General features: G+C 37.2%; 1 pseudogene; it reads left to right on the top strand.

Annotated features, from left to right (window-relative positions):
* Nucleotides 1-26,940: 26,940 nt before the first annotated feature.
* LOC144308238 (large ribosomal subunit protein uL11 pseudogene) lies at nucleotides 26,941-93,261 on the top strand (annotated as a pseudogene).
* The last annotated feature ends 50,918 nt before the right edge of the window (nucleotides 93,262-144,179 follow it).

Below are 144,179 nucleotides of genomic sequence, written 5' to 3'. Positions count from 1 at the left end.
ATAAAAACCATTCAACACCTCGATATTTAATAGTGAAACTTGCAAATTTCAAAGATAAATAGAAAATCCTTAAAGCAGTAAGAGACAAGAGATCTCTAACTTACATGAAGAGAACTATTAAATTAACTGCAGACCTCTCCACAGAGACCTGGCAGGCCAGAAAGGGTTGGCAGAATATATTAGGGGGACTACATGAGAAGAACATGCAGCCAAGAATACTCTATCCAGCAAGGCTCTCATTCAGAATACAAGGAGAGATAAGGAGCTTCCAAGGTAGACAGAAACTGAAAGAATCTGTACCACCAAACCAGCTCTGCAAGAAATATTAAGGTGGATGCTGTAAAACACAGAGGACGCCCAAAGAAATAATCCGCAAAAACAGGGACTGAATGGGTATTATGATGACACTAAATTCATATCTTTCAAAAAAATAAATTCATATCTTTCAATAGTACTCTGAATGTGAATGGGCTTAATGATCCCATCAAAAGATGCAGGGTTTCAGACTGGATAAAAAAGCAAGACCCATCTATTTGCTGTCTACAAGACTTATTTTAGACCTAAGGACACCTCCAGACTAAAAATGAAAGGGTGGAGAACCATTTACCATTCAAATGGTCCTCAAAAGAAAGCAGGGGCAGCAATCATCCTATCAGATAAATTAACGTTTATCCCAAAGACTGTACTAAAAGATGAAGAGGGACACTGCATCATATTTTAAAAATCTATTCAACAAGAAGATGTAACAATCATGAATATTTTATGCCCCTAACAAGTATATCAATCAATTAATAACCAAAGTAAAAACATACTTAGATAATAATACACTGATACTGGGAGACTTTAACATGGCACTTTATGCAAATGATAGTTAATAAGCATAAAATCTCCAAAGAAACAAGAGCTTTAAATGATACACTGGACCAGATGCATTTTACAGATACTTATAGAACCTTACATCCAAAAAACTGAATACACATTCTTCTCAAGTGCACATGGAACTTTCTCCAGAATAGACCACATGCTGGGACACAAATCAGGTCTCAAACAACACCAAAAGACAGGGATTGTCTCCGGCGTATTTTCAGACCATAATGCCTTGAAACTTGAACTCAATTACAAGAAGAAATTTGGAAGAAATTCAAACATGTTTAGTTTAAGAACATCCTGCTAAAAGATGAGAGGGTCAACCAGGAAATTAGAAAGGAACTAAAAAGATTCATGGAAACTAAAGAGAATGAAGATACAACCATTCAAAATCTTTAGGATGCAGCAAAAGCAGTCCTAAGAAGGAAATACATTGCAAAACAAGCATCTCTCAAAAAATTGGAAAAAACTCAAATACACAAGCTAGCCTCTCACCTAAAGGAACTGGAAAAAGAACAGCAAATAAAACTTACACCCAGCAGAAGAAGAGAGTTAATAAAGATTCGAGAAGAACTCAATGAAATAGAGACCAGAAGAACTGTAGAACAGATCAACAAAACCAGAAGCTGGTTCTTTGAAATAATTAATAATAGATAAACCAGTAGCCAGCCTTATTAAAAACAAAAGAGAAAAGACTCAAATTAATAAAATCATGGATGAAAAAGGAGAGATCACAACCAATACCAAGGAAATACAAATGGTTTAAAAAACATATTATGAGCAGCTCTACACCAATAAATTAGGCAATCTGGAAGAAATGGACGCATTTCTGGAAAACCACAAACTACCAAAACTGGAACAGGAAGAAATAGAAAACCTGAACAGGCCAATAACCAGGGAGGAAATTGAAGCAGTCATCAAAAACCTCCCAAGACACAAAACTCCAGTGCCAGATGGCTTCCCTGGGGAATTCTATTAAACGTTTAAAGAAGAAACCATACCTAATCTATTAAAGCTTTTCCCGAAAGATAGAAAGAGATAGAATACTTCCAAACTGGTTTTATGAGGCCAGCATCACCTTAATTCCAAAACCAGACAAAGACCCTGCCAAAAAAGAATTATAGACCAAATATCTCTGATGAACAGAGATGCAAACACTAACAAGATACGAGCGAATAGGATCCAACAATACATTAAGAAGATTATTCACCATGACCAAGTGAGATTTATCCCCAAAATGCAAGTCTGGTTCAACATTTGTAGAGCAATCAACATGATAGAACATATAAACAAGAGAAAAACCAAGAACCGTAGGAGCTTTTCAATAGATTCAGGGAAAGCATTTGACCAAATACAGCATCCATTCCTGATCAAAACTCTTCAGAGTGTAGGGATAGAGGGAGCATTCCTCAGCATCTTAAAAGCCATCTACGAAAAGCCCACAGCAAATATCATTCTCAATGGGGAAACACTGGGAGCCTTTCCCCTAAGATCAGGAACAAGACAGGGATGTCCACTCTCACCACTGCTATTCAACATAGTACTAGCATTCTTAGCCTTAGCAATCGGAAAACAAAAAGAAATAAAAGGCATTAAAATTGGCAAAGAAGAAGTCAAACTCTCCCTCTTCGCAGATGACATGGTACTGTACATAGAAAACCCAAAGGACTCCACCCCAAGATTTCTAGAACTCATACAGCAATTTGGCAGTGTGGCAGGATACAAAATCAATGCCTAGAAATCAGTGGCATTTCTCTCCACTAACAATGAGACTGAAGAAAGAGAAATTCAGGAGTCAATCCCATTTACAATTGCACCCAAAAGCATAAGATACTTAGGAATAAACCTAACCAAAGAGGCAAAGGATCTACACCTTAAAAACTGCAGAACACTTCTGAAGAAAATTGAGGAAGACACAAAGAAATGGACAAATATTCCATGCTCATGGATTGGAAGAATTAATATTGTGACAATGTCAAGTTTACCCAGGGCAATTTACACAATTAATGCAATCCCTATCAAAATACCATGGACTTTCTTCAGAGAGTTGTAACAAATCATCTTAAGATTTGTGTGGTTCAGGGATCCCTGGATGGCACAGCGGTTTGGCGCCTGCCTTTGGCCCTGGGCACGATCCTGGAGACGCAGGATTGAATCCCACATCGGGCTCCTGGTGCATGGAGCCTGCTTCTCCCTCTGCCTGTGTCTCTGCCTCTCTCTCTCCCTCTCTCTGTGACTATCATAAATAAATAAAAATTAAGAAAAAAAAAAGATTTGTGTGGTTCAGAAAAGACCCTGAATAGCCAGGGGAATATTGAAAAAGAAAACCAGAGCCGGGGACATCACAATGCCGGATTTCAAGTTGTACTACAAAGTTGTGATCATCAAGATAGTGTAATGCTGCTACAAAAACAGACACATAGATCAATGGAACAGAATAGAGAATCCAGACGTGGACCCTCTACATTATGGTCAACTAATATTCGACAAAACAGGAAAGACTATCCACTGGAAAAAAGACAGTCTTTTCAATAAGTGGTGCTGGGAAAATTGGACAGCCATATACAGAAGAGTGAAACTAGACCGTTCTCTTACCCCATACATAAAGATAAACTCAAAATGGATAAAAGATCTAAATCTGAAACAAGAATCCATCAAAATCCTAGAGGAAACATAAGCCACATCCTTTTTGAACTTGGCCACAGAAACTTCTTGCAAGATACGTCTATGAAGGCAAGAGAAACAGAAGCAAAAATGAATTGTTGGGACTTAAGATAAAAAGCTTCTGCAGGACAAAAGAAACATTCAACAAAAGTAAAAGACAACCTACAGAATGGGAGAAGATATTTGCAAATGACCTAGCAGATAAAGGGCTAGTATCCAAGATGTATAAAAAACTTATGAAAGAATAACACAATCCAATTATAAAATGGGCAAATGACGTGAACAGAAATTTCATAGAAGAAGACATAGACATGGCCAACAAGCACATGAGAAAATGCTCTGCATCACTTGCCATCAGGGAAATATAAATCAAAACCACAATGAGTTACCACCTCACATCAGTGAGAATGGGGAAAATTAACAAGACAAGAGACAACAAATGTTGGAGAGGATGTGGAGAAAGGGTAACCCTCTTCCACCGTTGGTGGGAATGTGAACTGTACAGCCACTCTGGAAAACTGTGTGGAGGTTCCTCAAAGAGTTAAAAATAAAACTGCCCTATGACCCATCAATTGCACTGCTGGGGATTTCCCCCAAAGATACAGATGCAGTGAAATGGCAGGACTCCTGCACTCCTATGTTTATAGCAGCAATGTCCACAATAGCCAAACTGTGGAAGGAGCCTCGGTGTCCTTCGAGAGACGAGTGGATAAAGAAGATGTGCTATATGTATACAATGTAGTATTGCTCAGCCATTAGAAATGACAAATACCCACCATTTGCTTCAATGTGGATGGAACTGGAGGGTATTATGCTGAGTGAAGTAAGTCAATCAGAGAAGGACAAACATTATATGGTCTCATTCATTTGGGGAATATATGAAATAGTGAAATGGAATAAAGGGGAAGAAGAGAAAATGAGTGGGAATTATCAGTGATGGCAACAGAACATGAAAGACACCTATTTCTGTGAAAGAATCAAAGGTTCGTGAAAAGGGCGGTGGGCAGGGTGTTGTGGTGAATGGGTGATGGGCATCCGGGGGGCACTTGATGGGATGAACAGTTGGTGTTATGCTGTATGTTGGCAAATCAAACTCCAATAAAAAAATAAAAAAAAAATTCCCAAAATCACCATTTAAAAATAAAGTGGTTTGGAATAATCTAAGCTCAATTATCTGTCTCCTCTTTCACTTCAAACACAATCACGAGGTATTTCCATCCAGAAACCATGTTTCTTCAAATTGATAGATTTAATAGATCACATATTTTGAGTTTAAATGACTTATTTTGTCTTATGTTTACTTTGTGATTTAGAAAACAAATAGATGTGTGACTAGATATTCTTAGCCTTTCCTTTTCAGGGCATGATGGGTCAATTCCCAACATTTCTTTCAGGAAGAAATTGTTAAGCTTGCAAAACTTTTAAGACTGCTACAAAGTATTCCCCCTTTTCCCACATTAATTTCGTTGGCCTGTGTCCTGCTTGTCACTTTCTTGCAGATCTTTAAAATACCAAATTAACATGCAAAATCTCACTGGTTAAGTAAAAAATCTATAAAGGCAAAAAACTAAAGAAATTTAAAAAAAGAAATAGAAAAAATAAAAACAAAGAAATAGAAAAAATAAAACTAAAGAATGTACCTTGACAATAACAAATCCTTAAAAATTTAGGAATATCAAATATTTTTCCCATTTATCTTTATAGCAAAGAATATTACAAAAGATTCTTGGACTGAAAAATCATAGCACATCAATCCTACTTAGTATGGTTAATATTCCAGTAATAGCCAACTATTTCCAGGCATATCATCTTCAAGATCACAATAGCCCTTTGAAAAAGTTTATTTGGTTTCTTACACATTTTATTCTAAAAAAGATAATAAGTAGTAAAAACAAACTAAAAAAAAGTCACTGTCCAGATGACATACCATATAAACCCTTATTGTAGATTTGGTCTTCAGAAAAGATATAAAACAATTATGATAAAAATGACATCCTATTAATAAATGTCTGAGAGTAAAGTCAGAAAATGAAACATAGGAGCTTTTCTTAAGGAACTTGCAAGATAATAACCTCCAATCAGCCAATAAATAACTATAAGAAAGGACAGTCAGCAAGCATTGAAAATATTTAACAGTATACCTAAGTCTACAACCATAGGGCAAATTACTAAGAAAGAGCAAAATGAAAATTATACAGATATATAAATAATGATAAAATAATAAAACTAAGAGCAATCAAGGGAGCAGAAAGAATGTAGAGTCAAGAGGCAGAACTGATTCACTAATTGCCATATCTGTAATAGCTAAGAGTGAAATAATATCATTTAAAAATTGCAAGATTCAGAGTCACAATAACTAAATAGGTTTAATAATAATTAGCTGGTTTATGTATTTTCTAGTATGAATGCATTTGGCATGATAGTAAAATATTTGACCTCTTCCAAAAATTTAATATTAGAACTTTAAGAGTTAAAAAAAATAAGTGAGTTTTTATAAAAAGAAAGTTTATGACTTTCTAATTTACTTTTTGATTTATATGTGGTAGATAAACACAGAAAGGACCCAATCATTTTATTTTCAGATGTGAGTCATGAGAAAGTAAGACTTCGGAGGTTCTAAGTACTAGAGGTCAATACACAAGACTATTTTCTCAGAAGGATTACTAAAAATGCCAATAATTCTCAGATCATTTCTGCAATACTCATGTGTATTATGTGTTCTAGACCAGTAGACCTCAAAGTTCAAGCTCTAAACCAGCAGCACAGACGTCACCTAGGAACTTGTTAAAAATGTACATTCTTAGGTTCTATCTCAGCAGGACTAAATCAGAAACTCAGCAGGTAGAGCCAAAAAAATCTGTTTTAACATGCTCTCTATGTGATTTTGATGCACTCCTAAGCTTGATACTTTTTCTACAATGTTACATTTAATTTTCAGTAGTTGTAAACTTAATTCATCATAGCACATTTTACAAATATTGTACTCTATGTATTATAAAGATACTACAATAACTTTATTAATGAGGTAGAAAAATGCAAACTGGCGTTAAGTGTATTATAACAGGCACTTAATTATGCTCTTTCTCTTTACCAATTTGATTCTTTCTCCCTCTTTTTCTCTCCTTCTTATAAGCAAGAGATTAAGTCACTTCTTTCATTAAGGCCCTCTAATGGCTGCCTATCTCACTCAAAGTAAAAGCCAATGTCCTTTTAATGGCTTATCAGGCCGTGCAGATTATGCTGCACAAATTTCATTATTTCCCTGACTTCATCTCCCTCTGTACTTCCCCTGATTCCCTCAATTTCAGCCATACCGGCCTTCTTACTTGTTTTCACATTTGCCAGACATTTATCCATCTTAGAGACTGCATCTACTATTCTCTCTGCCTTTCAACACTCTTCCTTGAGACATCTGTTTGGCTGATTTTGTTTTTTACTTTCTTAGGCATTTGTTCAAATGTTACCTTCCGGACAAGGTCTTCTCTGGCTACCCTATTTAAAATTGCAATGTCATCTGCATTCTTTTGTCATAGTGTCCTGCTTTGTTTTTGTCCTTGATTCTTAAATCTATTCTTGAAATATTCCTATCTTTCACTTTATTTAAAGTAAACATTTTGGAAGTATTTTATTGGAAGTCCTTATTGAAAGTCTGTTTTACTAGAATGCAGATTTGTAAAAGCCATGATTTTCATTTGTGTTATTTACTGCTGATTTCCAAGTGGCTAAAACAGTGCTTGACACATAGTTGGTACTCAATAAATATTTGGAAAAAGAAAGAAGGAAGAGATAAGAACTTGATGCAGTCCTGTAATTGTTCAAAGTTACTTTTCCACTTGGCCCAGATATATTTTCTAGGTAATACTATAATTCTCATTCAGCATAAATATCTAAAATACATGGTTTTAGTTATCTTTATTTCTTAGCTATCAAGTGATTTTCTTCTAATCTCTACACAGTATTGAATTCCATTTTCACATCTCAACTGAAACTGAATGTCATCTTGTCTAATATTAAGATCATTATCTATGCTTTCTTTTTGTTCACCTGTTCCTGGGATGAATTTGTTCACCCTTTTATTTTCAATTTTTCTTAATCACTATGATGGGTTTTTCTTGTATAAAAATTGAGTTGGGTTTACTTTTTTAATAAAATCAGAAAACATTTCTCCTTTTATTTGTAAATTTAGCCAACTTACATGTAGTGATATAACAGATAGGTTATAACATCATATTATTTTATATCTTTTTTGCTTTTAAGTATTTTACAATGTCATCAGCTTATCTTTTTTTTTTTTATAAATCCTTGGAAACAGAAAATTTTGTATTTTTGTTCAAGCAATTATTATTATCCTGGGTTTAAGTAATACCTTGGTTCTCTATTTCTTCAAACTCTTTTAGTTTTTAATTAAAAGCAAAAATGAAATTAGCATATCTCCTGATTCTTATTTTTCTTCTCAACACCAATTTTACTCAATAATATTAATTTTTTGGTGTTTACTAATGTAGTGTTTGGTATGCTTATAGTGCTATTGGTGGCATATCAAGAGGGACTATTCAGACTGGTCCATCCTAGGTACAGAAATAAGTGAGTACATTGTCTATAAGGAATGTTTAAAAAATAACAAAACAGGGATCCCTGGGTGGCGCAGCGGTTTGGCGCCTGCCTTTGGCCCAGGGCGCGATCCTGGAGACCCGGGATCGAATCCCACGTCGGGCTCCCGGTGCATGGAGCCTGCTTCTCCCTCTGCCTGTGTCTCTGCCTCTCTCTCTCTGTGTGATTATCATAAATAAATAAAAATTAAAAAAAAATAACAAAACAATTTATCTGTGTCACTATTATCATGTACTAGAAATTCTAAACTATGTCAGTGATATACTATTCCTTCCTGTATGGACATAAATGGACCACTCCTACTATTCACATTCATGCCAGTTGGTACACCACTGTGTTCTATTGCTTGCCTTGCAATTTTTAAATGATATTCTTTCATTCTTTGCTGTTACAGATAAGGCAATCGGTGAATCAGTTCTACCCCTTGAAACTACATTCTTTGTTCTTTTGGTTTCTTTAGTTTTATTTTTTTTATCACTATCTGGACATATATAATTTTCATTGTGCTCTTTCTTAGTAATCCACCTTATGGTTTTAGACATAGGTATAATGTTAAATATTTTCAATGCTTACTGACTGTCCTTTCTTGTAGTTATCTCTTGGCTGACTGGAGACTATGATCTTGTAAGTTCCTTAAGAAAAACTCTTATGCTTTATTTCCTTACCTCTTCCACAATTGATAACTTTTTGGCATAGTATTTACATTTGAAGGGCAGTTTGAATGGTCTTAAAATCCCTAACTTATTATTTCCTTTAGAGATAACAAATTTAGACCCTCAAAAAGTTTATGTGTTGTAAATACTTACATATGAAATGTTTAACAATATGAAAGGTCCAATACCAATGAACAAACAATGAATGATGATAAAAATGGAAACATTTGATGAATTACCAAATATAACATTTAGAAATGACAAATAGTTAAATTAAAAATTCACTGGATAGGGTATAGTGCTAAAAATAAACAACTTATGGAAAAAAATAGTAACTGAGATGATATTATCCAGAGTGAGCCCAGAGATTTTAGACATGTAGGTTAGAATGAGAAAGTGTAATATAAATAACCATACCAGAAAATATAATAGAACAAACAAAAACTCTAAATGGATAAAATGGATAAAAACATTCTAGAAATCATTTTAAAAAATGAAACCACAGATACAAGATCCAATAGGTACCAAGCATAATTGAAAAAAAACCCCACACTTTAATGTTATTGTAGTGCACCTGCAGAATATCAAAGGCCAAAAGATTTTACAAAAATCTGAAGGAAAAACTATCATTTACAAAAGAGTGAAAATAGCAGTAATAGTAAGTATCTTAAGTATAATAAATAAATCCAGGAGAGTGGAATAAAATCTTAAAACTGAAGAAAGAAAATAACTATCTATCTATGACTGTGTATCCAGAAAACTATTTCTCAATAAAAATGATAGAAAAACACTATTTTGAAATAAACCAAAAATGAAAGCACTCCTCACCAAAAGACTATAAACAAAAAAAAACATCTAAAGAATGTCTTCAGGGAGAAGGATATAACACAGAAGTAATGTGTGATAGATAAAAGTAAATGAAAGGCACAGAAAATACTGATATATAGGTATATAAACTGGTAACCTTATGAAATGATAATAATAATGATAAAAATAATACTCAATGTGTGATATTGAAGAAAAGAGAACTAAAGTAATGAAAAACATTATTGTGAAAGTCAGAAGGCAGTGATTAGGGTTTATTATATTTTAATACCCTTGAAATTTTGCTATTGATTTACTTTATTACTTTTAAAGTTTATTAGGAGGGGGCAGGGCAAGATAGAGAAGAGTAGGAGTTTTCAACTCACCTGGTCCCACCAACTTAAATAGATAACTTACTTTTTTTTAAAATTTGTTTTCTATTGGTGTTCAATTTACCAACATACAGAATAACCCCCAGTGCCCATCACTCATTCACTCCCACCACCCGCCCTCCTCCCCTTCTACCACCCCTAGTTCGTTTCCCAGAGTTAGCAGTCTTTACGTTCTGTCTTCCTTTCTGATATTTCCCACACATTTCTTCTCCCTTCCCTTCTATTCTCTTTCACTATTATTTATATTCCCCAAATGAATGAGACCATATAATGTTTGTCCTCCAAATGACTTACCTCACTCAGCATAATACCCTCCAGTTCCATCCACGTTGAAGCAAATGGTGGGTATTTGTAATTTCTAATGGATGCTTGCTGTATTGCAATGTATTTCCCCCTTAGGACTGCTTTTGCTGCATCCCAAAGATTTTGAACAGTTGCATATTGATTCTCATTAGTTTCCATGAATCTTTTTAATTCTTCCTTAATTTCCTGTTTGACCCTTTCATCTTTCAGCAAGATGGTCCTTACCTCCACGTGTTTGAAGTCCTTCCAAACTTCTTGTTGTGATTTAGTTCTAATTTCAAGGCATTATGGTCTGAGAATATGCAGGGGACGATCCCAATCTTTTGGTATCGGTTCAGACCCGATTTGTGACCCAGTATGTGGTCTATTCTGGAGAAAGTTCCATGTGCACTTGAGAAGAATGTATATTCAGTTGAGTTTGGATGTAAAGTTCTGTAGATATCTGTGAAATCCATCTGGTCCAGTGTATCATTTAAAGCTCTTGTGTTTTTGGAGATGTGCTTAGAAGATGTATCAATTGCAGAAAGTGCTGTGTCACGTCTCCAAGTATAAGTGTATTATTATCTAAGTATGTCTTAAATTTCGTTATCAATTGATTCATATACTTGGCAGCACCCGCATTCGGAGCATAAATAGTCATGATTGTTAGGTCCTCTTGTTGGATAGATCCTTTAAGTATGATATAGTGTCCCTCTTCATCTCTCACTACAGTCTTCGGGGTAAATTTTAGTTTATCTGATATAAGGATGGCTACCCCTGCTTTCTTTTGAGGACCATTTGAATGGTAAATGTTTCTCTAACCTTTTATTTTCAGGCTGTAGGTGTCCTTCTGTCTAAAATGAGTCTCTTGTAGACAGCAAATAGATGGGTCCTGCTCTTTTATCCAGTCTGAAACCCTGCGCCTTTTGATGGGGTCATTAAGCCCGTTCACATTCAGAGTTACTATTGACAGATATGATTTTAGTGTCATCATGATATCTATTCAGTCCTTGTTTTTGTGGATTATTCCACTGAACTTCTTCTTAAAGGGGAATTTTAAGAGTCCCCCTTAAAATTTCTTGCAGAGCTGGTTTGGAGGTCACATATTCTTTCAGTTCCAGCCTGTCTTGGAAGCTCTTTATCTCTCCTTCCATTTTGAATGAGAGCCTTGCTGGATAAAGTATTCTTGGGGGCATGTTCTTCTTATTTAGGACTCTGAATATATCCTTCCAGCACTTTCTGGCCTGCCAGGTCTCTGTGGAGAGGTCTTCTGTTACCCTAATACTCTTCCCCATAAAAGTCAGGGATTTCTTGTCTCTTGCTGCTTTAAGGATCTTCTCTTTTTCTTTGGAATTTGCAAGCTTAACTATTAGATGTGGAGATTTTGAACGGTTTTTATTGATTTTAGGGGTGGGGATCTCTCTATTTCCTGGATCTGAATGCCTGTTTCCCTTCCCAGATTAAGAAAGTTTTCAGCTATGATTTGTTCAAAGACATATTCTGGCCCTCTGGCCCTTTCGGCGCCTTCGGGAACCCCAATTAAACGTAGGTTTTTCTTCCTCAGGCTGTCGTTTATTTCCTTTGATCTATCTTCATGGTCTCTTAATTGTTTTTCTCTTTTTTCCTCAGTTTCCCTCCTTGCCATCAACCTGCCTTCTATGTCACTCACTCATTCTTCCACCTCACTAACCCTCGTCCTTAGGACTTCTAGTTTGGATTGCATCTCATTCAATTGATTTTTAATTTCTGCCTCATTAGAATTAAATTCTGCAGTCCTGAAGTCTCTTGAGTCCTTTATGCTTTTTTCTAGAGCCACCAGTAGCTTTATAATAGTCCTCCTGAATTGGCCTTCTGACATTGAATTGTAATCCAAATTTTGTAACTCTGTGGAAAGAGGACTGTTTATGATTCTTTCTTTTGAGGTGAGGTTTTCCTTCTAGTCATTTTGCTTGGTGCAGAGTGGCCAAAAACAAGTTGTATTGGGAAAAGGAGAAAAAAAGAGAGGAGAGAAAGAAGGAAATAAAAGAGAAAAAGAAAAAAGAAAAAAGGAAAAAAAAAGAAAAAAGAGAAGAAAAAGAGAAAGAAAAAGAAAGAAAGGAAAAAAAGTGTGGGGGAAGCAAACAGAAATCAAAAACAAACAAGCAAACAAACAAAAAAACCACAGGGAGTATCTTCTGATTCTGTATACTTTAAGTCCCTTGACTTCCCCTGGAACTTGTACGTCTAGCTGGTCTTCTGGGGGAGGGGCCTGCTGTGCTGATTTTTAGGTGTTAGCACTTGGGGGAGCTGCTCTGCCCCCCGCGGGGTGCAAGGCTCCTTGGGGGTTGTTTACCTCGTGAGGCCCCAGGAGGAACAACCCCAGTGGCGGCAGCCAGCTCTGGAGCCTTGGATTCAGCTCCCGCAGTAACTATGGAGCTCTCTGTCTGCAGGGGCCTGGATGCTCCAGGGGCTGGGCCGCTGATCTGCTCAGCTCCAGCAGGAGCGTCCTTGCTGTTCTGGGCCTTCCTGGCCTCTGCCTGTCCCAGGGGGAGGCCGGATCCTGGGCTGTGTCCTGGCGCGCAGTGCTCCCGGAACTGCGCTGCTGGACTCGGGCTCCCGGCCACACGGCTGCCTCTTCGTGGAGCTGCCCACTGAGCCTCTCTGAGCTGCTCCTGGAGCCGTGCAGCCCCCTCCGCACGGAGCCCCTTCCTCTGCCGGAGCCGCCTCCGAGCTGCTCCCGGGGTGCGCAGCCCCCTCTCCGCAGAGCTGCCGCCCGAGCCCCTCCGACCTGGTCCTGGGTCCAGCCGTGCATGCTGCAGCCCTTTAGGGAGCTCAGCGCACTCTTCCCGGGGCGCAGGTGTCTATTAGTGTCCCAGGGAGCCTGAGGGCATCCCCGCCCTCCTGTGGTCCTGCTCTAACTCCCTGCGCGCCTTTCCGCCCGGGAAGATTGGAGAAGCTCCTGCATCTCTGGGAGGGGGCTTTCCTGTCTTGGGGGCACTCGCCCTGCCTTAACCAGGCTCCTCGCGGGGCCCCTCCCCCTTGGATGCCTTTTGTTTCTTTATTTCATTTTCCCCCGTCTTCCTGCCTTGATAGAAGCGGGAACTCTTCTCACTGTAGCATTCCAGCTGTTGTCTCTTTAAATCTCAGGCCGAATTTGTAGATTTTCAGGATGATTTGAAGGTTATCTAGGTAATTTGGTGGGGACAGGTGATTTGGAGACCCTACTCTTCCGCCATATTGCTCCTCCTCCTGTTCTGATATTTTTTTTCAAATTCTGGTCTCTAACCTCATCAAAATTATCTAGGGTGCAATTTACTTAGGTTGTGGTTGATATTCTTGATTCACCCTGCTCATACAGCTATTCTGCATGGAACAAAATGACTAGAAGGAAGAATTTGACACAAAAGAAAAATCAGAAATAGTACTATCTGCCACAGAGTTACAGAATATGGATTTGAATTTGATGTCAGAAAGCCAATTCAGAAGCACAATTATATAGCTACTTGTAGCTCTGGAAAAAAGCATAAAGGATTCTAGAGACTTTAAATGTCAGATCTCACAGGTCCAGTTTGATCAGCAAACACAAAACTATGGAGGAAGATTATTTCCTGGAAAATGCTTGCTACCATTTGTTGTGTAACCGGTGTTCTTAAAGCCCCTCTAAATATGGTGTCAGTTGGTGATTGAAACTCAGGGCCACTGTCAGCACCAAGGAAATTGTATATACCTTCTGGGATGCACATGCTCGGAAGTTCATGTCTTAAATCCATGAATATGAAAATAAAGCATCAGTTGCATTTAACACACACACACACAAAAAGAGACTTCATTACTATACAATTTAGATCTAATCAGGCCAAAATTAAAAATCAATTAAATGAGATGCAATCCAAACTAGAGGTCCTAATGTTGAGGTTTAATGAGGTTAAAGAAAGAGTGAGAACATAGAAGACAAGTTGATGGCAAGAAAGGAAGCTGAGGAAAAAGAGAAAAACAATTAAGAGACCATGAGGAAAGGCTAAGGGAAATAAATCATAGCATGAGAAGGAAGAATCTACGTATAACTGGGGTTTCAGAAGATGCCAAGAGAGAGGGACTGAAAGTATATGTGAAAAAAATCATAGCTGAGAATCTCCTTAATTTGGCGAAGTAAACAGGCACTGAGATCCAGGAGATTGAGAGGTCCCAACTCAAATCAATAAAAACCATTCAACACCTTGATATTCAATAGTGAAACTTGCAAATTCCAAATATAAAGAGAATATCTGTAAAGCAGGAAGAGAAAAGAGATGCTTAACTTATATGGGGAGAAATTTTGGATGAACAGCATACCTTTCCAGAGAGACCTGGCAGGCCAGAAAGGGCTGGCAGGATATAGTCAGGGTACTAAATGAAAAGAACATGCAACCAAGAATACTTTATCAAGGAAGTTGTCATTCAGAATAGGAGAGATAGAGAGCTTCCAAGATAGGCAGAAACTGGAAGAATATGTGACCACCAAAGCAGCTCTGCAAGAAATATTAAGGGGAACTCTGTAAAAGAAAAAGGAAGCCCAAAGAAATAATTCACAAAAATAGGGACTAAATATGTATTACAATGATACTAAATTCATATCTTTCAATAGTTACTTTGAACATGAATGGACTAAATAATCCCATCAAAAGATGCAGGGTTTTGGACTGGATAAAAAAGCAAGACCTATCTATTTGCTGTCTACAAAAGACTCATTTTAGACATAAGAACACCTACAGCCTGAAAATGAAAGGTTGGAGAAACATTTACCATTCAAATGGTCCTCAAAAGAAAGCAGGGGTAGCCATCCTTATATCAGATAAATTAACATTTATTAAAGACTGTACTAAGTGATGAAGAAGGATGGTATATCATACTTAAAGGGTCTATGGAACAAGAACACCTAACAATCATGAATATTTATGCCCCTACTGCAGGTGCTACCAAGTATGTCAATCAATTAATAGCCAAAGTAAAGTGATACTTAGATAATAATATACTAAAAGTAGGAGACTTCACATGACACTTTCTGCAAATGATTTATCTTCTAGGCGGAACATAACCAAAGAAACAGGGACCTTGAATCATACACTAGACCAGATGGATTTCACATACATACAGAACTTTCCATCCAAATGCAACTGAATACATATTCTTTTCAAGTGCACATGGAACTTTCTCCAGAATAAAACACATACTGGGTCACAAATCAGGTCTCAACCAATACCAAAAGATGGGGATTGTCCCCTGCATATTTTCAGATCACAATACTTTGAATCTAGAAAGTAATCACAGGAAGAAATTTGGAAGAAACTCTAACACATGGAGGTTAAAGAGCATCCTTCTAAAAGATGAATGGGCCAACCAGGAAATTAGAGAAGATTTTAAATGATTCATGGAAACTAATGAAAATGAAGATTCAACTGTTCAAAATCTTTGTGATACAGCAAAAGCGGTCTTAAGATGGAAATAAAGCTTCCCTCAAAAAATTGAAACAAACTAAAATACACAAGCTAACCTCACACCTAAAGGAACTGGAGAAAGAACAGCAAGTAAAACCTACACCTGGCAGAAGAAGAGAGATAATAAAGATTTGAGCAGAACTCAGTGAAATAGAGATCGGTGAAATAGAGATATAACAGTTCAACAAAACCAGGAGTTGGTTCTTTGAAAGACTTAATAAGATAGATAAACCATTAGCCAACCTCATTAAAAAGAAAAGACTCATGTTAATAAAATCATGAATGAAAGAGGAAAGATCACAATCATTACCAAGGAAATAAAAAATATTTTAAAAACATATTAATTATGAGCAGCTATACACCAATAAATTAGGTAATCTAGAAGAAATGGATGCATTTCTGGAAAACCACAAATTAGCAAAACTGGAACAGGAAGAAATAGAAAACCTGAACAGGCCAATAACCAGTGAAGAAATAGAAGCAGTCATCAAAAACCTCCCAAGACACAAAAGTCCAGGGCCAGATGGCTTCCCTGGGAATTCTATCAAACATTTAAAGAGGAAATAATACTTATACTACTAAAGCTGTTCTGAAGGATAGAAAGGGAAAGGATAGTTCCAAACTCATTTTATGAGGCCAGCATCACCCTAACTCCAAAACTAGACAAAGAATCCACCTATAAAGAGAATTATATACCAATATCCCTGATGAACATGGATGCAAAAATTCTCAACAAGATACTAGCCAATAGAATCCAACAATACATTAAGAAGATAATTCACCATGACCAAGTGGGATTTATCCCTGGAATGCAAGATTGGTTCAATGTTCATAAAATATTCAACATGATAGATCACATCAACAAGAGAAAAAACAAGAACCATATGATCGTCTCAATAGACCCAGAGAAAGCATTTGACATAATACAGCATCCATTTCTGATCAAAACTCTTCACAGTGTAGGGATAGAGGGAACATTTCTCAATATCTTAAAAGGCATCTATGAAAAGCTGACAGTGAATGTCATTCTCTGTGAAAAACGAGAGTCTTTCCATCACTATCAGGTACAAGAAAGGGATGTCACTCTCAAAACTGTTATTCATTGTAGTAATAGAAGTCCTAGGGATCCCTGGGTGGCGCAGCGGTTTGGCGCCTGCCTTTGGCCCAGGGCGCGATCCTGGAGACCCGGGATCGAATCCCACATCGGGCTCCCGGTGCATGGAGCCTGCTTCTCCCTCTGCCTGTGTCTCTGCCTCTCTCTCTCTCTCTGTAACTATCATAAATAAATAAAAAAAAAAAAAAAAAAAAAAAAAAAAAAAAAAAAGAAGTCCTAGCCTCAGTAATCAGAAAACAAAAAGAAATACAAGGCATTCACATTGGCAAAGAAGAAGTCAAACCCTCCCTCTTCACACATGACATAATATTGTAATGTATTAAACCCAAAAGCTCCACTCCAAGATTGCTAGAATTCATACAGCAATTCAGCAATGTGTCAAGATACAGAATCAATGCACAAAATTCAGTAGCATTTCTATACACTAATAATGTGACTGAAGAAAGAGAAATTAAGATGTCATTACCATTTCCAATTGCATCAAAAAGCCTAAGATATCTAGGAATAAACCTAACGAAAGAGGTAAAGAATCTATAACCTAAAATCTATGGAACACTTCTGAAAGAAATTGAGGAAGACACAGAGATGGAAAAATATTCTATGCTCATGGATTAGAAAAAATTGTATTGTGAACATGTCTATGTTACCCTGGGCAATTTACACATTCATTGCAATCCCTATCAAAATACCATGGACTTTCTTCACACAGTTGATATAAGTAATCTTAAGATTTGTGTGGAATCAGAAAAGACCCTGAATAGCCAGGTGATACTGAAAAAGAAATCCAAAGCCCAGGGCATCACTGTGCCAATTTCAAGCTGTACTACAAAGCTGTGATCATCAAAACAACGTTGTACTGGCACAAAAACTGACACATAGATCAATGGAACAGAATAGAGAACCCATTAATGGGCCCTCAACTCTATGGTCAACTAATATTCGACAAAGCAGGAAATACCATCCACTGGAAAAAGGACAGTCTCTTCAATAAATGGTGCTGGAATAATTGGATATCCACATGCAAAAGAATGAAACTAGACAATTCTCTTATACCATACACTAAAATAAACTCAAAATGGATGAAATATCTAAATGTGAGACAAGAATCCATCAAAATCCTAGAGGAGAACACAGGCAACACACATTTTGAACTTGGCCACAGTAACTTCTTGCAAGATTCATCCGTGAAGGCAAGACAAACAAAAGCAAAAATGAACTATTGGGACTTCATCAAGATAAAAAGCTTCTGCACAGCAAAAGGAACAGTCAACAAAACTAAAAGACAACCTACAGAATGGGAGAAGATATTTGCAAATGACCTATCAGATAAAGAGCTAATATCCAAGATCTATAATGGACTTATTAAACTCAACACCCAAGGAACAAAGAATCCAGTAATGAAATGGGCAAATGATATGTACTGAAATTTCACCAAAGAAGACATACACATGGCCATTAGGCACATGATAAAATCCTCTGCATCACTTGCCATCAGGAAAATACAAATCAAAACCACCTCACACCAGCGAAAATTATGAAGATAGGAAACACCAAATGTTGGAGAGGATGTGAAGAAAGGGGAACTCTCTTGCAGTGTTGGTGGGAATGTGAACTGGTACAGCCACTTCAGAAAATAGCGTGGAGGTTCCTCACATAGTTAAAAATAGGGCCACCCTATGACCTAGCAATTGTACTACTGAGTATTTACCCCAAAGATACAGATGCAGCAAAACACCGAGACACCTCCACTCCAGTGTTTATATTAGCTATGTCCACAGTAGACAAACTATGGAAGGAGCCTCAATGTCTTTGACAGATGAATGGATAAAGAAGATGTAGAATATATATACAATGGAATATTAGCCATTAGAAATAACGAATACCCACTATTTGTTTCAACATGGATGGAACTGGGTATCATGCTGAGTGCAGTACATCAATCAGATAATGGAGAATCATCTTATGGTTTCACTCATACGAGGAATATTAGGAATAGTGAAAGGGATTATATGAGAAATGAGGGAAAATGAGTGGGAAAAATTAGAGAGGGTGACAAAACATGAGAGTCTCCTATGTCTGGGAAACGAACAAAAGGTAGTGTCATGGGAGGCCATTGGGGGTTGGGGTTACTGGGTGATGGCCACTGAAAGTGCACTTGATGGGATGAGCACTGGGTGTTATACTAAATGCTGGCAGTCGAAATTTAATTTATATATATATGTATATATATATTTGTGTTATATAACACAAAAAAATTTATCAGGAGAAAGGGAAAATACAAAGATTCTAGATGCAAGTTCCAGTTCAAATATCTTAGTGATTCACAATAAATGTTACTGAATTAAACTCACTCATTAAAAGAGTAAAATTGTCAGACTTGTCAAAAAATAATAATCAAATTCTATCATATATTATGCCTAATGCATAAAAACATGGAAATTTTGAAAGTAAAAATATTGAACCAGATGGGTTCATCGGGGAATTCTACCAGATATTTAAGAAAAAGTTAATGCCTATTCTCCTAAACTATTTCAAAAAATAGAAGACGAACAAAAGTTTCTGAATACATTCTGTAAGACCAGCATTACCTTGATAACAGAACCAAAGACATGAAAAGGAAGGAAGGAAGGAAGGAAGGAAGGAAGGAAGGAAGGAAGGAAGGAAGAAGGGAAGGAAGGAAGAAAGAAAGAAAAAGAAAATAAAACTCCAGGCCAATATATCTAATGTACAGATATGCAAAAATCCTCAACAACAACAACAACAACAACAACAACAAAATCCTCAACAAAATATTAGTAAACCACAAAACAATACTTCAAAAAGGTCATTTCCCACGATCAGATAGAATATGTTCCAGGGATGCAAGGATGGTTTAATATTTGCAAATCAATCAACATCATACACAATTCAACCAAATGAAGGATAAAAATCATATGATCATCTCAATAGTTGCAGAAAAAGCATTTGACAAGATTCAATATCCATTCATGATAAAATCTCTGTGGGATTACAGAGAACATATCTGAACTAATAAAAGTTATATATGGAACACCCACAGTTAACACCATAAGTATGGGGAAAAAACAGATTTTTCCCTCTAAAGTCAGAAATAAGACAAGTATATCCACTCTCATCATTTGTATTCAACATGGTACTGGAAGTCCTAAATACAGTAGACAGACTAGAAAAAGAAAAAAAAATCTATATTGGTAAATAAGTTAAATCATCACTATCTGCAGATGACATGATATTGTAAATAGAAAACCCTAAATACTTCAGCAAAAAAACTAGTTTATTACTCATATATTACTATAAATAACAAATTCAGTAAAGTGGCATGATAAAAAATTACTACCCATAAATCAGAAGCATTTCTATACATTAATAATGATGCAGTAGAAAAATAAATTAAAAATACCATTTATAATTGTACCAAAAAATAAAATAGGAATAAACTTAACCAAAAAGATGAAAGACCATTATTCTGAAAACTATAAAGTACTGATGAATGAAACTGAAGACATAAACAAATGGAAAGATGGTCTATGCTCATGAATTGGGAGAATATTGTTAAAATGTCCATATTATCCAAAGCAATGTATAGATTCAATGCAATCTCTATCAAAATATGAAGAGTATTTTTACAAAATGGGACAAGAAACACATAAATTTTTATGGAACCACAGAAGACCCTGAATAGCCAAAACCACCCTAAGAAAGAATAAGCTGGAGTTATCAGAATTCCAGATTTCAAGATATACTCCAAGGCCATAGTAATCAAAACAGTATGGTACTGGTGCAAAAAAAAGATACATATATCAATGAAACAGAATAAAGATGCAAGGTATAAACCCACAGTTATATGGTCTATTAATCTATGACAAAAGAGGCAAGAATATACAATGAGGAAAAAATAGTTTCTTCAACAAATTGTTATGGAAACTGGTCGACTACATGAAAAAGAATAAAATTGGACTACTTTCCAACACTATATACAAAAATAAGCCCAAAGTGGATTAAAGACCTAAATGTGAGACCTAAAACTATAAAAATCCTAGAAAAGAGTACAGGCAGTAATTTTTCTTGACATTGGCAATAGTGACGTATTTGTAGATATGTTTCCTGAGGCAAGGGAAACAAAAGCTAAAATAAACTATTGGGACTAAACCAAACTAAAAAGCTTTTGCATGGCAGAGGAAACAACCAACAAAACACAAAGACAACCTACTACTACATGGGAGAAGATATTTGCAAATTATATATCAGATAGGGCTTAATATCCAAAATGTATAGAGCTTTTACAATTCAATACCAAAAAATTAAACAATCTGATTTAAAAATGGGCAGAAGACATGAATAGACATTTTTACAAAAGAAGATGTACAGAACATGAAAAGATGTTCAACATCACTAACCATTAAGGAAATGCAAATCCAAAACACAGTAAGATATCAAATTATACCAGTTAGAATGGGAAAAAAACCCCACAAGCAGACAACAACAAGAAATAACAAATTTTGGCAAGGATGTGGCAAAAAAGGAACCCTCATACACTGTTTGTGAGAATGTAAATTGGGACAGACAGTGTGGAAAATAGTATGGGGTTTCCTCAAAAAATTACAAATAGAAACATTATAGGATGCAATAATTCCACCACTGGGTATTTATCCAAAGAAAACAAAAACACTACTTTGAAAAGATATATGCATCCCTATGTTTATTGCAGCATTAGTTAAAATAGCAGATGGATGCACCCCAAGTGCCTATCAATAGTCAAGTAGACAAAGAAAATGTGCTACATATACACAATGGAATATTATGCAGCCACAAAAAGGATGAGATTGTGCCATTTAATACAACATGGATGGATCTAGAGGGTATTATGCTAAGTGAAATAAGTCAGACTGAGAAAGACAAATACCATATGATTCTACTCATAATTGAAGTCTAATTAAAAAGAATAAAAAAACCAAAAAGCAGTATCAGACCTATGAATACCGAGAACAAATGGATGTTTGCCAGAGATGAAAGAGGTTGGGAATTGGGCAAAATGGGTGCAGATGAAAGGGAGACAGACTTCCAGTTATGGAACAAAAAGTCATGAGAATAAAAGGAACAACATAAGGAATAAAGCCAATGATATTGTAATAGCAGCAAAATGGGACAGATGGTAACTTGTGGGCGACCACGAACTAGCTGGAGTAACTGAACCAAACCAGGCCCAGACTTGCATCCCTCATTCACTCAAAAGGCTCAGGAGCCTAAAGGGTGAATAGTTGGTAGACGCTTGAGAAAGGGCTTGAGCAATGGTTCTCAAGGCTCGCTTGTGCATGATCGCCCACATAACACAATAGATACGACTTATTCTGACCTGGTCATAAATGTAAATAAGGGTCTGTCTGTCCTTGCTGGTCTGTTTACCATACCTAATATTCCTTTGAAGTATGCACATCTGGAACAACAAGATTATTATCCTTATCTATTTACCAAGGTCTTCTGGCACCTGTGAGTCTGTCTTGCATGCTGAGAAAAGGAACTTTGGAGGGTTTCACAAACCTGCTACAAATAAACACCTTCTTGGCTTTGTTTTGCTCATGCTATAAAATGTTGTAAAACCTTGAATACAGCTGGCACTGCTTGGACATCATCCACTGTGTCCCTCCTGTCCCCATCTCTTTTTACTTTTCATTTATTTTCCTCATCCCCTTATCCTCAGGACCCTGATCATGTTGCCGCAGCACGCGCAACAAGTGGCGCCCAAACAGGGACCTGAGCACATGCAAGAGAGGTGCACATATAGGCAAGTCGTCGCTGACAACCAGGTAAGGGGAGCCCAGTTACTTAGGGCCACTACAGGAGTAAAAAATATGGTACAGTCGAAATCTATGGAACAGGTCTTCTTTATGACCACTTTGCAGGCCCTTATGAAGTGAGAAGGGTCCAAGGTCTCTAAAAAGGCCTTACAACAATTCTTTTGTACTGTATCAGACTTGTGTCCCTGGTTTCCAAAGAAGGGACTGTCAGTTTGGATGCCTGGCAAAGGGTAGGACAGGAAATTAAAAATCAACTTAAAAAACGTGGTCCTATGGCCTGTCCTCCAGGCACCATGCATATTTGGGAGGAAATAAGAGAGACTAGATCCACAACACACTTTCGAATTAATCTCTATAGCCTCTCATGAATCCTTCCCTGAAAATGATGTTCAGACCTCTTCAGAGGAACAAAAAGAAAATAATAATTCGGTGATTGAGTCACCATCACCACCAATTACTTAACACTGCCCCCTCCAGATTCCCCCACCAGTGTCTCAGATAAAAATTAACGATGGGGAGCAAATTGATTAACTTTAAGTGGATCCAAATAAAACATAGTAAACAGGTCTTGAAAATTATCACTACTAAACCTAAAACTTTTATTCTATTGAGGTTTACTAAAGGTCACATAAGCTCTGTTATCTTTTTGCAATCCGTTAGTAAAAAAAAAACTGACTAAATTGATAATTGTCTGTTTACAAGTTTTCATAAGTAATTGTTAAGATACCTTTCAAAGTCCTTGGTTACCTAAAACCTTAGTCACACGTTGATGATAAATAAAATTAAATTCATCGGACATCTAGGTCTTTTCCAAACAAGGAAAAGTACTAAAACATTGGTGAACATGCTTTGTGCTTAACTGTTTCATAAATTTGCCATCTAAAAAGTTCTGATGTTCAAAAATCGGTTACTCCTTAGTTTTCACTGGACACTAAGGTTCCTAAAAAAAAAAACAAAACAAAAAAAACAAAACAAAACAAAAAAACTCTGCTAAAATAAAACTGATGACTGATAAAAAAAATTAAAAAAACAACTATATGTAAAAAAGAAGCTATGTAAGAAAAATGTAAGGAATGGGAATATAATTTTGTTCAAAAAAAAAGAGTAATTTTGTCCCAAATGAGACTGACTGAAAAAGAAATGGCTTAAAACAAATTCTAAATACAAAAATAGGTGTAAAAGTGTTATGAAGGGAAATCCTTGAAAAGAAATTTTAGATATGGTCAAAACAGACTAATATAAAAGTAAATGGATTTTAAAGTACGAGAGTATAAGATTAAAAGTCTACTTTCTGAAAAAAAAATAAAAATAAATAAAAAAATAAAAGTCTACTTTCTGTTCAAACGTTTCCTTAATTTGTTAGTCTGCTCTTGATAAGAGCAGCGGTTTTGTCCAAAAAGGAGTCAGGTGTACAGGGGCAGCCGTAAACCACGAAAAGCGAGACCATCTGGGCAGAGCCATTGACTGCCGGAAGGTCGGCTCAACGGCCAAAACTAATTAACCGCAGATAAGGTACAAGCTTTACTTAGTATAAATTTAAATTGGCAAATAGCCTTGTCCTGTTATCCAGGACAACTTAAATATCATCTTCCCGCAGACAGACTTTTGCAATATCTTTCTACCACGTCTGTCTTCAGTTCTACAATTATAGCAACAGAACCTCTGGCTTACGCCGTCACTATATTTGTTGATGCTAATAAAACAGGGCACATTGAAATTTACAAGGAATCTTCTAACGCTAAAACAACTTATCAAAATCATTACCCCACTAAGACAGTACAGAGAGCTGAACTAAAGGCTGTCCAACTGGCTTTGCAAATGTTTCCTGAACCCTGCAATCTATTCACTGACAGTCTCCATGTGCTCGAGCTGTTCCAGCCTTGCCCGCGCTTATATACTCACAAATGATGAGGAACTATATCACTTATTCTCTAGTATTCAGCAAATATTACAGGCCAGGCAAGTTCCTATTTTTATATCCCATATATGGGCTCATACTAATTTGCCTGGTCCCCTCTCTGAAGGCAACCACATTGCTGACACCATTACTCACACTTATATAACAAACGCAAACAACAAACAATTGGCCAGCAGGGTCATGCTAGTTTTCATCAAAATGCCTCAGCTCTTCATAGCGTTTCGCATCACTAGAGAAGAGGCCTGTCAAATAGTAAAACACTGTCCGGCCTGTCTAATCCACCATCCTGTTCTTACTTATTCAGTTAATCCCAGAGGATTGATGCTTCATCATCTTTGGCAAATGGATATTACCCTCTTTCATGCTTTCGGCCACTTAAAATATATACATATCTCTATTGATACTTTCTCTGGGTATATCCATGCTACTGCACATTCTGGAGAAGCCTTTACTGATGTTCAAAATCATTTATTTTCAGCCTTCTCCCAAATGGGAACCCCTAAGGCCATAAAAACTGATAATGGCTCAGCTTATAGCTCCAAAACTTTCCAGAACCTTTGTGCTACCTTTCAAATTAAGCACTCTACAGGAATTCCCTACAACTCACAAGGTCAAGCCATAGTTGAATGAGCTAACAGTACTCTCAAATCTTACCTTAAAAAATTTAAAGATGGGGAGATACTACAGGGAACAGTGAAATACTGTTCCCATATGCATTTAACTCTAACTCTTTATGTTTTAAATTTTTTGAATGTTGATGATACAGGACGGACGGCAGCTGAACGGTTTTGGCATCCGGATTTTTCTCCTATCCCTTACGCTAGGTGGAAAGATCCACTGACTGGCATTTGGAAGGGCCCCGACCCCGTCCTTCGCAAGGGGCGTGGGTTTGTCTGTATTTTCCCCCAGGATGAGGACACCGCGCGATGGCTCCCGGAACGATGGTGTCGACTCCTCGCCCCTACGCCGGAGACTAGCCAGCCTGACGATAACTCGCCCACAAAAAAGAAGAAAGAGACCTCTCCCGTCATACCGTTGGGCCCGGATAAGGAAACTGATCAATCAAGGGATCCCTGGGTGGCGCAGCGCGCCTGACTTTGGCCCAGGGCGCGATCCTGGAGACCCGGGATCGAATCCCACGTCGGGCTCCCGGTGCATGGAGCCTGCTTCTCCCTCTGCCTATGTCTCTGCCTCTCGCCTCTCTCTCTCTCTCTCTCTCTCTCTCTGTGACTATCATAAATAATAAATAAAGAAAAAGAATTAAAAAAAAAAGAAACTGATCAATCAAGCGCTAAGTCTGGCTGAACAGACACAGCCTAATGAGTCCTTACTTATCATCCTTCTTACTGTATTAGCTATTACAACCCCTCCTGTTGGCGAAGCAGCTGTATATTGGGCCTATCTACCTGACCCACCTACTATAAGGCCGGTTACTTGGGATGATCCTACTCCCCAGATACACACCAATATGACAGAATATTTTGGAGGTAGTAGTTCTGATGTCATGGAGGTTGCAAACCATTCTATCAATTGGACGGGCCTGGCAGCTCAGGTATCCATGTGTTTCCAATTGCCACTATGTAACCAAAAACCAGTTAATGGTTGCTTGGTAGTTCAGCCAGTACCTCACATAGTGACATATCTCTCAGAAATGGAAAAGAATAAAAACCCTCCATCCCAACTTGACATAATGCTAGAAAGGTGGATCGTTTATGAGGTCACTGATGACACTCCTCCCAGTTACCCTCAACAAGGTAGGCACCCTCCCGGGTACCCCAATTGTCCTCAAAATGTAACCTATGCTATTCCAGGTCCTATTTGGATGCAGTGCCTTCAGAAGACACCTTTGGTCATCTCTCCTCACGACATCCCTGAATTTTTATCATGGACTGGTCAAGAATAACAAGAAAGGAGCCTCTGCGCTATATTGCATATCCACCTGATCGACCAATGCATAATGTGACTATACCCAGAGGAGTTTTTTCCACCGTCGGAGAAATGTACCACGCAGAACTCTGGAAATTGGTCGCCGCTATGGGACCGGCCAAGATGCATATGGCTAAGAACGTCTGCACAAACACAAAGGACTAATCTTACTATACGGGCCTGTGTGCCTAGGCCATTCCTATTGGTGGTGTGATATGGGATGACAAATTTTTCCTTTATGCAAAATAACGGAGCTGATATGTTATTTGAACTAGAATGTAAAAATTGTGTATTAACCAATTGTTTGCCTGTGCACTTGCCCTCACCTCAAACAGGTCCTGTCACTATCTTTTTGACTATGCAACCGCCTTATTTACTATTTATTACCTGTTGAGATTGAAGGCCCTTGGTATGCTAATTATGGTTATTAGTTTGCTGTGGAAATGCAGCTACAATTGAAAAGATTGAAACGCTTCCTTGGGCTGTTGATGGCTGGTATCACTGCCTTGGTTACTCTTATAGCTACTGCAGCTGCAGCCTCTGTGGCCTTATCCCAGGGTATACAAACAGCACAATACGTTAACCACTTGGCAAAAAACATCTCTTATGCGCTGTCTACTCAGGAGCGTGTAGATCAAAAGGTTCTCAGTCGTCTTGATGGGCTTGAAGAGGCAGTAGAATTTCTAGGGAATCAACTATCCCTGTTAAAAACCCAGATGTCCTTGGTTTGCCATGGCGGGTTTCAGCATATATGTGTCACCCCTATGAAGGCCACTAATGTAACATGGGGACAAGTTAGAAAACATCTACAAGGAATATGGTTTCATAGTAATATAAGTCTTGATTTGTTAAAGTTGCAAAAGGAAATTTCCATTATCAGTCATTCTCAGATAGGTATGACAAACCCAGCTGAAATGGTGGCTCATATCTTGGATGGCCTGCATGGATTTAATCCAGGCAACCTATTAAGATATTCATTCTGGATGTTTATAATCATATTTACTATTGTGATTATTTCATTCTTTGCATGGTGTGTGGTTCAGGCCAAAGCAAGACAGCACAGATTCAACATGGATGCTCAATTACATTTCCTCAATCTTAAAACAAAAAAAGGGGGAAATGTGGGCGACCACGAACTAGCTGGAGTAACTGAACCAAACCAGGCCCGGACTTGCATCCCTCATTCACTCAGAAGGCTCAGAAGCCTAAAGGGTGAATAGTTGGTAGACGCTTGAGAAAGGGCTTGAGCAATGATTCTCAAGGCTCGCTTGTAAGTGATCACCCACATAACACAATAGATACAACTTATTCTGACCTGGTCATAAATGTAAATAAGGGTCTGTCTGTCCTTGCTGGTCTGTTTACCATACCTAATATTCCTTTGAAGTATGCACATCTGGAACAACAAGATTATTATCCTTATCTATTTACCAAGGTCTTCTGGCACCTGTGAGTCTGTCTTGCATGCTGAGAAAAGGGAACTTTGGAGGGTTTCACAAACCTGCTACAAATAAACACCTTCTTGGCTTTGTTTTGCTCATGCTATAAAATGTTGTAAAACCTTGAATACAGCAGGCACTGCTTGGACATCATCCACTGTGTCCCTCCTGTCCCCATCTCTTTACTTTTATTTTCCTCATCCCCTTATCCTCAGGACCCTGATCGTGTTGCCGCAGCACGCACAACAGTAACTACACTTGTGAACACAGCAAAATGTGTAAACTTGCCAAATCACTCAGTTGTACACCTAAAACTAATATAACATTGAGAGTTAAATAATCAAATAAAAAATTTAGGAAAAAAGTAAATAGTGAAAGGGATTATAAGGGAAAGGAGGGAAATGAATGGGAAAAATTAGAGAGGGTGACAAAACATGAGAGACTCCTAACTCTGAGAAACGAACAAAGGATAGTGGAAGGGGAGGTTGGCAGGGGAATGGGGTGACTGGGTGATGGGCACTGAGGGGTGCACTTGATGGAATGAGCACCGGGTGTTATACTATATGTTGGCAAATCAAACTTCAATAAAAAAAATTTAAAAGAGAAAAAGGTAAAGGAATTGAAAAATAGATGCCAGAAAATTATTACATATATACATAATGAAAATGGCATGGATATATTAGTACTGGACAAATGATAGTTTAAGAAAATATTAGAGGTGAAGAGAGTCACTACACGATGACAAGGAGATTATATGCATGTAGCTAATAACATAGCTTCAAGATTTATAAAGTCAAAATGGAGAGAACTTCAGGGAAAAATACACAAAACCATCATTTTAGTGCAAGATTTCAACACTTCTCTCAACTGATGTGTCAATGAGATAAAGTTTAATAAAATTATTAAAAATATTTGGATAACATAAATAATACATTTAATTTAATGGAAGTATATATGCAGATAGATAGATATATATTCCTGTAATCTGCACTCAACAGTTAGAAGGTATGCCTTTCTTCTTAACAATACATTCATGAAAACTGAGTACATATTAAATATAAAGAAGCTACCGAAATTTTCAGTGAATGGATTACATGCAGATTAATTTCTGATGATAATGATATTAAATTGGATCAATAACAAAAAAAGAAAGCACATTGATATTTTCAGGAATTAAAAAAGTCTCTAAATTATGCTGAGTAAAATAAATCAATCAGAGAAAGACAATCATATGGTTTCACTCATATGTGGAATATAGGTAACAGTACAGGGGAAGGGAGGCAAAACTGAGTGAGAAGTCATCAGAGAGGGAGAAAAACTATGAAAGACTCTTAACTATAGGAAATATACTGAGGTTTACTAGAGGGGCAGTGGGTGGGGGATGGTGTAATTGGATGACGGATATTGAGGAGGTCACATGATATGATGAGCACTGGGTATTATGTGCAACCAATAAATTGTTGAACACTACATTTGAGACTAATGATGTACTATATGTTGGCTAATTAAAATTAAATTTAAAAAAACCTAAAAAACTAAAAAAATATGTCAGTCATGAGGCAAGAACTTATAATGGAAATTTTAAAATCCTTAGTAATAAATGGTAATAAAATTACTACAATCAAAATTTCTAATACAGCAAAGACAGTAGCCCATTTTCCCAATCTCTCAAGCTATTATTTTCAAGGCCTCCTTCATGTTTACTCTTTCCTTCAAGGCTTTGCTAGTAGTAATTGCTCTTCCCTGCAACTTTGAGATCATCTTTCTTTTGTTAAAGTTTTCTAAAGTTAACTTTCAGTTTCACCTCATTTGTGAAGCTTTAGCAACTACTTGTTCACTAATTGTTTCCCATATTAGGTTTTTAAAAAAGATTTTATTTATTTATTCATGAGAGACACAGAGAGAGAGGGGCAGAGACAAAGGCAGATGGAGAGGCAGGCTCCATGCAGGGAGCCCAATGTGGGACTCAATCCCGGAACTCCAGGATTACACCTTGAGCTGAAGGCAGACACTCAACCGCTGAGCCACCCAGGCATCCCTCCCATATTTTGCATTCCAAACTAAATGATAAAGTTTTTAAGGGGGCAAGGACCTTGCATTTTCTCATAGCACAAAATGCTTTTTGAATGATTTTGAAAATCATTTAACACTTTGCGATGACCAATCATCTCAGCATGGTTTAGAACAGTATAGCATAGAGCTGTATTCCTGCAATAGTCACTGGCTTTCTATATTGCTTCATTTCTCTTCAAAATTAGGTGTATAACAGAGAAAACTATTTGTTCCTTAAATTCAAGGTCTTAATTTGAATGTATAACATCTGTATTTCTTGCTAAATATATCATTAACAACTTCATTTTTTCCCCCAGGGTGTTAAAATGTGCTTAACATGGAGTGACAAGAAAAATCTAACCAGAATTAGAATAAGCAAAACCTAGTCTTTAATCAGTTAACATTTTACACATTTTATAAATTCACTCAGTGTACTAATAATGGACCAATACACTCGACAGGTGGAAGTGCTTGAGGGCCATTAAGTATTGAATTTTCCTAAAGTAGTACAATTATAGAAACACCTGTGTTAAATAACTAAGTGCTGGTTTACTATGAAAATATGAAAAATATTTAACAGAGCTACAAAATTGTGATTTCCTCTGATAGTGGATTTACAAGGAATAATGACAGATTATTGTCAGGCAAAATATTATACTTTGTATATTATGCAAAACTATCTATATACCTGTTAAATACATTTGAAGCAGAAATACAAGCAAGGACTGCTTGGGTGGCTCAGTCAGTTGAGCATTGGACTCCTAGTTTCAGCTCAGGTCATGATCTCAGGGTTGTGAGATGGAGCCCTGCATTGGGCTCTGTTTGGGATTCTCTCTCTCTCACTCTGCCCCTTCTACTGCTGGCTCTCTCTCTCTCTCTCTCTCTCTCAAATAAATAAATAATTTAAATATATATATATATATATATATATATATATAAGCAGAATAAGACACTTTGATGAAATTCTGTTTGCTCCCTAATAGTATAAGAGAAGCAAAACTCCAGCCTCTTTGTCCAATTAGAGGTTTGGATTTGTGTTTTTAAGTTTGGAATTTTGTAATGTTACCCTAAAGGTGGCACAAAATGGCTAAAATTACTTTTATAGTAACCACATTGGCCAGTAGCTTATAATACACACTTAATGGAAAGATAGATAGATCAATACTTTCAAGATGGGGAAAGACAGAATGAATGAGAAAAGGAAAAGCATGTTCATGTTCTTGAAAGACATTATAAACCTTCAAAAAGTATTAATGTGGTGGTGGTCTCTGATTGGCAGAAGTATTATTGATTCAACATAATTTTCAACATTCAACATTTTTTCTTTTTTTTTTTTACATATAGCATAACACCCAGTGCTCATCCTGCCAAGTGCTCCCCTCAGTGCCCATCACCCAGTCACCCCAACCCCCTGCCCACATTCCTTTCCACTACTCCTTGTTTGTCTCCCAGAGTTAGGTGTCTCTCATATTTTGTCACCCTCAATGATATTTTCACTCATTTTCTCTCCTTTCCCCTTTATTCCCTTTCACTAACTTTTATATTCCCCAAATGAATGAGACCATATAATGTTTGTCCTTCTCCGATTGACTTACTTCACTCAGCATAATACAGTCCAGTTCCATCCATGTCAAAGCAAATGGTGGGTATTTGTCATTTCTAATGGCTGAGTAATATTCCATTGAATACATAAACCACATCTTCTTTATCCATTCATCTTTTGATGGACACTGAGGCTCCTTCCACAGTTTAGCTATTATGGACATTGCTGCTAGAAACATTGGGGTGCAGGTGTTCCAGCGTTTCACTGCATCTGTATCTTTGGGGTCAATCCCCAGCAGCAATTGCTGGGTCGTAGGGCAGATCTATTTTTAACTCTCTGAGGAACCTCTACACAGTTTTCCAGAGTGGCTGCACCAATTCACATTCCCACCAACTGTGCAAGAGGGTTCCCCTTTCTCCACATCTCCTCCAACATTTGGTGTTTCCTGCCTTGTTAATTTTCCCCATTCTCACTGGTGTGAGGTGGTATCTCATTGTGGTATTGATTTATATTTCCCTGATGGCCAATGATGCAGAGCATTTTCTCATGTGCTTGTTGGCCATGTCTATGTCTTCCTCTGTGAGATTTCTGTTCATTTCTTTTGCCCATTTCATGATTGGATTGTTTGTTTCTTTGCTGTTGAGTTTAATAAGTTATTTATAGATCTTGGATACTAGCCCTTTATCTGATATGTCACTTGCAAATATCTTCTCCCATTCTCTAGGTTGTCTTTGAGTTTTGTTGACTGTTTCTTTTGCTGTGCAGAAGCTTTTTATCTTGATGGAGTCCCAATAGTTCATTTTTGCTTTTGTTTCCCTTGCCTTTATGGATGTATCTTGAAAGAAGTTGCTGTGGACAGGTTCAAAAAGGGTGTTGCCTGTGTTTCGTCTAGGATTCTGATGGATTCTTGACTCACACATTTTTTAGACACATGTTTTTTAGACAAGGGAGAGATTTAATACCTAATAATACCATAGTTGATTTAGGGAGCCTTAAGAAATCTGTAAAATAATTTATTCTGTTGTACCCTAGATCTTAGTATTTTAGCTTATAATTGGTTTTGGAATTTTTTTTTTCTTTTTACATGTAAACTCAACCAACTAAATCACTTTAGTGCAATTATAAGAAAACAGTTTGTAAACAAATTGGAAAATAAGTTACTGAAATTTCAGATCCCTTTTGTCTGCTGGCAGTATCTTGCCTTACTTAACCTACCTTCAGTTGTAGGGCAAGGAAAAATAAGAGTCACCACAGTGTTAGGTGAAGTATAAAATTTATAGGATTAATTCTCCCACTGAGGCAGTTGTCTTAGATTAGCAGAGAGAAGATTAATTGATCAATGAGAAGCATACGGTTTGGATCACTTTTGCATGTAAGGAATCTCCCAAAATTTGTGTTCTCTACACACACACACACACACACACACAGACACAAGTTGAATAGAGACTTTTTTCATCTAGTGTTTAGACAGGGAGGGTAGCTAGAAAAGCCAATGTCTAGATAATAGAACAAAACATGCTAGAAAAATAAAGACTAAGTACCACCAGTTTGTAAAAGGTAACTTGTATCATGAATCTACCAAGGAAGTTGTTTTTCATGAGAGAGGAGGAAGGGAAACTTTTCAAGAAACAGCAAATATGGAGTTATCCAGAGAATGATGTTTCAGAAGGAACTATGGAGAGTGAAGATAAGAAGTTAGGAGGATATATTAGTTATCTAAATCCACGATAATGTTCTGCGACAAACAATCCACAAAACCTCTTTGGCAAGTGTTTATTGCTCATGTGCCTCGGGTGACATTCTAGGAGTTTTGTTGATCTTGATTGGGTTCTCTCACATGTCTGGGATTTGGCTGACTGTCTCCTCATTTAAGCTGACCTTGGTTGGGATGATGAGGGCAACTTGATTATCCTTTTTACACATATCTCACTTATGAGTAGGTTATGAAATGGAAGGCCATGAAAGAGAAAGAAAAGAGAATGCACTCAATATTGCACTCAATAGTGTAATCATTTTTTAAGACTTCTTGTTTCATGTTTGCTAGCATACAAAAGAGGTCATATGGCTAAACTCAGAGCCAGAGTAGAAGACTGAAAAATAACATGGCAAAAGACATAGATAAAAGGAGGGATGAGGCAATTTTTGTAATTTACCACAAGGTTCCTGAGGGGAAAAACGTGACCCTATCCTCAACTTTGCAACCCAAATGTGGAACAAAAACAATCTAACCTCCTCTGCAGTGATTAAATTTCAGAAGCCTTATGGTTTTTATTTCTTTTTCGTCTTTATATTCATGAAGTTGTGCTAGATGATGTTGTAATAACTTAAAACCCTCAAAATTTTAGTTGAATGTGGGGCTGTGCTCAGAGTAGTAACTCAGAAGTCTGAACTGATGAAAGCTGTCTCCATATGTGTTTGCACAACTGCTGAGAAGGCATAAAATGGGAAAATAGCCAAGTGAGCACCATCCCTTAAGGCTTCATTCATTAAGTAACCCATGTCCTTTCTGCTCATATTTTATTTGCCAAAGTAAATCATATGGCTCTAACTAAACTCAAAGGATGAAGAATATATAATCCAATTCTACCATGTAACAGAAGGAGGAGAAACATAGTATTTGTGAATGACCCTATGATGATACAACTTGTCAATGGAGAGAAATTTTTTAAGTTACAAGTCTTCATCAATGTATCCCCATGAAAGAAAAAGAAAGAAAAAGAAAGAAAGAAAGAAAGAAAGAAAGAAAGAAAGAAAGAAAGAAAGAAAGTCAGGTGCAGTCATTGTTTTACAGAAAATTTTGAAAAATATTATTTATTTTTAAAATGAGAAATGCCTAATGTTTTCAGGAATATCTGAAGTTTTAAAAATCAACTCCTTTTGATAATCGCCTTTCTGAAGGACAGGTAGATCATTTAACCTATAGAGTGTAAATACTTAAAACAATTTTCAGAAATGAAATATCAGAAAGGGAGACAGAACGTAAAGACTGCTAACTCTGGGAAACGAACCAGGGGTGGTAGAAGGGGAGGAGGGCGGGGGGTGGGAGTGAATGGGTGACGGGCACTGGGTGTTATTCTCTATGTTAGTAAATTGAACACCAATAAAAAATAAATAAATAAAAAAAAATAAAATAAATAAAAGTTTAATTAGCTAAATTTGAATGAAATAACTCCTGTTTGGCCTATACAATTTTACAAACATTTGGTTGTGTTCATAATACCTAGGGTTAAAATCTATGTTTCTGTTTCAACATCCCCTTATAACAAACACTGAGCTATGACTTTTAAAGAAGAAAAAAATTAAAAAGTACATCATGAAATTGGAGAGAAAATAATCCAAAAGCCATATTTCTATAATGGGAAGTCTTTCAATTATTTACTGAAGCAATTATTGTTATTTTAAACAGCCTGCTATTGCAATCAAATCTAATGCTCCACTGCCTCTTATTCTTTCCATAAAAACATTATTCAGTGAGGTTGTTTCTTAAAAACAAGACAAAAGAAAGTGTTACATTTTGAAGATATCTGCATGATAAACAGGAAAGTAAAGCAAAAGGAATATGTGCACCACTTTTTATGTTATAATTGTTGTAGAAGCTGTAATTAGCTGAAAACTATCATTGGGTGTACTATATGTACATGTTTATATTTCTTAAAAACAACGTGATGCTCTGCAGCTCACAGATAACACAAATAGCATGTGATGCAGTAGTTGCTAAGGACAACCACACATCTTTTCTGTCATTTAGTTATCTGTAAATGACCAAACCTAATGATGTCCACAATACCATAAAATCTGTGGATCTGCCCATAGAAGATTGAAAGGATACAGTCTGAAATGATTATTGGGTATGCGTGTGTTAGAGCATGTGTGTGTGTGAAACATTTGAAGTGAATGAACCTACAATTCATTGCTTCGGGCTGAGGAAATAAAAGTGTGTGCACTATATTAAAATCTGACTCAATGCCAAATATCCAAAACATGAATAAATATTAAATTATCCAAGAAGATTGATTTAGCATGTGATATTTCTACTCTCTATGTTCAAATTTCCATAATGTAGTTAGGCCAATAGTAGAAAATGAATTTGATACATTCTTCTGAAAAATTCTAAAGATCAAAAAATTACTCTGATGATAACCAGAGATAAACTCAGCAGCAAATATTGTTAGCCCAAGGAGTCAGGTATTTCTATTCATTTTTGTTTGGGCCTAATAGAAATCTTATAATGGAATTCAACATAATCGCTTGCTTTCTAAATAGAAGCGATTAAGAGACATATAACTGATATCTTTAAGGTAGGATTTGTGTTTCATAGGAAATAACATACATAGTATATTTGATGACATGCATACTGCTCATGAATCCCTACTGAATGTGGCAAATACTCAATTTCACTCTCTAAGATATTCGAGTTTTTGTATTGTCTTTTTTTTTTTTTTTTTTGAAATCATGTCACTGTTGTTGGTTTGTTCAAATTCTGCCACAGGGGTTCATAATAAAATGTGAATGAGTTCAAGGAGGCACAACGGCTGAAGGGCCTCCTGTCAGTTTGGCAGAATTATTGTTGTCTTTGCAGCTATCATCCTTAAGAGTTCCACCACAGCACCAAATCCCTGGTAATACAGGGGTTTAAATAAAGAATAGAAAATATGTCCATGAATTTAGCTTCTGTGTGTATTAGATTTATAACTATTTACATTAAACAATATATTTATTTCTACATACAAAATTTTGCCAGAAAAATGTAGAACTTTAATGCTCAAACCTAAATATGTTTTCATGTCTCAGAACAGTGCAATAAAATGTTCATTTCTAAACACATTGTTTTTTTTTCAATCACAAACATATATGGGTGGGTATATGAATGTGCACATGTATACATATATATGTATGTTGGTTTAGTCAGTGAGTTAGATCTGAGCAGATAGCAGCTTTCTTGCCACAATTGTTTCTGTCTTAACAAGATAATGTCTGATATCACTGTCAAGAATCATGAGGCAAGAAAAGAAATGAATAGCTCTTTAAGCATAATGGCATTTTTAGGGAATATGTGGAAAGTGATGTGGATTTAGGGAGAGTTGTTTTATGAGAAATAAAATAAAAATAAAAATAACGAATGAGAGTGGGAAGACACAATTTCTTGGCTGATTTTTTTTCAAGCTTATGTCTGGAGAAATACATTCTTTTTCAAACTCTTAGCCAATGTGAATGGCAATGCAAATATAGTAGCCACTACTAGCCAAAGAGGAATTTCTGAAATACCTTAGAATATAGTCCATCAAAAGCAATGAGTCTAAAAACACACGAACATGTGGACATATGTGAGTGTGTTTGTGTGATATTTGTGCAGTTGTCCAGATAAACATTTATCAGTGCCCCATAATCCATAGGGAAGAAAATGGAAGTTTGGAAGGAGGAAGTGACCATCTGCATAGGGCAAGCTGAGAAGGCTTGCTATAGGAGGTAAATCTCCAAAAGAAATTTAAGGCAAAAGGGGAAGTTTGGTTTGGATAAAAAGTAGAGGTTCTTGGTGTTTTAATGGTAGGAGAATAGCATATTCTGTGTACTGAGGAGAGAAAGTAATTATGTTTGGCAATAGCTCAGGCAACTAAGTAATATGTTGTGGAAGAGGATTATGAATGGGTTTAAAGAAGAACACTGGCTAAAGGCCCTCCTCTCACACTAGCAAAATATTATTGTTTCTGCAGCTGCCACCCCTCTCCTGGTGGCAAAGGAGTCCTCATAGCATTGGATAACTTTCCAAAGTCAACTGATTTTTGGAGGCCATTAGGATATATTGATTTTTGTGTTATACCAACAACTTGCTGCTATAGTCTAAATGTTTGTGTATTTCCAAAATTTATGTTGAAATCCTAATCCCCAAAGTGAAGAGGGCCTTTGAAAGGTGCTAAGGTCATGAGGGCAGAGCCCTAGTGAATGGGATTAATGCTTTCATGAAAGAGGCTACAGAGAGATCTCTTGCTCTTTCCACCATGTGAATACACAGAGAAGAAGTGCTAGCTATGGAGCAGGAAGAGGGTCCTATCCAGAAGGCAATCCTGCTGGTGCCTTGATCTTGGATACTGTATGTGAAGGAGGAATAAAGACCAGCCATGCATAGCCCCATGCTTCTCACAAACTATCTCTGAAAGCTTTTTTAACCCTAGACTAGAGGAAAGGATGGAAGTTGCTTGTACCTCAGAAGGGAACTATTTCAAGATTACTGTAGGAACATTGTGCATATAATATACTATCTTGGTTTTCTTTTAACTTCTCTTTCCTGTGATTCACGTTGTGTTTTTTCCAGAAGCTTTGCCTTGGAGTTATTCTGCATCTACACTTTAAACAGAACTCAGATTCTTTGGAGCAAAAGTTACTTTACCTATTGGTAAGTCTGACAGAGTTTATAAATACTCCCTTACCTTTTTTCAAGAGTATTGTAGAAACAGAATAAAAAGCTCCTACAGATATAGAACCCCTAAAAAATTCCATTCATTCATCCTTAAGGCATCAAAAATACGTACTAAGACATTCAACTAACAGACATTTACTGAGAGCATACTATATGCCAGAAACCATGTGGCATACAGTGGTTATAACAATGAAGTTGGAGGTCCCAGCTTTTGAGAAACTCGCTGTTTGCAATCTTAGGGAAATGTTTTCATAACATTACCTTATAACTATTGCATTTGAAATATCTCAATATGGGCAAGCCTAGGACTCAAAAGGGCCTATGATACTGTTCAGACTCTTTAAGTCTAGTTCAAAACCCACTTTTTTGAGGATACCAGTAGACTCAACTGCTTTTTGAGTCATGGAAATTAGCTTAAAATTTAAGTTTAAATCATTCAAATAATCTAAAAGCTCAAGGTAAATCCAAACAATAGATCCAGCTGTTAAGTTTAATGTCTTGGTTTGTTGTCTTATTTTTTCATACATTATTTCAGGATATTTTTTCCTTTCAATTAAACAAAACATAAGCATATAGTTGTTTAGGAGATATATAAAAGAAATGTAACAAAAAAAAAAGAGAAAGAAATGTGCTCTAGCACAATTCATTTTTGGATACTGTTCCCTGGGGACCAGCCCAGATTACATTGTTGTTGAATAAGTGAGCTGTAGAGAAAAGTAACCATGTTTGTAGAGATAGGGGGAGAAGACACACGTTTCCTTGTTCTTCTTTCCTGCTTCTATAAACCTTGGTCAGATTTAGTTTTATGAGAACCTGTTTTCCAATCCTCTTGAACAGTAAATCAGACATAGTACATTTTCAAACTTACTACATTCATTAGTGAGCATTTGTGGCATACAAGTAATATACACGTGTCTAAAAATACTTGGAGTTTGGGATTACCCTGCCTCATTCAAGCCAAATGGCATTAGATCTCAAAGTCAACATTTTTCAACTGAAGGAATTTAAAATGAGTTCTTTATGCATTACATACAAGGTTAGAATATGAATTTATACTCAGAACCAGGATTAGCCTCAGTGATTGCAGACTATAAGTTCTTTTGGATAATACCACCAATGAGACTTCTTTTTATTTTTTAAATTTTTTTATTTATTTATTTTTTAAAGATTTTATTTATTTATTTTATTAATGATAGATACAGAGAGAGAGGTAGAGACACAGGCAGAGAGAGAGAGAAGCAGGCTTTATGCAGGGAGCCTGACGTGGGACTTGATCCTGGGTCTCCAGGATCACGCCCTGGGCTGAAGGCAGGCACCAAACCGCTGAGCCACCTAGGCATCCAAGACTTCTTTTTAAATCAATTGCTGTGTAGTGGTTAAGAACACAAATATTGGGGGTGGAATATTGGGTTCAAATCACAGACCCAATACTTGCTCTCTGTGACTTAAGAAATATGCCTAACCTCTCTGTACCTCAGTTTCTATACTTACAAATTGGAGACATTATTTTTCTTCCACCACTAGAATGCAAGCTAGACAAGGAATATTTGTTTTGTTCACTATTTACCAAATGCTTTGAATAGTGCCTGTTAAAGAGTTAAAGCTTAATGTTTACTAAATGAAGAGAACCTAACTCCTGGGGTTATTATCAGGATTACATGAATGGATACATGGAGAGTGGTAGAGACTGGCCCACAGTAAACCCCTCAGTAAATGTTAAGCTAAATTATTATTAAGATTATACTCTCTGATTGAAATATGAATGAGCAGGATTCTCTAACATGCTCAGTTTGGGAGCTAGTTAGAAAACCTCATGGTTTTACAAGGAAATGGAAGGAAGCTCTAGAGCTAGCTCTGCTGTGGCCTTGTCATGGTCACAGGGTTCTAGAAGATGCAGGATGTATACATTTACTATACACTTGATATATACTTATATACATTTATACACATGCATATACATTTATATACATTTAATATGTATGTCCCACCTACATATATATTGGGGACATGCTTATTTTAAATTAATACTTAAATTAATGTTTAAAAATCTTTTTGTGTTACTAAGTATAATTTTATAATAGGTAACGCATTTACAATTGAAACTTTTTCAGACAATTGCATTAGTACCATGGAGAATAAAGAGTGTAAAGTTTAGCTTGAGTTCAAAAAGTTTCTGGAAAGGAATAGACAACCTATGAAGCAACATCTTCTGAGTCTGTCATGTCACAAGGTTGCCAGTAGGAGATCAAACTGGCTAAGAAATTTTTAAATTTCTGATTTTAGAGGTTACTCTACATAATAAACATGTGTTCTGATTCAATCTAAGTAATAAATATTATTTATTGAGGGTGCACTATGTGCCAGACATGGTGTTAATGCTTTATGCTGTTTCATATAATCTTTCTACCAACATTAGGAGTGACCTATTGTTATCTCTATTTTACAGAAGAGAAAATACAAGTGGTCTGCATTTGCAAACACACTGAAGGATACAAAGATGTGTGAGGTACACAGTGTTTGCTCTTAAAAACTTGAGATAATTATAATAGTTACGGCTTGGGGCTATTGTAAGGTTTGAACGAAAGAATGCACATTATTATTCTGGGGATGTAGTAAATACTCAATAAATCTTATCAGTGATGAGAGGATGAGATTGAAAATAACTACAATGATGATTGATTCTGAAGAAGATGAAGTTGGCAAGATATAAGGGAAGAAAAATAATGAAAAGTTGGGATGATGCCATACATCCTACTTGAGCACCTAAAGATGCTGACCTGAGGTGTGGGTCAATTGACTTGTCATCAGTTCTCCTTTCCCTGTGTGACAATTGTTGCATTTTATTAGGAGAGATATCCAAGGTCAATATTATCAACCCTAGATACAATAGGAGGAGAAAATTCTTAGCTTTTAAGCTGCATAATGACTTTGAGAGATGTTTTCCCCCTTTTTAAGTTGAAGGTCAAAATCGAACTTTTAACAAAGTCTTAATTATCTTTTCCAATATACTAGCTTACATATTATGGCTAATTTTTTTTCTTGCTCAGTTTTAACAAGGTGAGGATTTGGGAATAGAGTTCATTATAAAATAATATACATTTATTACCATATTGTAACACTCTAGGTAGTGCTTAATTAAAGATTAATTTGTAAAAAAATAGCATATGATACTTTGTGTTTCCAGACACAGGGAAGAGTGCAGAGTTTAAAGGAAAGGGAAATGAGCTTTAAGTTCAGATATCTTCTTAGACAGAAAATGACACAGTGAACTTAGGTAAGTTATTCAACATTGCAGAGCTTCAATTTCCTTATTTTTCAAAATGCAGTTTATAACAGCAATGTCACATGTTTGAAGTTTACTTTCTAGTGTGCAAAATAGCCTTTTGTATGTTCTCTTCTTTTGATCCTTAAAAAGACCCTAAAAGGGGTTGTTGGACAAGCATTACTATCCTCATTTAACAAACGAAGAAAGGGAGGTTCAGAAAGGTTTAGTAGATGATGTCTAAGTTCACATAACTAATAAGTATTACATCTAGAACTCAAAACTGTGGTCTCTCACATATAAGGTTTTCTTTGCATTATACACCTAAGTTCTCCAAGAAGAAGTATGATGAATGGAAGACAGACCTGAGTTCTAAGTCCAGCTCTCTCACTAAAAAGCTATGTGATGTTGGGCAGTTCACAGTTCTCTGGGTCTTCTTCTTTTTATAAAATAAGAAAAATGATTAAGTTTTATAAGGTCTCTCCAGAATATGCTTAATAGCCACTTGTATAAACTAAGGAACCTAAGCAGAGACATGTAAACTGCTTTGCTCACCATCACACAGTAGGTGGTAGAGAAGCTGCTTCAGTCTCCAGAATGATGTAACTTTTGTTCAGCAAGGGGTAGTTACACAGTTTAAAAGAGGAATATAAAGGAATATATTTCTAACATGCTAAGATGCATAGTGAAATATGCTTCCTCAGTATAATAACAGACAAAAAGGAGAAATGCCCTACTGTCCCACAGTTTACAATAATCCCCTTCTTAGGAAATCCTCCATTAAGAAATGATGCGGGTGATAGACTACACCATGGCAAACTTAGTCTATAGAACAGTGGTTCCTAACAACATTTTCTTAAAGGCTGTAGCAAGTGTCTGAAAAGAGAACATGTAGATAATTTTGTCAACATTCCTAGACTGTGTATTTTATTCTCATACTTAGAGGTAGTGGTGATGTTGATGATAATGGAGATGATTGCTAATGAATAATCCATGAATGATATTGAATGGGCACCCACAAGACAATTTTTCAAGGAGTTAATTTTTCCTTTAATTAGCCTTTCATCTGAGCAAATGCAGTATATACTCTATAAGTAGGATGTTACCCCCTAATGACATGAACACCCAATTTTTTCCTTGTTAATTTCTTCTTATCCTTCATATTTCAAGCCAGTAGAAGCAGAAAAGTGTAACTTGAAAGGAGCCAAATCTTCCAGAGAGGTGAGAAATTCCTCTAATCCCAACAGTGTGTCATCTTACACTGATTCACTGACTTGTAAAAAAACCCATGCCATCAAGATAAAAGTTTGAACCATGCCTTTCTATGATGTGATCAATGACAGGAATCTACTCATCATCAGAGAGGTGTTTGTCCCCTGAAGACTGCTATTAGATAGGGACCAGCAGCGACTCCCTATTTACCAGATAAGCAGGCATTACACTTAAGTTTAATCAGTTTGTTTCTTAAAGCTTGCTAATAAATAAAGTTGGCCAATTTGCCACTGTAGGTGGCCATCATGTCAGTGGTACTGATAATTACAGGAGTAGCTGTTATCTCCCTACTTTCTCCTCCCTTGATTTGGCAAGTAGTTCCTCCTAGAATTCCTTTAGAATTTTTAATCATTTTTATCATGATTTTTTTCCTTTCTCCAACCAAATCAATTTTTTATCAACATCATCCTTCAATGGAAAGTTTTCATCTGTCCAATTAACACGTCCATAACACATACATTTACAAGCAATGGCTAAAGCAAAGTTGGAAGCTAAGCGGAAGGAGGGCCAAGAAGCCATGAGGCAGCCCCATCTGACGTTTAGTGTGAGCTGCCCATATATATAACACCATTGCTGTATGGTGAAACAATTTGTTCAAAATACACAACTCCCAAACTCTTTGATGACCACCTTCTTGGTCAGTCATGAGCATTTCCACCAGTGAATTATGTTTAAAATCTGAAATCTGCTGTCATTTGTAATATTCTCTTAATAGTGGTGGCTCCCTTTGTTGTACATATGACAAACAGGTATTTCTCTCCATTGGTAGGTACTCAAACTTGTATAGTCATGAACTCAAATTTCAGGGCTTCATCAACATAAGATTAGATTCAAATGCCATGAGGAACTCCACTTTAGCTTGTGGAGGTAAAACTGAAGCTCCAAATATTTAAGCTTCTTTGTTGGACCAAAAAGTCAAGTTCTCATACAGTAGTTTCTGAAATTCTCAAGTCATACACTGGAAATGTGTTTGGTCAAATTGGTAACACCAATTATGATGGTTCCAGTTTTTCTCCAAGTTCAGTTTAAGTAAAGTTCAGAGGCTGTTACACCCACATTCTAGTAATCACATTTTGTACGAAGTAATATTGGGTGTGATTTAAAATGAGATGAATCATAAAGAGATCCTGAAGATGCTTTTTAGGTCTAGACTGGTTTCCATACTATTGTCCATGACTCCAAATGCCTGAACATGTCTGTTCTGCTTTGGACACACTCCCAGAAACACTTATGAATTGACCTTCTCAAACATTTGTCAATCTTACACACCTCACTTACAAACTGTCTTGTCAAAACTAACCTGAGAGAGCCATATCCTAATGGCTCTGATTTAACTTCAAAACCTCTTTCTCTCCCTCCCACCTTCCCTCTTTATCTCACTTAGTTTAGGAAGAACAAGGATTTAATGGATGCATAGGAAGTGCCTGTACTGAGAATCAGAGGAATTGGAGTCTAGTTCGATAACTGCTGATACATAATGCATATGAACTTTTCAAAGAATCATAAAAATCCTTCAGGAAAGATATTTAATCCAATGTCTCACAAACTTATTTGACTATATAGCCTTAAAAAAAAACAAGTGAACATCTTAAGAACTAATTGTGGACACATTGAATAATATTTTACATAAAATTCACATAAGAAATAGCTGAAAATACTTGTGATGTTTAATCTGGTAAAGAGGAGACATAAGAAATATGTAAATAGGAATGCCTGGGTGGCTCAGTGGTTGAGCATCTGCTTTTGGCTCAGGGAGTGATCCTGCGGTCCTGGGATCAAGTCCCACACTGGGGTTCCCATGGGGAACCTGCTTCTCCCTCTGCCTATTTCTCTGCCTCTCTCTCTCTGTGTCTCTCATGAATAAATACAATATATTTTCATATAGAAAGAAATATGTAAATATATCTATACTTTTTCATTCTATTATATAGCATATATAATATATATATGCATTATATACACACACGTGTATACATTTCATTGAAGGATTTTAGTTTACCATATGCCTCTCTATGCTTCACATAAAGAATAATTTAATTTTTTTTTAGTAATCAAATATGTCCAATGACAAAATGGGTTACTTTATGAGGAAGAAAGTTTCTCATCACTAAAAATAGTCAAGATGTTGTTAGAGAAAATATAGGCAGTAATCTCTTTGACATAGGCCTTAGCAACATTTTTATAGATATGTCTCCTCAGGCAAGGGAAACAAAAGCAAAAATAAGCTATTGGAACTACACCAAAATAAAAAGCTTTTGCACAATGAAGGAAGCCATCAACAAAACAAACTGACAGTCTACTGAATGGGAGAAGATAATTACAAATTATATATCTAATAAGGTATTGTGATCTAAAATAAAGAACTTAAATAACACCAAAAACCCCACAAAGAATCTGATTAATAAATGGGCAGAAGACCTGAATGGACACTTTTCCAAAGAAGACATTCAAATGGCCAACAGAAAACATGAAAAGATGCTCAGCATCACTCATCATCTAGGAAATGTAAATCAAAACCACAATGAGGTATCACTTTACACCAATCAGAATGGCTAGTATCAAAAAGATAATAAATAACACGTGTTGGTGAGGATGTGGAGAAAAGGGAACCATCATGTACTTTTGGTGGGAATGCAAATTGGTGCAGCCACTGTGGCAAACAATATTAAAAAATTAAAAGTAGGAGGCAAGATGCCACAAGGGTCAGGGACTTCAGTTCATCTGGTCCCCTGAATTTAGATAGATAACTATCAAATCATTTTGAACACCTAGGGATTTAACCCGAGGTGTAAGAAAAGAAATACTGAATTCTGCAAATAGAAAAGCAACCACTTTTTGGAAGGTAATAAGAGATGTGGAGAAATGAATATGAGGGGATATATTTAAGGAGATGATTGGCAGGGGAAGGAGGCCTCTGTAAGTAGGCTACCAGAAAGTGGTGTAGTCCCAGAGCCCAATATTAGAACCTTTAGAAATCTGCTCCAGTGAGAGATGTCCCTGACTGAAAAGTGGCTTAGGTGGTGAAGTGGGACAGAATCCTAAGTGAAACAGTGTGGTCTCAGGATCTCTAGGGGGTCACAGAAAGAACAGGGCTTACTGAGCCTGCAGAGTTCCCAAGCATTGGAGAGGGGAAACCAGGGAGAGTTGCCAGCCTGGGAGGGGGCTTTTAGCTTAGTTCACCTAAACCACAAACCACAGCATGATTGGGCGACTGGTCTCTTGCAAGGGCCCTGCAAAGTACAGAAATGTAGCGATTAGGAGGAGGGGCGAGATGGCGGAAGAGTAGGGTGTCCAAATCACCTGTCTCCACCAAATTACCTAGAAAACCTTCAAATTATCCTGAAAATCTATGAATTCGGCCTGAAAATTAAAGAGAGAACACCTGGAATGCTACAGTGAGAAGAGTTTGCGCTTCTATCAAGGTAGGAAGACGGGAAAAAAGAAATAAACAAAGGCCTCCAAGGGGGAGGGGCCCCGCGAGGAGCCGGGCTAAGGCCGGGGGTGTGTGTCCCAGGACAGCAGATCCCCGTCCCGGAGACGCAGGAGCTGCACCGACCTTCCCGGGTGGAAAGGGGCTCGCAGGGAGTTGGAGCAGGACCCAGAAGGGCGAGGATGCCCTCGGGTTCCCTGGGACAGTAACAGAGCAACTGCGCGCCCAGGAGAGTGCGCCGAGCTCCCTAAGGGCTGCAGCGCGCGCGGCGGGACCTGGAGCACCTCGGAGGGGCTCAGGCAGAGGAAGAGGCTCCGTGCGGAGGGGGCTGCGCGGTTCCAGGAGCAGATCGGGGGGGCTCGGGCGGCAGCTCCGCGGAGGGGGCTGCGCTGCCGGGAGCGCGAATCCAACAGCGCAGGCTCCGGAGCACAGGGGGCCGGGACACAGCCCAGGATCCGGTCTCCCCCTGGGACAGGCAGAGGCTGGGAGGGCCCAGGACAGCAAGGACGCTCCTGCCCCGAGCTGAGCAGATCAGCGGCCCTGCCCCGGAGCCTCCAGGCCCTGCAGACGGAGAGCTCCGGAGTTTCTGCCGGAGCTGAATCCAAGTTTCCAGAGCTGGCCCCACCACTGCGGTTGTTCCTTCTGGGGCCTCACGGGGTAAACAACCCCCACTAAGCCCTGCACCAGGCAGGGGCACAGCAGCTCCCCCAAGTGCTAACACCTGAAAATCAGCACAACAGGCCCCTCTCCCAGAAGACCAGCTAGACTGACAACTTCCAGGGGAAACCAAGGGACTTAAAGTACACAGAATCAGAAGATACTCCCCCGTGGTTCTTTTTGTTTTTGTTTTTGTTTTTGTTTGTTTTGTTTTGTTGTGTTTTGTTTTGCTTTTTGATTTGTTCCCTTCCCCCACCCCCCTTTTTTCTCCTTTCTTTCTTTTTCTTCTTTTTTTTTCTTCCTTCTTTTTCTCTTTCTCTTTTCTTTCCTTGTTTCTCTCCTCTCTTTTTCTCCTTTTCCCAATACAACTTGCTTTTGGCCACTCTGCACTGAGCAAAATGACTAGAAGGAAAACCTCACCTCAAAAGAAAGAATCAGAAACAGTCCTCTCTCCCACAGAGTTACAAGATCTGGATTACAATTCAATGTCAGAAAGCCAATTCAGAAGCACTATTATACAGCTACTGGTGGCTCTAGAAAAAAGCATAAAGGACTCAAGAGACTTCATGACTGCAGAATTTAGAGCTAATGAGGCAGAAATTAAAAATCAATTGAATGAGATGCAATCCAAACTAGAAGTCCAAACGACGAGGGTTAACAAGGTGGAAGAACGAGTGAGTGACATAGAAGACAAGTTGATACCAAAGAGGGAAACTGAGGAAAAAAGAGACAAACAATTAAAAGACCATGAAGATAGATTAAGGGAAATAAACGACAGCCTGAGGAAGAAAAACCTACGTTTAATTGGTGTTCCCGAGGGTGCCGAAAGGGCCAGAGGGCCAGAATATGTACTTGAACAAATTCTAGCTGAAAACTTTCCTAATCTGGGAAGGGAAACAGGCATTCAGATCCAGGAAATAGAGAGATTCCTGCCTAAAATCAATAAAAACCGTTCAACACCTCGACATTTAATAGTGAAGCTTGCAAATTCCAAAGATAAAGAGAAGATCCTTAAAGCAGCAAGAGACAAGAAATCCCTGACTTTTATGGGGAGGAGTACTGGGTAACAGCAGACCTCTCCACAGAGACCTGGCAGGCCAGAAAGGGCTGGCAGGATATATTCAGGGTCCTCCATGAGAAGAACATGCAACCAAGAATCCTTTATCCAGCAAGGCTCTCATTCAAAATGGAAGGAGAGATAAAGAGCTTCCAAGACAGGCAGCAACTAAAAGAATATGTGACCTCCAAACCAGCTCTGCAAGAAATTTTAAGGGGGAGTCTTAAAATTCCCCTTTAAGAAGAAGTTCAGTGGAACAATCCACAAAAGCAAAGACTGAATAGATATCATGATGACACTAAACTCATATCTCTCAATAGTAACTCTGAATGTGAACGGGCTTAATGACCCCATCAAAAGGCGCAGGGTTTCAGACTGGATAAAAAAGCAGGACCAATATAATTGTTGTCTACAAGAGACTCATTTTAGACAGAAGGACACCTACAGCCTGAAAATAAAAGGTTGGAGAACCATTTACCATTCGAATGGTCCTCAAAAGAAAGCAGGGATAGCCATCCTTATATCAGATAAACTAAAATTTACCCCGAAGACTGTAGTGAGAGATGAAGAGGGACACTATATCATACTAAAAGGACCTATCCAACAGAGGACTTAACAATCCTCAATATATATGCCCCGAATGTGGGAGCTGCCAAATGTATAAATCAATTATTAACCAAAGTGAAGAAATACTTAGATAATAATACACTTATACTTGGTGACTTCAATCTAGCTCTTTCTATACTCGATAGGTCTTCTAAGCACAACATCACCAACAAAACGAGAGCTGTAAATGATACACTGGACCAGATGGATTTCAGAGATATCTACAGAACTTTACATCCAAACTCAACTGAATACACATTCTTCTCAAGTGCACATGGAACTTTCTCCAGAATAGACCACATATTGGGTCACAAATCGGGTCTGAACCAATACCAAAAGATTGGGATTGTCCCCTGCATATTCTCAGACCATAATGCCTTGAAATTAGAACTAAATCACAACAAGAAGTTTGGAAGGACCTCAAACACGTGGAGGTTAAGGACCATCCTGCTAAAAGATGAAAGGGTCAACCAGGAAATTAAGGAAGAATTAAAAACATTCATGAAAACTAATGAGAATGAAGATACAACCGTTCAAAATCTTTGGGATGCAGCAAAAGCAGTCCTAAGGGGGAAATACATCGCAATACAAGCATCCATTCAAAAACTGGAAAGAACTCAAATACAAAAGCTAACCTTACACATAAAGGAGCTAGAGAAAAAACAGCAAATAGATCCTACACCCAGGAGAAGAAGGGATTTAATAAAGATTCGAGCAGAACTCAACGAAATCGAGACCAGAAGAACTGTGGAACAGATCAACAGAACCAGGAGTTGGTTCTTTGAAAGAATTAATAAGACAGATAAACCATTAGCCAGCCTTATTAAAAAGAAGAGAGAGAATACTCAAATTAATAAAATCATGAATGAGAAAGGAGAGATCACTACCAACACCAAGGAAATACAAATGATTTTAAAAACATATTATGAACAGCTATACGCCAATAAATTAGGCAATCTAGAAGAAATGGAAGCATTCCTGGAAAGCCACAAACTACCAAAACTGGAGCAGGAAGAAATAGAAAACCTGAACAGGCCCATAACCAGGGAGGAAATTGAAGCAGTCATCAAAAACCTCCCAAGACACAAGAGTCCAGGGCCAGATGGCTTCCCAGGGGAATTTTATCAAACGTTTAAAGAAGAAACCATACCTATTCTCCTAAAGCTGTTTGGAAAGATAGAAAGAGATGGAGTACTTCCAAATTCGTTCTATGAGGCCAGCATCACCTTAATTCCAAAACCAGACAAAGACCCCACCAAAAAGGAGAATTACAGACCAATATCCCTGATGAACATGGATGCAAAAATTCTCAACAAGATACTGGCCAATAGGATCCAACAGTTCATTAAGAAAATTATTCACCATGACCAAGTAGGATTTATCCCCGGGACACAAGGCTGGTTCAACACCCGTAAAACAATCAATGTGATTCATCATATCAGCAAGAGAAAAACCAAGAACCATATGATCCTCTCATTAGATGCAGAGAAAGCATTTGACAAAACACAGCATCCATTTCTGATCAAAACTCTTCAGAGTGTAGGGATAGAGGGAACATTCCTCAACATCATAAAAGCCATCTATGAAAAGCCCACAGCAAATATCATTCTCAGTGGGGAAGTACTGGGAGCCTTTCCCCTAAGATCAGGAACAAGACTGGGATGTCCATTCTCACCACTGCTATTCAACATAGTATTGGAAGTCCTAGCCGCAGCAATCAGACAACAAAAAGACATTAAAGGCATTCAAATTGGCAAAGAAGAAGTCAAACTCTCCCTCTTCGCTGATGACATGATACTCTACGTAGAAAACCCAAAAGTCTCCACCCCAAGATTGCTAGAACTCATACATCAATTTGGTAGCGTGGCAGGATACCAAATCAATGCCCAGAAATCAGTGGCATTTCTATACACTAACAATGAGACTGAAGAAAGAGAAATTAAGGAGTCAATCCCATTGACAATTGCACCCAAAAGCATAAGATACCTAGGAATAAACCTAACCAAAGATGTAAAGGATCTATACCCTCAAAACTATAGAACACTTCTGAAAGAAATTGAGGAAGACACAAAGAGATGGAAAAATATCCATGCTCATGGATTGGCAGAATTAATATTGTGAAAATGTCAATGTTACCCAGGGCAATATACACGTTTAATGCAATCCCTATCAAAATACCATGGACTTTCTTCAGAGAGTTAGAACAAATTATTTTAAGGTTTGTGTGGAATCAGAAAAGACCCCGAATAGCCAGGGGAATTTTAAAAAAGAAAACCATATCTGGGGGCATCACAATGCCAGATTTCAGGTTGTACTACAAAGCTGTGGTCATCAAGACAGTGTGGTACTGGCACAAAAACAGACACATAGATCAGTGGAACAGAATAGAGAACACAGAAGTGGACCATGAACTTTATGGTCAACTAATATTCGATAAAGGAGGAAAGACTATCCATTAGAAGAAAGACAGTCTCTTCAATAAATGGTGCTGGCAAAATTGGACATCCACATGCAGAAGAATGAAACTAGACCACTCTCACCATACACAAAGATAAACTCAAAATGGATGAAAGATCTAAATGTGAGACAAGATTCCATCAAAATCCTAGAGAAGAACACAGGCAACACCCTTTTTGAACTCAGCCACAGTAACTTCTTGCAAGATACATCCACGAAGGCAAAAGAAACAAAAGCAAAAATGAACTATTGGGACTTCATCAAGATAAGAAGCTTTTGCACACCAAAGGATACAGTCAACAAAACTAAAAGACAACCTACAGAATGGGAGAAGATATTTCCAAATGACATATCAGATAAAGGGCTAGTTTCCAAGATCTATAAAGAACTTATTAAACTCAACACCAAAGAAACAAACAATCCAATCATGAAATGGGCAAAAGACATGAAGAGGAATCTCACAGAGGAAGACATAGACATGGCCAACATGCATATGAGAAAATGCTCTGCATCACTTGCCATCAGGGAAATACAAATCAAAACCACCATGAGATACCACCTCACACCAGTGAGAATGGGGCAAATTAACAAGGCAGGAAACAACAAATGTTGGAGAGGATGCGGAGAAAAGGGAACCCTCTTACACTGTTGGTGTGAATGTGAACTGGTGCAGCCACTCTGGAAAACTGTGTGGAGGTTCCTCAAACAGTTAAAAATAGACCTGCCCTACGACCCAGCAATTGCACTGTTGGGGATTTACCCCAAAGATACAAATGCAATGAAACGCCGGGACACCTGCACCCCGATGTTTATAGCAGCAATGGCCACGATAGCCAAATTGTGGAAGGAGCCTCGGTGTCCAACGAAAGATGAATGGATAAAGAAGATGTGGTTTATGTATACAATGGAATATTACTCAGCTATTAGAAATGACAGATACCCACCATTTGCTTCAACGTGGATGGAACTGGAGGGTATTATGCTGAGTGAAGTAAGTCAGTCGGAGTAGGACAAACATTATATGTTCTCATTCATTGGGGGTATATAAATGATAGTGAAAGTGAATATAAGGGAAGGGAGAAGAAATGTGTGGGAAGTATGAAAGGGAGACAGAACGTAAAGACTGCTAACTCTGGGAAACGAACTAGGGGTGGTATTAGGGGAGGAGGGCGGGGGGTGGGAGTGAATGGGTGACGGGCACTGGGGGTTATTCTGTATGTTAGTAAATTGAACACCAATAAAAAATAAATTAAAAAAAAAGAAATATAGCGATTATCTACCCTCCTCTTTGAGGATCTATGTGGGCACTCACTGCAGGAGTCTGCAGACAAAAGTGTGGCACACAAAAACATGAAGATTACTTATCCTTAAGGGATTACTGAAGAAAGACGACCACAATCTTTCAGCTCTGGGGCTGGAGATTGAGGCATAGCCATTTTTATTTTCATTCTCTAAGAGAAGCAGAAAGCCTTCAGGGAACAAAAGCCACATAAAGCAACCAGTAGCGGCCCACACTGAACTTCACACCCTGGGGGGGGAGGGTTGCACCTGGTGCAACTCCACGCAGACAAAGGTACCTGAGAAACAGTGCAGCAGGCACCTCCTGCAGAAGAAAGGCTGAAACAACAGGTGAACACTAAGTTTTATGGAGCATACAGGACTGCAAAACTCCTGGGCTAGGGAAAAACAATATATAGAATGTGAGTATTTTTCTCAAAATTCCTTTATCTTTTAGTTTAAATTTTTTTCTTCTTTTATTTCCTTTTCAACAAGTTTCTTATTTTACCAACTCTTTGTTTTTAAGTATTTTTTAAACTTTTATTATTTACATTTACATTATATATATATACTCTTCATTTTTGGCTTTCTTTCAATATATCCAATTTTATTTTTGTATGTACATATGTTTTGCTCTCTTTAAAATTTTGGAATTTCGTGTCTTCTAGCAGACTAAAATACATCCAGGATCAAGTACATCACCCTGTTTTATCCACCTGGGAGATTATATTTTTCTTCCCTTCATCTTTTTTTTTTTTCCTTTTTAGTTTCTGATCTCTTTGGGTTTGTTTAGTGTGTATTTCACTTGAGTCATGGTTGATATTTTTGATTTTGTTCATTGGTTCATCCATTCTTCTGTGGTCAAAAGGACTATAAGGAGGAATTCACAACAAAATGAGGAACCAGACATAATACTCTCTGGCACAGATCTAATCAATATGGATATAAGTAAGGTGTCAGAGAGTTGGAATTTAGGATAACAATTATAAAGTTACTACCTGGGCTTGAAAAAGCATAGAAGTCACTAGTGAATTTCTCAGTGTAGGAATGAAATCTAATCAGGCCCAATTAAAATGCTCTAACTGAGATGCAGTCTAAATTGGATGCTCTAACAGCTAGGTTAAAGAAGGCAGAAGATAAAATAAGTGACATAGAAGAAAAGTTGATGGAAAGGAAGGAAGCTGAAGAAAATAGAGAAAAACAACTAATGGAACATAAGGAGAGGCTTTGAGAAATCAGTGATGCCATAAAATGAAAGAATATTAGAATTTGGGGGGAAACCTGAGGAAGAAGAAAGAGAAAGAGGTGTGTGTCCTGAAAGCTCTGTATCTCTCCTTCCATTCTAAATGACAGCCCTGTTGGGTAAAGCATTCCTGGCTGCATGTTTTTCTCATTGACTACCTTGAATATATCATGTAAGACCTTTCTGGCCTGGAGGTATCTGTGGATAGGTCTATCTCCAACCTAATGTTTCTACCATTGTAGTTTAAGAACCTCTTGCTTGAGCTGCTTTCAGGATTTTCTCTTTGTCTCTGAAATTTGCAAGCTTCACTATTAAATGTTGGGGTGTTGATCTATTTTTATTGATTTTGGAAAGTGTCCTCTCTACCTCCTGGACTTGAATGCCTGTTTCCTTCCTCAGATTAGGGAACAAATAATAGCTGAGAACTTCCCTAATTTATATGTTGACTGATTAGGTAATCTGGAAGAAATGGATGTGTTCCTGGAAACCTATAAATACCAAAACTGAAATAAGAATAAATTTAAAACTTGAACAGACCCATAACCAGCAAGAAAATTGAATCAGTAATCAAAAATCTCCTGACAAACAAGGGTCTAGGGACAGATGGTTTCCCAGGGAAATTCTGCCAAACACTTTAAGAACTAATACCTATTATTCTGCAGCTGTTTCAAAAATAGAAATGGAAGGAAAACTTCCAAACTTGCTCTATGAGGCCTGCATTACCTTGATCCCAAAACCAAAGAACCCATCAAAAAAGGAGAATTATACACCAATATTCCTGATAACATAGATGCCAAAATTCTAATCAAGGTACTACCCAATAGGATCCAACAGTACATTAAAATGATTATTCACCATGACTAAGTGGGATTTATTCTTGTGCTGCAGGAGTGGTTCAACATTCACAAATCAATCAATGTGATACATCACATTAATAAAAGAAAGGACAAGAACCATATGATCCTCTCAATTAATGCAGAAAAAACTTGACAAAATACAGCATCCTTTCTTGATTAAACCTCTCCATGGTCTAAAGGATACAGGGAACATACCTCTACATAATAAAAGCCATCTACAAAAATCCCACAGAAGGTACCATTCTCAATGGGGGAAAACTTAGAGCTTTTCCTTTAAGCTCAGGAACATGACAGGGATGCCCACACTCAACACTGTTTTTCAACATAGTAATAAAAGCTCTAGCCTCAGCAATGAGACAACAAAAAGAAATAAAAGGCATTCAAATTGTCAAAGAAAAAGTTAAACTCTCACTCTTGGCAGATGACATGATACTTTATGTGGAAAACCCCAAAGACGCCAAGTAAAAGTTTCTAGAACTCATACAGGAATTCAGCAACGTGGCAGGATATAAAATCAAAGCAGAGAAATCAGTTGTGTTTCTTTACACTAAACATGAGACAAAAGAAAGAGAAATTAAGGAATTGATCCCATTTACAATTGCACCGAAACCATAAGATACCTCGGAATAAAGCTGACCGAAGAGGTAAAGTGTCTGTACTACAGAACACTTATAAAAGAAATTGAGGAAGACACAAAGAGATGAAAAAACATTCCATGCTCATGGATTGGAAGAATAAATGTTGTGAAAATGTCTATGCTTTGCAGAGCACTCTACACATTCAATGCAATCCCTATCAAAATACCATCAACAATTTTCACAGAGCTGGAACAAATAATCCTAAAATTTGTATGGAACCAGAAAAGACACTAAATAGCCAAAGCAATGTTGAAAAAGAAAACCAAAGCTGGTGGCATCCAAGGCCTGATTTCAAGCTATATTACAAAGCTGTGATCATCAAGACAGTATGGTGCTGGCACAAAAACAGACACATAGATCAATGGAACAGTAGAGAGAACCCAGAAATGGACCACAACAATATAGTTACCTAATCTTTAACAAAGCAGGAAAGAGGGATCCCTGGGTGGCGCAGCGGTTTGGCGCCTGCCTTGGGCCCAGGGCGCGATCCTGGAGACCCGGGATCAAGTCCCACGTCAGGCTCCTGGTGCATGGAGCCTGCTTCTCCCTCTGCCTGTGTCTCTGCCTCTCTCTCTCTCTCTGTGTGACTATCATAAAAAAATAAATAAATAAATAAAAAACAAAGCAGGAAAGACTATCCAATGGAAAAAATACAGTCTCTTCAACCAATATTGTTGGGAAAATAGGACAGCCACATGCAAAAGAATAAAACTGGACCATTTTTTTTACATCATACACAAAAATAAATTCAAAATGGATGGAAGACTAAAATGTGAGACAGGAATCCTTCAAGATCCTGTTAAAACAAACAGCAACCTCTTTGACTTTGGCCACAGCAACATCTTGCTAGACACGTCTCTAAAGGCACGGGAAACAAAAGCAAAAATGAACTATTAGGACTTCATCAAGAGAAAAAGCCTTTTCATAGCAAAGGAAACAGTCAACAAAACTAAAAGGCAACCTACAGAATGGGAGAAGATATTTGCAAATGATGTATCAGATAAAGGGCTAGTATTCAAGATCTATAAAGAACTTATTAAACTCAACAGCAAAGAAACAATCCAATCATGAAATGGGCAAAAGACATGAAGAGACATTTCTTCAAAGAAGACATACAGATGGCCAACAGAAACATGAAAAAATGCTCAACATCACTTGGCATCAGGGAAATAAAAATCAAAACCACAATGAGATACCACCTCCCACCAGTCAAAATGGCTAAAATTAACAAGTCAGGAAGTAACAGATGTTGGCAAGGATATGGAGAAAGGGGGACCCTTTTATATTGTTGGTGGAAATGCAAGCTGGTACAGCCACTCTGGAAAATCACATGGAGGTTCCTCAAGAAGTTAAAAGTAGACCTCTTCTATGATGCAACAATTGTACTAATCAGTATTTACCCCAAAGACACAAATATATTCATCCAAAGGGGCACCTGCACCCCAATGTCTATGGCTGGAGTGTCCAAACTGTGGAAAGAGTTGAGATGTCCATTGGCAGATGAATAGATAAAGAAGATGTGGTATATACATACATGCAATGAAATATTACTTAGCCATCAGAAAGGATGAATACCTACCATTTGCATTGATGTGGATGGACGTGGAGCATATTATGCTAAGTGAAATAAGTCAATCAGAGAAAGACAATTATCATATGGTTTCACTCATATTTGGAATACAGGAAGCAGTAGAGGATCATAGAGGAAGGGAGGCAAAACTGAATGGGAAGTCATCAGAGAGAGAGAAAAACGGTGAGAGGCTCTTAACTATAGGAAATACACTGAGGTTTAATGGAGGGGAGGTGGATGGGGGAATCGTGTAATTGGGTGATGGGCATTAAGAAGGGCACGGACTCTGAGAGTAATGATGTACTATATGTTGGCTAATTGAATTTAAATTAAAAAGAATTAAAAATAGAAATACCATATGATACACTAATTTCAGTAGTGGTTATTTACACAAAGAAAACAAAAAACACCAATTAAAAAAGGTATATGCACTCCTATATTTATTGTGGCATTATTTACAATAGCCAATATATGGAAGGAACCTAAGTGTCCATTGATAGATGGATGGCTAAGTGAGATGGATCACCCCCATACACACACATTCAAATATTATCCACCAATATCACTATATGCCAAGTGAATGAGTCAGATATTTGAGCATAAGACAGGTATGTTTTGCTAGGTGGAATGTTGGAGCTTGGGTAGATAAGCTGGGAGGCAGGGGAAGAAACTGAAAGGTCTAAAAATAAATATTTCTTGGGGCCATCTTTGGATCAACCTCTTTTATTTATTTTTATCTATCTATTTGAGAAAGAGAGAGAGAAAGAAAGAGAGAGAGAGCACAAAGAAGGGCAGAAAGAGAGAGAGAATCTTAAACAGGCTCCATGTTCAGTGTAGAGCCAGACACAGGGCTAAATGTCAGGATCCTGAAATCATGACCTGAGCTGAAATCAAGAGTGAGATGCTTAACTAACTGAGCCATTCAGGTACACCTGGATCCATCTCTTTTAAATCTGGAGATGTAGGAAAATGAGGGGCTCAAAAATATTTAACTGGGAAAACACAGATACCAATTCATCTGAACAGAAGCCAGAAATAGCACTGAGAAAGGATCCTGGAGTAACATTCCCAACCCTGACTTTGCCAGACCCTACCTCTTTAGTTGCAGAGTCCTAAGGAGAATAGGAGTTGTGGAAGGAGGGTATAGAGACTTGGTGGTAGTGGCATGACACATGGGTGGTGCAGGCAGCAGCTGGTATAAAGTATTTCAATGTTTTAAAAACCTGTATGATGACATAGGTGTGTGCCAGCCGACTATCAGTGCTAGCCCTGGGAAGAAACAGACAAACAAAAGAGGCAAACAGAAAGCTTATAAAGTAAAACAGCAGCAGGAAAAAAAAATCATTTAGTAACATAGTGAATTCATCAAAATCCCTGAATTATGATTTATCCTCGAATACATATACTGAATTTGACACCATTTTTTAGATAAAAAGAATTTGATAGCTTTTTATATCTTAACTGATAATACTATTTCCCCCTGGGCTGGAAACATCTCACTAAGTCTAACCTTTTTAATCTTTTTATTTTTACCCTCACACAATCTTAAAAGGAATATCAAGCTTTTGTTTTACATTTAAAAAATTCTATGTACCTGGTTTACAAATCATAATACAACTCCTCATGCACCAAAATTACTTTGACAAGTAGAAATTTGAATGGTAACAGCCTCTTAGCAGAAATCCACATTTTCCCATAATTCCCTACAATGCAAGGCTTGTACATCCTCTAAAGAAGACATGTGCTACTACAGGCAAGGTTAGATTGCCTTTATAGAGTTGAGCAGAGCTTCCATTTTTTTTTTGAATAGTGCCAGATAAGCACTCTATAAAGGCTCTACCACACTTCATTCAGTGGCAGTACTTCCCCAAATGTGTAACTACACTCAGTGTACATCAGATTGGAAAAATAGAAATTGCATTAAAAAATGTGTGGTTGAATTTCTATATTCTTTGCAACTGATGTCACCACCTGGAGGGTTCAAATAGATAATAAAATTTATTTGAGGAAAGGTGTATCAAATACCTCTGTATGGAGAAAAAAGCTCTTCAAGGAAGCCCCCCACAGTGCCTCAGGTAATTCTTACTTAGCAAAATCTCACTTAAAACACATCTCCCCTTTCTCTTGGGATCTTCTGTAATCTTGGTGATTAGATCGATCAGTACCGACAGTAGTTGCTCTTTGCTCAGAGAATTTACTCAGGTTGTATGGGGCTCATTCTGTTTTGTTTTGTTTTGTTTTTTCAAATTTTAAAATCAAGTATTGAGAACATTTTACTTATTAACGAATTTCTCAATGTGGTTATCGATCCATGATTCTATGTTGAATTCTCCAGGGGAAAATCTGAACCCCAAAAGTCTTCATTTCATTATTTTGGAATGATTAATGCAAATCATGCCTCTAGCCTCTATCATGCACAAGACTGGTCTTCTCTGGGACAAGTACATACCTAATTTTTATTCTCTATCCCTACTGTCAAACATAATGCCAAAATGATAATTAAGTATTGAACAAATCATATTTTTAGTATGAATGAAATACTAAATAAATGGCATGAAGTAATAAAGAAAATGTCTAGCATGTAAAAGCTCACTTGCTTTGCTTTTTACTGTATGAAATTCACTTATATTGGGTAATCTACACAAATAACTACTTGCAAACTTATAGAAAGAAGTGTTACATGTTGGATTTAATCTGGAAAGACATAGATAGCTGTCATGAGCATGCTACGAAGACACACACACAATTTGTGTCTTTCCACAATGTCCGTTTTATTCAATCATATGACAAAGTTAATCATAATTATTAAGCAGGTTTAGGATTTCAAACTTAGTGAAATTTGACCATGTGATTAAACTTGGCTCCTTACATAGCACATAGAGCAAGACATAAGACAAACCACACAACAAACAAGATAACAGAAGAATGCAGGAAATTATTGAACCAAACTGGAAGTCAGTCTATGAACACACAGTTGAGATGAGGCCTGGGGCCGGTCTGGGTCATCTCTTGGCATTAACTGTTTATGTTCAAGCCATAAAGTTTCTTGGTTCTGTTCAGAGGTCAATTGGGCAGAACTTTCAGTGGCAGTTGTCTTTTTTAAGTGGTCAGACACAGAGGAGTCATGTCTGAGGAGTCTGACAGTTTGCTGCAAAAATCCTCCCCCTTTTAAAGGATTTAACCATTCTTGGGCCCTTGCAGACCTCTTCTAGTTCTGCTTGTTATTAGCTGTGGGGTGTCAGCTGATGCTGTTCCTCGTGATATTTTGTAGCTGCAGTACATTTGACTACTTGTGACATTGCTTGACACAGGCTCCTGCATGATATGAGAGACTCCATTTTGCTTTCTACAATAGCCCTTTAGTTTTTCCAAATGTCACTTTTCTTTAAAAGTTATTTTGTAGGAAAGAAGGAACAAACAAAAATACTATGTGATTGAAAATTTAAAGGAAAACCATGATACTTCCCCAAAAGTATTCTTGACATTGGAATCTCTTTGATCTTGTAATTGCTAAAACCTTGGTTTATTGACCTGTTACAATCTATCAATATTTATTGTACTTGTGCCAGATAACCAGGAAGTATTTTGTTTTCTTGTGTAATGCTCCTCTATTGTGCATGCATAATATAAAGAAGTACAAACTGTTGTAATGGGAATTTCTCAAATGCATAAGCTATAAAAATAATGCATTGAGCAGATATAAATGCTATGCATTTTTCATAAATGCAAAGAATTTGAAAGTCAGGAAGATTTTAATTATAAATGCTATTTTTTAGCCTTCATCATAAAACCTCCATGAGACCAAAAATGTTTAACTTTGATCCCATTCCTCTAAGATAGAGAAGGAGGAAGATATTAAAAAGAGTCTCTGTTCTGCCTTCTAAGATCATTATTTTCTAGAAGTGTATCCTATTCCAGTAAGAAAGAAATGTCCAATTGATCTTAGAAATATGCTGTTCCATGGCTGCAGTTTCTTTATCTGAAATCATCGTCTGGTATTTTAAATTTATAACCAATTGGCTGGTGCAGTGTGGTTTTCAGTTGCTGAAAATTTATAGCCCATTACAATAGTGAGGTTTGAAGTAATTTCCTGGATTGTATTTGGTGCCAAAATCCCTACAAACTGATTTTTTGTTATTCTCTTGACTCCTGTCCCAGTGGGAAAATTTGGTCATTTTATTTGGGTAGATCTGATATAAGGAACACTAACTATATATATATATGTTTGGCAGGATTGTAATCATGGGTTTGAGAGAAATTTGAGGCTAAAACATTAAAACACATCTGAAAAATTCCAGGAGAAGTTAATTCTGTATGATCACTTCAACAGTTCTTGGACCTTAAGACAAGGTCACTGTTGTTGTTGTCATGGTAATCTGGGTTATGGGGAAAAAGTCAATCTCTTTTTATAACAAGATAAGAAACAATTTTTCCCCTGAAGGAAATTATTCATTTCCATAAGCATGCACAACTGGAGGACTAGTGGTCAAGTTCCAAAGAGGAAATTATATTTAGCAGATGAAAGCTCAGAAGATAACTCTTACAAAAAGGAAATGCATAGCAATCTAGGGTCTATTGAGAAGCTTAATTTTTATTAATGACAATGAAGTTTATTATGAAAGCTAAGATCAATCTGGATAACAATAGCATCTTCCTCTTGGGTTGTTTTGATCAAAATTGGGTAAAGGTTAAAGGACATTTGGAATAAAGGTTCATTCTTGGTTGCAAACTAACATTCCTGTTGGAGTCATAGCACCAGACATTTCAGAGTTTGGCAAAATCAGATTAAGCAAGTGCAAGTGTCGATTAAAACACAGACTGTCTGAAAGCAAAAGAAACAACTCTTTATCTCACCTTGCTCTTCTAAATTGGACCTACAGCTGGATTACTTTTTAATTAATTAATTAATTAATTAATTAATTAATATGTATATTTTCATAGGAGTTTGATTTGCCAACATATACTATAACAACCAGTACTCATCCCATCAAGTGCCGCTCTCAGTACCCATCACCCAGTGACCCCATCCCCCCACCAACCTCCCCTTCTACTACCCCTTGTTCCCTTTACAAAGTTAGGAGTCTCTCATGTTTTATCACCCTCGCTAATTTTTCCACAATTTTCTCTCATTTCCCCTATAATTCCTTAAACTATATTTTATATTCCATATATGAGTGAAACCATAAAATGATTGTCGTTCTCTGATATATATATATATATCTTCTTTATCCATTCATCTTTCAATGAACACTGAGACTCTTTCCACAATTTGGCTATTGTGGACATTGCTGCTATAAACATTGAGGTGCAGCTGTCTTGGTTTTTCACTGCATCTGTATCTTTGGGATAAATCCCCAGTAGTGCAATTGCTGGGTGGTAGGGGAGCTCTATTTTTCACTCTTTGATAAACCTCCACACAGTTTTCCAGAGTGGCTGTCCCAGTTCACATTCTCACCAACAGTGCAGAAGGATTCCCCTTTCTCCACATCCTCTCCAATATTTGTGGTTTTCTGTCTTCTTAATTTTCACCATTCTCACTGGTGTGAGGTGGTATCTCATTGTGGTATTCATTTATATTTCCCTGATGGTAATTGATGCAGAGCATTTTCTCATGTGCTTCTTGGCCATGTCTATGTCTTTGTTGGTGAAATTTCTGCTCATGTCTTTTGCCCATTTCATGATTGGATTGTTTGTTTCTTTGGTGTTGAGTTTAATAAGTTCTTTATAGATCTTGGATACTAGCCCTTTATCTGATATGTCATTTGCAAATATCTTTTCCCTTTCTGTAGGTTGTCTTTTAGTTTTGCTGACTGTTTCTTTCGCTGTGCAGAAGCTTTTGATCTAGATGAAGTCCCAATAATTCATTTTTGCTTGTTTCTCTTGCCTTTATAGATGTATCTTGCAAGAAGGTGCTGTGGCCAAGTTCAAAAAGGATGTGGCCTGTGTTTCCTCTAGGATTTTGATGGATTCTTGTCTCCCATTTAGATCTTTCATCCATTTTGAGTTTATCTTTGTGTATGGTGTAAGAGAATGGTCCAGTTTCATTCTTCTGCACGTGGCTGTCCAATTTTCCCAGCACCATTTACTGAAGAGTCTGTCTTTTTTTCCAGTGGATAGTCTTCCTGCTTTGTCGAATATTAGTTGACCATAGAGTTGCGGGTCCACTTCTGGGTTCTCTATTCTGTTCCATTGATCTATGTGTCTGTTTTTGTGCCAGTACCACACTGGGGATCACAGCTTTGTAGGACAACTTAAAATCTAGCATTGTGATGCCCCTGGCTCTGGTTTTCTTTTTGATTATTCCCCTGGCTATTCGGGGTCTTTTCTGATTCCACACAAATCTTAAGATGATTTGCTCCAACTCTTTGAACAAAGTCCATGATATTTTCATAGGGATTGCATTGAACATGTAAATTGCCCCAGTAGCATAGACATTTTCACAATATTAATTCTTCCAATCCATGAGCATGGAATATTTTTCCATCTCTTTGTGTCTTCCTCAATTTCTTTCACATGTATTCTGTAGTTTTTAGGGTATAGATCCTTTATCTCTTTGGTTAGGTTTATTCCTAGATATCTTAGGCTTTTTGATGCAACTGTAAATGGGATTGACTCCTTTATTTCTCTTTCTTCAGTCTCATTGTGACTGTAGAGAAATGCCACTGATTTTTGTGCATTGATTTTGTATCCTGCCACATTGCTGAATTGCTGTATGGGTTCCACCAATCTTAGAGTGGAGTCTTTTGGGTTTTATACATACAATATCATGTCATCTGAGAAGAGGGAAAGTTTGACTTCTTTTTTGCCAGTTTGAATGCCATTTATTTCTTTTTGTTGCCTGATTGCCGAGGCTAGGGCTTCTACTACTATATTGAATAACAGGTGAGAGTGGTAATTCGTGTCATGTTCCTGATCTTAGGCAAAAGGCTCTCAGTTTTTCCCCATTGAGAATAATATTTCCTGTGGAATTTTCATAGATGGCTTTTAAGATGCTGAGTAATGCTCCCTCTACCCATACACTCCAAAGAGTTTTGATCAGGAATGGATGCTGTATTTTGTCAAATGCTTTCTCTGCATCTATTGAAAGGATCATATGGTTCTTGTTTTTTCTCTTGTTGATGTGATCTACCAGGTTGATTGTTTTACGAGTGTTGAACCACTCTTGCATCCCAGGGATAAAACCAACTTGGTCATAAGGAATAATCTTACTATACTGTTGGATGCTATTGGTTAGCATCTTGTTGACAATTTCTGCATCTGTGTTCATCGGGGATATTGGTCTATAATTCTTTTTGGTGGGGTCTTTGTTTGGTTTTGGAATTAAGGTGATGTGGCCTCATAAATGAGTTTGGAAGTATTCCGTCCCTTTCTATCCTTCAGAACAACTTTAGTAGAATAGGTATTGTTTCTTTTTGAAACGTTTGATAGAATTCCTCTGAGAAGACATCTGGCCTTGGACTTTTGTGTCTTGGGGGGATTTTGATGACTGCTTCAATTTCCACCCTATTTATCAGCCTGTTCAGGTTTTCTATTTCTTCTTGTTCCAGCTTTGGCAATTTGTGGTTTTCCAGAAATGCATCCATTTCTTCTAGATTGCCTAATTTGCTGGCATATAGCTGCTCACAATACGTTTTTAAAATCATTTATATTTCCTTGGTATTGGTGGTGATCTCTCCTCTTTCATTCATGATTTTATTAACTTGAGTCTTTTTTCTTTTTATTATTAAAAAGCTGGCTAACGGTTTATCTATCTTATTAATTCTTTCAATGAATCAACCTCTGGTTTTGTTGATCAGTTTTGTAGTACTTCTGGGCTCTATTTCATTGGGTTCTGCTTAAATCTTTATTACCTCTCTTCTTCTGTTTGGTGCATGTTTTATTTGCTATTCTTTCTCCTGTTCCTTTAGGTGAGAGGTTAGCTTGTGTATTTGAGTTTTTTCCAATTTTTTGAGGGACGCTTTTATTGCGATGTGTTTCCCTCTTAGGACTGCTTTTGATGTATCCCAAGGACTTTGAAGGGTTGTATCTTCATTTACTTTAGTTTCCATGAATCTTTTTAATTCTTCTCTAATTTCGTGGTTGGCCCATTTGTCTTTTAGTAGGATGCTCATTAATCTCCACATGTTAGAGTTTCTTCCAAATTTATTCTTGTGATTGAGTTATAGTTTCAAAGTGTTGTGATCTGAAAATTTGCAGGGGACAATCCCAATCTTTTGGTATCAGTTGAGAGTCTTTTGTGACCCAGTATGTGGTTTATTTTAGGGAAAGTTCCATGTGCACTTGAGAAGAATGTGTATCCAGTTGCGTTCAGATGGAAGGTTTTGTATATATCTGTGAAATCCATCTGGTGCAGTGTATCACTGCACTGTATCACTTTAAGTGTATCATTTAAAGCCTTTGTTTCTTTGGTGATGTTGTGCTTAGAATATCTGTCCTTTGTGGAAGTGCCATATTGAAGTCTCCTACTCTTAGTGTATTATTATCTAAGTATGTCTTTACTTTGGTTACTAATTGATATACTTGGCAGCTCCCACATTAGGGGCATAAATATTCATGATTGCTAGGTCTTCTTGTTGGATAGACCCTTTAAGTATGATATAGTATCTCTCTTCATCTCTTACTACAGTCTTTGGGATAAAATTTAATTTATCTGATATAAGGATTGGTACCCCAGCTTATTTTGAGGACCATTTGAATGGTAAATGTTTCACCACCCTTTCATTTTCAGGCTGTAGGTTTCCTTCGCTCTAAAATGAGTCTCTTGTAGACAGCAAATAGATGGGTCTTATTTTTTTATCTAGTCCAAAATCCTGCTCTTTTGTTGGGATCATTTAGCCCATTCACATTCAGAATAACAATTGAAAGATATTAATTTAGTGTCTTCATAATATCTATTTAGTCTTTGTTTTTGTGGATTATTTATTTGGGCTTCCTCTTTACAGGGTTCTCCTTAATATTTCTTGCAGAGCTGCTTTGGTGGTCACATATTCTTTCTGTTTCTGCCTATCTTTGAAGCTCTTTATCTCTCCTATTCTGAATGAGGGCCTTGCTAGATAATGTATTCTTGGCTACATATTCTTCCCCTTTAGTACCCTGAATATATTCTGCCAGCCCCTTTTGGCCCGCCAGGTCTCTGTGGAGAGTTCTGTTGTTAATCTGATATTTCTCCCCATATAAGTTAAGAGTCTCTTGTCTCTTGGGCATCCCTGGGTGGCTCAGTGGTTTAGTGCCTGCCTTAGGCCCAGGGCATGATCCTGAGGCCCCAGGATTGAGTCCCACATTGGGGTCCCTGCATGGAGCCTGCTTCTCCCTCTGCCTGTGTCTCTGCCTCTCTCTCTCTCTCTCTCTCTCTCTCTCTGTGTGTGTGTGTGTACATCTCTCATGAATAAATAAATAAAAAATCTTAAAAAAAAGAATCTCTTGTCTCTTATGGCTTTAAGGATTTTCTCTTTACCTTTGGAATTTGCAAATTTTACAATTAAATGTAGTGTTGTTGAATGTTTTTTATTGATTTGGGGGGGGGCTCTCTATCTCCTGGATCTGAATATCTATTCCCCTCCCCAAATTAGGGAACTTCTCATCCATGATTTGTACAAATATGCTCTCTAGCCCTCTGTCCCTCTCAGCATTTTATGGAACGCAATTATACGTAGATTCTTCCTTCTGAGGCTATCATTTGTTTCCCTTATCCTTTCCTTAATGTCTCTTAATTGTTTTTCTCTTTTTTCCTCAACTTCCTTCCTTGCCATCAACTTGTCTTCTATGTCGCTCATTCTTTCTTCCACCTCATTAACCCTTTTTGTTAGGACCTGCAGTTTGGATTGCATCTCATTTAATTGATTTTTAATTTCAGCCTTATTAGATCTAAATTCTGCAGTCATGAATTTGCTTGAATTCTTTATGCTTTTTTTCCAGAGCCACCAGTAGCTTTATAATTTTGCTTCTGAATTGGCTTTGTGACATTGAATTGAAATATAAATTCTCTAACTCTGTGGCAGAGAGTATCATTTCTGATTCTTTCTTTTGTGGTGATTTTTTTTCCTTCTAGTCGTTTTGCTCAGTGCAGAGTGTCTGTTTGAGTGGGCTGAGTCAAGAATACCAACCATGGCCTAGGGAAATTTCACCCTAGGTGATTCTGATGAGGTCAGAGATCAGGATATAAAAACAAAGATTGGAACAAAATAAAAGAAAAGGACCACTAATGTTAAAAGCAAAATTTAGAATAAATGAGTAAATAATAAAAGGCCCAGAATCCCAAAGAAGAAGAAAAATAAAAGAAAAAGGAAGTGTAAAAATAGCTAAATTGAAGAGGAAAAAAGATAAAAGAGAAAAAAGAAGATAAAAAAGGAGGTACTGGGAGATGGTGGTTGTGAAAAAGTAGAAGTGGCAGGAGATTGTAGTCTACCTGAGGGGTCCTAGAGGTGATCCTCTTTGTTCTGAATGTATTAAGTTTTGTATATTAGAAGATGCTCAGTCCCAAAATTTTATAAACCAGCAATACTTGCAGAAAGCCCCAATATTGACCACCAAAACATATATGAGATAAAAGAGGGGGCCAGAATGGGAATGAAGAGAGAATATAGTCTCACAGAATGAACCAGTATAGTGTTCCACTTGGTTCTGGGTGCATGCTGGTCATATTTTAGAAGGTATTAACTTCCTCCATTGTACAACAAAACAAGGCAGAGAAGAAAAAAAAAACACAAAACAAAAGCCCATATCTAGTATATCGCCCAAAATTAAATTGAGTAAAAGGGAATCTAGTAGTGGAAGATATGTCTAAGACAGATAATTGTAGAAATATGAAAGTCAAAAAGGAAGAAACTCAAAAATGAAGAAGTGGTAAAATATGGTAGTTAAGGTGGGAAAAAAGAAGAAATATCAGAAATTTTTAGTGTGATATAAAAACGCGTGTTACTGGAAAAAAAGGGGAAAAAAGGAGGGGTACCTTCTAGTTCTATATACTATAAATCCCTCGACTTCCCCTGGAGCTTTCCAGTGCTGTTTGGTGAGGAAGTTGCTCTTCCCCTGTTCTTCCAGCTGGTCTTCTCGGGGAGGGGTCTGCTGTGCTGATTTTCATGTGTGTGTACCTGGCGGAGATGCCCTGCGCCCTGCCAGGTGTGTGGCTCAGTGGGAGCTGTTTATCCTATGAAGCCTCTGTTCCCTAGAGGCCCCGCCTCTCAGAGGCACAAGATGAAACAAGGAGGAAAAACAATAGTGTTGGCAGCCAGAATTCCAGCTCTGGAGTCAGCTCCCAACTAGTAACTTATGCAGTCACCCAGTCTGCACTGGCCTAGATGCTTCCAGTCGGGTGCAGGTGCGCTGATCTGCACAGCTTGCAGGGTGCCCGGCGGCTGGAGAGCCCTCACTGTCCTGTGCCCTCCCCTCCTCCACCTGTCCCAGGGATTGCAGGATCCTGGGCTTTGTTCACTTGGTGCCCTAGGATCAAGGGCCCTTTGCTGCTGGAATCCCACTCCCAGGGGACTTGGATCCTGAAGGCAGCAGGGCACAGACCCCTCTGTCCCTAGCCTCCCGCCTGACCTACCGGCTTCTCCTCAATGCCCTGCCAGGAGCGTGCTCCAGCCCTTTGCTAAGATAGGCTCACAGTCCTTGACGTGCTCTCCCCTGGGCACACTTCCTCTATTAGTGACTCCGGGAAACTGGAGGCTTCACTGCCCCTCCTGCGATTCTGCCCAATTTCCCTGCTAAGTGCCTTTCCATCTGGGAAGAATCCAGTACAGATTTTTTAAAGTTCCCATTTTTCCGGGGCTGGGCTTTCCTGTCCCGGAGGCTTTCGCTGCCTGGCCTTAGCCCGACTCCTTGTGGGGCCCCTCCCCCACTTGATTCTTTTTTATTTTATTTTTTCCACCTTCCTACATTGCTAGAAGCACAAACCCTTCTGTCTATAGCATTCCAGCTGTTCTCTCTTTAAACCTCATGTTAAATTTGTAGGTGTTCAGGATGTTTTGAAAGTAATCTAGGTAAGTTGGTGGGACCAGGTGAGTTGAGGATCCCTACTCCTCTGCCATCTTCCTGTGTTACTTTTTAAAGGGTTCAGGTATGTAATAAATAAATTAGAGCAGTAGTCAATGTGTCTAATGATATCATTGGTCTACACATTCATTTTTTAACACTCCTTTAGTACTTCTGATGAATGCACTATAAGTATTTTCCTTGCATTAAATTGGTTAATATAATAAATAAGATCCCATATCTATGAAAATATGCATACATGCTCACATTTTTATATTCTGTATTTCATTATACCAAGACATCTGCAAAAATCAATTTCTTCTTCACCTGCCTATCAAGGGCTGGATTAAGGATATATAATTGATGACAGCACTTGCAAAGCATAGACCATTCCCTGACAGCTACTCTCACTTCAGTTCTTTCAGAGCAAGCCTGGAATACTGATTTTGATTTTTTTTTAAAGTATTGTGAAGGAAATGTACTTTTAAGTATTTTGCTTTAAAACCTGAATGTGATTATCATTATTATACAAATATATGTGGCATTACTGACATATTTAAGTTTTCAGTACATAATGTACACTCCTAATTTAGAAACCTAAATTTATTTTTAAGAGCTTTCCATAGTACCTTGAAGCTTGTGTCACATAAGCTTAATGGACTCACTCAGCTTTGTGATGGAGAGAATCCACCAGGTGGATAGCAGTAAGCTCATGAGCTTTGAAGGGCTTATTTTGCTAGACTGCAACTTCAGCTTACTGTTTACAGTTGCACTATTCTGCATGCATTGATAATAATACCGCAAAGCTGTGATAATACTCATTGCAAAATGAAAATGTCTTTTGCCCCTGCCCTCCCCCTTTCTTTTTTGCATAAATACAGTAAGATGAGTTTTAACTAGGCGATGCTTGAATTAAACTGACAAATCCAAATGCCTGAAATTTAGTATTGCATTTATGGATTTCATCTACAGTATACCAGCATCAAAATGTCAGTGACAGTAAGTCACAGCCAGGAGAAGTTCCTATGGGTTTTGGAACTTTCAGTTCAGGTCATTGCTGTGTTATCTAGCATAGGTCAGAGGAACAGGACCCATGAGGATGGAGAGACTTAAATTCAGCATTTAAATATTCCTCCAAACTAGGGATTTACTCTGGTACATGAGAGAAAGAAAGTATATCTTTAAAAGGAACATGTATTTTTTTTTCAAAGAAAGAGAAAGGGAAAAAGCTAGTGAGATAGATTAAACCAGAATCCATTTTAGCAAAATAACATTCAACTGTCTGTGCTTCGAGGGCGCAAATAACAAAGACTTCGTTTACTTAGGAGAAATATTAAAGATATGTCCTCTTTCTCCTTTTCTTTAGAAAAAATAAGCTGTTCAATTTTTGATTCATTTAAGTATGCTTACTCCTTTCATTGTTTTTAAGTATTTCTGCTTCTCTTATGTCTCTGAAAGCCCTCAACAGGCAGTTTAAACCAAACTATTTCAAATGTCTACATACATGTCTCTACTTATGTAAATTCCGAAAGGATGCTATTGAGAATACAAACTGTGCAAATGAACTGTGAATCATTTTTCAAAATAGTAAATAGTATGAAAATTTTTTTCCTACTCTGAAGGATCACACTTGGTTAGTGAAATAAATAGCAAAAATGTATTCAGAAAGCAACTCTCAATTAGAAACTGTACCATCACTTGCTATAGTCATATTCATGGCAGCCTTTAAATGAAGAGCTCTGTAAAGTTATTGTGTGGGTAGGTTGAATTCTGCATTGCAGCACTGCATGAGGAAGGACACTCCTATGGGAACAAACTGACATTATATAACAATGTAACTACTGTCAATATAGCTTTGGGCATACGGGGAAAGAAAGGAATTATGGCAGAGATCACATTTCACCTTATACTTCTTAGAACTATGAAATTATATTGAAAATGAAATGGACAAATCCCAGATCATTGATTCTGTGGGAGTCTTGGCCCTTTGCTCGAATGATGGTGAAAAAACCTACTGCAGTAGGTTGCATTCCCTTGGCACCACACCTTCTTGATTCTACTTCCTTTTTCTTTTCTTTTATCCTTTCCCATGGGAAAAAAAAGGAGAAAGAATCATTTGGGTGAGAAAAAAACTCAATTGTAGGTAGACAGTATTGATGGGGAAATTATTGTTTCATTTTCCTAATTTAAATGTTCTTGACCCACCATATTTTAAAGGCGGTAAAACAAAAGCAAGTAAAACAAAGCAAACCCCTACTGCCCAGAAGAAAATATCATTTTAATTAAAGTCTTATCTTGAAAGGAAGAATGTATTGTAGAAAGCACTGGAGGGGAAGAAAATTTAGTAAACACAATAAAACATGAAACTGAAAAAATCATGGGGTGGTTGGGGCATGGAAAGAGTGGGATGGTTACAGAAAAGATAACTTCAACAAGAAAAAGAAGGAGAGAACCAGGAAAAGGAAAAGAATAATGAAAGGAAGACCATAGATGTCAAATAATGTTTATTTCTTTGGCTGGGACAGGGGTAAATTATACTCTCAAATCAAAACACTTAGTGCTTAGTATTATAGCTTCCACTAAACATAAAGAAAAACAAATTCTGCACATAGTTTTTCAGGATAAAGAATGAAAAGAGACAGAAGTTGACAATTTGTTAGCAATTAAGTAGCAATACTTACTTATTCTTGTAGGCAGAGAACACCACTAGGCTTAACCTCTTAAAATAGAGCATTTTGCTACTTTTGGAGAAATACAACACATTCACTTTATGCTTAGAAGACATGAGCATGTTTGGCACACTGAAACATCCATCCTTCTTTGCATTAGAAAAAAAATGAAAACTTGAAACTATAATTCAAATGTGAAGCCATTCTTGTAGGTATTTTCCTTAGAGTACAAAGTACATAATAGTGCAGAGTGAATTATGGATTCCAGAATATGACAAGTTTGATCAAATTTGCAAGAGGGATGGAAAGGCTATACAATAGTATAAGAAAGTTTCACTTTCATCTCAAGTATAAGAAAGTTTCATTTCTTTCATCTCAAGTAAATAATCCAAAGTAGCCACAATATACTTGTTAATAAATACATGAACAAGAAAATGTTACATTCATAGACATAACCTTAGATAACAAATTCTAATCCACATTCTTTTGATTCTCACAGCCATCCTGCGAGGTTTGCATGACAAGTTATATTTTCTCTCTTTTAAAGACAAAGAGGCTAAAGCTCAGAGAGCTGGAATAATTTACCCAAGATTAAAGTATAGAAAGTTGCAACTGAAATCCCAGTCTCTAGATCCAAGTTTATTACTTTTCCATCAACTATACTGCTCCTAAAATTACGGGAATTGCAATTAGGTGAAATTGAGTGTGGTTATCTTTATTTAAAAAAATATTTTATTTATTTATTTGACACAGAGAGAGAAAGAGCACAAACAGGAGTAGTGGAGAGGGAGAGGCAGGTTCCCTGCTGAGCAGGGAGCCTGGGGCAGGGCTTGATCAGGGACCCTGGGATCATGACCTGAGCTGAAGGCAGATGCTTGACTGAGCCACCCAGGTGCCCTGAGTGTGGTTATCTTTAAATCTAAGCTGCAGATTTTGAGCAGAATTTAGATAATATATCAATGCTTCATCAATTTTAGCTTTCTCTCTCAGGTCACTGCTTATCTGAATGCATCATCTTATCCTTAATCATTCACAGCTCCTAGCAATATTCTGCCACAGATATGCAACCGACGTTCAATAAATACTTATTCTGTTCAATTACTACACAAAAAGCTTATACTTAGTAATCCATCTACTAAGCTGCTAGTATTTCCATTTACCTTTTGATTTGACAGAAAGACTCTAGAATTAAGGAATATGTGATGTTAAAACCACTCATAAGATAAGCTGCTAGTATTTCCATTTACCTTTTGATTTGACAGAAAGACTCTAGAATTAAGGAATATGTGATGTTAAAACCACTCATAAGATACATCAATTTTATTTCTTCTCTTTTTTCAGAGATGAACTATAAACTCTTTTTATCTTTTAAATTCAGCAAGCTACTCATACATTCAAGAATATTATTATAAGGATCTCCTGATATTATCTCAAAACCTATTAGCTGCTTTTTGGGCATAAAATGCAAACATTAAAAAGTATGTCTGGAAATAAATATCTCTATGACAAATGTCTGCAATACTGGAAGTAGGAAGAAAGACAGGTTAGAAGCAAGAGTTTATGTATGTGCATATTCACTTTTTTCTAATCCAAAGGGATATATCAAACTTAGATTCAAGGCTGTTTTTTTTTTCCTTTTTGTTTTTAAGTGAGAGCACTTATAAATGCAATTAATTTTCTTAAAATGTATCAACCAAATTCAAATCATTTAATCCAAAGCAAAACATGATTTTGAAGGAAGCAATATCAAAATAGAAATTCCATATGATTTTTCTTAGATTTATGGCTGTTAAATGAAATAGAAGCCAAAAAACAGTTTGTTAATTGTAGGGAATCCTATTAAATTTTGCCTTCTGAAGTGGTATAGGCAGATGAGAAATGTCACAAGACGTTGTTCATGTCTAGCACTTCTGTTAAAACCAAAACAAACCAAAGCAAAAATCTCCTGTAAATTAATGTGAGAATTAATTCTGAGATGCTGTATCAAAGGTGTGGCAACTCCTTGTCACTTCTTAGGCACCATGTTTTATTGTTAGCATAGGAGAGGAAGAGAGCTACATGAAATGCTATAATTTAGTGCTAATATTTATTTTTCTATCTTTTGCACAGGATTAGAAGCTTTATGAAAGAAGTAATCATAGCTAACTTGTTCTCACTTTTATCTCCAATACCTAGCATAATGCATGACAGATGGCAGACAGTAGACATTTTAAATGAATAAACAATATCAAGAGAGAATAAGTTTGAAAGTAGAAGAATGCTTTACAGACATCCAGAAAATAAAAATACCTAAATGAGCACTGAAAGAAAATTTCTCTTACAGAAAATAGCCATTGTGCAATAAACAGGAATGAATGCAGTAAAGAGCCAAGAGCAGGTCACCCCCTTATACTGTGATTAGTTGGCTCATCAATAGAGAATAAATTTAATCAGTTGAAAAAAAGTCTATCTTTCAGGTAAAAATCTGGAAAAAATAGAAGTCATAAGGAAAGGATGGAGAAAACCTGAACAGAGAAAGGAAAACAAATGTGGATACTTTGACACCAAAGAAGGCAAGACACAAAAATATAATTGATATCATATTATTGCATGTTCTGTAGTCTTCTGAGTTTACCAATCATTTCATTGTCAGTAGTTCTCAAAAGGCTTGTAAACACTAAAGCTGCAACCTCTCTGGCAGGGATAGAAGTGTGTGTGTGTGTGTGTGTGTGTGTGTGTGTGTGTGTTAGAGGAGTGGAGGGGTGAACAGCCACCTACATTTCAATAGTCCTTAGGTACATCAATGTGTAAGCATATCAGCCATAGGACTTTTTTTCCAATTTGAAGAGTTGTAGTTATAATGAAAGAACAAACTATGGTACGCTGTGATGTCTAAAAAATAGAAGATATGTTCACAATGCTGCTGACACATCAAAAGAGGCTTATAGCCAACAGTAAAGCTTTCTGGAAAGTAAAACAATGACTTAGGAGAAGGCTTCTTTGGATTATAATTCAACAATCGATTTTGTGGAAAAGTGGTCATGCTATACCCACAGGAGATCAGACTGTTGTAACATCTTTTCTTTCACTTTATGAGAAAAATGAAAATGACCAAAATTCAGTCCAATAAAAGTAATTTTTCAAGAGAGTGAGTTCTTGGCTTAAGTACTTTTGTGATGTTATTTAGCGATTGAATATACATCTGTAGTCATGTATTTGACAATGATAACTCCAAGAAATTAGTAGGAGAGTAAATTATGTTTCATATAATCTTATAGACTGCAATACATTTTGGAAAGTATCCATCTCATAAAAAGAAGTTTGGACAAAGTCATTAGTCCTTACAGGGTTAGACAAAAGTTATTTTGAAATCCACTTAACCAAGCCCCAGGAATTCTGCATGATGTCATATATACTACTTTCAGTTGAACAGTAACCAGCAAAAGTTGGATGATTTTAGCCCTTATGAGAGGGATACATCTATTTTAGTCTACCATTGTCATCTTAGTGGCACTTAGTCATCGAGTATAAAATCTGATTCAAGGGAATCCCTGGATGGCTCAGCGGTTTAGTGCCTGTCTTTGGTCCAGGGCATGGTCCTGGAGTCCCGGGGTTGAGTCCCACGTCAGGCTTCCTGCATGGAGCCTGCTTCTCTCTCTGCCTGTGTCTCTGCCTCTCTCTCTCTCATGAATAAATAAATAAAATCTCTAAAAAAGTCTGATTCAAGAAAACAAAATAAAGACACCTGATAGCAAGATATCAGGGTAAGAATTACTTTACATATGTTCTGAAGTGTGAAACACTGCAATCCTAGATTCTCTCTTAAAATATTACTACAAATAGCTATTAATTACAAGTTCTTTTTAACAGAGCTCATACTAACCAGATATACCTCAATATCCTCTTCATTAAACAGTCTTAGAAATATCCTAGTTTATGTGCTCCTTAATGCAAGTTTTTTCATAAGACTGTAGTCAATTTCTGTATTCCATTTTCATATGTGAGCATTATTTGAGACTATTTCCAACCAGAGGAAAAATTCATAATACACACTAAGATGAGCTCTCTACTTTGTTACATATTTATAGTTTATGAGATTAATATTCTGAACAGATCAGTGGCATAGCATCCATGTAAATACGGTGAGAATAAATTTTCAGATAAACATGTGCCTAGAGTTAGTAAATGATGATCCAAAAGTATTAAGACATGTTTCTTGTGGCACCTGGATGGTTTAGTTGATCCATTCTTGATTTTGGCTCAAGTCATGATCTCAGAGTCATGGATCAAGTCCAGCATCTGGCTCTGTACTCAGCAGGGAGTCTGCTTGGGATTCTCTCTCTCCCTCTCTCTCCAGCCCTCCTCTAACCTCTCAAGTGAAAAACAAATCTTTAAAAAACAGGTTTATTTCATTCTGTGGTCTTTCTTTATAGTTCAAGTAGTAAAGTCTGAATAGAATGGACTAGAAGACAATCTTTAAGAGCTAGCAAAATTTTATAATTATCAACAAATTTGAGATTAGTTCTCTTTATTATTATAAATGAAAGTAAAGTACACTTATCTAGAATAAGGCTTCAATTTTTTTTATTTTTTTCAATGTTTTTTAAATAAACAAAATTTGAGCATATTAGTTTTCTTTATTATTACAAACGAAGTTAAAGTACACTTACCTAGAATAGGGCTTCAATGTTTTTTTGAATGCAATGAATTCTTCATTCTGTATGCTTTTGTGTTTGTAATGTATCCCTCAAATAAAACAGATGAAATAGGCATGATCTCTAGTACTCTGAAAGTCTAAATATAGCTTAATCTCTAATAGTTCAATACATTTAATGAATTTTATCTAAATTATTCCCAAAATCCAATCCTCAAACTTTCAAATTTATCCACTAAAAATAACACAATTTTCATGTACTCATCCATTTAACACTTGTGCTATATTTATTTGGTCCTTACCTCACATATAGTGTTTTCTGTGGTTGGTCAGTGGCCATTACAAGATGAAAGAGCTCTGACTCATTTGGTCAAAAGAGGTTCTATATGGTTTATCCAACTGAGCAAAGAGAAGCATGTGTCTGGGAGAAATGCAAAAGAGGAAAATATATAATTGTCTGTTTTCAATTGCTGGGCAGGTCTGGAGAGTTTGGAAATAAGAGTTGTTTCCAATCTATGAAGTTCAGGGTTTATAACGTGTGGGCCTAAATTGTGACAATGTGAAACAACATTCCAAATATTTTGAAAGTGCTCAAGGAAGCATAATTAACTTCTTTCATGAATGGAAAAAAAATTTTTTTTCTTCAAACTGGCAACCCAGTACAATTGATGGCATGTGAGGTTTAAATTATAGCATTAAGCAGGAGTCTATCTCCAATATGCACAATTGCTGTAGTTCACACTTGAGTGTAAAACTGGGAGAATATTATAGCCTTCCTGTATTGTAAATGCATATGTTCTTACATAATAAGAATTTATATTCATATGTATTCATATATTCATCCCTTAACACTTTTCTGAGATTTTTTTTTTTTTAATTTGGGCACTTGCAAATGTAAAATGTTAGTGGGTGCCTGGATAGAAGAATTTTTTTTTTTGTTAGGAAAAAAACACTTTAATGATTTTAAAATGAAGTTTATTCTCCCTTTCAAAAATAAATGACACCCTATAGGTTACTTTAGTGAAGGAACAAGGACTTTCTAGAAAGGTCTTTCCTATTAAGCTAGTCAGTTGCATGGGACATTTCTAGTTTGTTTCTAACTCATAACTTATCCTGAACCTTGGCAGAAAAAAATTACTATCACTATATATGCTATTTAAAAGAACAACCTTGGGATGCCTGGTGGCTCAGCGGTTGAGCGTCTGCCTTCCGCTGAGGGAGTGATGCCAGAGTTCCGCGATTGAGTCACATGTTGGTATCCCTGCGAGGAGCCTGCTTCTCCCTCTGCCTGTGTCTCTGCTTCTCTCTCTGTGTGTGTGTGTCTTTCATGAATAAATAAATAAAATATTTAAAAACATTAAAAAAATAAAAGAACAACCTTTATAGGTAGATACGATGAGAAAAAAGATGTGTTATATGGAGATAGAGGAGTGTTCATAAAAATAGTAAAATGCTAGACACACTAGTGTTAAAATTTAATTGGCCATGATTTTGTTTTATTTATCCATTTACTTATTTTTACTATTTGTCGCTTAAGTCCATTTACCACAACTTTATTTTGTAGATGTGTACCTATGTTTGTAAGTCAGATCGCCTGTAATTTTCATTTCTTGTGCAATTATTGGTTAAAATAGTTCTAAAACTGAGTTGGAGATTTGAACTCATTTTCAAACTCCTGACAAGTTTGTATATTATAGTAATCTTTAATGTTTGAGTAAAATACTTAAAACCATGTCATTATTTTTTTAAATAATTATTATTGTGCTTATATGTAGAAGAATATGTATTTAAAAATTATGTTCAGTTTCTTTACTGGTATATTCTGATTTTCTATGTCTTTTTAGAATCACATACATCTCATTTGTGTTGCTTTCACCTTAGGTAGGGCCAAGAGCTTGTTTACAGTCCTTTTGTGGGTATTAAAAACCAAATCCTCTAGTTAGTATGATCTTTTTAAAATTTTACTCCATGTTTATGCATCCCATGCCCATTCTACCTAGCCCATGGTACGTGGCTGGCAAAGTATTGTTTTGTGTACTTATAAATCTACCTTTTAGTTTCTTTTGGTACATAGGGATTTCCTTTTGTTTCTTGGAAGAACAGATATTTAAACATGTATTTAAAATTTTGATTATCTTTTATCCAGTCTTCTTAGGTGTTTGTAGTATGAAAACTCCCATGTCAGAACAATTCAAGGAGGGACTGTCTATCAAGGTTCCAGAATTGTTCTAACACTGTCTCAGTACTGTTCTTTCCTTGGCTCACTTTCCTGCCCTCAAGTCCTGAATCTGCTTTAGTGAAGGTCATCTGTGACCCCAATGGATTCTTTCTGTCCTCATATCCCTACAACATGACCTGGCATATAATCTGTACTCAGTAAATGTATGTGATGTGAATGAATCTTATTTAACATCATAGCATAATTTGCCACCTCTACCTTTCATATATATATATTTTTATTTCTTTGACTCTCTTAACAAAGTTAAGAGAAACCAGAGGGATTTCCTTTTACTTCTCTATATACTCCGCCCTCTCAGATTTCCTCTTTTTAAATGTATCCAATTAAGTGTTATTCCTTCCCAAGTAATTATTCTCTTTCTTTGCAGCTAAACCCACTACATTCTCTTCAGTTTTCACCACATGTTGCTGGTCTTCAAGTCTTTATCTCCAACTCAGATTTCTTTCTTGACATTCAGACTAATATATAGAACTGTCTGGTAGGTGGATATCTAACAGGTAACTTAAACTCACACGATTTAAATTGAATAGAGAATTTCCCCTTTACAATTTACTCTTCTTCCTGTATTTTCTATTTCATTTCTCTGAGGTAGGATTTTTTTAGTTAAATTTTTAATTTAAATTCAATTTAGTTAACATATACTGTATTATTAGTTTCAGGGATAGAATTTAGTGATTCATCCATTGCATATAACACCCAGTGCTCATCATAACAAGTGCCTTCCTTAATGCCCATTATTCAATTACCCCATCCCCCCACCCACTTCCCTTCCAGTACCCCTCAGTTTGTTTTCTATGATTAAGAGTATGATTTGCCTCCCTCTGTTTTCATCTTATTTTATTTTTATTTTCTTCCTCTTATATTCATCTGTTTTGTTTCTTAATTCCACATATGAATGAAATCATACGGTACTTGTATTTCTCTGACTGACTTACTTCACTTACTAGTTCTATCCATGTAATTGTGAATGGCAAGATTTCATTCTTTTGGATGACTGAGTGATATCCATTGTATCATCTTTTACTAATTCTTTCCCTCACATTCCCTGCCAATCCAAACTGATCTCCAAATCCTGTGAATTATGTCTCTTAAACATCTCTCTAGTCTTTTTCTTTCTATTTCTATAACCGTTGCTTATTTAGACTCTTATCATTTTATACTTTTATTATGGAAATGTCCTCATCTCCAACCTCAGTTTTTTTTTTTTTTATTGGAGTTCAATTTGCCAACATATAGCATAATGCCCAGTGTTCATCCCATCAAGTGCCCCCCTCAGTGCCCGTCACCCAGTCACTCCCACCCCCTGCCCACCTCCCTTTCCACCACCCCTTGTTCGGTTCCCAGAGTTAGGAATCTCTCATGTTCTGTCTCCCTTTCTGATATTTATCATTTGAAACACTATTGATGTTTTTTAATTAAAAAAAATTAAATATATCTAATGAAACTGAAGTTCCCTAACAATATGAGGAATGGATTGAATCTGAAATATGTTTCAAACCCAACAGGCTGCCAAATTAAATGTTAAACTCTAAAAACCTGATACCTGGTAGACATCCAAATCCACTTACCTGTTTATTGAAATCCCTTGATACCATGAATCCTGTTTAACTTATCTCTATTTCATTTTCAAGAGGAGGTAGATTGCTGCTGTTTGTTTGTGACAATGAACTGCTCCATAACACATTATAGTAAGCAAGTGCTATATACTGCTTTCCTTTCCAATCCTGAGCTCATATAGATGATGTGAGGAAAATTATTTTTTTCTTTCATGCTTTTAGCCATTCTGTCAGATATGTTGTTTATAGAATTAAAGCTTTTTCCTTTCCTTTTCCACTTTACCTTTTCCTTTCTCTACAGATTTTGCTTTGACATAAAAAGGAGATATTAATGGAACACTCAGTTCTTTCCTTGCTCTTCCATTGGTCTTTGACAATTGTGTGCATAGTCTTCTTTCCAAGGACTTATAAGGACTTTACATGGTCTTCACTAATGAACTGTCACTAATGAACCTCTATACTCTTTCAGGATAGCAAATACATTTTTCATCACTCCTAAAACATGGAACTTCTGACTCTGGAGGTTCTTATTGGCAAGGATAGCCTTTGTCTTCTTTCTCCATATACTGTCCAAAGTGTTGGCACTTGACAAGCAAATATGTGCTTATTTCAAGAAAACGAATTGGCTTTTCTCACCTAAGTAAAATGACCTTGTTATTTATAGCTGCTGTCTGGATTCTATTGTTTTTAATTTTTAAGTTAAAAAAAAAGTCTTCTTTACAGTTAAATCTACTTGAGTTTTCATTCTCTTACTGCTTTCCACTTCCTACTAGGAATAAATGGCTGTTTTCTAACATCAAACTATTCTGGACACATTTTTTTAGTAATATTTGTGGAATTCTAAATATCTCCTGATTGTCAAATATGTGCATAATTCCCCAGCCTATATCCAAACTATGAAGGAAAAAGGTCATTGGACTAGTTCTCACAATAAATTAAAATATACATATTGTGAGAGAAAAAAGAGTAAAGAATTTTAAAAATAGCATCCAATCTTGAGGGAATCATGTTTTATAAATATAATAACCAAATATTGCAAATATTATTTATCATTTTGTTGTTTTGATTTATTTGTTTTCAGGGCTTTGAACATTAGAATCAGCTTTAAAAAGTTAGAGTAAGTCTTTTAAAACTGTTTTCAAAATCACCCCAGGAAAGGTGTTGAGTCACAGAGAACACATCTTTTCACCTTTTTGTGAATCAGGATAAGTCAGCTTGACTGATTCACTGTCTGACCACTGGACAAGGTATAAATCATGTAGGAAAATGTCAGTTGAAATGTTAGTGCACTTTAAAGTCATCCATTGAATTTTCAGTGTGTGTCTATATCATCTTAAAAAATTCTCAGCATTAAAACGCAGGTGTAAAGCAACGAACATGTAGTCTTCATTATCTCTCTTTATATTCAGACCTATGTCAGAACGAGTATGGTTAAAAATTAATGCATGAAATAATGCAATGAAATTTTTGCTATATCTGTTTATCAGATGGAAATCAAGTTAGCAAACATTGAACTCCTTGCCTACTTCACTCTAAAACAAATAAATAAAAGCCAAAAGAATTTAAACAAAGGAGAACCACAAGGAATCTATAGACAGTGGCAAAAAACAAGTTGTAACTAACATATAAAAATAATGTCAGTTACTAGGATGGTTATTTTTTCCCCATAAGAAGAGCTCAGGTACTGTATTAATCATGTTTTGGCACCAAATCAGAAGACAGTTTCCTAAACATTTGCCATATCATCAAGAGATTTCCATTTCAACAATGTTATCAGACTATATTTAGCCAGTGATGTCCATACTGTATGGAAAGCAGGTTAACAACAGAGTCTGAAATACTTATTTTAAATTTCTAAAATCAACTCTGAATTTGAATGTTTTATAAAGTAAATACAAAAAAATATGAGGCAGAAATTTGTATAGATGATAATTAATAGCCAAATAAAGTAATAACTCAATGTGGTAAAAAATGGTGATTATTATAGCTAACATTATAGAAAATTAAATGTATGGTGCTACCAAACATTTCCCACCAAAGAAAATTTAAGGAGAAATTATAATAATTTTCCAAGCATTTGCTGAACTGTTGCATACAATATACTATACACCGTTAAATGTCATTAAAATGTAGTAGTTCAAAGTCCTTAGGGTTTTACAAATTTTCCAATTTTAAAATACATTAAAGTAACAATATAAACCAATTATAAAATACCTATTATTTTAAAGCAATTAAGGTAGAAAATCTACTTCTGTAAAGACAAGAAATGAAGTACTTGGCATCCATTAACTATTGCCACTACTTGAACGCAACCTCCACCAGGAGAGGGCCTTAGTGCATTTACCACTGTATCCTCAATATCTAGGAGAGAACCTGGCCTACCAGAAGCACACAACCAATATGTGCTGAATTAAGGCATACATATAGAGTTGATAACCAAATTAAATGTCTTATGACTGAACTCTGAAACAGATCAGTGTAAAAGGAAATACTTTGAATAAACTGAATGAAAATCATTGTGATTTTACAATACTTCAATACTTCACAAAGAACTAGATTTCCAAACCCATATTTATAAGATACTTGTGCTTTATACACAAACTACTAAAAAGATGGTTGTCTGTATTAGTTTGCTAAGTCTTCTATAACAAAGTACAACAAACTAGGTGGCTTAAACAACAGAAACTTATTTTATCAAAGTTCTGGAGGCTAAAAGTCCAAGATCAAGGTGTCAGTAGGGTTGGTTTCTCCTAAGCCTCTCTCCTTGCCTTGTTGATTGTCTTCTTCCTGTGTCTTCACATGGTTATCTGTCCATACATGCTTCTGTCCTAATTTCCTCTTTTTATAAGGACATCAATCATATTAGATTAGGGAACTCGTTAATGCCTTTATTTTAACTTAATTATCTATTTAAAGGCCATATATCCAAATGTAGTCACATTCTGAGACACTGAGGGTTAAGATTTCAACATATAAATTTAGAAGGGGAAAGATATTCTTCAGCTTATAACGCGTCATGACACAAAAGATGGAGTAGGGTTACAAGACAAATGAACAATGTATGAAAATCATAAAATATAATTTAAATTGTGAATAACTTGCTCAATTTTTAATGGCCACAAAGATAAATGGAAAGATAACAAAAGGCGATGTACAATGACAAAGTAGCAGAATAAATTATAATCACAAGTGTTGAAGTGACTTGAGGGGGAAAAAAAAAGACATGTACCATATGTATCAGGGAATGTTTCTTGAAGTAAGAATCTTTTTTTGTTTGTTTTTTAGGTCAATAGTTCCTTAATAAGGGCTCCAAAGTTCTCAAAATGTTAATATTTCTACAGGAAATTATCAACTTATTTCTTCTCTACCAAGACAAATCTATTAAACTGTTTATTCCCATGGAGTTATATCTACAATAAATAATCTAGCAGATGGCTAATACACTGGCAACTCATGGCAGTATATTAAGATTTTAAGGAATTAGATGGGTCTTTTTTGGATACTCATAGAATTTGGTACAGAACTGCATACACCAAAAGAACCTTATTATAAAGTTGTGTGATAGTGATACTCTAGTGTCTGAAGTAAGTAGATAAAAAATGTAAGAGGACAAAAAGCTTATATATAATGAAAAAAAATAAAATTCCTGATTTTACACACTAAAAGCCAAAAAACTATATCATTTTCTAATTTTTATTAAATTAGATGAAGGTGAAGTTGGAGCCTTTAGCTGGCTAAGCTTGGTCATGTCAATTTCAGAAAAAGTGCTTTATATTTATACTAATTTAATTCCCCTATAATACATAATAACAATAACTATTTGTTAGATTTCCTTCTGTTAAATTATTGTTATAGAAAGGATAAAGGTGCTCCAAAGGTCTGATGTCAAATAAACATGAAGGTTCAGGTAGTTTTCTGAACAAAAAATAAACACATTCTGAAGGTAAAGAGTAGTCAGATAGTAAATAGACAAAATATCTTATTTTGATTCATAAAAAGGTAAAAAGGTGTGTTTCTGTTGATCTACACCTTCTCTTAGGTGATTTTGGAAACAGTTTTCAAATACTGTTGTGATCTTTTTAGACTGAGTCTAAAATAGAAAATTTTAAATCAAGGAATCACAGACTCTGGTGAATACTGTTTAATTGGTTTATCTTAAATATCAATGGCCAAATCCTTCTTAGTCCTACCATGTTCCTAAACAAGATGTTAATCAAATACTAGATTTTTTTCTGAAGTCAAAATATGAAGCCTGAAAACCAAATTATCTGTGTTATTTCAAATACTGAAAACATTATGATCTTTAGGGATCCCACTCTTCCACGCATTTCCTCAAATGATAACTTTGGGGTCTAAATCTATTATCATGCTTCTGGACTGATCCAGTGAAGAATAACTGACTCTTGCATTTGAAGTATAAAGCATTTTATTTTCTTCATCGGAATACCTAGAAACCTTTGGAGCTTCAAACATCAACTTCTTGGACTGAGGGGTGGAAAAGAAATTAGGAAGCTTCTGTTTTAAAAGTCAGGTTAAACTACTTAATTTGGAAAGCCAATAAGATGAGTCAATAAGGTGAATGAGAATAAACTCTTCCTACCACTTGTAGCAGGCCTTGCCTTTTGAGCTCTTTTTAAGAATCTAGATTTAATCTCTAATTATATACCTCAGGGAATTTAGATCCAAAATAATTCTGAGTCCAAACAAATGCAAGCTGTCATGGTGGGGCAAGAAGTCAGGCTTGTCACAAGAACTTGGGTTTGCAACATTAAAAAAAAAAAAAAAAAAAAAAGATTTCCGGGGAAGTAACTTAATAGGCTCTAATCCTCGATTAAACCTCAGTTCAGGGATCCCTGGGTGGCGCAGCGGTTTGGCGCCTGCCTTTGGCCCAGGGCGCGATCCTGGAGACCCGGGATCGAATCCCACATCAGGCTCCCGGTGCATGGAGCCTGCTTCTCCCTCTGCCTGTGTCTCTGCCTCTCTCTCTCTCTCTCTCTCTGTGACTATCATAAATAAATTAAAAAAATAAATAAATAAACCTCAGTTCAGTAAATCATCTTTACACCCTCTGGCTGCTTAAACTAAGGTCAATCTAAAATAATAAAAGCAGAAACAACACTAAAATAACATTTATTCCTTAATCAGTTTGCTAGTTGGTAATGTTGAGACTTGTATTGAATAGAACATAAAACCAGTAAGATTTAATGGGAAGATGTAAGAGGGATGTGTTACATAAAAGTCTGGAGACATTAGAGTCATCTTTTCTCCTCCATCTCCCTCACATTCCACGGCTTATTCATCGGGAAACACTGTTGTTCCATATTCAAAATATACCTGGCATTTGACCACTTTTATCACATCCACAGCTTAACTACCCTGCTCCTTGCCCTCACCATCCCCACCAGCAATAGCCTCCCAACTGGTATTGCTGCTTCCCTTCTTATTTCTCTGTAGTCTATTTTATATTTTTATATTTTTTTATTGGAGTTCGATTCGCCAACATATAGTATAACACCCAGTGCTCATCTCTTCAAGTGCCCCCCTCAGTGCCCATCACCCAGCCACCCCATCGCCCCACCCACCTCCCCTTCCACTACCCCTTGTTCATTTCCCAGAGTTAGGAGTCTCTCATGTTCTGTCACCCTCTCTGATTTTTCCTACTCATTTTCTCTCCTTTCCCCTATAATCCCTTTCATTCTTTTTTAAATTCCCCGTATGAGTGAAACCATATGATGATTGTCCTTCTCTGATTGATTGATTTCATTTAGCATAATACCCTCCAGTTCCATCCATGTTGAAGCAAATGATGGGTTTTAAATTAAGAAACCAAAAATGATCTTTTAAAAGTGAAAATCAGATCATACCAGTCTTCTGTAAAGTCAAAGTGTTCACAACAGCCAATGAGGTCCTATATAATTTAGTCCTCATGATCTCTCTTTTTTTTTAATTTATGATAGTCACAGAGAAAGAGAGAGAGGCAGAGACATAGGCAGAGGGAGAAGCAGGCTCCATGCACCGGGAGCCCGATGTGGGATTCGATCCCGGGTCTCCAGAATCGCGCCCTGGGCCAAAGGCAGGCGCCAAACCACTGCGCCACCCAGGGATCACCCTCATGATCTCTCTGACCTATTATATTATTCCCCAACTTATTATTGCAGCTCCAGTCACACTGGCCTCTTTGCTATCCTTTGAACATGCCAGGCATGTTATATCTCCTTAGGGGCTTGTTTCTTCTGCCCAGAGTTTTCTTCTCTCAATATCTATTTGTCTAATTCATTCACTTTCATCAAATCTTTGCTCAATGTTACTTCTCTGTGAAACATTACTTGATTGCTGCAAACCCCACCCTGCCTTGGTTCTTGTAAACTTTCTTATTCTACTTTACTTTTTTCTTGACAGTGCTTATCATTTTCTATATACTATATATTTTCCTCATTTATTTTATTTTTTTTGTCTCCCCCTACTAGAACATAACCACCTCAAGGACAACAATCTTACTCCGTTTTACCTCAAACAGTATCTACCAAAGAGTAAGCACTCAACAAATGTTGAATGGCTGACTGAAGGGAAAGGTAGATGATGCTGATGGAGATGGTAAATCTGTGTGATACGAGGAAGGTTCTGAGAAAACATGAAGCCATTGGATCACAACACACCTGTAAGGTGTGTAGTATACTCATTTTACAGAATGACTCAGAGATTGAATGTTTGTCTGAGGTCACACAGTTAATAGTGCCAGAGCTGAATTTTCACATATGTCAGTAGGACTCCAGGTCAGATGGTTTCATGTCAGATGGTGCTAGAAGAAAGTTACTCAAGATAAAGTTTATCTGTAAAGAAAAACCAGATGAGGTGATATGACCTGGTACCTAAGATTCTATGTTAATCAGAAGTAAAAACCCCTGAAGGGGAAAACAGTTGTCAAGGTAGAGGAAAGAGATCCTGATAGATTTTCAGGGTGGTGACTATAGCTACAACTTATTTAGATTCACTAACCACTGCTTAGAAATTTGGAGGGTCCAGAAAGGAGGCAATGCCTCAGAAATCCTTGAATAGGAGCTTTACTTGACCCTGTTCTGCCTTAATTAAATTATTTGTGGTAACTGAAAGTTGAGACACTGGCTCAAAGCAATTTCTTGAAGTTCCAAATAGAATTCAGACCTAGGGTATCATGCCAAGATCTATCTTTCAGGGAAAGGAGTCCTCAGCACACCCCTAATAGAACTTGAAGTTCTTTAAGACTTGACAAGTTAGAATACTTTTCCATGGAAATAGGTATCACTTCATGTCTGTACCCACTGTTATTTTGTGATTTATTGTTAAATGTGACTTCATGAGATTGGGCCCACTCAAATTATGTTATAGCTGTGGGAGCCAGTGTTGTTCTTTCCCTATTTAATGGTCCTGCCCAATCAAGGATTTTCATGCAATCTCCAACAACATTCCAATGTCACAATCATCTCCACAACCTTTCTGAGCAAAGGGTGTTGGTGAGCTCTAATAAATGTGATAGAACTCTCAGAAATACATGGACTATTACAGAGATACTTAATTTGTGGAACATGAGTCATGATTTTGTTTGTTGGGATAAACAATTGTGATGAAACAAAAAATCATGTTTCTCATTGAAGTGTATAAAGGAAAACAAAATTAAAAGATAGTTTTATCTTTTGCTGTATACCAAGTCATCCTGAAACTTAGTGACTTAGAACAAAAATTATTTATTGGCTCACACTTTTGTGGGTCAAAAATACATACACCTAATGCGTTGAAAGACATTCCTTCCAAGCGTTAAGTATCTATTGAACAGCCCAACCTTCTGTCAGAGCATTTAGGTAAGATATAAATTGAAGGAGAAGGTGAATACTACATTTTGTTATTTCTCCTCATGTGGTCATTCATCCTCAATATGGCTTGCCTAGGCTTCTTCACATAGCAGTGGTAGGGTTCTTAGAGAACAAGAGTGGAAGATGCAAATTTTCTTGAGGACTAGGCTCAGAACTCACACACTTTGACTTCTGTGACGTTGTGATCAGAGCAAGTCACAAGGCCAACTTATATTCATAAGGTGGGGAAATAGACTCCACCTTTTAAAGAGAAGAGCTAAAAACATTGGCCATGTTAATCTATGAAAGATATCTACTTCTTAGACATCAGAGATAATAACTTAAAATCAGATCAGGCAGGAATTGAAATGTTATATTAAGAAACTTAAACTTTACCCTGAGGTGAAAGGGGAAATACTGGAAGGTTTTGAGTGGAGAAATTGATATGATTAAATGTATGTGTTAGAAATATCACATTGACTAAAGAATGGAGAATGAATTAGAATAAATTCAAGAACAAGTGTGAAGGCAGTAGTACTGTTTAGAATCATATTATGATGGTCTATGCAAGAGGTGGCTTGATCCAGTGTACAGGCTATGAGATGAAGGAGATATACAAATTGAATATATATATATATTCAATAGATAAGAACCATTAGGATCCTTGTGAAGATGGCAGTGAACATAAGTGAGTAAAGAAATCAAATAATAATGATGGAACTTAAAATATTAATTTGAGGTTATAACTTTAGCTTGTTTGCATTTTGATTTTTTCAGGCCCTATACTAATATTTAAACTTGTATGGATGATTTCCTATTATTAAACAACATTATCTTTGAAGTTGCTCAATTATAATATTTATATTATTAGTTAATGTGTCACTAATATAGCAGAGTGCTTAAATATAATCTTGTTCTATAACACAGATAATGTACATTTCTTCTTGACTATTTAGAAGCAGAAAATAGGTATGTGTTCTACCTGCTAGTATTTTGAGTTAAATAGAATATCCAGGTCTTCATAATGAGCCAACAAGAACAACTAGAATTTTTCTAAAATGAAACCAACATTCCTCTGAAGTTTAGATTTCTCAAGAAATTAACAATGTTCATTAATAAAATTAAGCATTTCTATTTTCCGTGGTTGTTACAATTAACATTCTGTACCCTGTTACACTCCTCACAAAGTAGACTTAGGTTTTACAACCAATACAGTACTGTTCCATTCAGGATCACTAACTTCATACCTTTTAATAGTTGTAGTGTGGTGTTCTGCATGATGGTTTGGTTGCTAATTGGCTTCTTACAAGGTTTTCTGCTGAGGTATAGTTTCAGGAGATAGCACTAGTTTATTCTAAAACCAGAGGATGACATCTTACTCTCCTTGAGGTCTTTTTTCCTCCCTTCTGTGCTTCATCTTTGCCCAAGGGGAAAACCTGCATAAATGGAAACACTTCCCATGCATTATATATCTATTGAACAGCCCTACCTTCTGTCAGAGCATTTAGGTTTATATCTTATAAACCAAAGAACAAGGTGAATACTGTATTTTGTTATGCAATTACCATCTAATTTTCACATAGACTTTCAAGTCTAAGTGATATTCGTATCCCTTTTGCTTTTATTCACATTTATCATTATAAAAGGAAAGTAAGGGTTTTAAGATGTTGGTTTCAGAGAGGCAGGAGGTGTTGTGAAGTCTTATTACCTTTATATGTGCTAATATAGCAAACACTTTCCTCCATCTAGCAATAAGAAATACAAAAGTAATATCTGTTAAAGTTGAGTTGAGACTGAAGTTTCACCTTCAAATAAAATTTTTATCTCATCTTAAACTTGAAATAAATCTTAGTAATACCCTCCATCCCTACAACAAATTAGCTCACATTAGAAAGCCAACTAAATATAAAACAGCTGTGTGCACATCATTCTGCTTGATTGTACATTTCAGTTCATAATATGAGTAGCCTTGTATGCAAGCTGAATAATCCATACCCAAAGGGTATTTTGGTTGGTAGCTGATAGATTTATATTAATTGAGAAAGTTTGAGAAGTAGCTCCCCAAACTACAGTAATGAGAAACAACCATAATGTTGCGCATCACTGATTACTTAGCTACAAAGGAAATATTACTTCCCAAACCTGATTTGCCCTGGTACTAAAATGTATGTTTATTTCAAATGGACAAATTAAGGAGTACTGGTTTTCAGGATAAGACTGCAAATTATTTCTTTGAGGATCAGAGAGGAATATTTCCAAATGCAAGTTTAGTTCAAAAGTGAACTGATACCATTTCTGAGCTGTCATTTAGATTTCACTTGATTGTAATTTAGAATTCTATTTTACTTAATTTTAATTCTTGATTTTAGCAGTAACATTACACTTATAAAAGCAGGTTGGAAGAGGGGTGGCTTAACAGAGCAGAGTTATCATACCTTTTACAACTATAGCACCTATCACAGTGTTTGGTATATAGTTGGTGCCCAGTAAATGTTCATTTTTATTGATGAATGACTACATCAGTGTCAAAAGAGTCTGGGATTTACAAAATGCATGATAAATTTGAAAAATGGTTACATCTAACAGAAGAATTCTACAGATAAAGTATGGGGTAGTTTAAAAAGAAATCCAAATTGAAAATTAGGACAAGGCAATGCTTTAATAGTTAAATGATCTTGGCCAAGTTAAGTAACCTCTTTGTGCCTCAGCTTTCTCATCTTTGAAATAAAGCTGTCTATACATGAAAGGTTCTTAAAATAATATCTGACATATGTAATCATTAAATTGATATCAGTTATTGTTATGATAATAATGAATACATATTTCATTCTAAACTCTTTTATTAATCAGAGTCTAACCAGAAAGCAGAAACAACTATAAGTACCTAAAGCAAAGGGAATTTAATGTAGAAAATTTTTACACAGGTTATGAAAGATTTCTAAGAGGCTAACAAGGAATGATGAAGCAATTGAGAAAATAACAAAAGCAGAATTTTGCTACAGGATTGGACTCTAAAGTTAAAGGTAGAAGCAGATGTAACTAGAACTAGAATCTAGAGGTCAGAGCCACTTAGGGGAATCTAGAACCATGGCAGGTTTCTACAAAGGAAACTGGAATCATGGACACCAAAAAAGAGGGAAATAAATACTATGGCTTTGCCTTGCTGTTCTCCATTATCTAATCAGTGACTTCCATTGTTCAAACCCATTTAAAAGCTAGTTTACAAAAGAAACTTGGAAATGCCACCTATAGGGGTCAGCATCTCACGATACAGAGTAGAGCAGGGGAAGTATGAGAAATGGATTTGAGAGCCAATAGACCAAGGACTTGTACAATCCCACATTGGTTGTTTCCTTGAATTATTACTCTACAAGTCTCTCTCACTAGACTATAAATATCTTTGACAATACACTCTGGGTTTCATTCTTTTTTGTGCTCCTGACCCCCTTCTCCTGTCAATATTGTGCTTTGCACATTACAGGTGTTTGTTTGTAAGTACTGGTGAAAATTTTTCACATAGATATGAATCTCTTAACTTCTAGTACATGGTTACTTTTTTCCTATGTGAACAGAGGATATTTATCAATTATGTCTGCTTTTCTTATGCAAGATATGCCTTTTTATGGAGATGCAAAGCTGACTGCATAATACCATAGCTGCATGTCTGCACTGATTAAGATGCAATATATGCAGACCAGCTGCTTGAAGCCCTGTGTTTAGAAATCCTACTTATTTGTTGAATTCTCTAATTTACTCAGGGGGTGGGGGAAGGCTCCTTTACTTCTGAAATAAAGCAAAAGAATAACATAACTGGTATGTCTAGTATAGAAATCAAATGCAGTAGTTTTCACACTTGTCATTTTTAAAAAAAAAATTCTTTTTTTTATTGGAGTTCAATTTGCCAACATATAGCATAACACCCAGTGCTCATCCCATCAAGTGCCCCCCTCAGTGCCCATCACCCAGTCACCTCCACTCCCCACCCACCTCCCCTTCCACCACCCCTTGTTTGTTTCCCAGAGTTAGGAGTCTCTCATGTTCTGTCTCCCTTTCTGATATTTCCCACTCATTTTTTCTCCTTTCCCCTTTATTCCCTTTCACTATTTTTTATATTCCCCAAATGAATGAGACCATATAATGTTTGTCCTTCTCTGATTGACTTATTTCACTCAGCATAATATCCTCCAGTTCCATCCACGTCAAAGCAAATGGTGGGTATCTGTCGTTTCTAATGGCTGAGTAATATTCCATTGTATACATAAACCACATCTTCTTTATCCATTCTTCTTTCTATGGACACCGAGGCTCCTTCCACAGTTTGGCTATTGTGGACATTGCTGCTATAAACATCGGGGTGCAGGTATCTCGGCGTTTCACTGTATCTGTATCTTTGGGGTAAATCCCCAGCAGTGCAATTGCTAGGTGGTAGGGCAGATCTATTTTTAACTCTTTGAGGAACCTCCACACAGTTTTCCAGAGTGGCTGCACCAGTTCATATTCCCACCAACAGTGCAGGAGGGTTCCCCTTTCTCCACATCCTCTCCAACACACACTTGTCATTTTACCAACAGTAAGAAATACTTTTTATATTATGACCCCATACACACAGACACACAGACACACAATTGAAACAGATGTTTGCAAATGTGCCATATAATTTATTCCAAATTGTTTTTAAAATACTGGTTAAACCCATCAAATTGATTTCACAAGGCATCAATGTGTTATGATCCACAGTTCACAAAACACAAGTCTAATAGGATTATGCCCTTGGCAGAGATTGGAAGTTCATGCCATCTTAAGTTCCAAGCCTCTCCCTTGGTAGAGGTAATAAAAGAGGGCAGAACACTCTCCATCTATAGGTGGAGCCTGAAGAGCCTGAGTTCCAAGACCTAGAGTAAGGGCAACAGCCCCACCCTCACCCTTCCACCTCTTCCTTGCCTACTGTCTGCCTCAGTCACCAGCTCTAAGCAATTTGGGCAAGTGAAGATTTTGTCTGTAAAGTAGAGGGAATAAAACACTAAACATAACATTTAATTATGTTTTAGACATTACATTTCTTAGTGTTTAAATTCCTTTAACCAGTCTCTGTGGATACTAAAACTTTCTTTTTGTGATTCACACAGCAAATCATCATCTGGCCTAGACTGGGGAAGCATTCTTTATTCTGTCAGATCCTAAAGCAAAAAGTAAAGAGACTAACTAGAAGTCATAGTGGAAAATATGTTCAATTCAATTTGGCAATCTATTATTGAAAAACAAGAAGGATATCATTATGGTAAAATCAAGGACTCTTCCCTTTTGAATATCACCTCAGTTTCTGACGGTTCACAAAATTACATTTTTAAGTTCAGTTTTTTCACAAACTTCAGAATTTTTATCAAGCTGTCTGAAAACAAAATGTTTTTGCTCCTTCAACACAGCTGGCAGATCTGAGAGTATTGTACATAGTTGGCCAAATGTCAAAAGATTACATAAAGCATAATGCATTTTATATGGCTTTAAAATAAGAGTTTTCCTTTTGGCTTTTGGCTTAGAAGAGGCAAAGGTGCAACTGTCTTCCATCATCCCAATTTTAGGATATTCTGACACCAGCCATCTCCATCCTATCACCTAAAATCAATCCAAACAAGATCAAAGTCACATACCTGAGGTGTACCCTTGGGGAAGTTGGTGCCACATCTGCCCTGGCCCCAAAGATTGGCCTGTTGGGTCTGTCTCCAAAATAGATTGGCGATGACATTGCCAAGGCAACCAGTGATTGGAAGGGTCTAAAGATTACAGTGAAACTGACCATTCAGAATAGATAGGCCCAGATTGAAGTGGTACTTTCTGCCTCTACTATGATTATGAAATCCCTCAAGGAACTGCCAAGAGACAGAAAAGAGCAGAAAAATATTAAGCACAGTGGAAATGTCACTTTTTATGATATTGTCAATATTGCCCAACATATGTGGCACCAGTGTTTAGCCAGAGAACTCTTTGGAATCATTAAAGAGATCCTGGAGACTGCCCAGTCTGTGGGCTGCTATGTTGGTGGCTGCCACCCTCATGACATCAATAGTGGTGCAGTGGAATGTTCAGCTAGTTAAGAACCACAAAGGAGAATATTCCAATAAAGGATCATTTGACAAAAAATAAAATAAAATACTCAATTAAATAAAGAAATAAAAAATATTTAGGAAATATGAATGTAACTCCATGCTATAGAATCTTTTAGAAACTTCATCATGAATTCTCAGGTAAATTCTGTAATCGATTTTTAGTGCTGGAGCACAATTATCCCCTGCTCATTGTCATCCCAGTTCGTAAAACAAATATACTCATCCTAACCAGTCTGGGATGGTATATAATTCACAATAGACAAACTTATCACATAAGCACATGTCCACTACTTCAGTGACCTTTATCTGAATATAAAATTTGACTCACTGTCTTCAAGACAAAGTCAACTCCTGAAATAGCTATCTATGCTTATGGAAAGAAAAAAAAAAGGCACTTAGATAAGCTTAAAAATATTTCTGTCTTTGGAATATAATCAAAAGATACCTGAGAAATAAAATGGATATCCATGGGTAATAGCACTATATAGTTGGGGTCTGGAGTCTGGTTCTAATTCTGGCTCTGTCATTTAAACAGATACATTGGGAAAATTACTTCACTAATCCTCATTTTCCTTATCATGTAAAATGAGGCTAATAAGAGTGTAACTCACAGAGCTATTGCAAGATTAAATGAGATTATATTTGGAACAGGATTTAGATCAATGCTTGGCACATAGAACACCTGTCAATAGAAAGTATCAATGATAATAAATAGCCATGCTATAATTAGAATAATGATTATTATTAACATATACTTAATTTCTCCTGGCTCAGCCTTGAGCTTTTTGTCTCATCATATGATTGTTGGTAGCCCAGGACTCTGCTAGAAATCTAGATAAGCCAATGGAATTTTACTAAGAATGAGGCACATACTCATATTTATATAAGATGGAGGTAAAACTACTTCATTCATAGAGATTTACCCTAAAAATCACCAAATAACTGGCCACATTTTGAAAGTAGCTTTAGAGTGCAGCTGAATAACAAAGAATTGATGCATCCATTTTAATATCTATCCATCCTTTCTTGACAGGATCAGTTATCCAGTGCCATTCTCTGTCTACCCTGTCACATCAGGACCTGTAGAACATGAGTACACAGTTCTTATGGGAAAAGCCCAGTGGTGATAATGCTGAAGTGCCATATGTGAAGATAATATAAAATCAAATTTAGATAGGACAAAACAAACTGTGATTGTCACCTCATGCAATGCAGTAAATGCAATGACCTTTTAAATCTGTAAATTAGTCCCTGAACTCTCGCACTAGGCAGATTAGATAAATTTTCTTATTGAGAAAGCAGGATCCAAGTTTTTGTTGACCCACACACAGAAGTGTGCTTCTAGACTCATGTTGAAATTCAACATTACAGGGAATGAAATTCAAGTAACAACTCTTCAAAGGATGGTAACTAAATAATATTTGCTATTCTATGTGCTCACACATATAAGCAAACTGAAATAACCTGAAAGTAGCAACAAAGGGTCTTACCTGAAAAATCACTTATGGTAGTTTTGAGAACAGAAAACTGTATCTTGATATGGGACAGTTTCCATCAAATACAGCTGTCATTCTATATGTATGTGAGTATATAGATATACTCACAAGGGACATTATATCTCTGTGTTGGGAACACTGTTATTGGAGGGAAACATTAAAACCATATGATTGCCTCACATTCTGCTGGCATTGTAGTTCTTGATGTAGAATAAATCTTACCGTTACCGCAAAATTCTTTTGCTTTGAGTTAAGCAGATCATTTGAAGGAATCAAAAATTGTATTTTATGTGACTTTCAGAATATCCTGAATTTGGACATAACTTAAAACTTTATATGAATGAAAATCATTTATATTTTCTATATCAGTACCCAAATTGTGATTCTTTATGTTTAACAGCTGAAAAGTAGGTAGGAAGTTAAAATGTGTATCAAATAGATTCATAATGAAAATGATTAACTATTACTAAAAATAATAAATTATTCGATGTCATCCCTCGTATAGATATCACAACTGCCCTGATAATACAGCACTTTTGAAAAAAAAAAGTACTGTAGTGATAATAAACAACAAAATAGTTTGGTAATTTATTAAGTGGTAAATTCTAGCATATAAATGTAACAAATAAGTAATTTTCTGCTTACAAAAGATTTTTATAACGTCTTTTCAAATTATAATATTTACGTTTTTTAATTATCAAGGTACTAATTTTCCATATATAATATAAAGGTGGGTCAAATGTGAGTTTTTAAAATATTAGGATAATTATCTTGTCCCAATTCACACTGGTATTGCAAAGTAATTTTCTTCCAGTAATTTTGAAAAGACATTCATGGCCCTTTCATAATTCTCCCAATCTCATTTCAAAATTAGAACTTCTCCTTAATGCATATTCTCTTACCATGCCCTAGTACATTTTGCCCTAATGTTAGTCTCTAGCTTAATATGACTGATAGTATTATTTAGTATCTGTGACAATACTAACTCGTAGAATTTGAATTGAAACTCTAATTCATCTTCTATTACACTGAAACGAACACCTGTCCTTTAGGTTCTAGACTTGAGACCAAGGATTCATTCAGGGTCATCAATTCATAGTTCTTCAATGATGGCACACAGACCATGTTTATTGGGATCAACCAATGGCAAATCCCATTATCAACCCCCCAAATGATCTATTTCCCTTTTAAAATGGATTGTTAATTTCATTTTGTAACTACACCAAGTGACTATTTTTCTAAAAACTAAATGAGACTAAAATTATTGTTTGGTTAGGTACCATCGAAATAGGCCAAACTGATTTGAATACACAGATTAGAAAAAGTGCAATGTTTCTTGGTCACCATCAGTGCTTAAGCAATTATCTGCCTGTGGTGCTCTTAAAATGCTGGTCAAGGAACTGAACATCAGTTATCTGTCTAGTCTTTGTAAGGATTAAATCACCCACACCAACTGCACTAACACACAGGGCCCTTGGAATTACTAAGAAATCTCATTTCTTACTCCACCCAACCTTGTATCTTTTAGGGACAGGGAGCTTATATTTGCAAATTTTTAAGTTTTGGTTATTGTCAATTGTTCCTTACATTACATTCCTTCACCTGTGTTTCACCTATTCCTTATCTCCCAAAGAAAAAAAGAGCCCCCCTTGTTAGCTGGCATTTATTTTATTACCACTGACTTACAAATTAAATTTCTTCAAACTTCCAGGTGATTACTCCAAAAGAAATGAACAATGGAATGGAACAGTGTGTTTTTATTTTGATTTTTTTGTTTATTTTTGTATTGGAGTTTGGTTTGCCAACATATAAAACCCAGGGCTCATCCCATCAAGTGCCCCCCTCAGTTCCCATCACCCATTCATCCCACCCACCTCGCCTTCCACTACACTCTGTTCATTACCCAGAGTTAGGAGGCTCTCATGTTCTGTCACCCTCTCTGATATTTCCCACTCATTTTATCTCCTTTCCCCTTTAATACCTTTCAGTATTTTTTATATTCCCTGGATGAATGAAACCATGTAATGTTTGTCCTTCTCTGATTGACATACTTCACTCAGCATAATACCCTCCAGTTCCATCCACATTGAAGCAAATGGTGGGTATTCATCCTTTCTAATGGTTGATTAATATTCCATTATCAATTCATCTTTTGATGGAAACCAAGCCTTCTTTCACAGTTCCGCTATTATGGACATAGCTGCTATAAACATTGGGGTACAGTTATCTTGGTCTTTCACTGCCTCTGTATCTTTGGGGTAAATACCCAGTAATGCAATTGCTGGGTTGTAGGATGGCTCTATTTTTAACCCTTTGAGGAAGCTCCACACAGTTTTCCAGAGTGGCTATACCAATTCACTTTCCCACCAACAGTGCAAGAGGGTTCCCCTTTCTCCACATCCTCTCCAACATGTGTTGTTTCCTGTCTTTGTTAATTTTCACCATTCTTACTGGTGTGAGGTGGTATCCCATTGTAGTTTTGATTTCTGTGGAATCAGAAAAGACCTCAAATAGCCAGGGGAGTATTGCAAAAGAAAACCAAAGCCAGGGGCATGACAATGTCGGATTTCAAGTTGTACTACAAAGCTGTGATCAACAAGATAGTGTGGTACTGGCACAAAAACAGACTCATAGATCAATGGAGCAGAATGGAGAACCCAGAAATCGGCCCTCAACTCTATGGTCAAAAATATCCGGCAAAGCATGAGAGACTATCCACAGGAAAAACGACAGTCTCTTCAATAAATGGTGCTGGGAAAATTGGACAGCCATGTGCAGAAGAATGAAACTATACCATTCTCTTACACCACACACAAAGATAAAGTCAAAATGGATGAAAGATCTAAATGGGAGACAAGATTCCATCAAAATCCTAGAAGAGAACACAGGCAACATCCTTTTTGAACTTGGCCACAGTAACTTCTTCCAAGATACATCTATGAAGGCAAGGGAAACAAAAACAAAAGTGAACTCTTGGGACTTCATCAAGATAAAAAGATTCTGGGGGGGAGGGGCAAGATGGCGGAAGAGTAGGGCCCCCGAGTCACCTGTCCCCACCAAATTACCCAGATAACTTTCAAATCATCCTGAAAACCTACGAATTCGGCCTGAGATTTAAAGAAAGAACAGCTGGAATGCTACAGTGAGAAAAGTTGGCACTTCCATCAAGGTAGGAAGACGGAAAAAAAAAAATAAAAGAAATAAAAAGCATCCAAGGGGGAGGGGACCCGTGAGGACACGGGCTAAGGCCAGGCGGCGAGTGCCCCCAGGACAGGAAAACCCTGGCCCAGAGAAGCAGGAGCTTCATCAATATTCCCAGATGGGAAGGCGCTCACAAGGAGTTGGAGCAGGATCCCAGGAGGGGCAGGGATGCCCTCAGGCTCCCAGGGGCACTAACTCAGGACCTGCACCCCGGGGAGAGCGCTCCACACACCACGGTGGAGCTCTCTAAAGGGCTGCAGCGTGCGCCCTATGGGGCACAGGGGGCAGCTCAGGCGGCAGCTCGGGTGCAGCTCCGAGGGAGGAGACTGCACCTCCCCGGGAGCGAGATTCCAGCAGCCTAGGCCCCAGAGCCCAGGGCGCAAGGGGACACAGCCCAGGAGCCGGCACTCCCACTGGGACAGGCGGAGGCTGGGAAGGCACAGACAGCGAGGACGCTCCTACCACTGGGCTGCCCGAGCTGTGAAGATCTGCGCCCCCCTGCCCCCGGAGCATCCAGGCCCTGAAGACAGCTGCAATAGTTACTGCAGAAGCTGACTCCAGGGTTGGAGAGCTGGCGCCGCCACTGTTGTTGTTCCTTCTGGGGCCTCACAGGATAAACAACACCCACTGAGCCTCACAGTGGCCTCACAGGATAAACAGGATAAGCAACTCCCACTGAACCGTGCCCAGGCAGAGGGCTGAGCAGCTCCCCCAGGTGAATACACCTGAGAATCAGCACAGCAGGCCCTTCCCCCATAAGACCAGCTAGATGGACAGGGGAAAAGCAAGTTACTGACCAAGCAGCACTGGAGAAAGTTCCAGGGGAAGTCAGGGATTTACAGAATATAGAATCAGAGGATACTCCCCCTTGCTTTTTGCTTTCTGTTTGATTCCACCCCTTTTTATTTTTTTTTCTTCTATGTTTTTTTCTTTTCTTTTTTCTCTACTCTCTTTTTCCCCTTTTTCCAGTACAACTTGTTTTTGGCCACTCTGCATTGAGCAAAAACTAGGAGGAAAAACTCACCACAAAAGAAAGGCACAGTCCTCTCTCCCACGGAGTTACAAAATTTGGATTACAATTCAATGTCAGAAAGCCAATTCAGAAGCACAATTATAAAGCTTCAGGTGGCTCTAGAAAAAAACATAAAGGACTCAAGAGACTTCATAACTGCAGAATTTAGATCTAAACAGGCAGAAATTAAAAATCAATTAAATGAGATGCAATCCAAACTAGAGGTCCTAAAGACAAGGGTTAATGAGGTAGAAGAACAAGCATGTGACATAGAAGTCAAGTTGATGAGAAAGAGGGAAACCGATGAAAAAAGAGAAAAACAATTAAAAGATCATGAGGATAGGATAAGGGAAATAAATAACAGCCTCAGAAAGAAAAATCTATATTTAATTGGAGTTCCTGAGGGCACCGAAAGGGACAGAGGTCCAGAATATGTATTTGAACAAATCATAGCTGAAAACTTTCCTAATCTGGGAAGGGAAACAGGCATTCAGATCCAGGAAATACAGAGACCCCCCCCCCAATCAATAAAAACCGCTGAACACCTCGACATTTAATAGTGAAGCTTGCAAATTTCAAAGATAAAGAGAAGATCCTTAAAGCCCCAAGAGACAAGAAATCTCTAACTTTTATGGGGAGAAATATTAGATTAACAGCAGACCTCTCCACAGAGACCTGGCAGCCAGAAAAACTGGCAGGATATATTCAGGGTTCTAAATGAGAAAAACCCGCAGGCAAGAATACTCTACCAGCAAGGCTCTCATTCAGAATAGAAAGAGAGATAAAAAACTTCTAAGATAGGCAGAAACTGAAAGACTATGTGACCACAAAACCAGATTTGGAAGAAATATTAAAGGGGACCCTATAAAAGAAGGAGGAATTCCAAGGAAACAATCCACAAAAACAGAGACTAAATAGGTATCATGACACCAAATTCACATCTTTGAATAGTAACTCTGACCGTGAATGGGCTTAATGACCCCACCAAAGGGACAGGGTTTCAGACTGGATAAAAAAGCAAGACCCATCTATTTGCTGTCTACAAGAGACTCATTTTAGACAGAAGGACACCTACAGCCTGAAAATAAAAGGTTGGAGAACCATTTACCATTCAAATGGCCCTCATAAGAAAGCAGAGGTAGCCATCCTTTATCAGATAAACTAAAGTTTATACCAAAGACTGTAGTAAGAGATGAAGAGGAACACTATATCATACTTAAAGGATCTATCCAAAAAGAGGACCTAACAATCATGAATATTTATGCCCTGAATGTGGGAGCTACCAAGTATATCAATCAATTAATAACCAAAGTTAAGACATACTTAGATAATAATACACTTATACTTGGTGACTTGAATATAGCACTATCTACAATCAACAGGTCTTCTAAGCACAACATCTCCAAAGAAACAAGAGCTTTAAATATACACTGGACCAGATGGATTTCACAGATATTTACAGAACTTTACATACAAATGCTACTGAATACACATTCCTCTCAAGTGCACATGGAACTTTCCCCAGATTAGACCACATGCTGGGTCACAAATCAGGTCTTAACCAATACCAAAATATTGGGATCGTCCCCTGCATATTCTCAGACCATAATGCCTTGAAATTAGAACTAAATCACAACAAAAAGTTTGGAAGGACTTCAAACACGTGGAGGTTAAGGACCATCCTGCTAAAAGATGAAAGGGTCAACCAAGAAATTAAGGAAGAATTAAAAAGATTCATGGAAACTAATGAGAATTAAGATACAACTATTCAAAATCTTTGGGATACAGCAAAAGCAGTCCTGAGGGGGAAATACATTGTAATACAAGCATCCATCCAAAAACTGGAAAGGATTCAAATATAAAGCTAACCTTTCATCTAAAGCAGCTGGAGAAAAAAAACAGCAAATAGATCCTACAACCAGCAGAAGAAGAGAACTAATAAAGATTTGAGCAGAACTCAATGAAATCGAGACCAGAAGAACGGTGGAACTGATTAACAAAACCAGGTGTTGGTTCTTTGAAAGAATTAATAAGATAGATAAACCATTAGCCAGCCTTAATAAAAAGAAGAGAGAAAATACTCAAATGAATACAATCATGAATGAGAAAGGAGAGATCACCACCAACACCAAGGAAATACAAACGATTTTAAAAACATATTATGAACAGTTATACGCCAATAAATTAGGCAATCTAGAAGAAGCGAACCCATTTCTGGAAAACCACAAACTACCAAAACTGGAACAGGAAGAAATAGAAAACCTGAACAGGCCAACAACCAGGGAGGAAATTGAAGCAGTCATCCAAAACCTCCCAAGACACAAAAGTCCAGGGCCAGATGGCTTCCCAGGAGAATGCTATCAAATGTTTAAAGAAGAAAACATACCTGTTCTACTAAAGCTGTTCGGGAAGATAGAAAGAGATGGAATATTTCCAAACTCGTTCTATGAGGCCAGCATCACCTAAATTCCTAAACCAAAGACCCCACCAAAAAGGAGAATTATAGACCAATATCCCTGGTGAATATGGATGCAGAAATTTTCAACAAGATAGGAGCCAATAGGATCCAACAATACATTAAGAAGATTATTCTCCATGACCAAGTGGAATTTATCCCTGGGAGGCAAGGCTGGTTCAACACTCATAAAGCAATCAATGTGATTCATCATATCAGCAAGGGAAAAAACAAAAACCATAGGATCCTCTCAATAGATGCAGAGGAAGCATTTGACAAAATACAGCATCCATTCCTGATCAAAACTCTTCAGAGTGTAGGGATAGAGGGAACATTCTTCAGCATCTTAAAAACAATCTATGAAAACACCTCAGCAAATGTCATTCTCAACGGGGAAACTGAGAGCCTTTCCCCTAAGATCAGGAACAAGACAGGGATGTCCACTCTCACCACTGCTATTCAACATAGTACTAGAAGTCCTAGCCTCAGCAATCAGACAACAAAAAGAAATAAAAGGCATTCAAATTGGCAAAGAAGAAGTCAAACCCTCCCTCTTCACCGATGACATGATAGTCTGCATAGAAAACCCAAAAGATTCCACCCAAAGATTGCTAGAACTCATACAGCAATTCGGCAGCGTGGCAGGATACAATACCAGTGCTCAGAAATCAGTGGCATTTCTATACACTCACAATGAGACTGAAGAAAGATAAATTAAGGAGTCAATCCCATTTACAATTGCACCCAAAAGCAGAAGATACCTAGGAATAAACCTAACCAAAGAGGTAAAGGATCTATACCCTAAAAACTTCAGAACGCCTCTGAAAGAAATTGAGGAAGACACAAAGAGATGGAAAAATATTCCTTGCTCATGGACTGCAAGAATTAATACTGTGAAAATGTCAATGCTACCTAGGGCAATATACACATTTAATGCAATCCCTATCAACATACCATGGACTTTCTTCAGTGATTTGGAACAAATTATCTTAAAAATTGTGTGGAATCTGAAAAGACACTGAATAGCCAGGGGAATATTAAAAAGGAAAACCATAACTGGGGGCATACAATGCCAGATTTCAGGTTGTACTACAAAGCTGTGGTCATCAAGACAGTGTGGTACTGGCACAAAAACAGACACATAGGTCAATGGAATAGAATAGAGAATCCAGAATTGGACCCTCAACTTTATGATCAACTAATATTTGACAAAGCAGGAAAGACTATCCACTGGAAGAAAGACAGTCTTTTCAATAAATGATGCTGGGAAAGTGGACATCCACATGCAGAAGAATGAAACTGGACCATTCTCTTACACCATACACAAAGATAAATTCAAAATGGATGAAAGATCTAAATGTGAGACAAGATTCCATCAAAATTCCAGAGGAGAACACAGGCAACACCCTTTTGGAACTTGGCCACAGCAACTTCTTGCAAGATACATCCATGAAGGCAAGAGAAACAAAAGCAAAAATGTACTATTGGGATTTCATTGAGATAAAAAGCTTCTGCACAGCAAAAGTAACAGTCAACAAAACTCAAAGAGAACCTACAGAATGGGAGAAGATATTTACAAATGATGTATCAGATAAAGGCCTAGCATCCAAGATCTATAAAGAACTTATTAAACTCAACAGCAAAGAAACAAACAATCCAATCATGTAATGGTCAAAAGTCATGAACAGAAATCTCACAAAGGAAGACATAGACATGGCCAACAAGCACATGAGAAAATGCTCTGCATCACTTGCTGTCAGGGAAATTCAAATCAAACCCACAATGAGATACCACCTCACACCAGTGAGAATGGGAAAAATTCACAAGACAGGAAACCACAAATGTTGGAGAGGATGTGGAGAAAGGGGAATACTCTTGCACAGTTGGTGAGAATGTGAACTGGTGCAGCCACTCTGGAAAATTGTGTGGAGGTTCCTTAAAGAGTTAAAAATTGATCTACCCTATGACCCAGCAATTGCACTGCTGGGGATTCACCCCAAAGATACAGATGCTTTGAAACGCCGGGACACCTGCACCCCGATGTTTCTAGCAGCATTGTCCACAATAGCCAAACTATGGAAGGAGCCTCGGTGTCCATCGATATCGATAAATGGATGAAGAAGATGTGGTCTATGTATACAGTGGAATATTACTCATCCATTAGAAACGACAAATACCCACCATTTTCTTCGATGTGGATGGAACTGTAGGGCATTATGCTGAGTGAAATAAGTCAATCAGAGAAGGACAAACATTATATGGTCTCATTCCTTTGGGGAATATAAAAAATAGTGAAAGGGAATAAAGGGGAAAGGAGTAAAATTGAGTGGGAAATATCAGAAAGGGAGACAGAACATGAGAGGCTCCTAACTCTGGGAACCGAACAAGGGGTGGTGGAAAGGGAGGTGGGTGGCGGGTGGGGGTGACTGACTGACAGGCACTGAGGGGGGCACTTGATGGGATGAGCACTGGGTGTCATGCTATATGTTCGCTAATTGAACTCCATGAAAAAATTTAAAAAATTAAAATAAGAAGAAATGGCTCATCTAAGAAAAAAAAAGATAAAAAGCTTCTGCAGGACAAAAGAAACATTCCCCAAGCCTAAAAGACAACCTACAGAATGGGAGAAGATATTTGCAAATGATCTATCAGATAAAGAGCTAGTACCCAAGATCTACAAATAACTTATTAATTTCAACAGTAAAGAAACAAACAATCCAATCATGAAATGGGCAAAAGACATGTACAGAAATTTCACAGAGGATGACCTAGACATGGCCAACAAGTACATGAGAAAATGCTCTGCATCACTTGCCATCAGGGAATTACAAACCGGAACAGTGTATTTAAACCTCAAAGTCAAGCATTAACTCAAACCCTGTATAAAGTTATTACATTTTTAAAATTATAACCATAGAATTTTCCAAGATAATTTGGGAAATATTACTTCCTTCAAATAGCATGGTAGCTCAATGTCAGTGATTATGAGCTTTTTCAAAAGAAAAAAGAAATCCAAGCAACTTCTGCTTGAGATTAGAGAAGGAAGATTTGTATAAAATAAAGATGTAAAGTTACGTCAGTTCCTAAAAGCAGATTTTCAGGTTCGAAGACGGTAGCACTTTAAAACCTAGCCTTCAAAATTCTATCTGCTACATAAAGAAATAATCTTAAATAAAAATAACCTGAAAGAAGTAGCACTTTCTTTCCAATTAATTTGAAATTTTTTATTTCAAAATAATTAAAATGTTTTCTTCTCTTTCACAGGCTGTTTGTTTTGGCACAAAATATTCTTGCATTTTGGAATAATTGACTCAAAAGTAGACATAAAGTCACTTTAAAAAAGGCTAGCTTTTTCTGACAATAAATTTCTAATCTAGTTAGGTTTTCTGTGATTCTAATGATTGAGAATTTTATTAGGGACCAAGGTATCTATTTTTCATCAGATATAACTGACTCTGAAGCTGAGGCTTCAGGAAAGTTGGACATGGAATGTTGCCTTTAAAGGCCAAATAAAACCCATCTTTTATTTTTTTTATATCTTCATTTTGGTTTTCTTTTCTCTGCTTCATTCTTAAAGCAAAAAGAAAAAACAAACAAAGAAAAACAACTTTTACTACCAGGTACTTATGCCTAGAATACTGAACCATTAATCGCCTTTTTCCCCTTTACTGAAGTTACTAAGATTACCTATGTAAAATGAAGGTTTTACTTTTCTTTAAAAAATAAAGATTAATTATATAAATGATTATTATTTTCATGAACCTACTATTTAACTCTCCAGTGCTTGTTTTTTTTCTTTTATTTCCTTCCATCTAACCCCCATATTGTTTTTTGTCTTTGCTACTTTATGTATTCTATGTCCCTTAGAATAGGAGAAGTGAGTACAGTGTAAGAAAGCCCAATTATATTAATGCACCACACAATAGGTTTATGGTAAGTAAAGGGGCAAGCTCAGAACCTTGTGTTGTTTTTTATGGCATCTTGCTATTAGATTTATTTTTTCCTGTTATTAGATTTCTTGAGACAGCAAAAGAGGGTAGAAAATGAGGTTCAGTTGAATAGCTGTGATCTGCCCTTAGAATCAGTGCCATTAGAATTCCTGCTTGGGGCCACACACCAGGTAACAGTAAGCTTAAAAGATTTAAGTCACTGAATATTAATTCTTTGTTTTTTTTAATTGTTTTTATTGAAGTTTGATTTGCCAACATATAGTATAACACCCAGTGCTCATCCCATCAAGTGCCCCCCTCAGTGCCCGTCACCCAGTTACCCCAACCCCCTGCCCCCCTCCCCTTCCACAACCCTTTGTTCATTTCCCAGTCTCTCTTAGTTTGTTTTCCTCTCTAATTTTTCTCACTCAGTTCCCCTCCTTTCTCTTATGATACCTTTCATTATTTCTTATATTCCCATGTAAGTGAAACAATATGATAATTGAATACTAATTCCTATTCAATGCTGGCTTGTGGCTGCCTCAGGGACTTGGAAGCAGATCTATACAAAGCAGACCTCGCTACTGGCCACACTTGACCAAGGGACTTAAAAACTCATAGAAAGGGATCCCTGGGTGGCGCAGCGGTTTGGCGCCTGCCTTTGGCCCGAGGCGTGATCCTGGAGACCCGGGATCGAATCCCACATCTGGCTCCTGGCATGGAGCCTGCTTCTCCCTCTGCCTGTGTCTCTGCCCCTCTCTCTCTCTCTCTCTCTCTCTCTGTGACTATCATAAATAAATAAAAATATAAAAAAAATGGGCTGAAGATTAAAAAAAAAAAAACTCATAGAAGAATAAAAATGCTTGAGACCTTCACTTCTCCACCTACAAGGGTCCCAATACTCTCCAATGCTCCTTAAACAGATGAACAGAGGGTTCAGGGTTAACTTCTCTCACAGGGTCTCCAGCACTTTGGCAACCATGCCGGCCCTATACAGGGCCTTCTGGAGGTTGCAAGGACCTGACTTCCTGTATTCTGCACCTGATTCCTTAAGCTCCATAGTTGCTATATATTTTTTATCTAGCAGATAGGCTCGTGCAATAGCAATAAAATGGGTGGTGCACAATAATGAAAGTGAGGATGCTGGCAAGAAAAACAAAGAAGCAATGAGAGGTATGGTTCTGCAGTTTTAGTAATTTAATTCAATTCACCACAGATTTCTCAAGCACCAATTATGTACTTAGTACTCATATTGAACAGAAACGTCAGGATAACCTGTTAACATTAACTAGAATATTTAGCACCTGAGATACACTTACTCCTAAAATAAGTTTTTGTTTTTTTTTTTAAGATTTAATTTATTTATTCATGAGAGACGGCGGGGGTGGGGGGGTAGAGACAGAGACAGGCAGAGCAAAAAGCAGGCTCCATGCAGGGAGCCAATGTGGGACTCGATCCCAGTTCTCCAGGATCGTGCCCTGGGCTGAAGGCGGCGCTAAACTGCTGAGCCACCCGGGCTGCCATCCTAAAATAAGTTTTAATGCACCTTTGACCATGTTTTTTATTTGTAATGAAAACATACTTATTTTTTGATAATATGATTGTTATATTAACTTTTTAACAATTAAAATATTAGATTCCATTTCATGACTATTACAGATTTCTGTTATAGTATAATGAAATGGCACAAATTTAAGAAAATAAAAAGAAATAAGAACAAATCCTCACTAGTTAATTGAACAAGTATTTACTGACCAAATATATAATAGGAGCTCTGTATAAGATGCTAGCAATATTAGTAATTCCTGCCTCCACTAAGCTTTCCAGCAACTGAGGGACACAGAAGAATAAGTACAGAGTTGCTGCATGAGATCATAAAGGCCATGAACAGGAGTGAAGGTATTATAAGAAACCATAGAATAGGCCTCTCACCCACCCCTGAAACAGTAGAGATGACTTCCTGAAGGAATATAAATGATATCAAAACTGAAATCTGAATGATGGGGCTCTATCTCACAACACTGAGATCCTGACCTACGTGGAAATCAAGAGTCAGATGCTTAACTGACTGAGCCACCCACGTGCCCTGGGGCTAAGAGGAATATTCTAAGCAGAGAAACAATATTGCACTGGAAGAATATTGCAAGCCAAATATTAAACCATTAGTAGCTTGAAATAGGCTGTTGTGGGAGTAGTATGCAGAAATTATCAAATGCAACAAATCAGGGCCTTCCTCTCCTACATACCCATCCCCACCTACTAACACTACACTGGAAGTGAGTAAGGTCACAGTAAATTAAGGAACTGAAAGTAGTCTGCATAGCTGGAGTGGTAAAAAAAAAAATGAGGCTAGAATAGCAAGTAGAGGCCAGATCTTGAAGGACCTGGTAATCCATAATAAGAAATTTGGAATTTGTCAGGATGAGAAAGCGAAAGAAATGAAGAGTTTTAAAGAGGGAAAGTCTTGATTCTGTTTGCATTTTAAAATGCAAAATGTGACAGAAGTATGGAGAACATTCTGGACAAATACCATGTGTGTTTTCTCAGAAACAAGTCAAAGGACATCATGTGATTTGAAAAATATAGAAAAAACATTCTCAATATGACTAGAGTACATTTGGGGCAGATTTATTCCCACAGCATATTGTGATAGTGTGTGCTCTAACAGATGGACAAGGAAGGTAAAATAGATTATGGCAACTGTTTCATATGCTGCTACCTGTACGACAATAGCCATAAAAATGGAGCCATGTGTTGCAATGACTACAATGTCAATTTGAGCATTAAGGCCAAAGAAAAAGCCAGCCAACACATCATTTGTTCACCTATTGTGAATGTAATTCATTAACTGTATACAATACATTAACAATTAATAGTAATTAATACTAATTAATAGTAGAGACACCTATAAAGCTAATGTGAGGGGCCTGTATTGGTGGTATTTGACAATCAAATTTGAAATAATGTTATACATCACAAGCAATGTGGGTTGTTTCACTGGATATATATATATATATAGTTTCACTGGATATATTGCATGATTATGATTTACCGTATGTATGATTCAGTAGCTTTCCTAGATAAAAAGGAAAATGTATAACTAAGTTTTCTATGGACAAAATACACAAATTTAACAAGTCTATGATTTAAAATTTTGCTATAGTGGAATGCCTGGGTGGCTCAGCGGTTGAGTGTCTGCCTTTGGCTCAGGGCATGATCCCATGATACAGGATCAAGTCCCACATCAGGCTACCTTTATGGAGTCTGCTTCTCCCTCTGCCTGTGTCTCTACTTCTCTGTTTTTCTCTCATGAATAAATAAATATAATCTTTAAAAAAATAGATAAAATGTTGTTATAGTCCAAATAAGAAATACACATAGCACTGCACTGGTTTCTGTCTGAGAATCAGTCATTTACCTAGTGACCGAGCCTACTCAAGAGCCTAGATCTGTATCTCAATAAAGCTTTGTTAGTCACTTTGCCATAGACAGATTTAATAGAAGAGTTAAGGGGAGGACACATATTCTTGGCTAATTAAACTCAATATTTTAAAAATGTCAACACTCTATCAAGAGTTTTTTGAAATGAGATGTGCTGACTCAAAATTACATATGTTGAATTAAATGTGTAAGAAGAGCTAAGAAAATTCTCAAAAAGAGAATGAAGGGAGCTTAGCACTACCAGATACTAGCATGTATTACATAGTTATGGTAATTATAGAATGAGATATACATAAATCTCAAGAGACAGATTAATGGAACAGAATAGAGAAGCCAGAAATAGACCCAAGTACATATGGAAATTTAATATGCAATAAAGGTGAAATTGCAAATTGATAGATTAAAAAATTAAACATTAAAATGAAGCCATAAAAGCACGAGGAGAAAGTATGACATAGTTCAAAAAATAGTCTTGGTACAGGGAAGGACTTGGAAAACCTGACAAGGAATACAGAAACTACAGGAAATGAAACATGCATATTTGAATGGATACAATAATTTTTTTCTATAAGATAAAACATCAAAATAAACTATAATGTAAATAATGTACTGGCAATGAAATATGTGTGACATATGAAAAAGGGAATTTTTCAGTAATATATACAGAACAAATCAGTACGAAAAAGAACAACAATCTGATAGAAAATAGGTAAAAATCATGAAGGCACACTCCACAGAAAAGGATAAAAATGTCTTTTAAAGATGTGAGACAAGGGGGGGGGAGGAGCAAGATGGCGGAAGAGTAGGGTCTCCAAATCACCTGTCTCCACCAAACTACCTAGAAAACCTTCAAATTATCCTGAAAATCTATGAATTCGGCCTGAGATTTAAAGAGAGACCAGCTGGAATGCTACAGTGAGAAGAGTTCGCGCTTCTATCAAGGTAGGAAGACGGGGAAAAAGAAATAAAGGAACAAAGGCCTCCAAGGGGGAGGGGCCCCGCGAGGAGCCGGGCTGAGGCCGGGGCGAGTGTCCCCAGGACAGGAGAGCCCCGTCCCGGAGGAGCAGGAGCTGCACCGACCTTCCCGGGCGGAAAGGGGCTCGCAGGGAGTTGGAGCAGGACCCAGGAGGGAGGGGATGCCCTCGGGCTCCCCGGGACAGTAACAGCAACTCCGCGCCCAGAAGAGTGCGCCGAGCTCCCTAAGGGCTGCAGCGCGCACGGCGGGACCCGGCGTGACCCGGAGCAGCTGAAGGGGCTCGGGCGGCGGCTCCGCGGAGGGGGTTGCGCGGCCCCGGGAGCAGCTCGGAGGGGCTCGGGCAGAGGAAGAGGCTCCATGCGGAGGGGGCTGCGCGGTTCCAGGAGCAGCTCGGAGGGGCTCGGGCGGCAGCTCCGCGGAGGGGGTTGCGCGGCCCCGGGAGCAGCTCGGAGGGGCTCGGGCAGAGGAAGAGGCTCCATGCGGAGGGGGCTGCGCGGTTCCAGGAGCAGCTCGGAGGGGCTCGGGCGGCAGCTCCGCGGAGGGGGCTGCGCGGCCCGGGAGCGCAAATCCAGCAGCGCAGGCGCCGGGACACAGCCCAGGATCCCGCCTCCCGCGGGACAGGCAGAGGCCGGGAGGGCCCAGGACAGCGAGGACGCTCCTGCCCCGAGCTGAGCAGATCAGCGGCCCCATCCCGGAGCATCCAGGCCCTGTAGACTGAGTTCCTGCCGGTGCTGAATCCAGGTTTCCAGAGCTGCCCCGCCACTGGGGCTGTTCCTCCTGCGGCCTCACGGGGTAAACAACCCCCACTGAGCCCTGCACCAGGCAGGGGCACAGCAGCTCCCCCAACTGCTAACACCTGAAAATCAGCACAACAGGCCCCTCCCCCAGAACACCAGCTAGACTGACAACTTCCAGGAGAAGCCAAGGGACTTAAAGAACACAGAATCAGAAGATACTCCCCGGTGGTTCTTTTTTTGTTTGTTTGTTTTTGTTTTTGTTTTGTTTTGCTTTTTGATTTGTTTCCTTCCCCCACCCCCTTTTTTTCTCCTTTCTTTTTCTTTCTCTTTTTCTTCTTTTTTTTTCTTTTTTTTTCTTTTTCTTCCCTTTTTTTTTCTCTTTCTCTTTTCTTTCCTTCTTTCTCTCCTCTCTTTTTCTCTTTTTCCCAATACAACTTGCTTTTGGCCACTCTGCACTGAGCAAAATGACTAGAAGGAAAACCTCACCTCAAAAGAAAGAATCAGAAACAGTCCTCTCTCCCACAGAGTTACAAAATCTGGATTACAATTCAATGTCAGAAAGCCAATTCAGAAGCACTATTATACAGCTACTGGTGGCTCTAGAAAAAAGTATAAAGGACTCAAGAGACTTCATGACTGCAGAATTTAGAGCTAATCAGGCAGAAATTAAAAATCAATTGAATGAGATGCAATCCAAACTAGAAGTCCTAACGACGAGGGTTAACGAGGTGGAAGAACGAGTGAGTGACCTAGAAGACAAGTTGATAGCAAAGAGGGAAACTGAGGAAAAAAGAGACAAACAATTAAAAGACCATGAAGATAGATTAAGGGAAATAAACGACAGCCTGAGGAAGAAAAACCTACGTTTAATTGGGGTTCCCGAGGGCGCCGAAAGGGACAGAGGGCCAGAATATGTATTTGAACAAATTCTAGCTGAAAACTTTCCTAATCTGGGAAGGGAAACAGGCATTCAGATCCAGGAAATAGAGAGATCCCCCCCTAAAATCAATAAAAACCGTTCAACACCTCGACATTTAATTGTGAAGCTTGCAAATTCCAAAGATAAAGAGAAGATCCTTAAAGCAGCAAGAGACAAGAAATCCCTGACTTTTATGGGGAGGAGTATTAGGGTAACAGCATACCTCTCCACAGAGACCTGGCAGGCCAGAAAGGGCTGGCAGGATATATTCAGGGTCCTAAATGAGAAGAACATGCAACCAAGAATACTTTATCCAGCAAGGCTCTCATTCAAAATGGAAGGAGAGATAAAGAGCATCCAAGACAGGCAGCAACTAAAAGAATATGTGACCTCCAAACCAGCTCTGCAAGAAATTTTAAGGGGGCCTCTTAAAATTCCCCTTTAAGAAGAAGTTCAGTGGAACAGTCCACAAAAACAAAGACTGAATAGATATCATGATGACACTAAACTCATATCTCTCAATAGTAACTCTGAATGTGAACGGGCTTAATGACCCCATCAAAAGGCGCAGGGTTTCAGACTGGATAAAAAAGCAGGACCCATCTATTTGCTGTCTACAAGAGACTCATTTTAGACAGAAGGACACCTACAGCCTGAAAATAAAAGGTTGGAGAACCATTTACCATTCGAATGGTCCTCAAAAGAAAGCAGGGGTAGCCATCCTTATATCAGATAAACTAAAATTTACCCCAAAGACTGTAGTGAGAGATGAAGAGGGACACTATATCATACTTAAAGGATCTATTCAACAAGAGGACTTAACAATCCTCAATATATATGCCCCGAATGTGGGAGCTGCCAAATATATAAATCAATTATTAACCAAAATGAAGAAATACTTAGATAATAATACACTTATACTTGGTGACTTCAATCTAGCTCTTTCTATACTCGATAGGTCTTCTAAGCAAAACATCTCCAAAGAAACGAGAGCTTTAAATGATACACTGGACCAGATGGATTTCACAGATATCTACAGAACTTTACATCCAAACTCAACTGAATACACATTCTTCTCAAGCGCACATGGAACTTTCTCCAGAATAGACCACATATTGGGTCACAAATCGGGTCTGAACCGATACCAAAAGATTGGGATTGTCCCCTGCATATTCTCGGACCATAATGCCTTGAAATTAGAACTAAATCACAACAAGAAGTTTGGAAGGACCTCAAACACATGGAGGTTAAGGACCATCCTGCTAAAAGATAAAAGGGTCAACCAGGAAATTAAGGAAGAATTAAAAAGATTCATGGAAACTAATGAGAATGAAGATACAACCGTTCAAAATCTTTGGGATGCAGCAAAAGCAGTCCTAAGGGGGAAATACATCGCAATACAAGCATCCATTCAAAAACTGGAAAGAACTCAAATACAAAAGCTAACCTTACACATAAAGGAGCTAGAGAAAAAACAGCAAATAGATCCTACACCCAAGAGAAGAAGGGAGCTAATAAAGATTCGAGCAGAACTCAACGAAATCGAGACCAGAAGAAGTGTGGAACAGATCAACAAAACCAGGAGTTGGTTCTTTGAAAGAATTAATAAGATAGATAAACCATTAGCCAGCCTTATTAAAAAGAAGAGAGAGAAGACTCAAATTAATAAAATCATGAATGAGAAAGGAGAGATCACTACCAACACCAAGGAAATACAAACGATTTTAAAAACATATTATGAACAGCTATACGCCAATAAATTAGGCAATCTAGAAGAAATGGACGCATTCCTGGAAAGCCACAAACTACCAAAACTGGAACAGGAAGAAATAGAAAACCTGAACAGGCCAATAACCAGGGAGGAAATTGAAGCAGTCATCAAAAACCTCCCAAGACACAAGAGTCCAGGGCCAGATGGCTTCCCAGGAGAATTTTATCAAACGTTTAAAGAAGAAATCATACCTATTCTCCTAAAGCTGTTTGGAAAGATAGAAAGAGATGGAGTACTTCCAAATTCGTTCTATGAGGCCAGCATCACCTTAATTCCAAAGCCAGACAAAGACCCCGCCAAAAAGGAGAATTACAGACCAATATCCCTGATGAACATGGATGCAAAAATTCTCAACAAGATACTGGCCAATAGGATCCAACAGTACATTAAGAAAATTATTCACCATGACCAAGTAGGATTTATCCCTGGGACACAAGGCTGGTTCAACACCCGTAAAACAATCAATGTGATTCATCATATCAGCAAGAGAAAAACCAAGAACCATATGATCCTCTCATTGGATGCAGAGAAAGCATTTGACAAAATACAGCATCCATTCCTGATCAAAACTCTTCAGAGTGTAGGGATAGAGGGAACATTCCTCGACATCTTAAAAGCCATCTATGAAAAGCCCACAGCAAATATCATTCTCAATGGGGAAGCACTGGGAGCCTTTCCCCTAAGATCAGGAACAAGACAGGGATGTCCACTCTCACCACTGCTGTTCAACATAGTACTGGAAGTCCTAGCCTCAGCAATCAGACAACAAAAAGACATTAAAGGCATTCAAATTGGCAAAGAAGAAGTCAAACTCTCCCTCTTCGCCGATGACATGATACTCTACATAGAAAACCCAAAAGTCTCCACCCCAAGATTGCTAGAACTCATACAGCAATTCGGTAGCGTGGCAGGATACAAAATCAATGCCCAGAAGTCAGTGGCATTTCTATACACTAACAATGAGACTGAACAAAGAGAAATTAAGGAGTCAATCCCATTTACAATTGCACCCAAAAGCATAAGATACCTAGGAATAAACCTAACCAAAGATGTAAAGGATCTATACCCTCAAAACTATAGAACACTTCTGAAAGAAATTGAGGAAGACACAAAGAGATGGAAAAATATTCCATGCTCATGGATTGGCAGAATTAATATTGTGAAAATGTCAATGTTACCCAGGGCAATATACACGTTTAATGCAATCCCTATCAAAATACCATGGACTTTCTTCAGAGAGTTAGAACAAATTATTTTAAGATTTGTGTGGAATCAGAAAAGACCCCGAATAGCCAGGGGAATTTTAAAAAAGAAAACCATATCTGGGGGCATCACAATGCCAGATTTCAGGTTGTACTACAAAGCTGTGGTCATCAAGACAGTGTGGTACTGGCACAAAAAGACACATAGATCAGTGGAACAGAATAGAGAATCCAGAAGTGGACCCTGAACTTTATGGGCAACTAATATTCGATAAAGGAGGAAAGACTATCCATTGGAAGAAAGACAGTCTCTTCAATAAATGGTGCTGGGAAAATTGGACATCCACATGCAGAAGAATGAAACTAGACCACTCTCTTTCACCATACACAAAGATAAACTCAAAATGGATGAAAGATCTAAATGTGAGACAAGATTCCATCAAAATCCTAGAGAAGAACACAGGCAACACCCTTTTTGAACTCGGCCATAGTAACTTCTTGCAAGATACATCCACGAAGGCAAAAGAAACAAAAGCAAAAATGAACTATTGGGACTTCATCAAGATAAGAAGCTTTTGCACAGCAAAGGATACAGTCAACAAAACTCAAAGACAACCTACAGAATGGGAGAAGATATTTGCAAATGACATATCAGATAAAGGGCTAGTTTCCAAGATCTATAAAGAACTTATTAAACTCAACACCAAAGAAACAAACAATCCAATCATGAAATGGGCAAAAGACATGAACAGAAACCTCACAGAGGAAGACATAGACATGGCCAACATGCATATGAGAAAATGCTCTGCATCACTTGCCATCAGGGAAATACAAATCAAAACCACAATGAGATACCACCTCACACCAGTGAGAATGGGGAAAATTAACAAGGCAGGAAACAACAAATGTTGGAGAGGATGCGGAGAAAAGGGAACCCTCTTACACTGTTGGTGGGAATGTGAACTGGTGCAGCCACTCTGGAAAACTGTGTGGAGGTTCCTCAAACAGTTAAAAATAGACCTGCCCTACGACCCAGCAATTGCACTGTTGGGGATTTACCCCAAAGATACAAATGCAATGAAACGCCGGGACACCTGCACCCCGATGTTTTTAGCAGTAATGGCCACGATAGCCAAACTGTGGAAGGAGCCTCGGTGTCCAACGAAAGATGAATGGATAAAGAAGATGTGGTTTATGTATACAATGGAATATTACTCAGCTATTAGAAATGACAAATACCCACCATTTGCTTCAACGTGGATGGAACTGGAGGGTATTATGCTGAGTGAAGTAAGTCAGTCGGAGAAGGACAAACATTATATGTTCTCATTCATTTGGGGAATATAAATAATAGTGAAAGGGAAAATAAGGGAAGGGAGAAGAAATGTGTGGGAAATATCAGAAAGGGAGACAGAACGTAAAGACTGCTAACTCTGGGAAACAAACTAGGGGTGGTAGAAGGGGAGGAGGGCGGGGGGTGGGAGTGAATGGGTGACGGGCACTGGGTGTTATTCTGTATGTTAGTAAATTGAACACCAATAAAAAATAAATTAAAAAAAAAAAAAGAAAAAAAAAATAAGAGGCTTGGAAAAAAAAAAAATAAAGATGTGAGACAAGAAACTATCAAAATCCTAGAGAAGAACAAAGGCTTTTGAACTTGGCCACAGCAACTTCTTGCAAGATACATCTGTGAAGGCAAGGGAAAGAAAAGCAAAAATGAACTCTTGGGACTTCATCAAGATAAAAAGCTTCTGCACAGCAAAAGAAACCGTCAACAAAAGTAAAGGACAACCTACAGAATGGGAGAAGATATTTGCAAATGACATATAGACAAAGGGCTAGTATCCAAGATTTATGCAGAACTTATTAAACTCAACACCCAAGAAACAAACAATCCAATCATGAAATGGGCAAAAGACATGAGCAGAATAACCAAAGAAGGCATACACATGGTCAACAAGCACATGAGGAAATGCTCTCTCTGCATCACTTGCCATCAGGGAAGTATAAATCAAAACCACAATGGGATACCACCTCACACCAGTGAGAATGGGGAAAATTAACAAGACAAGAAACAACAAATGTTGGAGAGGATGTGGAAAAAGGGGAACCCTCTTGCTTTGTTGGTGGGAATGTGAACTGGTACAGCCACTCTGGAATACTGTGTGGAGGTTCCTCAAAGAGTTAAAAATAGAACTGCCCTATGACCCAGCAATTGCACTGCTGGGGATTTACCATAAAGATACAGATGCAGTGAAAGACCAAGACAACTGCACCCCAATGTTTATAGCCACAATGTCCACAATAGCCAAACTATGGAAGGAGCCGTGGTGTCCATCGAAAGATGAATGGGTAAAGAAGATGTGGTCTATATATACAATGGAAGATTACTCAACCATTAGAAAGGATGAATAACCCCCATTTGTTTTGATGTGGATAGAGCTGGAGGGTATTTTTTTAATTTTTTTTAATTTTTATTTATTTATGATAGTCACAGAGAGAGAAAGAGAGAGAGGCAGAGACATAGGCAGAGGGAGAAGCAAGCTCCATGCACCGGGAGCCCAATGTGGGATTCGATCCCGGGTTTCCAGGATCGCGCCCTGGGCCAAAGGCAGGTGCCAAACCGCTGCGTCACCCAGGGATCCCGAGCTGGAGGGTATTACGCTGAGTGAAGTAAGTCGATAGGAGAAGGACAAACATTACATGGTTTCATCATACAGGAAATATAAAAAATAGTGAAGGGATTATAAGGGAAAGGAGCAAAAATGAGTGGGAAATATCAGAGAGGGAGACAAAACATGAGAGACTCCTAACTCTGGGAAAAGAACAAGGGGGAGTGGAAGGGGAGTTGGCCGGGGGTTAGGTTGAATGGGTAATGGGTACTGAGGGGGACACTTGATGGGATGAGCACTGGGTGTTATACTATATGTTGGCATATCGAACTCCAATAAAAAATATACAAAAAAATTAAAAAGCTAAAACCATAAAACAATTAAAAAAGAAAATAAAGATGTGAAAATATGCTCAACTTCATTCATTACAAATAAATGCAAATTCAAACTTCAAAGAGAAACTTTCACCTTCAGATTATCATAGCAACAGTGTATGACACTCACATATGTCATAGAAGGATAAATTGGTATGAATTTTTTAAAAGTCATTTTACAATTTGTATCCTAATTTCAAAGGCAGATATCCTTTAAAACAGTAATTCTACTTTGAAGAATTTGTTCCTCATGCATATTTGTACATATATACACTAAGATATTCCTTGTATCATTATTTTTTAATAAAATAATTTTTTATTGGTGTTCAATTTACCAACATACAGAATAACAACCAGTGCTCATCTGGTCAAGTGTCCCCCTCAGTGCCCGTCACACACTCACCCCCACCCCCGCCCTCCTCCCCTTCCACCTTCCCTAGTTCCATTCCCAGAGTTAGGAGTCTTTATGTTCTGTCTCCCTTTCTGATATTTCCCACACATTTCTTCTCCCTTCCCTTATTTTCCTTTCACTATTATTTATATTCCCAAAATGAATGAGAACATACACTGTTTGCCCTTCTCCGAATTGACTTATTTCACTCAGCATAATACCCTCCAGTTCGAACCACGTTGAAGCAAATGGTGGGTATTTGTCGTTTCTAATGGCTGAGTAATATTCCATTGTATACATAAACCACATCTTCTTTATCCATTCATCTTTCGATGGACACTGAGGCTCCTTCCACAGTTTGGCTATTGTGGACATTGCTGCTAGAAACATCGGGGTGCAGGTGTCCTGGCATTTCATTGCATCTGAATCTTTGCGGGAAATCCCCAAGAGTGCAATTGCTGGGTCGTAGGGCAGGTCTATTTTTAACTCTTTGAGGAACCTCCACACAGTTTCCCAGAGTGGCTGCATCACTTCACATTCCCACCAAGAGTGTAAGAGGGTTCCCTTTACTGCGCATCCTCTCCAACATTTGTGGTTTCCTGCTTGTTAATTTTCCCCATTCTCACTGGTGTGAGGTGGTATCTCATTGTGGTTTTGATTTGTATTTCCCTGATAGCAAGTGATGCAGAGCATTTTCTCATGTGCTTGTTGGCCATGTCTATGTCTTCCTCTGTGAGATTTCTGTTCATGTCTTTTGCCCATTTCGTGATTGGATTGTTTGTTTCTTTGGTGTTGAGTTTAATAAGTTCTTTATAGATCTTGGAAACTAGCCCTTTATCTGATATGTCATTTGCAAATATCTTCTCGCATTCTGTAGGTGATCTTTTAGTTTTGTTGACTCTATCCTTTGCTGTGCAAAAGCTTCTTATCTTGATGAGGTCACAATAGTTCATTTTTGCTTTTGTTTCTTTTGCCTTTATGGATGTATCTTGCAAGAAGTTACTGTGCCCGAGTTCAAAAAGGGTGTTGCCTGTGTTCTCCTCTAGGATTTTGATGGAATCTTGTCTCACATTTAGATCTTTCATCCATTTTGAGTTTATCTTTGTGTATGGTGAAAGAGAGTGGTCTAGTTCCATTCTTCTGCATGTGGATGTCCAATTTTCCCAGCACCATTTATTGAAGAGACTGTCTTTCTTCCAATGGATAGTCCTTCCTCCTTTATCAAATATTAGTTGACCATAAAGGTCAGGGTCCACTTCTGGGTTCTCAATTCTGTTCCATTGATCTGTGAGTCTTTTTTTGTGCCAGTACCACACTGTCTTGATGACCACAGCCTTGTAGTACAACTTGAAATTTGGCATTGTGATGCCCCCAGATATGGTTTTCTTTTTAAAATTCCCCTGGCTATTCAAGATCTTTTCTGATTCCACACAAATCTTAAAATAATTAGTTCTAACTCTCTGAAGAAAGTCCATGGTATTTTGATAGGGATTGCATTAAACGTGTAAATTGCCCTGGGTAACATTGACATTTCCACAATATTAATTCTGCCAATCCATGAGCATGGAATATTTTTCCATCTCTTTGTGTCTTCCTCCATTTCTTTCAGAAGTGTTCTGTAGTTTTTAGGGTATAGATCCTTTACCTCTTTGGTTAGGTTTATTCCTAGGTATCTTCTGCTTTTGGGTGCAATTGTAAATGGGATTGACTACTTAATTTCTCTTTCTTCAGTCTCATTGTTAGTGTATAGAAATGCCATTGATTTCTGGGCATAGATTTTGTATCCTGCCATGCAAACAAATTGCTGTATGAGTTCTAGCAATCTTTGGGTGGAGGCTTTTGGGTTTTCTATGTAGAGTATCATGTCATCGGTGAAGAGGGAGAGTTTGACGTCTTCTTTGCCAATTTGAATGCCTTTAATGTCTTTTTGTTGTCTGATTGCTGAGACTAGGACTTCCAGTACTATGTTAAATAGCAGTGGTGAGAGTGGACATCCCTGTCTTGTTCCTGATCTTAGGGGAAAGGCTCCCAGTGCTACCGCATTGAGAATGATATTTGCTGTGGGCTGTTCGTAGATGGCTTTAGAGATGTCGAGGAATGTTCACTCTATCCCTACACTCTGAAGAGTTTTGATCAGGAATGGATGCTGTATTTTGTCAAATGCTTTCTCTGCATCTAGTGAGAGGATCATATGGTTCTTGGTTTTTCTCTTGCTGATATGATGAATCACATTGATTGTTTTATGAGTGTTGAACCAGCCTTGTGTCCCGGGGTAAATCCTACTTGGTCATGGTGAATAATTTTCTTAATGTGCTGTTGGATCCTATTGGCTAGTATCTTGTTGAGAATTTTTGCATCCATGTTCATCAGGGATATTGGTCTATAATTCTCCTTTTTGGTGGGGTCTTTGTCTGGTTTTGGAATTAAGGTGATGCTGGCCTCATAGAACGAATTTGGAAGTACTCCATCTCTTTCTATCTTTACAAACAGCTTTAGTAGAATAGGTACGATTTCTTCTTTAAACGTTTGATAGAATTCCCCTGGGAAGCCATCTGGCTCTGGACTTTTGTGCCTTGGGAGGTTATTGATGACTGCTTCAATTTCCTCCCTGGTTATTGGCCCGTTCAGGTTTTCTATTTCTTCCAATTCTAGTTTTGGTAGTTTGTGGCTTTCCAGGAATGCATCCATTTCTTCTAGATTACCTAATTTATTGGCATATAGCTGTTCATAATATGTTTTTAAAATCGTTTGTACTTCCTTGGTGTTGGTAGTGATCTCTCCTTTCTCATTCATGATTTTATTAATTTGAGTCTCCTCTCTCTTCTTTTTATTAAGGCTGGGTAATGGTTTATCTATCTTATTATTTCTTTCAAAGAACCAACTCCTGGTTTTGTTGATCTGTTCCACAGTTCTTCTGGTCTCGATTTCATTGAGTTCTGCTCGAATTTTAATTAACTCTCTTCTTCTGCTGGGCGTGGGGTCCATCTGCTGTTTTTTCTCTAGCTCCTTTATGTGTAAGGTTAGCTTTTGTATTTGAGTTCTTTCCAGTTTTTGAATGGATGCTTGTATTGCGATGTATTTCCCCCTTAGGACTGCTTTTGCTGCAACCCAAAGATTTTGAACGGTTGTGTCTTCATTCTCATTAGTTTCCATGAATCTTTTTAATTCTTCCTTAATTTCCTGGTTAACCCTTTCATCTTTTAGCAGGATGGTCCTAAACCTCCACGTGTTTGAGGTCCTTCCAAACTTCTTGTTGTGATTTAGTTCTAATTTCAAGGCATTATGGTCTGAGAATATGCAGGGGACGATCCCAATCTTTGGTATCGGTTCATACCCGATTTGTGATCCAGTATGTGGTCTATTCTGGAGAAAGTTCCATGTGCACTTGAGAAGAATGTGTATTCAGTTGAGTTTGGATGTAAAGTTCTGTAGATATCTGTGAAATCCAACTGGTCCAGTGTATCATTTAAAGCTCTCATTTCTTTGGAGATGTTGTGCTTAGAAGACCTATTGAGGGTAGAAAGAACTAGATTGAAGTCACCAAGTATAAGTGTATTATTATCTAAGTATTTATTCACTTTGGTTATTAATTGGTTTAAATATTTGCAGCTCCCACATTCGGGGCATATCTATTGAGGATTGTTAAGTCCTCTTGTTGGATAGATCCTTTAAGTATGATATAGTGTCCCTCTTCATCTCTCACTACAGTCTTCGGGGTAAATTTTAGTTTATCTGATATAAGGATGGCTACCCCTGCTTTCTTTTGAGGACCATTTGAATGGTAAATGGTCTTCCAACCTTTTATTTTCAGGTTGTAGGTGTCCTTCTGTCTAAAATGAGTCTCTTGTAGACAGCATATAGATGGGTCCTGCTTTTTTATCCAGTCTGATACCCTGCGCCTTTTGATGGGGTCATTAAGTCCGTTAACGTTCAGAGTTACTATTGACAGATATGAGTTTAGTGTCATCATGATATCTATTCAGTCTCTGTTTTTGTGGATTGTTGCATTGAACTTCTTAAAGGGGAATTTTAAGAGCCCCCCTTAAAATTTCTTGCAGAGCTGGTTTGGAGGTCACATATTCTTTCAGTTCCTGCCTGTCTTGTAAGCTCTTTATCTCTCTTTCCATTTTGAATGAGAGTCTTGCTGGATAAAGTATTCTTGGTTGCATGTTCTTCTCATTTATGACCCTGAATATATCCTGCCAGCCCTTTCTGGCCTGCCAGGTCTCTGTGGAGAGGTCTGCTGTTACCCTAGTACTCCTCCCCATAAAAGTCAGGGATTTCTTGTCTCTTGCTGCTTTAAGGATCTTCTCTTTATCTTTGGAATTTGCAAGCTTCACTATTAAATGTCGAGGTGTTGAACGGTTTTTATTGATTTTAGGGGGGGATCTCTCTATTTCCTGGATCTGAATGCCTGTTTCCCTTCCCAGATTAGGAAAGTTTTCAGCTAGGATTTGTTCAAATACATATTCTGGCCCTCTATCCCTTTGGCACCCTCGGGAACCCCAATTAAACGTAGGTTTTTCTTCCTCAGGCCGTCGTTTATTTCCCTTAATCTGTCTTCATGGTCTTTTAGTTGTCTCTTTTTTCCTCAGTTTCCCTCTTTGCTATCAACTTGTCTTCTATGTCACTCACTGGTTCTTCCACCTCATTAACCCTCGTCGTTAGGACTTCTAGTTTGGATTGCATCTCATTCAATTGATTTTTAATTTATGCCTGATTGGATCTAAATTCTGCAGTCATGAAGTCTCTTGAGTCCTTTATGCTTTTTTCTAGAGCCACCAGTAGCTGTATAATATGCTTCTGAATTGGCTTTCTGACATTGAATTGTAATCCAGATTTTGTAACTCTGTGGGTGAGAGGACTGTTTCTGATTCTTTCTTTTGAGGTGAGGTTTCCCTTCTAGTCATTTTGCTCAGTGCAGAGTGGCCAAAAACAAGTTGTATTGGGAAAAGGATAAAAAGAGAGAAAGAAAAGGAAAGAAAAGAGAAAAAGAAAAAATGAAGAATAAAGGGAAAAAAGAGAAGAAAAAGAGAAAGAAAAAGAAAGAAAGGTGACAAAAAAGGGTGGGGGAAGCAATCAGAAATCAAAAAAAAAAAAAAAAAAGAACACGGTGGAGTATCTTCTGATTCTGTGTACTTTAAGTCCCTTGACTTCCCGTGGAACTTGTCGGTCTAGCTGGTCTTCTGGGGGAGGGGCCTGTTGTGCTGATTTTCAGGTGTTAGCACTTGGGGGAGCTGCTCTGCCCCCTGCCTGTGCAGGGCTCAGTGGGGGTTGTTTACCCAGTGAGGCCGTAGCAGGAACAACCCCAGTGGCTGTGGCAGCTCTGGAAACCTGGATTCAGCCCACGCAGTAACTAAGGAGCTCTCAGTCTGCAGGATCTGGAGGCTCCGGGGCAGGGCCGCTGATCTGCTCAGCTCGGGGCAGGAGGTCCTTGCTGTCCTGGGCCCTCGCGGCCTCTGCCTGTCCCGGGGGAGGCGGGATCCTGGGCTGTGTCCCGGGCCCTGTGCTCCGGACCCTGCGCTGTTGGATTCGCGCTCCCGGGCCGCGCAACCCCCTCCGTGGAGCCGCCCCCGAGCCCCCCAAGCTGCTCCCGCCCCGCAGACCCCTCCGCGGAGCCGCCCACGAGCCCCTCCGAGCTGCTCCGGGTCCCGCCGCGCGCTGCAGCCCTTAGGGAGCTCGGCGCACTCTCCTGGGCGCGCAGTTGCTCTGTTAGTGCCCCAGGGAGCCTGAGGGCATCCTCGCTCTCCTGGGTCCTGCTTCAACTCCCCGCGGGCCCCTTTCCGCCCGGGAAGGTCGGTGCAGCTCCTGCGTCTCCGGGACGGGGCTCTCCTGTCCTGGGGGCACTCGCCCCGGCCTCAGCCCGGCTCCTCGGGGGGCCCCTCTCCCTCAGATGCCTTTTGTTTCTTTATTTCTTTTTTTCTCCATCTTCCTACCTTGATAAAAGCGCGAACTCTTCACTGTAGCATTTGTGCTGTTCTCTCTTTAAATCTCAGGCCGAATTCATAGATTTTCAGGATAATTTGAAGGTTTTCTAGGTAGTTTGGTGGAGACAGGTGATTTGGAGACCCTACTCTTCCGCCATCTTGCCCCTCCTCTCCTCCTTGTATCATTATTTAAAATAGAAAAAAAATTGGGCAGCCCCGGTGGCTCAGCAGTTTAGCACCACCATCATCCCGGGGCGTGATCCTAGAGACCCGGAATGGAGTCCCACGTCAGGCTTCCTCCATGGAGCTTGCTTCTCCCTCTGCCTGTGTCTCTGCCTCTCCCTCCCTCTGTGTCCCTTATGAATAAATAAATAAAATCTTTAAAAAAAAAAAGTAAAAATAAAATAGAAAAAAATTAAATGTTTTTATTAGAAAATTGTTTACTGAATTTTTGTGCATTCATATAATATGATACTATGACAATATCAGTAAAAAAACAAAGCATATCTGTCAGAACTGAAAGACAGAATTGCCAAGATATAGTATTAATGGAATAAAAGGAGTACAGAATAATATGTATATTACTCTTATGTCAGAGGAATATATGCACAGAAATATAAATGCAAGTATATGTATATAATACCCTTGAAAGGACTCAAGAAAGGAATGTGGAAGATATCAGATAAGTAAAGGACAACATTTTGTTTGTTTGTTTTAAATATATACCTTTTATAGCATTTTATTGTTTAACTTAGGAGTGGCTGAAATCAATGACATGTAGATTATGAGGTTTTAGGGAATACTTCAGGAAAAGAAAAATGTGCTTACTGAGCGAGATACAGCTTATACAAATGTTGAAAATGCTTTCATATAATACATTTAATCATATTTATTCATGATATACCTACTAGATGGTAATATATTAGTGCTCTCCAGAGAAACAGAACTAATAGGATATATACAGATATACAGACAGATTTATTATGAGAGATCGGCTCACATGATTATGGAGGCTGAGAAGTCCCATGATTCGTCATCTGCAAGCTGGAGGCCCAGGAAAGTCAATGGTGCAGTTCCAATCCAATCCTAAAGGCCTGAAAACCAAGAGAGCCAATGATGTAAATCCAAATATGAGTCTGGAAGCCCAAGAACAGGGGGCTGATGGTGTAAGTCACAGTTTAAACCAGAAGGCCTGAGAAGCAGAAGCTCTAATTTCTGAGGACAAGAGATGGATGGTCCAGCTAAAGCAAAAGAAGAAATTCTCCCTTCTTCTACATTTTTGTTCTATTCAGGTCCTGAAAACATTGGATGATGCCCACTCTTATTGGTGAAAGTGATATTCTCGGTCTACAGATTGAAAGGCTAATTAGTTTCTTCTGGAGGCATCCTCACAGACATACCCCAAAATAATGTTTTACCCATTTTCTGGGCATTCCTTAGTCCATTCATACTGACACATAAAATGAACCATAACAGGTAGGAATCATCATTATTCATAGCTATCACTGTGGGTGAGTTCTGTGAGGCTGGAACTATGTTCTATCTTAATCTCCAATGAATTTGTTGAGATTAACACAATTCCTAACACATAGTAAGCACTTAATAAATATCTATGGAATGAATGTGTGAAAATTAAGTTAGTGTTATGCTTATGATATAACATAGTATGTACCTTTTCTTTTAAAGGCACCATTTTTGCTTTTAGTTTTATAAATAACTTTGTTTATATCTTTTTGCTTATATAACTTTGAGTTCATCTTTAATTAATGAGGGAACCTATCATGATATTCAGAAATCTAGGTATTTGTGATATAATCTTAATATGGATACCTTTTTCCAAACAAGGCTGTACTATAATGCTTGCAGATGATGGGACCAACTGAGATGCTTGTTTAAAATGTAGATTGTTAAGCTCCACTCCCAGAGATTCTTATTTAGTAGGTCTGATTTGATGTTTAGTAAGATTTAAAAATCTTCTTGAGTAATTATAATAGTCATTAAAATTGGGAACCACTGGTTCTCAATTATTTTTTTTATCCTTAGATATCTGATGGAAAAGATTTATAACAAAACAACATATTTAGTGTATTCTTTAAAAAAACTAACAAGTATTCCTAATGTGCTTACTTGTACCACTCACAGAACAAAGTACTTTACAAACTCTTTTAACCCCATAACAATGCTTTAAGGTAGGCACTGTGTATCTTTCCATTGTATAGATGAGGAAACTGAGACATAGACATGGTTTCTAAAGAACTAGAAAAACTTGCCCAAGTTCACATAGCTAGTAAGCAAGGTCTAGAAAACCCCAGAGTCTGCATTTACAGTTTTCTTCTACAAATTTTGTTTTATAACATTTAAATTGTTCCAATATTGTTAGACCCTCTAATATAATACTGGGTGACACTTGGATCACACACATACAGAAAAACAACAAAAACAAAAAATGAAAACTGGTATTGAAATAAATACTGGATGCTCCAGAAATTTCTGGTTTTTTAAAAAAAGGATTATTTATTCATGAGAGACAGAGAGAGAGAGAGAGAGGCAGAGAGACAGGCAGAGGGAGAGGCAGAGGGAGAAGCAGGCTCTATGCAGGAAGCCAGATGTGGGACTCGATCCCAGGACTCCAGGATCATGCCCTGAGCCAAAGGCAGAGGCTCAACTGCGGAGCCACCCAGGCGGCCCCACCCAGAAATTTCTTAAATTCCATAGTTGGTTTTCCTCTTTTCAAATATGACATTTCTTAATTTAGCAACACAGATTTTTAATTTTTTAAAAAAAGTTTTAAGTTAAAAAAAAAGGTGGGGGGCAGCCCTGGTGGCGTAGCGGTTTAGCGCCGCCTGCAGCCCAGGGTGTGATCCTGGAGACCGGGGATCGAGTCCCACGTAGGGCTCCCTGCATGGAGCCTGCTTCTCCCTCTGCCTGTGTCTCTGCCTCTCTCTCTCTGTGTATCTCTCATGAACAAATAAATAAAATCTTTAAAAAAAGTTTTAAGTTTTGATTACTTAACGTACAGTGTAATATTAGTTTCAGCATACAATATAGTGATCCAATACTTCCATACCACACCCGGTGCTCATCACAATAAGTGCACTCCTTAATCTTCATCACCTATTTAATCCAAACTCCACCCACATCCCTTCTGGTAACCATCAGTTTCTGACTTATTTCACTTAGCATAATACTAGCTCCATCCATATTGTTCCAAATAGCAAGATCCATTTTTTATGGCTGAATAATATTCCATTGTATTTATATGCCACTTCTTTATCCATTCATTAGTCAATGGACACTTGGGCTGTTTTCATAATTTGGATAATACAGATGATAGTTCTATAAACATCAGGGTGCATATATCCCTTTGAATTAGCATTTTTTATATTATTTGGCTACATACCTAGGAATGCAATTGCTGGATTGTAAGGTAGTTCTATTTTTAACTTGCTAGGGAACCTCCATACTATCTATCTTACAGTGGGGCTGCATCACTTTACATTCCCACTGACAGTGCAAGCGTGTTCCTCTTTCTCCACATCTTCATCAACACCTGAACTTTCTTGTGTTGTTGATTTTAGCCATTCTGACACATGAGAGGTGATATCTAATTGCAATTTTGACTTGCATTTCCATGAGAATAAGTGATCTGGAGCATCTCTTCATGTGTATGTTGGTCATCTGGATGTCTTCTTTGGGGAAATGTCTATTCAGTCTTCTTTTCCTATTTTTAACTGGACTATTTGTTTTTTGGGTGTTGTTTGACAATTTTTAAAATATATTTTGGAGACTAACCCTTTATCATATGTCATTCGCAAATATATTGTCTCATTCTGAATACTGCCATTTAGTTTTGTTAATCATTTCCTTTGCTGTGAATAAGCTTTTTATTTGATGAAATCTCAATAGTTTATTTTTGCCTCAGGGGATATATCTAGAAAGGAGTTGCCTTGCCCAGTGTCAAAGAGGTTACTGCCTGTATTCTCTGCTAGAATTTTAATGATTTCTTGTCTCACATTTAGGTCTTTCATCCACTTTGAATTTATTTTTGTGTATGGTTTAAGAAAGTAGGCCAGTATCATTCTTTTGCATGTTACTGTCCAGTTAGCACAACATCCTTTGTTGAAGAGACTTTTTTTCATTGAATATTCTTTCCTACTTTGTGGAATATTAATTGACTATGTAGTTGTAGGCTCATTTCTGGATTTTCTATTCTGTTCCAGTGATCTATCGGTCTGTTTTTGTGCCACTACCATACTGTTTTGATCAATACAGCTATGTAATATAACTAGAAGTCCAGAATTGTGATGCCTCCAGGCTTTGTGTTTTGTTTTGTTTTTCAAGGTTGCTTTTGCATTTCAGGGCCTTTTGTGGTTCCTAACAAGTTTTAGGAAACTTTGTTCTAGTTCCATGAAAAATACTGTTGATATTTTGATTAGGATTGCATTAGATGCATATATTACTCTGAATAGTATAGACATTTTAATGATATTCATTCTTCCAATCCATAAGCATAGACTGTCATTTCATTTCTTTATGACATCTTCAAATTCATTAGTGTTTTATAGTCTTCAGAGCACAGGTCTTTCATTTCATTGGTTAGGTTTATTCCTAGGTACCATATGGTTTTTGGTGCAATTGTAAATGGAATTAATTCCTTAATTTCTCTTTCTGCTGCTTCATTATTGGCACATAGTAATGCAAAAGATTTCTGTATGTTGATTTTGTATCATGTGATTTTACCGAATTCAGTTATCAGTTCTTTCAGTTTATTGGTAGTCTTTTGGGTTTTCTATCTAGAATATCATGTCATCTGCAAATAGTGAAAGTTTGACTTTCTTCCTTGCCTATTTGGATGTCTTTCATTTCTTTTTATTGTCTGATTGGTGGTGTGAGGACTTTCAGGACTATGTGAAATAACAGCAGTGAGAGTGGATATCTCTGTCTTAGAGGAAAATATCTCAATTTTCCCCTTCTTGAGGATAATATTAGCTGTAGGTTTTTCCTATATGGCCTTTATTATGTTGAGGTATGTTCCTTTTAAGCCTGCTTTGAGGGTTTCTATAATGAATGGATGTTGTACATTGTCAAATGTGTTTTTTTTTAATCATTGAGAGGATTATATGGTTCTTATCCTTTCTTTTGTTAATGTGGTGTATCACACTGATTAATTTGTGAATATTGAACCTCCCTTGCAACTCAGGAATAAATCCTACTTGACTGTGATGAATGTTTTTTACTGTGTTGATGGATTCAGTATGTTGGTATTTTATTGAGAACTTCTGTATCCATGTTCATCAGGAATATTGGCCTATGTTCTCCTTTTTTTAGTGGAGTCTTTATCTTGTTTTGGTATCGGGGTAATACTAACTTTATAGAATGACTTGGATATTTTCTTTCGTTTTCTATTTTTTGTAATAGTTCGAGAATAAGTATTAATTCTTCTATAAATGTTTGGTAGAATTCCCCTGGGAAGCCATGTGCCCATGGACTTCTGTCATTTGGGGAGTGTTTAAATTACTGATTCAATTTCTTTGCTGGTTATTGGTCTGTTCAAGTTTTCTGTTTTTTCCTGTCTCAGTTTTTGTAGTTTATATATTTCTAGGAATTAATCCATCTCTTCCAGGTTGTCCCATTTATTGGCAGATACTTTTTCATAATATTCATATAATTATTTGTATTTCTGTGGTATTGATTGTTATTTATCCTCTCTCATTTGTGGTTTCATTTATTTGGATCCTTTCTGTCTTCTTTTTGATAAATCTACTTAGGGCTGAATCAGTTTTATTAATTTTTTCAAAGAAGCAGGTCCTGATTTCTTTGATCCGTTCTATTGTTTTTGTTTGTTTGTTTTGATATTACTTCTTTCTGTTCTAATCTTTACTATTTCTCTGCTTGGCTTTAGGCTTTGTTTGTTGTTCTTTTTCTAGCTCCTTCTGGTATAAAGTTAGGTTGTTTATTTTTAATTTTTCATGCCTCTTAGCGTAGGTCTATGTGGTTATATACTTCTCTTAATGCTGCTTTTGCTTCATCCCCAAATTTTTGGACCATCATGTTTTCATTTTCTTTTGTTTCCTTGTATTTTTTATTTCTTCTTTAATTTCCTGGGTGACCCATTTATTGTTTAGTAACATGTTATTTAACCTCCCTGAATTTATGGTCTTACCAAATTTTTTCTTGTGGTTGACTCCTAGTTTCATAGTGCTGTCGTCAGAAAAAGTACATGGTATGATTTCCATCATTTTGGATTTGATGAGGCCTGATTTGTGAAATAATATGTGATCTATAGTGGAGAATGTTCCATGTGCACTTGAACAGCATGTGCATTCTGCTGTTTTTGGGTGGAATATTCTGAATATATCTGTTACAACTATTTGGTCCAATGTGTCATTCAAAGTGATTTTTCATTGCTAATTTTCTGCTTAAATATCTGTCCATTGCTGTAAGTGGGTTGTTAATGTCTCCTACCATTATTGTATTATTATCAATGAGTTCCTTTATGTTTCTTTTTGGTTTATGCATTTGGATGCTCTCAGGTCGAGGACATAAATATTTATAATTGTTAGATCTTCTTGTTGGATACACCCCTTTATTATATTATAGTGCTCTTTTTCACTTCTTGTTATAGTCTTTGATTTAAAATCTAGTTTGTCTGATAAAATATTGCTACCTTGGCTTTCTTTTGACATCCATTTGTTTGATGAATGTTTCTCCATCCCCAAACTTTCAATCTATAGATGTGTTTAGGTAAAGTTTGTCTCTTGTAGGCAGCACAGAGATGGGTCTTATTTTTTATCCATTCTGTCACTCTGTCTTTTGATTAGAGTATTCAACCCATTTGTATTCAGAGTAATTATTGATATGAATTTAGTGCCATCTTTTACTTCTTTTGTCATTGTTTCTGGAGATTTTCTCTGATCCTTTCTTGTCTTTGTGACTTTTACACTTTCTTTTGCATTCAAAAAGTCCTCTTTAATATTTCATGTATGGCTGGGTTAGTGCTCAGGAACTCGTTTAGTTTTTGTTTGTCTGGGAAACTCTTTATCTTTTTTTTTTATTTTCAATGATAGTCCTGCTGGATAGAGTATTATTGGCTGCAGATTTTCCCATTCAGCACTTGGAATATATCATGCCACTCTCTCTTGGCTTGCCACATTTCTGTGACAGATTTGCAGCTCCCTTATTATGGGTTTTCCCTTCTAAGTTAAGGATTTGTTTTGTTTTGCTGCTTTCAAGATTTGTTCTTTATCATTTTATTTTATAAATTTAATTACAATATGTCTTGGTGTTGACCTGCTTTTATTGATTTTGATGGGGGTTCTCTGTGTCTCTTGGATCTGGATATCTGTTTCCTTCCCCAGATTAGGGAAGCTTTCAGCTGTTATTTCTTCAAATACGTTTTTTTTTCCCTTTGGTCTCTCTTCTCCTTCTGAGCACTCCTATAATATGAATGCTATTATGTTTGATGGAGCCACTTAATTCCCTAAGTCTATTATCATATTCTATCATTCTTCTTTCTGTCTTTTGTTTAGCTTTATTATTTTCCTTTCTTTTTGTCTTCTAGGTCACTTATTCTTCCCCGTTTCTTCCAGCTTTCCGTTCATTGCATCAATCCTGTTTCCTCTCTCATTTATAACATTATTTCTGATTGATTTTCTCTTGTCTTTTATGTCTGTGGTAAGATATCCCTGATGTTTTTTTCTATCCTTTTCTCAAGCCCAGTGAACAACCTTATGACTGTTGCTTTAAATTCTCCATCAGGCATGTTACTTACATCTGTTTCACTTAGATCTCTCGTGGTGGCTTCATTGTGTTTTTCATTTGGGATGATACCTACATCTTGGAATTTTGTCTAAGTCTCTATTTCTCTGTGTTAGAGAATCCTGTTATGTTTCCTGTACCTGAAAGTAATAGCTTTATGAAGATGAAGTCATGTAGTGCTGAGGGCTAGACTTTTTAGGGACTATCTCTGATGTCTGCTGTGTGTGCTCTGCTGTTGTGTTTTGGCTGTTCTATCCTTCAGGTCAGTCATCTGAAGAGGATCCACTTGCTTCCTCTTGGCAGTGTTTGGTTCTTGGCCAGAATGTGGCTAGTTTTAACTTGGTGTACTCTGATTTGCTTGTAAATCAGTCATGATACTACTTCCACTTAAACTAAAGCCAGCAGAACTCTCTGGTTGGCAGAGATTTCTGCTGGTCTTCTAGGGGAGATACCCATTACATTGGAACTGAGACAAGCTTGACTGAGTAGGGCAGGCCCACCAGAGTGCAGGGTATAGAGCTTAGTATATCAAGTTAGACAGCCAATGTAAGTGCTGTGTTGTTTCCCACAGGTGGTTTTGTGTTTATGCTGCAGGTCAGAGGAGAGAAATGGCACTAGCCAACTCTTTAGTCTTTGGAGAGTTGTCTTCATAAATGCTGCCTTCAAGGAAGCACTCTGATAAGAGTGAATAATCTTCCATCTGTAGTGCCCCAAGCATTCTTCAGATTGATATTCTCATGCTGTTTTCCCCAGAATTGTTTGCTTACCTTCTCTCCAGGAGCAAAGCAGTGCTTTGATGTCCTTAAAAGTCCAGGTTTTAAGCCCTGCTGGTTGCAAGAATTCAGGAAAATCAACTCCTCTCATTTTCCAAGCCGATGTATTTGGGGAAATGTTCTTGTGTGTTCCTCTGTGTGTATTCTACTCTCTTTTGCCTTTTCCTGGGACCACTGCTTCCTCCACTTCACAGCATCCACAATCTGTTTCTCTCCTAAACTCCAACTCCACACAATCTACCTTCTTCCATATGGCCTCTTCTTTTCCTTTAGTTGTGGAGTTTGTTTTGTCAGTCTTCAAGTTGGTTTCTAGGGTATTTAGAATGATTTTATAGTTATCTAGTTGTGTTCCTGGGATGAGACGAGCCTAGGGTCCTGCTACTCCACTGCCATCTTCCTCTTCCTACAAGCCTACAGATTTTTGTTTTAAATTGAAGTATAGTTTATACACAATGTTACATTAATGTCAGGTGTACAACACAGTAAGTCAATAATTCTGTACGTTATGCTATGCTCACCACAACTATAGCTATCATCTGTCTCCATACAACACTATTATAATATCATTGATTATATTCCCTATGCTGTGCCTTTTATTCCCATGACTTATTCATTCCATAACTGAAGACTTTATCTCACTATGCCCGTCACCCATTTCAGCTTAACAGATTTTATTCAGACGTAGTAATTCTGGAGATTTGGATGGGAGATTTGAGCAATATATATCCAAATAAAAGGGGGGGAAAGCTACTTTTTTATCTATTCAAATTGATTCTGAACATATTTTCAGGGCCTATATTTGGAGGTCTAGGATTGTAGCTTTAAAATATATATTTTAATTGAAGTTCAATTTGTCAGCCTATAGTATAACACCTAATACTAATACTCATCCCATCAAGTGCCCCCTCAGTGCCCATCACCCAGTCACTCCATTCCCCCCCTCCCACCTCCCCTTTGACTACCCCTTATTCATATCCCAGAGTCAGGAGTCTCTCATGTTTTGTCACCCTAATTTTTCCCACTCATTTCCCCCTCCTCTCCCATATAATACTTCTTATCTTAGTGTTTGTCTGTGTTGCAGTGACTCAGTTCACTGAGATGCAATGAACTCTGGAGTTTTAATGCTGTTTTGCTGCTGCTGTCATGCCTGATGATATAACAATTGATCATCCAACACAAAGAATAAGAAGGCCTTGCACCTATAGAGTTCAAAACAACTACCATCAAAAACATACTACAGCATCAAAACTCATCAAATAGTGTTAGAGATCTGGATTGATCAAGTCCCCAGAAGATAATGGTCTATCTTTCATCTTAGGTAGAAGAATGACCAGAAGGTGTATGTGGAAGGGGGTGGCATTAAAATGAAAAATAGTATTGCTGACAGTTAGGCAGTGAGAGGGAACTGAGAAATAAAAGAGAAACCACTCCTGAAAAAACACACATTGACTCAAAAAACTGTGCCAAACCAAATCAAAATCACAAACTAGTGGAGTTTTAACACCAGCTCCTTCAGACCCATATTTTCTAAGACAGCGGATAAATTGATTTAACATGAAGAACTGTAATTATGCACAGATGTGTGTGTTCTAGATAAGTTTGCTAACTGTTTCAAGTACTTCTCAGTTTACAGATTTGGTCCAATTCCTGCCAAGACCACCCTATTACTAACTTCAGCCTTCAAAATCCCCTAAGTCATCTTCCATAACTCCCTCCTTTATAGAGACACCCAATGTCCTCCTGGTGTGCATTTTCCCGTCTTGCAGCAAACCCAATAAACCTAATTTAGGCCACTGTTGTGTTCTTGGTAGTCTTTGGCTATCTTTAACAACTTCGTTAACAAAAAATAAGAAGTCCTCTAACAGAGGAGTCTCCCAGTCATTCTCTTCAATTATGTGTAAAGGCTGCAGAGAGGAATTTACTTATTATCTGAGTGCATTATGTACTCTCATATTGACTATTGTACTATTCTATGTTGCTGATTTCATTGCTAAATTGATGATTATATGTTTGTGTACATGATCCAAATTAACATAGTTAATACATCTTTTATGAGAATGTGAATTTGGCCACATTCAATAACATTATTAGTATATGAATATTGAATCAGATACTCTGTACTCAACAGTGACTCATGCATCATTTTTCAGAAGCAGTTTAAGTATTTAGAGATCTATAACTGTGCAGTGCCTTGCATGAGAAATGGGCACTATCTTCCCTTACCTCACTAGATAGCCACTGATAGAGAACTTTAGTATCCAGCACTGTCACTTTGACATCTCCCTTCAGAACCAAATTTACATTAAAAAATAAAAATGCAATAAATAATTTTTTAAGTTATGTAACATAGTCTCTGTCTCTGTTTCTGTCTCTATCTCTCCATACACATAAAAATTCTCTTTTTATACACAGACATTTTTTCTCTCTAGAAAAGTAACCCCATTTAGTATATATTTTCTAGCTTGGTGGACTAATGAGAAGTGACTTTTTAATTATGTATCTCCCATAAGCAAGTAGCTATGATGGGCTTCTTAATTTATTTTGATAGAATCATGGAATACTTGAACTAAAAGTGATACTAGTGATTATATTATTCAAGGTTCTCCTAAGAAATGGAACCAATAAGATACAAACACACATGCATATATGGGTATATGTGTGTGTGTTTATATTGAATATATGTAGGATATCTATATACAAAGAGAAACAGAACAAATAAGATACATCATATATATGTTCAGATTATATATGTATATATACATATAGATATATGTGATACATATGATATATACACATATATGTTTATATACATGATATATGATATATGTAGGATATAGGATATATATATATATATATAGGATAGAGAAGGAAGGAAGGCGAGCACTTTATTTAAATGATTTCTCTAAAAGAAATTGGCTTATGTGATTGTAGGGTTTTGCACATCCAAACTCTGTAAGTCAGGCCTGAGTTTAAAAATTCAGGCTGAAGTTGATGCTGCAGTCTTGAAGGAGAATTTCTTCTTCTCTGAGAAATCTAGCTTTTATTTTTAAGGACTTCAACTGATTTAGATGAGGCCTACTTACATTATTGAGGATAATTTTTTATTTAAAATCAATTAATTATAGATGTTAGCCACATCTACAAAAAAAATTCAGAGCAACATTGAGACTAATTTTTTATTAAATAGGTACTATAGCCTAGGTAAGTTGACACATCAAACTAACCACCATAGTGATCACTAAACTCAACTAATTTTATACCTGAGAAACCTGAGGCCTGCAGAGAGAAGGAAGATGTGTAATCATATAGCTAATAAGGTTATGGGCATACTAGAATAAGTATTCAAATCTATTTATAGCAGATTTAGAGTTCTTACCAATCACAAACTTTAGTGTGTACCATTATATTTGTGGACAGATTATAATAGTTCCTAAGTACTTGTCAATCACGGAATATTTTTATGTTTGTGATTAACCTGGGAAGATTATCTTCAGTGTGTTAAGGACAACTTATTAAAGGCTATATTACATGGATCAACTAAATACTGTTATCAGTCTTAAGTGCCAGACTAAAATGTTTGAACATATGGAAATATTATTGAGCTGTTTTATAAATTGAGTGACTAAAGACCACTAAGTTACTTTTGTTTTACCTGCAATTTGTAATTCCATTTTAATAAAAATATTTATTAGTTTAAATACAAAATAAATTCACATTTTCTTACCTCACAAATTCAGTACTATTAAGATGTGTTTTTTGTAAGAATTTGCATTTTTCTCCACTAGGAATACCTAAAGGCTTCCAGTGAGATGCTGTCATTAATCAGTTTCTAAACAATGCTAGCCAATTCAGTGGAAAATATTTTTTATGATAAGAAGTAGGATTTATAATTAAATAATTTGAGTTTGTTACATAATTGAAGACATGATGCAGTGAGACTCTCAATATTCACCTTTTTAAACTAGAATCTCTGTAGATGAACTTGCTTCTGCATAAACAAGATAAAATGACATGATCTTTCAGGTCACAGAAGAAATGCAAACATTTTATTAGTGGCTTCACCTTTTATTTAGGAACGGAAGTCTTTAGTTCCCCAAAAATGCTCAGTAAAAATACCAGTAGCAAGTCAAAAAATTATTTGATGTACAACAAAGCAAAAAGTAAAGGAGAAACATGCCAATTTTTAAAAGAATAAGCAAAGGATATGAGCAGGGAAATTCCAAACGATATATATGAACTCCCAAAAGGATAGAAAAAAAGTATTAAATATATTAGTAATCAATACATGAAAATTAAAATAAGAAAATATATTTTTGCATACTAAATTGCCAAATATTTTAAATAATAATTTTAGAATTGGTGGGATATACACTTTCTATACTACTGGTGTTAGTAGATATTGGCCATTTCTTTCTGTAGATCAATTTGGTAAACTAATGAAAAGTTTTGGAGAGAAAAGCATCCCCTTTATCCCAATAATTCAATTCCTAGGAATTTATCTTAAGGATATTATTGAATAAATGAGCAAAGATGAACTTGCTTCTGGATAAACAAGATAAAATGACATGATCTTTCAGGTCACAGAAGAAATGCAAACATTTTATTAGTGGCTTCACCTTTTGGCCAATTTAAATATCTTTGGGATTTCTATGTAGAAGGATGTTCGTATTTATAATAATTATAAATTCACATAAAATGTAAGTAAGTTGCTCAATAAGGTAGGTTTATTAATGCAACAGAATACTATGCACCCTTTAAAAGTTGTATATGAATATTAAACAATTAAAAGTCAGGTTAAAAATACATGCATAGGGATCCCTGGATGGTTCAGCGGTTTAGCCCCTGCCTTTGGCCTGGGGCGTGATCCTGGAGACCTGGGATCGAGTCCCACGTTGGGCTCCCTCCATGGAGCCTGCTTCTCCCTCTGCCTATGTCTCTGCCGCCCCCCGCCCCGTGTCTGTTATGAATTAATAAATAAAATCTTTTAAAAAATACATGCATAGCACACAAAATATAATTCTATTTTTCAAAGTATAAATGTATACGTTGAAAATGCTTATAAAATATACACAGCAATGGGTAGCACTTAATATATTTGGGTAGGAGGATTATTGTTACTGTTTTCTTCTTGGCTTACCTTCATTTTACATAATTTTTAATAAGTTATAAGAACACAAGTTTTCTTGTTATGAGAAAATAATGAGAGTTATGTTTTTTAAATGTACTTAAGAAAAAAAAAGATATTACTAGGCAGTACATAATTACTTTTCAAGCCGGAGACATACCACTATGGGTTGAGTTATGCTCCCCCTGCCCCCACCAAATTCATATGTTGAAGTCTTAATTCCCAATGTGACTGTACTTGGAGATGGAACTTTTAGGAGATGATTAAGATTAAATGAAATCATAATAGTGGGATTCTAATCCCATGGGACTGGTGGCCTTATAAGAAGAGGAAGAGATCTCTCTCTCTCTCATCACGTGCTCTCATGGATGAAAGGCTATATATGAGCACACAATGAGAAGGTAGCCATCTGCAAATATGAAAGACATTTCACCAGAATCCAATCACACTGGCACCCTGATCTTGGACTTCTAGAGTCTAGATGTGTGAGAAAATAAATGTCTGTTGTTATCCAACCTATGATATTTTGTTATGGCAGCCTGAACAGACTAAGGCACGTGATTGTTTAGTCATTTAAGGTGCTTTTAAACATTCATAAATTTTACCCTGCCTAGTCCCAAAGATATTTAAATTGGCCAAAATAAGGCTATAATTAATAAGTTCTGTTAAGTCAGGGGAAAGAAATTAATCCATCCCTTGAAGAGTACATAGTGTTTGAAAGAGATGTGAGATGGTCTGAAGATAATGGTGGAACAGTATAAGCAATGCCATAAAGATGTGACACTGTGAAGTATAATCGAGGGATAAGAAATAGACCTATCAATGTAAGTATATAAATGAAAGAAGACCAGAAGATGATAGGCTCTTATCTCTCATGAAATACTTCTTTAAAATTGTTAGTAAACATTCACACTGAACAAAAATAAGCTACCAAGTGTAATAATGTTTTTTGAAATTTTATTAAACTGCATTTTGTTTTAAGGTATATTATCAATTTCAAAAATTGTACTATTATAATTCTGGACTTGTACTACTTTTGGAAGCACTCACTTACATGACTTTTGAAGAAATGAAATTGTTGAGCAGGATTGGCAAAGTACCAATTTGCCCAATTACTCAGAGAAATGGTAACTCCTATCCTAAGGAAGGGCTAAGAGACTCATGGTCATTAGGCCAGAAAGTAAGCTTCTGATTATGTAAGTATTTGGAAGTCTCTGTTACTGTTTTATATTTTCACTTCATTTTTAAAGATAGCCAATTATATGGTACCTAAAACACACAACAAAAGGAAAAAGACAGAAGTGCAAAAGAAATAGTAGGAGAACAGGGGATGCAGAATATCCATTCATATATTAAATGTCCTCTATGGCCTGTGTATAGGATCATTTCCATCCCATCAGCAATTACTCAGTAAATTAAAAACAATCATGTAATTATTAAAGAAGACCCGTGTTTCTTTCTCTTTTTTTGTATATATATTTTTATTGGAGTTTGATTTACCAACATATAGCATAACACCCAGTGTTCATGTTCATCCCATCAAGTGCCCCCCTCAGTGCCTGTCACCCAGTCACCCCAACACCCTGCACATCTTCCTTTCCACCACCCCTTGTTCTTTTCCCAGAGTTAGGTGTCTCTCATGTTCTGGAAGACCCATGTTTCTAAAAAAGAATTAGACATATAAATTGAGGTCAGTGATAAAGGAAACATCAATAGTAATGTTGAGAAAGTGTTAAACTTTGGTGTTTTATGATGCTTCTGGTATATAGAATGGTAACTACAAGATTGCTTTTGAGATATTGTCTGTTTTAGAAAAGTACAAGTCAAAAATCCTCAACTTTCCTTTCTAAAAAATACTTCAGCTTAATTTTTAAGGGCCATCAATATGACTTAAAACCAATGTTTAGGAGGATGGATGGGGAAATGACTGGACTTGTTTTCCATTAGTGATCAACTAAACACATTTATTATTTGTTCATTCGACAAGCATTTAAGAAATGCTTACTATGGTCCAAGTGCAGTGGCACTAGAGGTATAAAATTATATGTTTTCTGACCTAGAGATGAAAAAGCCTAGATAGAGAATTGGTCTTCCAAGTGAAATGCATAACAGGTTAGAGGGGAGGTGTTAGCAATCCAAGGGGAGTTGTTAGGATTAGTGAAGTATTTATAAAAGTATTATCAATTAGGTATTTGTGCAGAAACTTTAAAAATTGTCTTTAAAATTTTTAAAAGCATGTTACTGAGATGGGACTTACCCTCATTTTATAGGAAACTTAAGTTGCTTAAACTTAAGCAAATGATTAGTGCTAAATAAGTTATTTGCCTAACATCACAGAGCTTGTATATAGTCAGCCGTGAATTTGAATCATGTCTCTTTAATTCGAAAATCTGTTATTTCTTACTATATCACACACTATCCCTTCAAGCTATTTACAGTCAAGCTATGCAATTATCTTGTTTCTGGTTTACTATCCCCCTCCCCAGCATGCAAATTCAAGACTAAGAATCTGTCTTACTCATTGCTATATCTCCAGTGTTTAGATAAGTATATGACATATAATTGGTGCTAATTAACATTTATTGAATTAATGTAATATATACATAAAAAATTATCTAATTGAGGTGTGGGTGGATCAGTTGGTTAAGCATCTGGCTCCTGATTTCAGCTCAGGTCATGATCTCAGGGTTATCAGATCGAGCCCTGTGTCAGGCTCCAAGCACAGTGTGGAGCCAGCTTAAAATTCTCTCTCTTCCTCTCCTGCTGCCCCTATCTACCCTCTAAAAATTAAAAAAAATATTTTATTATCATCATTATTATAAGATAATTCAAGGAAGGGTAGGTCCATTCCAGTAAGGGCCATGCAAAGCTATCCATTATTAGGCTGTAGGGGGAAAAATGACTGTTAGAATTTCTATTCATATTTCATTTATCTTTTTTAATTTCTATTTTTGTACTTTATATATACATAAAATATTGGTACAATAGTATAATATACAATTTATATATTTGGGGTATACGATTAAAACTTGTTACTGGTAAGTGTGTGTTAACAAAAATGTTTAGAGAACACTGATTCAAAGAGAGAAGTAGACATGTAACTAAATACCTAACACTTATTATTCCATACACTGTGAATTATGTGTCTATAAAAATTATTTTATTTTTATTTATTTATTCTGTAAATATTTTATTTATTCATTCATGAGAATTAATAGGCATTCTATCACAGGCAGAGGGCAAAGCAGGCTTCATGCCCGGAGCCCAATGTGGGACTCCATCCCAGGTCTCCAGGATCAGGCCCTGGGCTGAAGGTAGTGCTAAACCCCTGAGCCACTCAGGCTGCCCAAAAATTGTTTAAGGTGCAATAGTGAGGGAATGACTACTTTTTCCTATTTTTTTTTTTGTGGTGATGGTGGTGGGGCAAACATTAATAGTGGAACAGGTGGCTAGAAAAGATTTCCCAGAGGAAGTGATGTTTTAAAATGGAATTCTATAGGATGGACTAATGTGTTGGGATTTTTATAAACAGAGAAAATAACACTTGCAAAAGCATAGAGATGTGAAAATTTTTGAATATTCTACTGCAGCAGAGTCAGAAGCAGTAGTCTAGGAAGCTAGAAAGTTGGCACCTACTTCATGCCAAGGACTTTAGACTTCATCTTGAAGCTCATGGAAGTGAAATAAGTTTCAAAGTAGCAAATGATTAGTGCTGAAGTGGGCACCATATCTTAGAGAGTCTCTTGGAATCACAGTTCAGGAGTTTGGACTTCATGCTTTCAGAAAAGAGGAGCCATTGAAGAATTTTAACCTAGAAAGCAACATGATACATTTGCGTTTTAGGTAATAGGTCATTCTGTCAACCTAGTAAAGGATTGTTAGCAAGAAGGAAAGCTGGAGACAAAACCAATCTCAAGTGATTTCAGCTACTGAGTTAAAAAAAAAGGGCTCGTAATCAGAAAATTTTTAAGGATAACTTCAAAATGGCTCCTTGAAACAGATAAATCAAATGTCCTTTTTCTGTATTATTACCTATTATGTATATCCAACAAATATTTTCCCATAATTGCCAATCCAGCCTCAATTCTTTCTTTTTTGTTGCCCATTAAATAGGGGGAATCTCTTGGTTTACTGTGTTTTCTAAGTCACTTTCTCATGCACGCAAATTGATAAGCCAACTTCCCACTATGCTATTTGAAATTAATGCCCTACTTAAATTATCTTCTGTTCCATGACCAGTCTATTCTATGACCCTGCAGAAAACAATATTATCTCTATCATAGTGTCTAAAAGGCCCTATATACATTTACCATGAAACACAATAATTATGATTATAAGTTTTTATTAGGCTGAAGCAGGGAAGATAAGTGAGACAGGACCCATGAAATTCTCCAGTGCCAGTTTGATATGTTGCCTCTGTCTGTTTTGGGTCATTGTCATGCAGAAAGGTGTGAATGTATAATTAAAAGATTGACATAATAAAACAAATTAGCAAGAAATTGTGCAAGAAGGAATGATTTTTTAAATTACAATTGCAGGTTTTTTGGTTTTGAATGTATTTTAGATTTTGTGGAATGCTGAGAGAGGCCATGTCAACTTAATTAACTGGCTGTGAGACTGACACATGGTGTGACTGATTGCAGGTCGTGTTGATAGTTTGTGAGTTCTGGATTTGGTTGTACAGATCTTTGGTATCAAGCTGGACTGTTGCCTCATAATCTAAATGAGTCCTATAACTGTTCTTTTTTTAAAAAAATCTCTCATTCCACTAATCCATTACTACTGTACTGTTTGCAAATCTTAAGTGCAGTTGACAGCTATTAAGGAGCCAACTGGAGAGGACTCATTTTAACTAACACAAAAGAGCTCTGGGAGTCTTCTTTCCCTAACCTCATTCTGAATAAATTACCATATGATTAGCATGCATTTATTTTGTCATAATAATTAGCATTATTGCGGCTCATATTTTCTAAGAGTAGTTATATGTTACCCTTAAATCTCCAAGGCTCACCAAGGTATGTCAGTAATATTTCCTTATAACAAATTCAGAAACTGAGACCATAAAGGTTAAAATAGATATGACTGACTCCATAGTCATAAGGTTGGGATTAAAACCCAGGAGAAGAGACCCAATTCTGGGCTCAGACCAATGAACAGTACTTCCTCCTCACATGAGTTTTGGGGTTTGTATTAATTTTAGTTTATAATAGTGTGACTGTTGCCTAGGAACAATTTTCTATAGATCTTCGAATTTAAAACCATCATGTTAAGTACCATTCTAAAATTATTTCTAACTTTTTAGCTTTATAATTTATCTTTAAATGCCCATAGACACCCAAAACACATAAATCTAGAAAATACAAAGATGTACAATATTTTACTGCAAATTTTTTGACAAAAAGATTAGCTAGAAAAGTTAGACAAAATGGAGTTAAGTTGGAAAAAGCAAAAATTACAACAAAAAAAATCTATCACTGGGACACCTGAGTGGCTCAGTGGTTGAGCATCTGCCTTCAGCTCAAGGCATGATCTCGGGGGCCTGGGATCAAGTCCCACATTAAGTGTCTTCACCACTGGGAGCCTGGTTCTCCCTCTGCCTATGTCTCTGCCTCTCTTTGTGTCACTCATGAATAAATAAATAAAATCTTAAAAAATATTTTCTTAAAATTTGGTTAAAAGAAAGGATGCAATAGACAACAAAATAAACCTTAAAAACTGTTAGTAAATACCTCTATTATACTGCAGTTTATTCAGAAAATCCTTTACCAAACCTTAAGTGTTCATACTTTTATCAACATTTTAGAATTTTCTCATCTTAATCTGGTGTGTTTTATTTTTATTTAACTTTTCCTTAATTACTGCTTTCAGCTCCAAATGGTTCTAACATTCTTGGGGAAACTGTCCAAAGAAAACAGTATTTTTTTTTAACCTTTAGCTGCTATGTTTACCCATAGCATTTACAATAGTTTTTCCCTGCCGTCTTCTTTACTTCTTTCCTGATCAGGTGAGCCCTCATTTTTCAGGATAGTCAGAGCCACAGGCACATTTGTTAGAACTATAGTCATTGGGTAGCTTGGGCTCCATGAATAGATAATTCAGAATGTTGCTAATATATAGTATAAGTATTAAAGTTCTTGTTGCTGTTGAGTCACTATCATTTCCCACTTATTCATGGGCCAGAAGAATGTTGTATTATATTTTTATTAATGTTGAGAAGCATTCCTGGTATAAATTGGTTTGTTACAGACTTATAAACAAGCAATAAAAATAGATACTATATACTTTTATTTCTCTTCTAAATTCTACATTATAACATTTGAGGTCTAAAGTAGTGTTCATAGTCGACATATAGGTTATATGAACCGTAATACTTCAGTTAGTTTCTGCTCAATGCCAGCACAGTTGGAGGAATCCAAAGACTTAGGTTAGCAAAGATGTTCAAATTATTGAATGTCTAACATTCAGTGCAGTGAAACAGTTATAAATATGATACAACCTCTGAGCTCAAGAAATTTGCTATTGATTCAATATGCACTCAACAAATATGCATTGACTGCCAGAATGGCTAAAATTAACAACACAAGAAACAATACATGTTGGTGAGGATATGGATAAAGGGGAACACTCTCACATTGTTGGTGGGAATGAAAACTGATACATTCACTCTGGAGAACAATAGGGAGGTTCCTCAAAAAGTTAAAAATAAAAATACCCTATGAGCCAGCAATTGCACAATTGCACTACTAGGTATTTACACAAAAGATTAAAAAAATACAGATTTGAAGGGGTACATGCACCCTGTTGTTT

Source organism: Canis aureus, chromosome X (genome assembly GCF_053574225.1).
Source record: "Canis aureus isolate CA01 chromosome X, VMU_Caureus_v.1.0, whole genome shotgun sequence".
Taxonomy (NCBI): Eukaryota; Metazoa; Chordata; class Mammalia; order Carnivora; family Canidae; genus Canis; species Canis aureus.
This window is presented reverse-complemented; position numbering and strand designations above follow the sequence as displayed.